A 144,179-nucleotide genomic window follows, 5' to 3' on the forward strand; every position below is an offset into this window, starting at 1 on the left:
GTAGTACTATCTTCCCCCAGACCCTTCTCTTGTCTCTTTAAGTCTCAACCAGTCTTCATCTAATTAAAGAGGGGGTATTACACTTCTATGGGACATTAACAGCTAACACATAATACATTTAGATCACCATGTTACCTGCACGTCACATCAGGTTTGTGAAGTTGTAGTATATAGTTTTTTTGTATATGTATTGAAAATGGATGTGAGGGAGCATGGGTGATGTGGATTTGTGGGCTGAGCTTTGGACAGAATCGTACTTCTAACTGCAAGGAAGTTTCAAATAGAGCCCAAGAGAGATCACTAGATTACTCAAACATGCCTGGATGACAATATAAAACCTCTTCTGGCGTGTTTTTTTGATGAGGGAACAACATTATAACATGGTAGAAAGCTCCAAAGGTCGATTTTTTGGCACAATACCCCGTCTTTAAGCGTGTGCATTGCAGTGTTGCAGACATCAAGTATGGATGAATCTCATTAGCCTGTACAGCACTGAACTTTCCATCACAGAATACAAAGAAGTTAGAAACATGTCCTTGCAAGAAAGATGGACTACTCTTAATGGGGGCAAAACCAAAGCTGTTTAACGGAGTGGTGCAATGGAACCAGTTTCCCCACTGGAAAGAGGCCTGGTAAACAGTAGTTTGGCCATTAACCCGGGATGACGGATACTTCCTTTCTGCCATTTCAATCTGAATGTAAACACTGTTACTTCATCTATGACTGCCTTTAACTCAGCGTTATGTAAAGTGCCAGTTTAAACCCCAAATATGAGCTAAACCATTGGACTGCCCCAAGCAAGCACACACAAACTCATTTAAGTCTCCACAGAGTCCATAAAGCATCATTATAGAATATTATTATAGGTTGCACAGTAAATGAGGTAAGATGAGGTAAATCTATTAAAACTCAACAGGACTTTCATTGATACATTTGTATTTTGCGGTGCTTAGGGTCACAGCATAAAAATGTATATATTGGCGATTATATCAAATTATTATAATGAATGTCCCTGTCACTCTTATAATGTATAGCCCGAGAATTGGAAGAAGAGGCATGAGGCTGGAGTTTTAATGCAGCGGAGGTTTATTTACCACCAGCACGAGACCCAGTGACATTAACCCTTACAGTATTGTCCATTCCAGTCAAGTCTAGTCTAACCATGCTTCCATTGTAGGGAGTATTATACCTCTGATGACATAAGCCAAGATAACAAGGACTGAGCTGGTAGTGCACAGAAATTGAATTTCTCTGAATTTCTGGTTCACAAAAATAAACAACAGCCTTTCTTGGTGGTGTAGGTCACACAACAGTATATCGAAAATAATTTAATAATATCTAACAAACATGCATACACAATGTCAACGGTAAAAGACGGATATCAGTCACCTGCAAAAAACTTTAAAGGCCTTATTTTTACTGTTAAAAAAATGTGCACGTCCTAATTATCTGACATATTTGGACCTCAAGAGCTGATTACACTATATATATATCAATACAAATCTATACAGGGACTATGAAGAACAGCTATCAACAATCTTTACGTAGGCCTATTAGCTTCAGTGGCAAAAGTCATCAGCCATAGCTAAAGAGTCTTGCGTGTTAAATCATTATAAATACAGATGAGGTACAATATTTACGTAGTGAAATCAATGGGTTTGCTCTGCCCTTGTCTCCGGTCAGTTGCAGTGGTCAATGTGTTGGTCGGGGTAAACTCGGTGATGGTGACCTGAGAGGACTCTGGCTGTCTCTACCCTGTCATGTGGCTGGCAGTCACTCATGTTTCCACTCAGATCCGACACGGCCAATCCTAATGACCAAAGCAAACGTCACGCTACAGCCGACAGTCTGCCAATTCAAACTCAGCACAAAATAAACTTAAACCATAGGTATTTTCATGTCATATTAACTTGTCATTTCACACATAAGCATAAGATATGACGTTAGAGCTAGATTGTATAGTTAACGGTAAAGAAAATATGTTATTGGACACACAATATAGAAGTATGGATTGTGTTTTTGTTGCTACAGGTGCTTAGGAGAACGAACTGTACCATTGGAGGAGAAAAATAATTCCACTGAGATTACATTATTGCTTGTGCAAGAACGCCCCAGGTGTTCAATGGTTACTATATTTTGAATGCCAAAAAGAAAATATCAGTATTAGCATTAAATGTAGCTATCTGTTCCATCAATTTTAGGTGTTTTATTGCTAGAAAGAATCCTTAAACATGCTGTGAGCAGGTTAGTCTCTCCATAGACCTGACCTGTAACTTGTTCTGGTGACGTCTCCTGCTTGTCTCCTTGCAAACAGAGATTAATGACATACAGTAGAACAGGCTGGCAAGCAATAGCATCTCCATGGAGATATAAGTGGTGGCAATTGTGCACCTTTAAGTTCCACCTGTCCATTTACTAAAACACAAACACTTATTGCAGTTTCGATCCCAGCTTTATCCCAGATTATCCCAGCTCCATAACAACAGGAAACACAACAGGAGCTGCTGTTTGGGTTAAGATATTATGTTTGGCTGATGAGCTTCACAATGGAACAGGCTCCTGTGCTGGAGGAGCACTGGCACCTAAAGCAGCCAGCTCCGTAAAGGTCAGTTGCAAAATTACACTCCGATCTGGAAAGAGTTCCATGGCTCCTTTTTGTGGAAACACTTAAGTGGGACAAAAGTAGACTGTTGACTTATTGTTGCTCATGTGGTAGTGGGCCAGTTTCATTATAAATACAGTGACTAAGGCTTGGATCTCAGCTTTCATTCATTTTCTGTGTTATTGGTAATGGGTCCCATAGGAGAAGAGCCTCATCTAGAGACTTTCACATTGAGTAAATGCAGCCACACTAAGAAACATTAAAAGATAGCTTTAACTACAATAATGACTTAACTTGTGCAACTGAACTGACAACACGAGCTGGTCATACACTGTGATATTAAAATGGTCCATATCCAACCAGGCCTTTACTGAGTATCTCCCTAAACCGACTGTCATGCACTATGTTTACGTGCTAATCACATGCAAACATTCTAATTGACCAAAAAATAAATTGTTTCTGTATGCAAGCCTTGATCAGACCTCTCCCATGATTGGTGCTTTGATTGAAAGTTGGCACCTGATTGGCTCCCTTGTCCTATCTGTTGATTGATGTGTTGCCCTAGAGCCTGGTCACTCCTGGGCCTTCACCTGCATCTACCACACCTTTAAAAGGACCCGCCCCCTGCCACTCTAGGCTACAGGATTCTGTCAGTGAAACATATGCCACTGTAGGACTTTTTGTGTCTCTGTAACACTTGTAGTTTATGTGACTTAGTTCTGAGACATTTTTGTTTTTGTGTTATTGTAATTTATATACTTTATTTTTGTTGGCTTTATTACTGTGTTAAACATCACATCATTGTTTGTGACTTCCCCAGTCTCTAAAAACACTCCCTTCACATCTCCATCATCATCACTCAAGTTGATCTGATGGGGTCTAAAACTGTAGGCTACCTTAAGGGCAATGTCTTTAGAAAAGATGCTCCCAGATGGTTGACTTTAGCACGTACTTTGCAACTGTAAAAAGGCAAGTTGTTGAGGCACTTGTTGAGGTTGTTACTAGTGCTTGTTATCATTAAATCTTATACCTGCCCACTCACCGCTATACTGTTACACCATTAGACTCCCCATCTGCAGTCTCCATGAAAACGCTCCTGCTTTCAGGTTAGCACTCACATACTGTCCATGTAAACAAACCTGTGGAGTCTGGAAATAGTGGAAAATCCAATATACATGCCACACTGCTTCACTATGTTTGCAGAGGTTGGGATCACATGTTAGAATCAACAGTGCTAAAAACACTGCATTTTGGCATGTGGCTAGACTAGCTATAATCGTGCAAGGATTTGTGGATATGTGGATTAGATTATAAAACTCAATTTCATGCGTATATGTTATGGCTACACTGTATAACTTCACGTAGTCTCCAGTGCCCCATGGTGACCTATAAATTCCACAGGATTTGGACTCTTTTCTGGATGTTGGTTATGAGTTGACATTCGGGGCTTTACAGTGAAGGCCCTCCCAGGTTGACTTTAACAAGCATGTTTTGACATTTGGCCAAACAGCTCCACCCGGCATTAGAAAGTGTGAGGTGCCATACCACACATGATGCTCCCTGATTACAGTCAAACGCTGTAATGTGCCCTAATGGAACCCTGAGTTGTTAGTCCTAATCATTTCTACATCAAAAACAACACATACACCTAACTATGAGAAGTACTTTACATCACTGGCAAAGAAAAACAAACTTAAACTGGGTAACTCTGAAGAAGACATTTGTTTTAATAATTACCCACATGTATATTGTGCTTCACACGGTTCTCAAGCTTCTCAAATTGCAATGGTCATCCACTACCGTCACTTAATGGTTGTAAGTTATAGTTACAGATGCCTTGGCAGTCCTGGTTGCCAGTCTGCGTCAACAGTAATCTCCTACTAGCACCAAACCCCGCACACAGGCGAGGTGTTTGAGGTGTATTGTGGAGGGGATTATAACTTAATTTGAGCAGTGGTAATGAAGTACAAGTAGTAAAGTACTGTACTTAAGTAGAATTTTAGGTATCTGTACTTTACTTGCATTTTACAGTGGATACTTTTTACATTTAATTCATTACATTTGAGAGCTGGTATCTGTACTTTCTACTCCACTACATTTTGAACTGGACTTTTCATATGATTTGAGAAGTTATTTGAGGGGTTATTTTGGCCATGTCCAAGTTTTCAAGTTCAAGCACTGGCTTAGAGCAAAAATAAATACTCAAAAGTCAAGAGAAAATTTGAGAAACTGATTTGTATTGTTACTGTTGACTAAAATATGAATCATTTTTAATCAATATCACTACATTTAACACTTGTGTGAAATGTTTTTACTCTTTACTCCTAAAGTACATTTTTAAACCGGCACTTAAATACTTTTACTTAAGTAGATTTGATCATGTGATACTTTTACTTGAGTAACTTTTTACCTCTATATCTGTACTTTTACTTAAGTAACAAAATTGAGTACTTCATCCACCACTGGAGTGAACCAATGATCCTTCAGTTTTGTTTATGTAATATTTTTTGTCCTCACTTTAGTGCCATTGCAGTTAGTGTTACAGAAATACTTTGACATAATTGAAAGTGCATAATGTGGAGGTTGCAGTCGCCAACGAGGCGTTACCACATAACTTATGCGCCTTGAGGTTGGCTTTTGGCTGCCATCTTTGTTTTCTCCACAAGTGACTGCCTTTGGACAATGGGATAGAGCCGAGGAAAGGCAATAGGTGACACCCCATAAAATCAATATTAGCAGGAAAATACTCAGTTCAATCTAATAATATTTTGTGGTGATGCAGTACCCAGTACCCATTTGTGGTGGTGAAAATACACATTCTGTTCTATTTCAGTTAAGCATATCTGAAGAAAACCAACATGTTCCCATAAGTGTACACTTCTGTTTACATTGTACAGTTGCACAAAAGGCCACAGTACAAGTCACAGCCAGGGATTATAGTACTGGGCAATGTGCAGTGCGTAGGGTAAAACAAGCATTATCAAATTAGGACGAAGCAGTGCCTGGGTCTTCTAAATAAGGCTCCAATAAGACAAAACTATGAATAAATATGGTCCTAAGTAGAAATAGCAGGGCTGAATCAGGACGTCTATATTCAGAAATAAAACAGACCCAACGAGCTGTGTATATATGACGACCACAGAACGGTCAAAATGGTAAATTTAGTGCCCCCATAGACTGAAGATCGAGGCTAAATTCTGTTTTGCTGAACTTGTGTCAGTGGGCACAAGTGCACATGAGTGATCCTGTGATTGACCATGTTCTTTTCACTCTTTGGTTGCATTTTATATTTTGGTTTGCTGTGCTTAGAAAATAGCAATGTGTTCACCTTGCTGCAGCCACGTGACCTCCTACCAATTGCTGCCAAAGTGCAGTAAGCGCACTAGTTCTGGGCAGAAAACTGGACTCAATAAAAGCGCAAGCAATTACTCAAACTAATCAGATGACTTTTTTATTTCATATTTTTAGATTTATCTCAGCCCATCACAAGTATTTAAAACTTTTCAGTAAAACTGTTACTTTTATTTTATTTATTTTTTAATTTTTTTTGCATTTGTTGATCAAACCCACCATTACTTTCAATAAACAAATCATTAAAAAAGAAGAATCTTGTGGATATCTTCTATCAGTTTAGACGGTTACAGGTGGGACATAAATACATACATACATACACACACACACACACACACATACATATATACATACACACATACATACATACATACAAACACACATACATACACACATACATATGTACGTACGCACATACATACAAACACACACATACATACAAACACACATAAATACAAACATACATACATGCATACATACTCACACACATACATACATACGTACACACATACACACGTAAAAAGTACACACATACATACATACATGCATGCATACATACACACATACATACATACACACGTACATACATACACACATACATACACACACCTACATACATGCATACATACACACATACATACATACACACGTACATACATACACACATACATACACATACATACATACATGCATACATACACACATACATACACACGTACATACGTACACACATACATACATACATACATACACACGTACATACGTACACACATACATACACACACATACATACATACGTACACACATACATACGTACATACACACATACACACATGCATACATACATACACAGATACATACACATGTACATACGTACACACATACTTACACATACATACATACATGCATACATACACACGTACACACATACATACACACATACATACAAACACATACATACATACATGTATACATACATACATACATACATACATACATACATACATACTTATATAGTCACATGTCAATTACTGTTATAAAAAGCAGGTGACCTTCACTTCAGCGCATACTGTTCAACACCAATTATTGTGAAAATGCTTAGTAAGGCTGTACACAAAGCCTTCACACTCTTGTGTTTTTGGTTAAAAGTATTTGGTCTCAATTATAAGACACAAGCCCAACTCCTGAGGCCATTAAAATAAAGCAAGCGTAAATTACACCCTGAAAGACTGCCATAACTTCAGTACAAACTTTCTCTCTTTTCATAAAAATATCTCCATTATTACACTGTATACATCCAGCATCTGGTTCCCATCAGTGTGTGTGTATGTTAAATGGTAGTTGTGGCTGTTGTATGTGCCAGGGTTTTTCCGCCTTTGTTTTCTACACTTTTATTTGTTACTCAACATAGCTCTGAAATGTTATATCCATAGTGTACACTATGTGTTACAGATAAAGACTGACAGTTTAACACCATAATCCTAGGCTGGCATCCACTGAATAGAGGGCACAGAAGTTCAGAACGCAAAAGTATTTCAACACAGAATAGTCGTGTTTGTTATTTTATACCACTAACATCTTAATCTGAGCATCTGTCTTGCATGTGCAGAAACACATAACTTGACCACACACACACGCACACAGACACACACAATATATTTCTTCAAAACTTCATTGACTTATGGCTGATTAATTAAAATGTAGTTTGCAAATTTGAAGTGTTGCTCTGACTTAGGGTCAAAGGCTTATGGAGGTTTTTTTTTTTTTTTTTTTTTTTTTTTTCCACGCTGGTTAATCCTCTGTAAAAAGTCTTACCTCCCAGCACCAAACATAGGCTATGGTTGCAGGATTGTTGCATCACAGAGACCTTGCACAGTTTTTAAGTCATCACCAGTCCTTCAAAGCATTTCTGCCATAAAATTTTGTTCATTACAACTGGGCATATTCGTTATCCACTAGTGTCTTTTTCTTTTTTTTCTTTTTTTATTAGCCATTAATTTAAGTTCTAAAACATGAGATGCCAAAGCAGAGGTACTCAAGAGCATGTTAAAAGGCCAATAACAATGCAAATAATTCAATATATGTGTTCTTTAAGTGCTTGTGAAAGTAACTTAAGAAAGCATAAGTGGAGACATCGTTTATCAATACATGTTTTGATCGGCCCAACTGCATGAATGTCACTACTTTTGACTGAAACAAAGGAAAGTTTATAATGTTACATAAAATATCTTGGGGTTTTTTGGCTGCTTTCGGAAATGAAAATCATCTGTGGCCGCATACAAAGCCACATGCAAAGTTTTTTAATGTCAGGCCGAAAAGAACAAATATAAACACAAGGTCTTCATAAATGGACCATCATTAATATCAGTCTGTGCTCTTTTTACCACACTCTGTCCCATGAGGAGCAGTGAAAGACGAGCAGTGTCCTGTCCCCATGATCCCCGCTGGCAGCTTCAGAGCTTTGGTCAGGGGGATTTCAACATGCCTCATATCTGTTACACTTTAACAGAGGGGTTATAGTCCACATATAGGTAGACCTGCACACATGTATAGTATATATGTATTTGTAGTCCTGTGTAGCTTCAAAATGAGGAGATGGTCTCTGGCAGGAAAATCGTGATGTGTATTATAATGTGGGCTTTGAGGTCCAAAACCGTATCTGCTCCAATGCTTAAATGTAATGGAATTCAAATGCTGTTGCATGCAAAGTCCATGGATACAGACCAAGAGTCATTTAAATATTTCCAGCTGGGGTCCTGTTGCTTGTATTAAAAAATGTACTTTTGAATATTAAAATGTACTACATGCACTGTATCAGTTTAACTCCACAGAATCTGACCTCTCCATTTAGGGAGTTTAATAGTTAAAAGTGCACAATATAATTTTTGTTCCAACTTTTCTTTCTTGTTTTATCAGAATGTTTTTGTTTTGAATGATCCATATTATGGCATTCGACTTATTTTTCTCCATGACAAACAGGTCACATATGTGCAGAGGTGATCCCACTCACAGTAAGAATGAATGTTTTAAATGTACTTTGAGCACAAAAACACCTGCAACTGAATAAATGCAAGATAAATAAACACCGGTGTCCTGTGGCTCTGAGAATAGACTTTAAAGCAGCTCTGTTTGTGTATAAGTCTCTCCATGGCCTAGCACCAAAGTACATCTACGACATGTTAGAGCCATATGAACCATCTCATACTCTGAGGACTTCAGGGACCGGCCTCCTGCTGATGTCCAGAGTCAGGACTAAACATGGAGAATCAGTGTTTCAGTTTTATGCAGCTAAAACCTGGAACAGTCTTTCTGGAGGTGTAAGACAGGACTCTACTTTGACAATGTTTATCCAGACAATCCAGGCTCATAACGGTTCTGTTTAGCTGTGGATATGACTGAAAGGTTTTTATTCTGCACTCTTCTGTTTTAATGTTAATTTTTTGATGATTATTTGTGACTATTTATGCTTTGATTTGTGTGATTTTAATATCTTTCTTATTCTGTAAAGCACTTTGAATTACTTTGTGCATGATTTGTGCTATACAAATAAACTTTTCTTGCCAAACTGCCATAAATCGAATGTACTGTGGAACGTCCCTGACATCAAAATAACATCTCCATGGAGACAAGCAGATTGCAGACCCTTTAGATGATAAGATGTATGGTTTACTGGTTACAAATGACATATACAGTGTGCCTTACTGGAGACCCACTTTCATTGATCCTTTAAATAAATATAATATACAACTACTACTAGTAAAGCACGTTAATGGTCAACTGATCATTTGTTACATACATTTGTTTAAAAATAGTACAGAAGTTAACCTACAGACCTACAGATAATACAGAAGTTAACCTATGAAAACAAAGATTACTTTTAAATACCCTTACTAAAATTTCCACAATACTCTTTCTGACACCACACATGAATATCTTTTTGTATTACTGAGTCAGACCTTAAGATGGAGCAAAGATGTGATGTATTATCTGATGATAAATTGTGTGCCAGTGTTATGTTTATCATGGACTTTAGTCTGAGGCACCCAAAATAAACAGTATCTGTCTGAAACTTTCGCTCACACATTTTCATTGTCTATAATTACGATGTCACTCACTGGGACACAACATGTTTACATACTGCGGTTATCAGTTTTGGGAATTGCTTCTAAAATTTAGCAAAACGTTGTCTTTTCTCTTTGCCCTGGTTTGTTTATCCGTGCTGTGTCTGCAAGATGGAGATTTCATGTTTGACTAGTCAGGCTTCCATCAATCATTCATCGAAACTGCAGCGTGTAACTCAAACTAGGAACGCAACATGGTACAGACAGAAACGAGACATGTTGTTTGGTATTATCCCCAGTGTTGTCAAGTAAGGATAATATGATGATATGATATATTTGTACTGTCAGACAGAGGGGAGGCATCATATAATTTGCAAAGGAATGTGGGAAATTCAAGTGGCTGGAGGAGACCATGTGAAGGAGGCTAAGCAAACAACCAGAGCAGCTTACAATGAATTCATATAAACAAGCTGCAGAACAAGAAAGCGCTGCTGTCTGTAGAGGAATCATTCGTGGTTTGAGTATTCTGACTTTCAAGCAAGGAGGCTGCGGGTTAAGTTCTCCAGAATAGTGTTAACAACAGGATGACTACCGATACATGCATGGATACAGTGCATGCATATAGATGTAGGATGAGAACTTGTAACTCCCCCAAACTTCCAAACTTAAGTGAAAATGACAGTGTAATCTCTCGTTTGTACAGGTAGTGAAGGTTTCAAATTATCTGACAAGTCCAGCATGCTAACTCTCTGTATTTTTTTATCAGTCTGGTCATCACGCCCTGTTTCGTGCAATCAGATGAGTTTATTTCAGTGATAAAACTTCAGATTAGCATAGATATTAGTTATTCGCTCATCCACTATATATGAATTTGGGGATATTCACCACTGCTCAGACTCACATCGTTGTAAAGTGTTGGACAAGTGTGTTTTCTGGATCCCAGGCAAGGTTTCAAAGGTACTGATGTGGACAATGTTTTACCATCAGGAATTCAGCCATTGTCAATCAGTGATATTTGTTTTGCCTGGAAGACACTAACAAAGAGTTTTATAGGCCAAATTGGTCAAATAAAGATAAAGTTTTATAAATGTATTACAAACCATGCCTTTAGAACTAATGACTGCAAATGGGAACAACACTTCAATTAATACATTAAGGGATTTCAGTCAAGAGGTGCTGGCCAGGCTGAATTCACAATAGCTCCTCTTGTAGAATAACTCAAGTTGTCTGAGAGGCAGGAGACTCTGGATGGTCTAATTGAGAAGAAGTATATTTACCATCTGTACAAGACTTGGGGGCATAAACACTCAACACGTTGTAATGGTATTGTCCAGTCTGACCTTGTTTAACCCCTAATGATGCAGGTAAAGCTCTTCGCAAAGAAAACTCAATAATTACCCAAACTGGAGGTGTCTTTAGTGTAGCAATGCAATGGAAAATTCCTTAACAACTCCTGACTTTACAATCGGAATCTGGGTTGTTTTGACCAACTCAGATTCCGCTATAAGGGAATAACATATCATTTTCTACCGCTGTTTTTATTGATACTATAAACAGTACTTGCAACTTATTTTCCATTTCTTATAATATGCCAGCCAATGCTTTGAGGGTGTACGAACATTAAATGCTCTTTGACCACATTTGCTTAGCCCTATTCCCAGAGGTGGATAGTACTCAGTTACATTTACTTGAGTAACTTTGTGAATAAATTGTACTTCTCAGAGTAGTTTTCGGACACCATAATTTTACTCCTACTTGAGTAATCTTTAGTTTGAAGTTGCACTTACTTGAGTAAAGGTTTTGGTTACTCTTGATTACCCACTGTGAGCAAGTCTGCAAGTGACGAAAGCTTTATGTTGACAATTTGAACATTTGTACCACTCATTGAGATATCTTTCTACATTTTGAGGTCTGTCCTACAAATAAACATATTTTGAGGATCATTTATTACTGTTGTTCTTTCCAATATTCTGATATTACATCTAGAAAGTTACTCTTACAATTACTTGAATAGTTTCCCTAAGTACTTTTTTTTGTTCTTGCTTGAGTAATTTCTTGGATTACTCATTTGTACATTTACTTGACCAATATTACTTTGGAATAGTAATAAGTATTTGCTGCTCTGCTCACATCTGCCTGTAGTTCTACTGTGCCATACATTATTGAGACATGTCATTGCCAGGCTAAAGACTTCTCTGTCTCCTGCTGATTCCACTGTACTGTACATGTGATGTAGAGGAGGCTCCCCACAGGCAAGTCTGAGGCCACACGGGACCCGGGTTTGACCGCATCTCAGCCCTGCCAAGCCATTGTAATGTTAAAACAACCACTGCATTCCTCCCACTGCAGTGTAAGACCCCAGCCAGCCCTGGAAACGTACTGACTTGGGGCCCCAGATTCCCCAAAAGCCGTAATAATAGCTGCTAGACTGTAAAACCAATAGAACAATAAGCCGTGAATGAATGGGACTTTGTGGAGACAGGATAGTACAGGAGTCTTAAAATAGAGCATGTATTTGACCAAGCGACATAAAGTATATAAAGCATGTTGCCAGGAAGTTGATATATTCAACGAATGCACTTAACGTCCATTTTATGATCTAGTCTCGAGGAACAGAGAGCCAACAAAGACATAGCCCAATGTTATTAGAAGACGTCCTTAAGTGACTGTGTGACTGAGTATACTATAATCTGTTATGATGTATTAATCACAGAGCAGACAGAAAACTGGATTACTTGAAAAATGCTGTATTGAACAGAATTATTGTGTAACAGTGGAAAGTGCTCTCAGTGGGTGAAAATGACTGGAGCCACCAAATCTTGTTACACTTGGAGCAGACTAAAAGTGGTGGTTTTATAATATGATTTTAGACTGAAAAAATATGGGCAGAAGTCTGTCTTGAAAAAAGCTAAAACTGTAAATAAATACCATGCATAAAATATTGATGTTTGAGCTCTTGAACAGAGTCCAAAAATACTTTGTGGCCTGAAGTTTTATGCCATAAACAAATTCAAGTTTTAAATTGCATTAAAAATAAGCTAACTAAAATGTGCGCTGTCATTAGATTCAGCAAAGATTGTCCTCTTGGTTTAAACCTAAGAGGATTCTCTCTGATCTAATCATCAATCAGTGCTAGTGCAGCCTCTGCAGCTCAGTGAGTGAATTCTGGAGGTTCAGAGCTTTCACATGAGGCATGGTCTGTCCATATACTGAGAATAATTAAAAAAAAGGTGTATGTGTCCTCTATATGGAGGTGTGCAACCCAGGTTCAGTTGTGATTGTAGTACCTTTTTTTTAAAGTTGTCAGAGGGTGTGCTACACACTAAACCTGACAAGTTAGGACTACTCAAAATATGTAATGAAACTGACATTTTTTAGTAGAAAAAATGCAATTTTTGAGTTAACAAACTGTCTATCTTTAAGTAGTACATACCCTAAAGGTTTAAGTGGTATAATGTCAATTTTGAAGGTTAACAAACTGTCAGTCTTTATGGTCCATACACTACAGGTGTAAGTAGTTTGTAATACTTTTTTCATTTAGAACAAAAAACTTGAAACAGAAAACTGAAAACATTGCCTTCAATACAAAATACTTAACTGTTAATCAATACACTAAATGCATTTGTATGAATACATATAAACAAACATTTTGAATGACGTTTTTATTGACATACCCATCAGCCAAAGTTAATCACCATGTTGCCCTCCAGGACCACTGCAACTCAAGAGGGACACAAAAACATGAGACTATTTTATTGGATGTCATCATGAGAAGGTCTACAGCCAGATCTTGACCATCAGCTCCATCAGCTCCATCAGCTCCATCAGCTCCATCAGCTCCATCAGCTCCATCAGCTCCATCAGCTTCCACAACCTGAAAGGAAGCAGAACAAAACAGATATAGTCTAAACTGAACAAACTCAATTATAGCCAATGAACAGACAGTAGCAACATGGCATAGAGGGGGGCATGTAGACAGAAAAAATATGGGCAAAAGTCTGTCTTGAAAAAAGCTAAAACTGTTAATAAATACCCATGCATATAATATTGATGTTTGAGCTCTTGAGCAGCATCCAAAAACCTCAAAATACTTTATGGCCTGAAGTTTTATGCCATAAACCAATTCAAGTTTTAAATTGCATTAAAAATAAGCTAACTAAAATGTGCGCTGTCATTAGGTTCAGCGAAGGTTATCCAGTTGGTTTAAACCTAAGAGAACTTTGAATCTTTACTGCCTAAAGCCCAGCTCCTGGAGCCAGTCATCAATCAGAGCTAGTGCAGCCTCTGCAGAAATTCTGGAGGTTCTGAACTTTTACATGAGACACATAGCTGGTCACTCTATCTACAGCTGGAATACAAAAGCATCACTCAATAGCCATTTTTATACAGCACCACTGGCAGACTGTAGGGAGCATATGGATTTACACACCTGAGCTGCATGGGGCAGCGGATGAAGCCATGAGCCGGAGAGAATATGGTCTTGTCACACGCCGCACATGCAGGCTTCTGTGTTAAAAGAAGGTCGTCTTCTGAGTGTGTTTCATGGGCAGGAATGGGCCACGAATCACCTTCGCATCTCTTGTTATCATGCTTCTGTTATATTGCCTCAAATTCTTCTGATTCTGCTTCAAGTGGTTGAAAGTCTGTCCTGGACTCGGTGGCACTAGTTAATGTTGAAAGTTTAGTGTGAAGCAATGACTACAATTTTTAAAAAGACATTCCATAATTTTGGGAGATTTAAGATGGTTTCCTGGTAGGCCAAGTAAGTAAAATGAAACTGAAATGAGCAAAATATGATTTTTTTATTGTCATGGTGGTGCAGCAGAGAAATTAGGTCACAAGCCAAAGGGCATAGGTTACAACTTTCAATAGCATATTATTATTATTATTATTATTATTATTATTATTATTATTATTATTATACATCAATAAATAAATAATGTGAATATCTTGTGCTGTCAAATGCCTGGTGATTGTCCACATTATGTACTGTTCAGTAGATTTCAGTATTGGCTGAAGCTGCAGCTTCACTGTTGTGATCTATCACTCCTCAGGAGTCATCTCGGTTGCCTTTGTGTCTTTGTATGTGTGTCTTGTGTTGACACACTGGTTGAGCTAATTAGCGCACCTGGTGCACACCATGGTTAAACATTCATATATGGGTTGGGCAACGCAGAAGGAGAAGAGCCGTGTGGCACTGTGTATGTAAATGGATATAGTCAAAGTCAGAGTTGCTGGCTGCTACTGCATGTTTGCGTGTGTGTTCTCCATCATATACAAGTTCTTCATTAACCTCTAGTGCGACCCCGTGACCTCCTCCGTCACATTTCCAGTGGTACATGCCAACTCTCTGCTTGGTGCCCACTCGCCTAACAAACTCCTTCATTATAGCTGGAGCTGGCAGGGATGCTGAACCACTTAGGACCTGGAAACCAAAGCTCCACTCCGCTGCACTTTTACGTATATGGCGGTGTTTATAAGCCAGTGGTGCAGCTTTTTACAGTCATTCTGTTTTGAATCACATGTTCTATATGGGGCTGTTTATCATCCAGTTGTAAAGAGGTCGAGCCCGTGTCAGCGTGTGCTTAAAGATGGACACATGTTCTGTACATTTTGTTTTCTTCTTGGCTTGATTAAATGACAAATAAAGAATAAATAAAGAAAGAAAAAATGCTGTACAATGATCTTAAACAACTTAATAATAGATTAATGATCCATCGACTTCCTGTTCAAAACTGCAGAACTGACCTTGCCTCTTCATATTTTACTATTTCATTGTTTAAAAATATGGTTATGTGACTTTTTTCAATCATAGAAAGTCTATGACAGAGTTTAAATTGTTTTGAATAATTATAAGTAGGTACAGATAGGGTCGGGATAGGGGAAAACATTTTCTGACTGTGACATTGATGATGAGAGAGCATTAGAACTTGGCTAAAAGCTCACAAAAGTCCCGTTTGTCCCCTTTCTCAGAATCTTTGTTCAAACGTTGCACCCTACAATACATACATCCAATACATTGTGCTTTTGTTGAACGTGCTGTGCCGCGGTGCAGATTAGCAGACGCACTTCCATCAGTCTGAACCATGCTGTGGCTTCTGAGTGAATAAAGCATAAAATTGGAAAAAAAAAAATGACTATATTTAAGAATAATATTTATGTATGTATGCATTTATTTATATATTTATTTATTACTTTGTCTTATCACATCGTCACAACCCGGTACAGCCCATCGTCTAGTTTGCATTCAGCATGATCCAAATAAAAACACGATATGAATGGACCTTGATGAGCCAGATCCTATCTCTCTAATTGACCTTAATTTTCTGCAGGATTTCCAGATCAGATTACAACTTTACAAACACAGCTCCAGCTCACTCACAGCATGCCTCTGTACTGTGTGAGATCTGAAGCTGTCCCGGGACGGATCAGTGCGAGACTCCTGCAGGCTCGGACTCTGCACTCCTCACCATCAAACACATGAGATAAAGGTATACCTGTATCTGCTTATTTATACAATCCAGAATTACATGTACTACGTCTATTCTCACCTTCTCCTTTGTTTGTCTTCCCTCCCAACCCCATTATACGCAGTCACTTTAGCCGAGGGCCTTTATTTGAGCCTCACACTGAACCATTCACAACAGCCAGTTTGGTCTAGCTCTTGTAATTACTGCTGTGCTATGTGCTGCCAAGTGTTTGTTTAAATTGGAGCAACTTGTGGTGCATTTACTGTAACAGATATGCGGTTTCACGGTGTCTTCTATTCCTGACTTTTGGAATATCTGTGAAGTCTGAGAGTCTAACAACGGTAAATATGTTATTCAGTTAGATCAACCAAACCTCTGAGAATCATCTATTTGTATATTGTCAACTCAGCTGCTCATGGCTGTGGTGTTTTAATGTGTTAAAGGCGCAGCACCGCATTAACTGATTAACCAGAACTAGTTAATTTTAAACAGTTTGCAGTGGTCCAAAGTTTTTCCTCACTTACCTTATGCATTCCAAGCATCTTCATTATTCACTGTGATGAGTTTGTGCAGGTTTTGGGTTAATGGGCCCAAAGGAAAACTCACCCCGACACCCACAACTTTTAGCGCTGAGGTAAAGGTGCTAACTACTCTGCCATGGGGGCTGATTGCTAGTTGTTTGTCCCATATAATCAGAAGGGGCCTTAAAATTCACGATGATAAGGTGTTTAGTAAAAACGAATAATTGTGAGATAGTTTCATTGTTTTTGATCATCAACGTAAAATCCCAGAAAAAGCTGCAAAACTTGACTTTGAGGTTAAAAAGTTAACATCTCATTTGGCAAAGGTTAAAGACATTGTATCCCAGGCTCAGTGTGTAGTCTTGTGGAGTCGGGCTGCAGTGCCTGGTTTCCTGGAGACCTGCGCTCTGGTAAATCAGTGTGATTAAAGAGAGCAGAGGGACACAGGACTCCAGTCTGGGACTCTAAGGCTAGCTTTAGCACTTATCTGCACCATCAATCTGCAGCCATTACCTTTTGATTCAGAAGACAGACTCGTATTCACATCAAATGCATGTCCACTTTAACGAGGTGTAGAGTTCTTATTTGGCACTGGAAAAGTTGGAAAAAAACATAGACTTTGGTATTCTTCCTATTTAATCCACCTTTTTCTCACGATCGCCATCTGTTAAATTCGACATCAGACCAGATGTAACCATGAACAATCCCACTCAACTTATTTTCAATTAATTTTATTTTACTCATTTCTGAAATATGTTAGAATGTTGTGTTATGCTCTGTTTCATTCACACGTTTAATACACAAATCCTGTATATTTAGGCTTCTTATTTAGGTTCTTCTCTCAAACTGAAAACACTCTGTTCCACCTTGTGATGTCATGTGGTAACAGAGGAAGTTTACTGTGTTTTAGACCCCATACACCTTTACTAGAATAATCTGGATAATACCACCTCTAGAATTACCCATCTCTGCTAAACAAAAGGTAAAAGGCAGCTGTTACCTTGAAAACTACAGCTTCATGACATCATTTTTGTGCTTTGGACTGCATTATTAGTCTGCAGGGTTAGCCATACATGTGTGAATGAAACAAAACACAAATCCAGGTATGTTTTCAAGGAGGTAACAACATTTTAACATGGCTAAAACCGCACAGGAGTCAGTTTTGCATAAAATAAAGCATTTCAAGTCAAGATTTAACCATGGATAAACCCACTCAACTTGTCATCACGTTACATAATTTAGTTATTTTCTTTCGCCTGTTTTTGTCCCTTGAACCTGATCTCTAGAGTCTGGGTTTTTGGTTTAAACTCAGCCTCGCCTGAGGAAATGTTGTGGGTGAATCCAGATCAGTTTACTCTCAAGGCCATAGTCCCAGGCTGCAGCCCAAATCCCCAAATCCTCCTTCTGAAGAGACAGAAGCTTGTGTTAGTCTATGTAATCTTCATTTGGTCGACCTCTGCTCCGGTCCACTCTGCAGCTGGTCTGTCGCTTTGATATGTAGTGCTGGCAGGACTTATGTGTGAGGACAGAATCCAAACAGAAGCCTATCTGTTGGCTGTTCACAGACAGTCTGCTCTATCAGTCAGTGTGTGGTCTCAAGCTACAGCAGATCTTTGAATGTTTACCTATTTTAAAATACTATGTTTAAGATATTGGTTTACATAAGTACTTCCATCCGATCACGGAAACCCCAGATTTAACTGTACTTGTTTCTCCAGTAATTTCAGTCATGGTAAAGTAAAGACACAAGCATTCTAGATGATGTTTGTGTAATCCCTGTCATCCAGAAATGATCCATAGCAAAAGAAAAATTCAATTCTGTCAACTGGATAAAAGTTTTAAAGTGAAGACGTGTTGCTGCTCACTCAAGCGGCTTCTTCAGGTCGGGTCAGATTGCTGGTGGACACTGCCTTATATCTCGTTCTAGCTGAATATACACAGGGGATTTTGTAATGCTGATGGATATTGTGAGAAACTGAAAAATTATGGTAATTGGTCACAGTTTTATATAGCGCTTTTCCACCTTTAAGGCACTCGAAGCACTTTACATCAAGGAACCACTCACCTATTCACACACCACTGTACGCAGACACTGGGGCAAGGTGGGTTAAGTGTCTTGCCAAAGGACACAACGGCAGTATTCATCTGTGAGAGCTGGAACCACACTGCCAATCTGTAGGTCAGCGGATCCATCAGCTCAACTAATGATGTCTAACGGTGGGTGATCAGTGGACAAAAGCTGTACCAACTGAACTACTGTCGCCCTACAGCTATGATACCCTGCCGTTATGGTGCATGTTTTTATAGAGATGCATTTAGTTTAACTGGAATTTTCCATAGTATGGCATTAAACATTCATCTTGCATTTGTTTTTGGCCAGGAATACTTTGAAAAATGGCATTCATGCATTGCGATGGGGTTGCCTCTCCTTAGATCTGACTTGTAATTTGGTGATGTCATGAAGATATGTTTAATGTGATACTGCGGAACATCCTGGGAAAAGAAATAACATCCCCATGGAAGCAAGTAGGTGGTGGACTTCTTTCCCGACAGAAAAGTTTGGGGTTTAGTAGCAACAGGCACAGTAAGTACTTAATTCATGTCCTAACTACTAATTCTTACTCCAAAGCCTGAAATTTGTTATAGACTACATCTTTATTATGAATTCAATCTGTGTTCATGCTTTATTAAGTGGTCCCGTGTGCTAGAGGAACATAATTTTGAGAGAGAACACAGCCCAGAGCGTGCAGGTGTGGTTCGCCTCTGAAGGATGTAAACACGCTGTACCCTGCGTCTCCCACTGTCTGTACAGGGCCTGGCTAACAGACGTCCCTCCATCTGGCTTTACGCTATACTTTTTCTCTATGGGAGCGGTGCATGTAGAGGCTGGGATGGTGTTTGTTATAAAACAGCACATCTCCAGGGATCTCCACTTTCTCTGCTCCATCGGAACGTACAGAAACTCAAGACAGGAGGGCTGCATTTCGAAGAGGATGATCATGGTGAGGGTGGGGTGTGCAGCTGTGGGATTGAAAACGAAAATACACGTGAGCATACTTTTAAAGGTGTACTGGTGCGTCCACGGAGATGCAAGTGAATGTTCTACAGTATGGCATTAAGCTTATAAGCAGTTACCGACACCAAGGCCAAGTTACGGTTAGATCTATGGAAAGGGGCAGTGTAAGAATGCATGTTTTTTTTAGCATTGCAAGCAGAAAAGTTATGCAGTGAAACTTTTAACAAAATCATAGTGCTAAACAAAATTGGTCACCATTCAGTTAAACATAATGCGAAAGTATTCCATTTATTTTTATTTCTCTGAGTATAACATATAAAAGCTTGGCCATTTTTGTATTTCTTGGGCCTGACGCCATAATTTGTAGAGCAACATCAAACTTGAAAATCCCCAATTTGATTCCAGGTCCGGGCGCTTTGCCTCGTATATTGTAAGATTGTGTCAATGCCTTGGCAGAGGTATACGCACTCTGCAGATTGCTTTTGGAAATAGTATTACTGTATATAAAATAAAGTACTTGAGTAAATGTTAGCTGTGCGATTCAAGACAGTAGTTTAAAGCAGACGTATTACGCAAAATTTACTTTTTAGAGTTTTTAACCATGTTACAGTTGTTCGGACTCAACTTTTACTCGCTCAAAGTTGTATTTAGAATGATTGCATGTTTGAGTCTTTAGTTGCTGCACAGTTCTTTGCTATGATGACGTTTATTAAGTATTGTGATTAAAAATCTGCGGATCGTACTCTCCTTATAGATTCTTCCCCATTGTCTTGCTTCTATCAATATTGTGATTTAAAATGTCCAAATTACAGCCTCTAACTCAGTGGTTCTTAACCTGGGTTCGATCGAACCCTAGGGGTTCGGTGAGTCAGTCCCAGGGGTTCGGCGGAGGTCAAGACACGCACCAGACTCATATGATTCGCGGACTGCGAGCGTCTCCAGACTCTGGCCGTGCCCTAATTCGACAAATGCACCCTTTCCTGTGCCTATCTAACACTGCTCCCTCTAAACTGCACGCATGCGCAATTGCGCACTGCTGACCTGGTCTCCGCGCACAGAAAATCTGTGCTGCGCACAAAAAAATCGAACCGGAGTTGAAAATAAAATAAGCACACAACAATTCATTCTGCGCTATTTTTCAGTGTGAGTCAGTGAGTGTGACCGGGGACGAGCTGCTCCAGACAATTATGTGATTCACAGACGTATTTGCGCAGCTTATCAACGTCATTGACAGGCTCCTCATGAGCCGCTATCAGAGTTTTAGCCGATGTGGCCGATGTGGAGTGAAAACTCGCTGAAGATTCTAAGTGTTTAACCCCTTAATGTTCCGACAGCCCGCCCTCGGGCAAAGATCCGCGCGTAAAATTACGCGCGCGTAATTGCGTTTTACGCACTGTTTTGCAGCAGTTTTGCGTTTTAAACATGACGAAACGGACAAAACAAAGGAAGTACGCGACCGAGGACACTGTGGATGTTTGTACAAATTAAACTAGAGGCATCTCGGACCTGGAGCGGTTCGTGGAACCGAGTGAAGATCTCATGATGGACTCAGGAGCAGAGGACCTTATGATTTGATGGACTGGATGCTGTTCCTGATCGGTAAGCGTGGTTTATTCTGCTATTGACTTAATTGTGGGTCAAATGTGTATTATGTGTAATCATTAGCATTAGCTAATGCCAATCTGCAGTAACAGAGCAGCTGGGTGTGCAGATACAGATTCCTCTCAGTGTGTATTGGTCATTGAATACTGTCACTTTGAACGGCATAAAAACATACAACGACATAAAAACGAAGAAAAGGAACAGACTTTGCTGTGAAAATGACATGAGAGTGGCCAAGGTGAAGCCATGCATTTCTGACCCGGTCTCTCAAAGGCAACAGAAGTCACACTGATTTGCAGTAAATATTCATTATTGTAGCCTAATGGAAATTAGATGATGAGTGTGTGTTAAACTGTTAAAAATAATAAAAAGCATAAATACAGTAAGTTCATTATTGGAATGCATAATACAATACAAAATTTTAATAATTTCAGTGTGGTAGTGTTAAAAAAGGTCATGTCTTTGTTAAAAGGTATGTATGTAATTTGTTGTGAGTTTATGCATTGTATTGGTTTTATTCTTTGAACACAGTGATGTTAATACACGGTTTATTTTGTGCACCAGTAAAACATACATATGTCTTGAATTTGAAAAAAATTATATTTTATTTTCAATAAAGAAGGGTTCAGTGAATGTGCATATGGAACCAGTGGGGTTCAGTACCTCCAACAAGGTTAAGAACCACTGGTCTAACTATATCGCAGACACAAGCACATTATGTCTTCTTTAAATGTCTTCACATTCACCCAAAAAGTATCATGGAGTTGTTAGTGCACACTTACGTAACACTCTGTTTGTGTTTTCATAACGAGAATAGAGTTGACTGGTTTTATTATCCGCCGTCAATGCCTCAGACCAATTACAGGAGCGATTAGGCAGCACTTGGCAGCCGACTGCGGGCCCTGCTTAAAGTCAGGGGGGGAATCTCGCCAAGATCTGTGAGCCCTTGTTTAGCTCAATCAGTCTAACCCAGGATGAAGCTTATTACAATGCACAATAGTCGGGTATTATGTAAGAGAGCATCCGTGGCCAGTTTAAAAATGTGTTTTGCAGAAGAGGACACTGGGAGCCAACATTTCCTGGTCACTGTTACTATTCTGTGCCGTGTGTGTAGTCGTATTTTTTTTTTCATGTACTTTTATGAGAGTGTCAGAGCAGGCCTGGACAGTTCCAAGAGAAACCATTCATTGAGTAAAGCGATCCCACATCACGATCCCGGACCGCAAGAAGATGGGAAAATCACAAGCAGCACAGCTCAGAGGCTACGCTGGAATTTTGATGTGAGAGCTGGAGGCTTGTGTCTCCAGTGAGTCCATGGAAATGAGTGTTCTTTATCACTTTTTGATGCCTCTGTGTACACATTAAGCAGTACTGTATGTTTATCTATTGTCAACATCTGTACAGTATCACTTTGTGTAGGCAATAGAACAGTTCTGTTAAAAATTACTTTAAAAATCAGCAGATCTTACTCTCCATAAAGATTCTTTGTCAGTGACTTGTTTGTGCATATGGTCCTGTACACATTTTTTCATGTTTTTGAGCAGAATTTGTCTTGAAGTCCAAATAAGCCAGCTGTGTTCTGTTCTGTCTGCATCAAATTTTAAATTGTTTTATTGTCCAAGAATCAAGAAGTGCGTGGTTTGCATGATGTTTGTTGTTGTTACCTTTATGGCCATGGTAAAACTGCACTCTGGTCTCTGACAGTGGTGAAAAGCACTTATAAACTCATCATAGTGAATGTTAAGAAAGCATAAGGCAATTTTGTTTAAGGAAAAGTACAGATACAAAAAAAACAACAAACAAAACCTGAAGTAAAAGTATGACATGATGAAATCTATGTAAGTAAAAGTATTAAATTACCTGCTTAAAATTTTACTTAAAGAGTAAAGAGTAAAAGTATTTCACACAGATTGTCAGATCTAATAAAGCTTTAAACAGAAATAAGTGTATCTATGTTGTGTTTTTTGTATATTTCTAGCTGTTTTATTTTTTTATATTTTTGATTGTTAAAATTATGAACATACAAAAATAAACTCATCAGGCTTTTCTGCAGGTCTCAAACAATAATAAAAATACTTTTACTTTTTTATTCTTCAGTCCTGTTCAAAAATGTAGTGAGTATAAAGTACAGATACCTGCTCTCAAATGCAGTGAAGTAAAAGTAGAAAGTATCCACATTAAAATGTACTTAAGTAAAGTACAAATACTTTTTTTTTTTTTTTTTTACTTTAGTACAGTACTTTGCTATTTTTACTTTGTTATGTTCCACCACTGGGAGTAACTATTTAAAATGAAATAGTTCCTTTAAAGGAGACACTGGTTTTGTCTGAGAATCTGTGTTTGTATTTATGGTTCAATGGGTTCAGTTCTGAGACTGACACTTTTTTCACTGCAGTGTTTTGTAAAAGCAGCTACTTGTAAACAAAAATGATATATTTTAGGTTCTTTAAAAGACATTTTATTTGATGAGAATCATGATTATAATTACAAATGTTAAAAAGTTAAAATACAACCCATACAAGTGCGGTTTTCTGTCCCACAGCACGAGATTCACACATAGTATCCTGTTGTCCTTCCAACTGTCTTATGGCCAAATATTTCATAACCGTACAGAAATCTTAACAGAGACGTTTGGGGTTTGAAATTGCTGTTAGCCCACTACACTTATAGCTTCGCAATTTTCTACAGATTTCGTTGAATTGCTTTGAAATGACGGCAAAGCACTTCCTCCTTTCTGTGGGATCTGTTACAGTACAAATGCCACTCAGCCAGTCTGACTCCAGACCACAACAATCCACTCTTTTTTATTCCAGAGACGAACCTAAAAACAGACCTAAGCTCCAGATGAGGGATTCTTTCTGAGGCACATGAGCGGATTTTAGGAAAAAAGGTCAAGAAAAAACAAGAAGACAGTAAAATTCTGAAAGTGGGAATGGTAAACATTTTGACTTTGTTTGTGAGTTATAATAATATGTATGCACTTTACATGTGTGACAGAGCGGTCAGATGACTAGTCATTTTTGATTTTACCGAGGCAAGGTTTAAGTTATCACATGATAGGAATTTATTAAATAAGTTAGCATGAAATCACTTTGAACAGTTCCATTGTTATGCTTAATTTCACCCGATTATCATCAGCTATGTCCAGACAAGTCTTGAAGTTGTTGCTCATCGAGAATATTGCATGGTAACAAAAAGGCAACAAAAAACACAAGACTGCAAATGGGGACATCTCTGTGGCGCCTCATGCGAAGATGGATTAATTACACTGAATCAAAGGGTGATGTGTACAGTAGGGCGTTATGCAGCTGGGACTGGAACCCACACCCACCTACAGGCTAAACTGTCACATGTAATCTGGTAAAAGCATTGCTTTACATGGCCAGTAGTGGAAGGCAATGAAGTACAAGTAGGAAAGTACTTCACAAGTAACATTTTTTTCTTATTACATTTGAGAGCAGGTATCTGTTCTTTCCACTCCACAACATTTTTGAACAGGCCTGAAAAATAAAAAGTATTTTTCATATTGTTTGAGGAGTTACTTTTTATCATCTTGACTTAAGTTTTTAAATTCAAGCTTTGGCTTTGAGCAAGCAAAAATAAATACAGAATATACATGATGTTTGTTTTGTTTTTTTTTGTTTTTTTTATCAAAATCACTACATTTACACTTTAACAAATGAACAACACTTGTATGAAGTACTATCATTTTTATTTTTAAAGTTTTTTTTTTTGGGGGGGGGGGTTAACAGGTAGTTAAAGACTTTTACTTTTTTTTCGTGTGATACCAATTTTACTTGTTTATAAAGAACACAGTTGTACCAAGAGGTTGTTTGCTGAATGCTGACCACTTCATTTCAGTCATTATCTGGATTATATAAGAAGAACACAGTAAAATTCCACACCCATGTATTATATATTCCCATTTGGGGTAGAAAATGAATCCAGAACGTCTGTTAAACATTTTAAAATTGACATTTAAAATAATATGAACAGAAAGGCACTTGGTTGGAGATACATACAAAAAAACCAAAAAAACCCTCTTTTGATCATGTGCAGAATCAGTACCACACTTCTTCTCATTGGCTGCTTTGATAGTTTTCCAAAGAGTGAGTCACAGTTATCCAGTGGAAGAGAAAAAGACTTGGTGATAGTGTTTTGCGTCATCTTGTGTACTTACGCCTGGACTCAAACAAAGAGAAAACAGCCGATGTGGTCAGCGAACTCCATTCAAGGTTACTGCTCTTCACTCAGCTGCTAACTGTGGAAAAAGCACTAATTTATGTTAGCATTGAGTTCAGCAACATCAGCATGCTAAAACACGTGATATGGAAGTTTCTAAAGCAGTTTTACACCTAAAGAGTTGTTTAAGTTCATTTAAACATCCTACATTACACATAATAGATTCTTATAAGCATTAAGTCATGTCATAAAGCTGTTACCTCATCAAAACATACCTGGAGTTGTGTTTTGTTTCATCACACATGTTTGAGTAATCATTTATTATTAGTCTGTCTACGTCTTCAAAGATCAAAATGCTGTTATGCCTAGTGATGTCATGTAGTGGCCATTTTCAAGTTAACAGCTGCTTTTTACCTTTAGTTCAGTAAAAATGGGCAATTCCAGGACTGAATTTAACCAAATGTTTCTGGTGAAGGTGTGTGGAGCTTTAAAAACCCAATAGAGCACTTCCTGTATTACCACATGACATCACAAGGTGGACAAATTACAGGTAAGATCTGTGGTGCGTGTCATAAAAACACCCATAATTTAAAAAAAAGATGAAGAGGGATACCAATAACATCTCCAAGTGACGTAAACTTCCTTGGTTGAGGTTAGTGGTGCAATTCCAGCTCCTACAGATGAATGCTGTTATTGTGTCCTTGGGCAAGACTCTTAACCCACCTCGCCACATTGTCTGGCGTATGAATGTGTGTGCGAATGGGTGAGTGGTTCCTTGACGTACAACGCTTTGAAGGTGGAAAAGCGTTGCGAACGTGACCAATGACCCTGACAATTTGCAACAAAAAAACACTGATATTGAAAGCTACTTAGTCTAATACCATCGTAGTAAAGGTTTCATTGAAGCAACCAAATGTATCAATATGCAGAAAGTAAATGAAAATACAGCCAACTTAAAACTTGTTACTAAAATACAAGGAGAGCTCCCATTGAGTGAAATATACGCCTAAATGCAACAGTGGCATTGACTTTACATTTTAAGAGTACACATTTGTCGTTCTGCCAGCACAGTGTGGTTGTATAAAGCTTATAGGTCCCAGTGATTTGCTTGAATACACAATGCTTGTTTGTTATAGTATTTAGTAAATGGAAAATACTGAGTCAACTTATTTTAAATCCATCAGGTTGTCGTTAGAAAAAAAGGAGATCACAATACAGCACAGTTACATTCTGCAACACTATACAGACATAATCTATGGGGCACAGCTGCAAACAGATGAGTGCCATTGCCCCGTCTCGCAATGAAACAGACCATTCAACATCTAGCCGTTTCATTCATTCATGTTTGAGCGATCGCTATGCTAAAAATCTACACAACCATTCTCCAGGACATGTATATGGATTTGTGACACTACACTCAACTAGTCTTACGCAATGTTTTAAATTGACAGATAAGATAACTCAGACAGTTCACAAAGCTTTAAATTTAGCTGTCCTTGTCCAATTTTTCTGGATTTTATATTTCAAGATTTGTAGAAGGGTACAACAACAGACATGGTATTTTAAGAGCGATTCATTTCATCCTAATCCAAGTCTTTAAATCTCCGAAACTCTGCTGTGTATTTTCAGATTTTGACCAGATCCAGAACTGATGATTTTTCCAAACATACTGCTTATTTCTATATCCAGCGGAATTTGCCACTTCATAAAACATTTTACTCATACCCTCAGGCTTGTTCATTAAAAAGTGTGTGTACGATACGTCGCAAACAGAACAGCGCCGGCCCTGGAGCTGCTTGTGAATTCTCCTAAAATAGGGTTGGTCCGATGGTAACAAGCAGAGCAGCTCTTATATAATGAAGTGAGTGGGGTCTTTGATTCCTCTGACAGACCCGTGGCCCGCTGTGAGCAAAGAGGGCCCAACCAGAGCGCAGCAGAGCTCGTAAAAAAGTCCTGGAACTAAATAATACCCAGCTGCTGCGCTGTCGCATTTGGGATTTTTCACCTTGTTCCGATGTCAGTGCCGTTACCTGCGCTTCCGAATAGGGAAAACTCCGAGATGGGTTTATAGCTGGTGCATCACGGGGAAATCGCTTCCAGATGACATCAGTGTGCTGTAGTTGCTTGTAGATGGAACATTTCCAGGTTAGGTTGGTGTTGTTTGTTTGACTGTGTTGCTATGGAGATGATGTAACTGGAATGAAGTGATGGAGCTGGATGTGGTTATTGTAAATGTGAAATAATCTTCTTTATCCTTTTGGACTTTGGTCTGGGGTAACCAAAGCTCCTCATTTGTCTCATGTAATAGATAAACACGGCTATAAACTGGGCATGACGCATACCTGGAGTTGTTTTAGGTTGATTCACGCTGGTTTCAGTAATCCTCTGTAAAAAGTCATTTTCCTCGGAACTTCCAAAAATATACAGTTTGAATTTTCCCAGGAATGAAAGTCTAACACTTGGATACTTTGGTGACACAATCATAACTCAATAATCTGGTAACGAGCTTTTATACAAACACCTGCACCTGTTTTAAATGTTTTTTTATGGACTTCTACATGTTTTGTTTGTTTATATTGTATTTTGAGCAGGGCATTCATGAAAAAGCGAGTCTAAGTGCTCTCATGGGGTTCTTCTGTATAAATAAAGATAAAAAAAGAAGAAGAAAGGAAAGAAACATGAAATACCAAAACAAAGGTACTCAAGAGTATGTTTATAGACCAAAAGCAGTACAAATCATGCATAATACTTGTCTTTCGAATCGTTAGCCTCCAAGATAATTGCCTTTGTCACTTTACAATGTTCCTGGGAAAGAGAAAAAGAAAAGTGTAGAAGATGACTTAGGCAGGTTGTGAGTTTTGGCCAATGAAACCTACAGATGCAGAAGTCTCAGAAGAGCAGAATGACACAGAAAACTTTATTTCGCCAAAAACAATTCAGGCAGTTTTGCTTTGAAGCTGGGGAAATGTTCAAATGCTGCATGTAACTCACTCACAATGGAGGACAGTTACCAAACAGTTGGGCTTTGACTGAATTAAACCTATTGGACTCTATACTCTTCATCACCTCGATTACAATTTACATCGTTTCAACTGCAGTGAAACATCTGCCAACCTAACAAGATGTTTACTAAATGTCATTGAGGTTGGCGGGTTCTGCAGTATTGTCATGTTTCTTTGTTAATATGTACACATTAGTGGTGTCAGTCATGTGGTCACTGTTTATGTGTGAAGACATATTATCGACCGAATCGCAACCTCCAGGAAACATGCAGAGATAACAGCTTACCTACATGAAAGCCATTTTTCGTTTCTATCTTTGTGGTGGCACTGCAGAACTTGAGAGATGTTTTACCGTTAAACTCTGATATAAAGTAGTTTGATTTGTGTAAAATGTTCAATGCTTATGCAACCAACAAGTCAACATTGCACTGATTCTCTGAGAGGCTTTAAAATGGCTTTGTAGTCCCTGTAGAACGTATCTGCTGTCAAGTTCAGCAGCCCCATGCTAAGTAATACAACCCCAATGACAATGCCCCACATAAGGGTTTAGAGCCAATGTGCCCAAACTTTTTTCATCAAGACAAACACAGACAAAAACTGAGGGCTGATGGAGGGCCATAGACTGGTGGTCAACACAGTGAAGTGCATTTATAACAGGTTAGAATGAGCAACCAGACCTTTATTCATGCTTAGATCGTTAAAGGGCCGCACTAAATATTTGATATCAGCTTTATCAATGTATATTTTTCAAAACTTGCAGTAAAAAAATAGTGCTTGAAAGTAATATGGGCCAAGAAAAATTGGTCTGAGGGCCGCATTTGGCTCCTGGGCCATAGTAGAGCATATGGCAAAGATCACAAAGATGCTTTCTTGGCCCTAAAGCTTATACTCTATCTATTATAGCAGTTTCAGTATTTTAGTTGATCTCTGTTTAACTTTAATCAGTCACTGTATAAAAGGGTTATTTCAAATTATTCAAGTTATCCAGCTGTCTGCGTACACTGGTGTTTGAATGTGTGAGTGGTTCCTTCATGCTCTGAAGGTGGAAAAGCGTTATACAACAAAAAATGGCTTAAAAACAAACGACAAATGTCATAAAATTAAAATAAAGCACCATAAACTTTTATTTAAACACTAATAGGAGACTCATTCAGCAAACCTGGAAAGGAAAAATGAATTGAAAGTGTTTTAAAGTTTGGTCAGGATAATCCAGCTAAACTCTGCATGTGAACAGACGGCGCGACATTTGACACTAATATGTAGGTAACATGAGACGTCGCCCTCGCACCTGTGACCTCGAGTGTGCTAGACGTGTTGAGATTTACGCCGACAGTGGATCAGAAATCACATAACTGCACAGCATGGCTGCCCTAATACAAAAAGTGCTTAGTTCTAAAGAGCTAACCTGAGATTGTAGGAAAACAGGATATAGCCAGTGTCTCCCTGCTGTTTTTGGTCTACCATGGTGCAGACGAGACACTGCATTTGACCCCTATCACACAAACCAGCTGACCCTAACCCACACACTAATGCACCCAGCACCTTTAGCCTGGCCCGTAGCCTTAGAGAAGTTCACTAAATGCCATGAACAAGACTCTCTGACCTTGATGCAACAGGCTAACTGTAACTGTGTCATTTGAAACCAGCTGGATTGGCAGGAAGATGTTAGGAGCAATTAGCACTCTGAGGCTAGTGCTAACTGCTTCTATGGTAGCTCAATTTTTCTATGGTAGATCATAAACAGACTTATTTATCAAGTTTTGAAGTGGCAGAATGATTGAAAACGTTGGGTAAACTTAAATAAAACCTATTAACTTGTGAAATTTAGGGTTTTACAAAAGAGCAGCATGAATTCTTTCATGTTTTATGCCTCTGCACAGTGGTGACAATGGCTTTATGTAACTTAGGACAGTGGTGAGAGAGGTGCCTCTGCCCTGTTAAGAAAACTTCCAACCGTGCTAGTGCTAAAGCTCAGCTCTTTCCTTCAGTCAGAGGGCTCAAGCAGAGGGGGTTTTGGGGTTTATGTGTTCCTTACTGGTGGAGCTATAGACTGGAATGCAAATCCACTCATCGATGGTGCCGACAAGTGCACAAGTACACCCCAGTATGAGTTTAGAGCAGAGGGGGACAGCGTTAGCCTTGTTGTTTATCTCTAAAACCAAACTAAGTGGCTTCTTCTCATTCTCGTTGATGTGCACCCACACATCTGCTCTGTACACAGGGCTGTATCAGAGGCCTTTGCTTTACAAAGGGTTTTTTTCAGTGTGTACAATGTGTACGCTTTAATTGATCCCTGGCATTATGAGAGACTTGGCTGAGTGAGGGGACGCTGGGCGGTTGGTCTGTCGGTTTTCTCTCTCCCGCTGCAGCTCTTGTCCCACTTTAACACTTTAAAGTGGTTCCTCGTCTGTCAGTGACCGTAGTTTGCAGTGTTTTATCTGTGGTGCATGCACTTCCATAGATAATGGAGGTGTTTGGAGTTTACTGACCCATCAGTATTTTTCATATTTTCTGTATTTTTGGTACTAATGGTGCATGATTTGAGTTGAGGGCTTGAACTTCAGGACTGTCACAAAAAATTTTGGTCATCCTAGCCGGAAAGGCTCTTTGCATTATGCGCTACATTTTCCCACCACTAGAGATTTTCTGTAAGTGTATACTGTTGGTATTTGTATGTATAATGCGAGGGGAGACAAGGAGTATTCCCTAATCATATGCAATGTGGCATGTTTCTTGTCTGTGCCAAAAAGCTGTTTTGTGTCTCACTGTGCAGTCCTGTGATAACAGCCAGGGGTTTGATGGATTCTCCTTGAGGTGCTGGGACATACGCACAAAAGTATGTAAGTTGCTGTCATCCATCAAACACACTGGCAGCCTTATGTAACAGGGCCCTCTCAGCAGCACATGGTAACTTTACATTCATTGAGAAAGAACTGGCACGGGGACACACATGCACATCGTGTACAGGCCACAGGGTCTCTATGTCTGATATAGGGTGGCACTATCATCATGCAGATGCTAGACTGCTGATACATTCGTCTGTACATTGGGTTGATATAATAAACATAACACATAGGTTGAAACTTACCAAATGCAATTCTCACTGCTGCTGTATGGAATCCTTCAGGTTTAGAGGCAATAGCTGCCACAAAAACTCTAGATCGGTACATTGTTTTTATTCATGACTGACTAATATGTGCATATGTTTGACAGTCATACAGAAAATGACTACACAGTATAGTGGCTTGAGTGCAGAATTGCAAGTTCTTGTACTTTCTGGGTGGGTTTGCTCCGAGCACTCTGGTTTCCCCCATCTACCCAAAATATGAACCACAGGTCAAGTCCTACAGCTGAGGTAGTCCTGAGTAAACTATGCTCAAAATCATGGAGTTAGGCCCCCGAGCGCTGTACAGCAGTAACTCAGTGCTCCTGACAGGTCGCCTCAGCAGCACTGGGTGAAGGATGGGGGGGAGTCAAATGTAGGATCAATATAGTATACCTTACCCATGAAGACCAGCTAGTTAAGTTATTTTATTATTTATTGAAAAAAGCCTGCTGCTTCTGAATAAACACAACACTTTTAGAGTAACGATCAGAGAAACAGAGCAGAGCTTGACCACCATAAAAGTTTATTACAACCTTATAATAATACACGTTTAGCATTAACGTAGAAGTTATCGTAGAAGTTTTTTTCACATTTTTTCACAACGGTGGGCTTCTGAAATTCAAGGAAAGGCAAGTTGAAGAATATATTTTATAACTGGTGATGTGTTGCATTTTTTGATTGAAAAGTGTCGGTGACACCCAGTTTTTGAGACACACTTGCGGGTTGAATAATACATGTTCTGACTTAGTGTATCTTTGTATTGGTGCAAACATGTCATCCATTACATCTAAATTAGCATGTCATACAAACACATTAGCACTTAGGGATCAAATGTTTCGCGGCAGAATCGTAGTTACATCAACAGCAGGTTTCCACAAGCTTTGACTTTCAACCGAGGCCCGATAATGAAACTGATTTACGACGCTCTCGGAGTGTGGAGCGTAAAGTCTCCTCTGAGGAGTCGTGTCCTCGCAGCCAAATGCGGACTTAAGAATTCCCATATGCTTCCTGACAGATGTAGTCTTATTTTCAGAGCCTTTATTTTCACTGCATTCCTTGAAAGAATCACACTTGGAATATTATAGGCCTGGAGCAAATAAAACATTTCAGGTTACATCATGCAAAGTTTAGTTCTAACTTTTTTTTTTTACTGTTTTGTTTAAAAATACTGAACCAGTTTCCAAGAGTGAGGTTTTCAGACTGGAATATACTCAACTTACAACTGCACAAACTTTAAAAGATAAGAGTCAGCTGGTAACAATAGCAACAAAAGAATTGACAAAAAATATAAATAAGTCTGAATATGACTGTTGGTCTTTAGAGGGCCGTGCTTCCGGTATTGCCCATAAACTGTATAAAGAAGCGGATTAAGGAAGTGTGACGCAGCCATAGTGTTCCGCTCGAGTATCATAGCAACCAAAGAGCCAATCTGGAGCGAGGCTGTTGGAGGTAACGCCCCTTGACAGCTTAGCAACGCTGTCAATCAAACCTGTTGGTAATGCTACAAGGAGCGACGTCGGTGATAAGAAGGCTCCCGATTTGTCTGACAGCAGCAGTTACGGAGAGAGAGGTGACAGTTTTTCAATAAAAAGTGAATTCAGTGAGTCAGTAGAGTCAGAAGTGCACCCATGTTCACTTCCTATTTGGCACATATCGGCTAGCAGGTTAGCTACGTCCATTTAAATATACAGTCTATGGTATTGAGCCAAGCTTTGTGTCCGCAGTAAGCCAGAAAATTTGCATAATGCAGTGGATCCCTCACAGCAACCACTATTTCAGCAGTGGTTAAACTGGCAACTCAACTCAAGTCCTTCTCCTGCCTTACAATCTACCGTCTTAAAAGGAAAAGGCCAAAGTTGTTTCACGATTAAAAGCACGACATCTCTTCATTATAAGTCATTACGTCTATGGAGAATCTAATAATCTTTGGGGACTCGCATTGCACATATAGTACTGCTTACAAAACATAATGTACTTTTATACATTCATGAACATCACTACTCCGGTTATAAGCTACAAATGTCTCTGATTTATTTTTCCTAATAATCTGTAGCCATGCCGATGAGAATTAAGACTGCAAAGGTGAGGAAGTTCATATGAGAGATTTGAATGTTCCCAAAACATGTGACAAGCCCTGACTTGTGCCTCTGTTATCATGTAATGTATGCGTTTGTGTGTGGGCGGGTATTCATCACACTGTTGGCACTGAAATCTGTACACCTGGTCACATCATAGGTAAAGATATGGGTTAATTTAGGTGAAGATTATAGTCATATTTAGCTTTAAAGGTTCTATATTACGCATATTGTGAGCGTTAAGCAATGTTATAATGCTGTTCGCTTATAAAAAAAATAATAATAATAAAAAAAACATGCTCAGAGTTGTGTTTTGTTTCATTCACATATGTTTCAGTGATCCTTTATTATTAGTCTCTCTATATCTCCAAAGCTCAAAATGCTCTGTTCCACCTTGTGATGTCATCAAGTGGTAGTTCTCAGTTACCAGCTAACTTTTACCTTTAGTTCAGTAGAGATTGACAAATCCAGGGCTAAAATCATCCATATGATTCTAGTGAAGGTGTATGGAGTTTAAAAACATAGTGGAGCACTTCCTGTATCACCACATGACATCACAAGGTGGAGTGTTTTCTGTTTGAGAGAAGAACTCAGCCTAAATATGCAGGATTCATGTGTTAAACATGTGTGAATGAAACAAAACACAACTTCAGCTATGTTCCCAAATTATAGTATCAATATGACAAAGAAAAATTATAACTTTATTTTATTTTTTTATTTTATTTTTATGTCAAGATCCCAGTTTGCCTCATGTTTTTGTGCTGTTTTCCCTCTCCTTTCTGTGTCAGAGCCAGGAGCTGGGAGGAGACTCGGCCTCCTCACATGCACTAATTGCCAATCAAGCTGCACCTGGGGAGGACAAAGGGAGCCAGGACCTGACACTCAGCGCCAGATCGTCTGTGTATCCACAGTGGTACAGCTCTGCTCGGCTCAGTCTCTTGTTTTTGAATTTTGCTACTCATTTCTAAGTTGGATGTTTTTGCTCTTCATCAGATCCTGCCCCCAAGACCCCCTCAGCTCCTCTGTCTCTGACCCAGCTCTCCACGACCGATACGAACCTGACACCCTCCGACCCAGCTCACCTCGTCTCTGACCCCACTGCCCATGATCTCCTCCTGGACTACTGCAAACAACCCCACTCTCAACTATCTGATCAATCTACCTCCATTCTCATATTTAAAAACTGTAAAATAAACATTGTTAAACTATTCCCAGAGTTCTGTCTCTTTGGTCCCCCCTGTCCATCATTACGACATTTTACTAGTAACATTTTACACAAAAAACTCACATTTATTTCTTAAAACTGTAAACTCTGTCCCAAACCAACAGCTTTTACTATCAGAGCATTGGCAGTAGTTCTCTCAGTTAAAAGCACTGACGATTAGAAATGACTGTATCTCGATCTAGATTAAAATTAAGGTTATGGTCGGACTCCAGGAAATACATGCGAGTCAATGCAATGTCCCCAAAAAGCATGGAAACTTAAAGGGTGTGTGTGTGTGGGGTGTGTGTGTGTGTGTGTGTGTGTGTGTGTGTGGGTGGGGGGGTGTGTGTGTGGGTGTGTGTGAATCACAAGGTCAGCAGCTGCCCTGAGACAGCAACAGGTGCTCCAAGGTAAACCAGGACATGTGAACGAGAGTGACTTCTATAAAGATCAGGTATAAAGTGAGCAGCTGATCATTATTTATATAATATTGATCTTGAATGTTTTTTAATCATCATACATTTAAAAGTATTATGGACATGTTTCACTGCTGCTTTTAAAATACTGACCTACTTGACTTATATGTGTATTTCTTGACTTTCTGTGTCATTACCTAGTCATCCAGATTTTCTTTCTTTTTTTTTTTTTCTTCAATATTTCTGGACTGTAAAAATATTTATTGAGTTTTTAATTATCCTGGTCCTAGTTCAGTATATTGTATACAGTATAATAAGAGCGTAAGTAAAATAAACAGCTCAACAAAATCAATAACTGACTGAAACTTTCTATCTAACAAGTTACAGGTTGGATCTGTGGAGAGGCTACCACCTGTACTGTGATGGAACATGACAAAGTAAAAGTAGTAAAGTACTGCACTTAAGTACAAATTTTAGGTATCTGTACTTTACTTGAGTGCATACTTCTTACTTCACTACATTTCAGAGCAGGTATCTGTACCTTCTTCTCCACTACATTTTTGAACAAGACTGAAAGTAAAAGGTTTTGGTTTTTTTTTTTTTTTTATTATTGCTTGAGACCTGCTGAAAAGGTTGAGGGGTTTATGTTTAACATGTTCCTTGTTTGAGCAAACAAAAGTTCACCAATAAAAACAGCTTTAAAAAATATCAACTCAGTTGTTTTTGCTTAACAAAATTCTGCACAAATCGTTTTCAAAGTCACTACATTTGAAGACTTATAAGACCCTAAAATCTGCATGAAATACTTTTACTTTTTAGTCTAAGTTTTTAAGCGGCACTTTAATGCTTTTACTTAAGTAGATTTTTTTATATGATACTTTTTTTTTGCTCCTGTATCTATACTTTTACTTAAGTAACAAAGTCAAGTACTTCTACTACTCCCCCTATATATGAATAAATGCTTAATAGATTTAATGCCATACTGTGAAACATCTCAGGCAAAGAAATGCTATCTCAGAGAAGACTTGGCAGAAACACACTAGAAAGTTACACAATAAGTGTTTTGGCAAGTTCTCACCACACAGCAAAAAAGTCAGAGGTTTGATTCCCGGACCATGTGTAGACTTTACATGTTTTCTTTGATGGTCACATTCGAATGGTTTTACATGAACAGAACAGAGTAATAAAAGTCAAATTGAAATGGGTTGAAAATCTATTGCCATGAGACACCAAATCCAAATTGGCTCAGCAGAGTACTGGCAACAGGGCTGACCAGAGTATTTATAGCAGCATTACGAGTTTCCACGAGAGTTTCCACCACACAAACTCAGACACACTATCTCTATCAGCCCTGTTCCTCTCATCACATGGAGCTGATCCATCACCACTGGCTCAACAAACAACACCCAATTTGAGTTAGACAACAGGGACAAAAATATTATTATTGCTTTTGATTCAAGGATGTATTTGAATAGCTTCAGTGTGGATGCAATAGAAAATTAAGGAAATGGAGTTGGAATGGCTATAATAGTGAACGAGGTGGTCAATGTGTGCTACACTCATGGCGCGCTGGCTCCCTCTAGTGGTACACTGGAGTAATTGAAAAACATAAGACCGGCTGGGTTGGAAAAGTTAGTAAGATTTGTGTGTGTGTGTGTGTGTGTGTGTGTGTGTGTGTGGGGGTGTGGGGGTGTGTGTGTGTGTGTGTGTGGGGGGGGGGGGGGGTGAGGATAGCACCAGTACTATGCATGCAGTGGTTAATTTTGACCACATGGTGGCAGCAAAGAGACAGAGAGAACTGAACACAGAACTAAAAGAAAAAAGAAAGTGTAAAGCAATGCAGAGTTTTGAGGCATTTATTTAGAGGAAATGAAAGGCTAGTTTAAAAAGTAATAGTAGTAGTAAGGGAAAAAAAAGAAAGTGATTCACTTAAAGTAGCCTAATGAAATGACTTAAAACAAATGTGATGATGTGGCCTACATGATATTCTATATATTTTTAAAATATTAAAGAAAAAACATGTTCAGCATAATAATAATTATAAGATTTTTACAGACTTATTTGTAATAAATAAATAAATAATTTCTCTTCAGTTAACTTCTTTTTTTTTTTTTTTGTAACTTAAAGTGAAAATGTGCAGAAAGCTAAAAAAAATACATCATAAAACATTTAAAACAACCACATAAACAAAGAAAGGATACAAGCTGCAAAACACAGACTGATGTGAAGTCCTAAATGTCATTTGTACCATTTGTATGGGAGGTGTACAGTAGCCCAAGGCATCACATTACACTCTAGTGTCAAGATGAAGCCCTCTCAAAGAAGTTGCTAAGAATAGGTGCTATTACTAGGTAATAGTACTAAAAATATGAACCACACTGCCACACAATACATGAACAAGTTGAAACATTACAAGGAGTATTTACTAGTGTCCTTTACATTTTGACCATGCAGCCATTCAGCATTTCATCTAATTTTCTTATTTTAAAGATGTTCAGGTCTGAAAGCTCTAGACAGAACAGCACAGTTGTAGCCTGAAATGGGGAGAGAGAGGGTAGAGACATTCAACAAACAGTTAAGGCCACAAAAAGAACCCACAATGCCTACCTATTGTTGTAGTTTTTGCAGTTCATAATCAACTCTCATGTCAAGCAATGATCTTTTTTCTCTATTTTACGTTTCTTTAATCATTACCACTGTGTGCTGCTGTCACGGTGCAGCCCATATGGACACAGACAGGAGAGGGATATCCTTAACTGCCAATGCCATGAAATTCAACACGGGTTCACAGATACATGCGTACTAACTCTGAATGTAGGCCTGCACAGGACCAACGTGGGGCATACAAAACGCATGGCAAGAGAACTACAGTATACAAGTAGTATTTATTCTTAATATAGCTGGTAAATACTTTCTTTTTTTTTTTACTTTCACTGCACTGGGTGGCTGTCAACACTACGTAACAATCTACGAGCAAAGGTAAGGGCATGAAATGACTTTTACATGACTGAGGTAAAGGCCCATTATTTTCATTGGCTTAGCAGTACAAGTTTGAGCAATACCCTGAATACTTCAGCTAAGCAACCTACATTTGATTTCTTGTTTATTCAAAGTTGTATTGGTCAAACTTTTGAAGATATTTCTAAATGACTGGCGTACATTTAACTTGTTTATTTACTAAAAAAATAACAACTAAACTAAATGTATACAACAATTCTAATGCTATAGGCCTATACACACTTTCAAATGTAGATTCTCCAAACCTAAAAAAACTGATGAACTGACATAAAAAGCACACTGACTGCCTGAAATGCATGCTACTCAAAAATATACTGTATATATTCTTTATATAGTCTATGTACTCAATAGGATGAAAGAATTTGCAATGGTAACTGAAGTAGCCTCTGGCGCATGCATTGACCATTACATCAATGAAAAAGTACAAATCTAAACCACAAATGAGACTATAACCATGTCTAATATTTAAAATAACAGAATTTGCCACATTCCTTTAGCAGAATTTACAGTATTTAGGTTAATTCTTCGTGCTTTGCTTCCTAATTTTAGCAGGGATTCCCTCGGCAGCTGCTCACTCGTTGTCATTGGGGAAAAGAGGGCGGGGTTATACGTCAACACAGATTTTGGTCCAATCAGAGCTCGCCGAGTGGGTAACCCCTAGTAACGGGGGCGGGGACTGTGGAATGGGAGGAAGTAGAGGAATGTCGAAAGCGAGTGACACAAATCTGGTAGTATCAATGTAGGTTTAGCGGTTCTGTTCTTTCAGTGGGAGCGAAATGGAGATACTGAATATAATTTCACACATAACCCGGGCTTGAAGTAGGGTAATGTATAGCATTTTGTGAATTTTTAAGTCCTATTGTAGCTTTGAGCATGTGGTGTAGGCTGAGGAGAAACAACATACAGATGTGCACCATTAACGTGCAAACATGGTCTATGTGTGCAGTCTACACAGCACGGTTTAAAACGCTCTGAAAACATAGTATTCCCGTCGTATTTTCAACCATCCAGGAGATATCTATGCAGTAAGTTAATACAAAACTGTGTAAACTTTAACTGTCAGTGTCTTTTATTTGGATCATGCTGCACTATACGTTCACCACATGGTTAACATTAGCTGAAATTAGGCTATTCATATATATATATATATATATATATATATATATATATATATATATATATATATATATAAATTTTGATGAATAACATTTTGAGCATTTTTCACCATTCAAAATATCTTATTAATATTAGTATATGTCTAAAAATGTACTATATTCTTGTCATTTGGTTTATTTTTTTCATGGGTGTGATTTAAATTAGTAACAAATCAAATTAAACTTGGCTAATTCTGGCATGTTAAACAGTTACTGTTGGTCAACATGCACTGTCCGCGATAAATAAATAAATAAATGTTTAAATAAATAAACTGTATCTTTATGACTTTACATAGGTTTAGCACAACAAAATGTATTTAATATAACATATTAGAAGTATGGGTGCATTTTCCCAGCAAGAACACAAGAACATGAGTTGAACTGAGATTAATTCAATTGTCCTGTCATAATAAGAAATTTTGTGTATGTGTATTGCTGAAGAAAATATAGATGATAAACAATAATATTGAAACAAAAAATATTGTTCCATCTATCATATATTCAATGATAAGGCGAAATAGGAATTGTCATGACAGGCCCATTCAACTGTTGAACTTGCTACCACACAATTTTTTTTTACCAGTTTGCCATTTATATAGGAACTGTCTATTTACCCAATGCCATACCCAATATCTGCGATGAGCATAAATATATTTTGTGCCATAATACTTGGATACTTAGATTAATTCAATTACATTAGATACTACTTTGCTATAGGTGAAATCATAAAGTATATGTTTACATACCTATTCTTTACAGGCACAATGGGAGGAGAGGACAAGCCCCCGACCAAAACCCGACAGAGGAAAAAGGGAAAGAAGTCCCGTTCTAAAGAAAAGAGTCCTGGTAGCAGTCCCAGTGCCCACCTCCAGGATGACGATGACTTCCTGGTTCCTCCAGCTCCACAGCCTCCACCCCAGAAGAAGAAACAGGAGGAGAAGCCCAAAGTGGCAGTGGCCAAATTGGGGGAGGAGTCGTCCATAGCCATCTGTCTGCAGGTGCTGTTCCCCTACCTGTTAGCCGGGATGGGGATGGTGATGGCAGGCATGGTGCTGGACATGGTACAGGTGAGTGGAGATGCCACGACACAACCCCTCTGTATATTTTTTGCAACATTATTTGGCAATGGCATAAGGGTGCTGTAGGACATGGACGTATGCAGTATCGCTCAATCCAACAGGGAACTCCATATATGACTTAGAATACCAATAACATTACAATATGACTTATTTGAACAAGCTAAGCTGTATGACTATTTAAAGAGAGCCATTTTAGACATTTGTCATCACCTGTTCCTCTTTTTGTTGTTCGGCACAGCCCCAGTACTTTGTCACCTAAGCCAAATTTCCATAGAAAACATGTTTTGTTCTGGAATATAACTATTCTTTGGTGTATTGGTACCTATTGCAACTCCAATCCCTCTCTCACTCTCTCTCTCTGCATTATGATTGTTCATCAGATGCATTATTTCTATCAACTCTCTTTCTTAAATTTGTTGGTCTTAAATTTATGTTGGTAATGTTGAGGTATTTTGCAGTTTCCTATGTTCATTCGTTTCTAGGGGTTTACAAAGGATATTGCTTTTTATTTTGTAAAGCATAACATTACAATCAGTCAGTGTCAATTTACTTCACACTAAGGCTTTGTATTTAATGGGGCAAATGAGCAGTGATGGAAGGAGTACTCAATTTTGTTAAAAAGTACAGATATCAGAGCCAAAAATATACTCACGTAAAAGTATCACATGAAAAGTATTACATGAAAATACTACTAAATACTACAAAATTTACTACTAAAATATTTAAGTACCTGTTTGAAAATTTAAAAGTGTTTTGCATAGATTTTGAGATCTAATAAAGCTTCAAATTTAGTGATTGTAATAAAGATTTGTGCTGAAATTGTTCAAAAGATACAATTAAATCTATATATATATATGTGGGGTTTTTTTTGTTTTCTTTATATATTTGTATTTCCTCAAATTATGAAGCAGGTCTCAAACAATAATACAAAAAATTATTTTACTTTTCACTCTTGTTTGAAAAAGTAGTGGAGCAGAAAGTACAGAAAGTACAGATACCTTCTCTGAAAGTACTTTAAAATTCACTTAAGTACAGATACCTAAAATTTGTAGTAAAGTGCAGTACTTTACTACTTATACCTCATTATGTTCCACCACTAGCTATCAGCATAATTTCTGATGCCAACTTGCAGCTTTTTTATAATAATCTTGGCTCTGAAAGCTCATAGTAACCTAAAAATTTAATTATTATGTAGTTATTATTTGATATTTTTAAGTTGCAAGTAAACTTTTATCCATTGCGTTAGAGACTGAGACCCATGGACATTCTAGGCATGACTAAATGAAATTCCACTATGTATATTTTCCTTCTGTTCTTAATTTAAAAGCTGAATTGCATGCACTGTGCTGGATGCATTGGACTCTGAACCTCTTGATATCTCTAATTCCCTTGTCTGCTGCTAATCAATCTTATAGCATAACACTTCTCTCCTCTCTCCATCTGCTGCTTATCAGTATTTCTTTCACTCTTCATTGCCTCTGTCAGCAGCTGAGAGAACAATTAGTCAGGAGGCTGGCTCATGGCCTTGTCCAGCAACACAGGGGACGGTGAAGGGCGTAGAAGGAGGTTGCCTATTTTGTTTCAAACAGTCTTGGATAAAACATGGGAGAATGTTATTGCATAATGTAGATGTAATGGTTGAGTTGTAGTCTGAGATTTTAGACATCATATATCAAGAATAGCTAAGCCCTTGGTGGGATATAGTTGGTAGAACAATTGTCCACTGTAATATAATTTTATGTGCTTGTTATTGAGAGCACGAAACCCTCACGATATTATACAATTTATCAACAGAGGAATTTTAGTGTAAATGTTTGTGATGAGGTTTAACTGCTTTTTGATGAGCTTCAAAGTAAATGTCTTGGAAAAAAAAGATATGACATAGTTTATGTCTTTCCGAGAGCTATGTAATGTGTTTTTTTATGTTTCGTGCTGAGTCATTTCTCTCTGATATCTACCAGGCAAAAAGCTTGTGGTGAATGAGTCAGTTAGCAAGGGACCTTTTTTATGACTGGATTTTGTTTTGGGGCTGACAGTCGGGGTGAAGGGCCATGTATGATGTCAGCTGCTGTCAATCTTTAAAGGTGCATTATGTAACCTTTCCGATGGAAGGTTCATCTTGTCTCCATAGAGATCATGTAATTGGCGCAGTATGGCATTAAACTCGTCTTTCATGCATTAATTACATGTGTTTTTACTGCTCAGAAAGCCCTTGAAAAAAACAAGCAGTCTAACTGTGAGTGGGTTCAACTCCACAGATCTGACCTGTAACTTGTTCTGATGCCCATGGATAAATACGTTTAATGCCATACTGTGGAACATTCCAGACAAAGTAATAGCATCTCATTGGAAACAAGCACTTGGCAAACCTTATATGTACGATTGTTATATTTTATCCAAAAACAAAACAGAACTGATCTTTAGGAAACACTTATTAGCAGGCCTGTGAATAAACTCCAAAACATCAGGCTGAACAGCGGTAGTGATGGAAAGCATGAAAGTGAGTGAGTCACGACCGGGAGGAGGAGAGAGAGAAAATGACCAATCGCAAATACGACATAAGAGGAAGGAGTGAAATCTAGGATGAGAGGAAGCACGCAGCATGAAACAGAAATGATGTTCGTGGAGGGCAGAGCACCGGCCGTTCCGCTCCAGAGTGTGCATGTCTGAAGGAGGAGACAGCCTCTTTCCCTGCTACGTCACTACAGACTGAGCAGGATGCCGTTGAAGCTGTGGGAGCCAATATACTCTCCTCGGACACGCTGCCGGTAAGAAGCAAGAAGAGGAATTTTCTACTGCTTAGTATAAGATAGCTCTGAAAAGGACTTATCAGCAGGCGACACAAAACTGCACAGTCATTTTTTTTAAACTACTTTGAGTATATGTCTTGTACTGAGGAACTAAAGAAAAGTAGTGTGATTTACAACCAAGGAGCAAGTCAAGAAAGTAGTAAAGTGTCAACAATCCTTGTACTAACTTTCATTTTTCTATTCAGACTTCAGTCAACTCAAAATTAAACCTGACTGTATGAATCGACAAGGCTTGTGTGGGATGTCGTGACCTACAAGTGCAAAATGAAGTTAATGACTGCGTTCCCCAGTGGTGCTGATAAATGGAGACATCATCAGTGCTGACTCACCTCAAGAATAACAGGTGCCACGCTACTGCTGACATTGACATCAAACTTTCTCATCCTTTGAAGATTATTTTCACTACTACATATTGGCGCTGTTAGCAGGATTATCAAGCTACGTCAATTTACAAAGTTTGGGTCGTACAACACCTTGGGGATCTTCAGCATGAGACTATCATTTGATCTTGTCTGGACATAGATAAGTGATACAATGGTGGTAACGCGTTTGGAGCTGGAGTTACGGTACCAGGGGGAGAAATTGCGAGGTGTCACATGGAAGTTGACCCGATCGGAGTATGGGTTCCTTCCAGAGAGTCCCTGGTTGATCGCTGTGCAGGTCACAGTGCCTCTGCTGGTGTCCGGGCTCGGGATGGTCTCTGCTGGAATCGTCATGGATCTTATACAAGTATGGAAATGGTTGAAATAACAAGGAATATAATAGTTTTATAACTTTGAAATAATTTGCAATACGTATGATGACGGAGCAAACTTAATGTTCAGGTAATTATTTGTGTGGGGTTGGTCAGTTACAATAAAATTTAGGATTAATTTACGTAGCATGGTAGTAATGGTAGGATTTTTGGTTTCATATCTATCCAGCTTCTCTATAAAATGAAGAATTACATTGTATAAAAATTAGAAAAAAAATGTATCCAATTACAACCATTCACCTTAAGGAACTGTTCAAAAAGAGCCGACTTGTTCACAAACATCACATCACTCATAATTGTTCAGTAAACTCAATCATGGCAGTGTAGTTGAGCATGTTCGTGGTAATGGAGGATGCTACCACACTATCCCTACCATACTTATCCCTGCGATGATATTGTTGTGAGTCAGCCACATCTTTTCTGTTTAATGCAGCTCTTTGCTCGAAGACAAGAGACTTTACCCTCACTCACTCTTCCTACTGGTTAGGCTCTGTGGGATTTTCAGGAACTGACAATAGGCTCTGTGCACACCAGCATGCTAGCTAGCTCACTGTGTCTCAAAGCTAACACTACACAAACATAAAATAAACAACCTATTAACATTCAAATTAATTACAATAAAGACTACCCATTTATTTGTATATGTAGATTACTTCCGTTTGTGGTATCCTCCTTTTGAAGTATTCGTTTTGTCTGTGTAGTGTTTAACATGTTTCAGTGACGTCCCACAGCTCCCTGTCTACTGCATAATCTTCAAATATTTATACATTTTAGTGTGACTTGGCCAAAACCTCCATAGAGATAAAACTGGACAGAAAGAAGTGATGCTCACAATGAGGTTGCCAAGCGCTATTGTGCACAGAGTTTATTACCTCTTACAGTGAATATAAAGTTACTTTGTGTACAACAATTATCTAAACTGTGATCTGACGCTAAGCAAATTGTAATAATAGTGTTTTATTTTGTATCTATGAAGCAAAAGAGCCACCCTCTGTGTTGCCCATCTGGTTGCATAATGAATAAGCACAAGAACAGCTAACCGTTATTAACCATCATTATTTACAACATTAATATTCTGTGCTGTCGAATCAGTTTGGAACGCAACGCAAATGGATGTTGGCTAATATGGTCGCTATTAGCATACGTCAATGATGATGGTGCAGTTATATTGTGCTGAGTGCAATGGATAAAGTATCTTTCCCTGTTCAACAGATGGGGCCCACGTCTTCAATTTCAAAATCACATTAGACATATCAGATTGAGTTTAATGTAATACGGTCTGCTGGATGAAAAATATGGTTTATAGAGGAAAGTGATGTAGTCCGGATCATATGTCATACATTTGCATTCTGAAAGCTTTTGGAGGAATATCATTTAGTCAGCACAGTCCTCCTTATACCAGACCTCTTAAAATCATACTTTCATCCTCATACCTCATACCTTGAGCACACAGTCAGTGGTTCTTGGCTGGTGGCCCATCTCCTTTTGGCAGCAGTCGTACAGAAGTGGGCCATGTCCCAAGATAGCCTCGTATTATGACAGCAATCAGCTAGACCCACAGCCCAGAGCGGAGAGTAAAAATAGACCGAGAAGTGAAGCTCATAACTGACAAAGACAAGTGAAATCTAACAACTTGTGATTTTCAATTACATGACACATCAGTTCAAATGCTGACCTGTAAAACAAACTAAAGTGAAGTCAATTGCTACTGCTAGTGCAATATGTTACTTGGAATAGCCTCCCTGTGAGAGGATAATCAATATGTAATTGATAGATTTCATATGTAATCACACCAGTCTATAGGCCAATAATATTTAATACTGATAGGTGACAGCTAAATTAATTGGCATTAATATAAATGATCAGATTAGGTTCAACATTCGTAGTTTCACATTTAGGATGTTACTACTGTAGTCACAGCTTCCCTGGGGTAGACTGACCGAAGCAATACTACCAATCTATGGCATCAGCCCCTCCAACCATCACCAATATTCATGCACATACCACTTTCATACTAGGCCTTGTGGGTGAAGTGCCTTGCCTAAGGACACCACTTTGCCACTGGGGCCCCACTGTGGCACCTGGAATTCCCAGCGACGTCCCATCTAAGTACTAACCAGGTCCGACCTTGCTTAACTTCTGAGGCTTTGACAAGGATTTTTGGCCATGTTGACAGGGAACAGTGGCATTTGTTCCCGAACTGGCAGCATCACACCATCACGTTCTGCAATCTGAAAGCCACCAAAAGAGGGACATGGCTGCAGTCCAAAAACTCAATACTCTTACTTATTTGATCAAGGCACTTCACCTTGCCTGTATATATGTGTTTGTGTGACTACAGTTGGTGCTTATTGAAGAGTGTGTATAAATGACAGCTACTCTTTTGGGGCAGATGTAGATACAGAAGTGGTTTTCTAGCATAACCAAACATAAGCATTGAAAATTGTAATCTGAGCATGCTGGTATTAACAAAATGTCTTGATATATGGCCTCTTGGTAAGTATCCAGTAACTAAAAGATTCACATTTCCTGTTGCCAAATGTAGCACATTGTCCTCATTGGACTTGTATTCTTAATCCATAATTAACCTGACTTCCTCTTCCCAATACTGTGTTTCTCTGCAAAGGAATGGACTAAAAAGGTTATAGAACTGCAACCTGAGTTTCTTGCCAACAGTATCCCAGCCTTTTCAAAGTCCTCTCTCTGTCTTTTTTTATGCCTAATCACGTTATATTGGTTTCACCTTTCTCATACTAATCATCCCATCCGACTTGATGAATGCTTAAATAAAACCATTTTCTTCCGTTCTTATTCTCATGCCGCCTATTGGGTTTGTCCTGACAGCTCCCTTATTTTAAACGTGTTGGAGTCTGTGGCCAAACCCACTGAACTTGCCCCGATGCGAGGTGGCGTGAGGTAATGCTCAGAGATGTGGAAAGTAGAGTTCTGGGTTAGACTAGAATATGTGATGTGCCTCTTTAAGTGCTATGTCAAAGAGTTCATATGTACTGCCTTGAACTGTGAGTCATGTTTTGTTTTCCTTAGTTTAAATGCATGTCTCTTTGTGTTGCAGCATTGGGAGGTGTTCAAGGTGATCACTGAAATATTTATTCTGGTACCAGCTCTCGTTGGGCTCAAAGGAAACTTGGAGATGACCCTGGCTGCTCGTCTCTCAACTGCTGTGCGTATCACTTCACTACCTAAACACGTATCATTACATAAATCTTTATATAACTTCATGTTACGTGACATCAGCTCTATTGTTGTCATGACTTTGAAATGTCTAGATTTTGGGTGCGTTCACACTTGTACTTGTTTGGTCCTGGTTTAGCCCTAGTTCAGGTTTAATTTCAGGTTTAGTCCCAAATTTTAAAAGAACCAAAGTTACTACAATTGCAGCTGAACCTTGGTTGCCAGTGCCTAAACCTGCAAATGTAGGACACATACAAGTGTTTCTCAGTATATGGACAGGCCATGTCTCATGTGAAAGCCCCAGATTTCACACAGAGGCTGCACTAGCACTGATTAATGATTGACCAGTTTAGGTAGTGAGGATTCAGCTCAGAGAGAGTATTTTAGGTTTAAACCAACTGGACATCAGTGTTGAAGACTCATGTGAGGCTCATTCTGCCTTTTGATTGGATAATCATCTTGAGAACCAAAACACTATATTATAACATATATAAATATAATATAAATGGGCTGTCATGTTTAATGCTTTTTTTGTAATAAAGAATAAATTAGCTATACAATTGTTGTCAATAAAAGGTATATTTCATTTGAACATGTATGGGACACAGAAAGGTCAAGTTTATACATTTTTTTTAATCTAAATCCTAGATACAGTTCATTAAATCGTTCATAAAATTTGCGCTTGATATAATTTACAGAAAGGTTTTTTAAAGGGTAGCAGGTACATACCTTTCTTTCGTTAAAACTATATTTCAAACACAGTGCACTTGACGTGATGTGGTGCTCTGGCTCACGTTGTGGATGAATGAGTGCTTTCATTGTGTTGACAGGCAAACACGGGTCAAATGGATGATCCTGACAAGCAGTGGCTAATGGTGTACAGCAATCTGGCTCTTATACAGGTAACATTGAATTAGTTCTAGTCTAGTTGTTGTTTTCATACCATTTGATGATGGAATACTTGTGTTCCTTCCTCTGCCTCCAGGTCCAGGCAACAGTGGTGGGCTTTCTGGCTGCTGTAGCTGCCATTTGTTTAGGGGCCATCTCCAGAGGGGGAGTGGAGCTGGACCAAGCAGCCGTCCTGTGTGCTAGCAGCATCACCACTGCATTTGTGGCTGCTCTCTCTTTAGGTCTGACATAGTTGTTTTCGAGGCTTAGAATAGATCTCTGTCAGTATTTTTATCAGCATCGTGGAACATCAAACCTTGAGTGCAATGGCCCCATCTAGTGGTTCAACAGTCAATCCGATCTAATTTATTTATATGGGATATTTTATATACTCTATAAACGGGTTATGAAGTGATGCACAGATAAATGAAGACGCCAGTAAATGGTAAATAATATAACAAATAGAAACATTAAACTAGATAAAACTAATAAAACATTTTAAAACAATACATTAAAGAAAAATCAAATGAATAAAAGACACAGAGGGACTACACAACTCATGAGGTGTTAAAAGCCAGACAATAAAAGTGGATTTTAAGATGAGACTTAAAACACTGTGGGGGCTGTTTGAATATGGGAGAGCAGAGCATTCCAAAGCTTGGGGCGGACCACAGAGAAGGCCCTGTCCACCCTGATTTTAAGTCTCGTCTTAGGCACCATGAGTTAGAGCTAGAGTTAAATTGGATTTGCTGTCTTAGGTCTGGTGATGATTGGCGTAATCATTGGTTCCAAGAAGGTGGGCATCAACCCCGACAATGTGGCGACTCCCATTGCTGCCAGTCTGGGTGACCTGATCACTCTGTCCCTGCTGGCCGGGGTCAGCAGCACACTCTATGAATATATTGGTGAGTATTACTAACATGTAATCTGTATAGTCTGTAAGTCATTGCTAGCATAGTGTTTCCCTCTCTTGTAGTTATTAGTTTCTCTATCTAGTTTCTCTCTTTCTATATATAGTATTATTTTTAATTAACTGTATTTATTATTATTGCCATCATCGTTATTTATACCTTTCTTTATTCGTTATTTATATGTTAATTTGTCCTCCACTTTATTCACTTTTAATTACATTTTTTATTCTTATGCAAATATAAAACACAGATGGCAAGAATATTATTAAGAATCCCTCTACAATGGTCAGAAGGAACCACAGACTGTGTATAAAAGGACAAAGCTAACCTCTTAGCCGCCGCGTTTCAAATAGGAAGTGATCATGAGCATCCGGCTTCTCAACTCTGGCTCCAAGTTATGTTGCATTAGAAAACTGTTGGGCCTCTCTCCGTGAATGCTGCTGTCAAGTTCATCATTTTGCTCTTAAAATGTTTGTATTGACCCGCTCAACATGATCCTGGTATTTTTATTTCGCTATTGTGTCCGTAACTCAAGATATGAACATTAATAAGAGACAAATCAGCTGCCTGCTTTCTCCGAGGCCACTGTTAGGTTGGTTGCTTGCTCTGATACTCGCGGTCGAGATTGCAAATATGGAACTCAGTTACAAATTCGTACCTATAACTGCTCTAGCCTCGATGAGCTTCATTTGTCTGGAGCTGAACGCTATGGGTGACGTCACACTCCCTTAGTCCACTTCTTTATACAGTTTATGGTATGAACTAAACTAAGGAACAAAATAATGCTGTTATTTTTGCTTGCTGTCACATAAAGTCATCATTAGATATAGTGACATTTTTTCTACATTTTGCTCTTCAGACGTGTGGTACTTGTCTCCCCTGGTGTGCCTGGTGTTCCTGGCCCTGATCCCTGTGTGGGTGCTGGTGGCCCGACAGAGCCCTCAGATCAGAGAGGTGCTGAAGTCTGGGTGGCAGCCTGTCCTAGTAGCCATGTCTATTAGCAGGTCAGTATTTATTTACGTCTTTTACATCCTTCACAACACTAACATATTAAGCTACTATGTCGATTTTATCCCTTCTTTGTCCAGGAACAAAGATTTCAGAGGTATCATTGTCCAGACCTTTGAAACCTTTTCTGCCAATATGATTTTCTTATACCTAGATATATGCTTGTTACTCAAAAAAATTTACCAGCTTGCAAAATATCTCTACAGTAGCATATAACTGTGATTTAGCTTCACATTTACAATATGCATCTCTACACAGTTTTGGAGGCCTTATACTTGACAAGACAGTCAGTGATCCAAACTTCGAGGGAATGGCTGTCTTCACACCTGTTATAAACGGTAAGAAAAATATGAAACACAAAGTGAGATTGACATTTTGGCCGATGAAATGGTTCAGCTATTATTGAACTGTCCTTCTTCATACAAAACTACAAATCTGAAATGAGAGTGTTGAAATGTAAGAAGTTGTAGGCCAGTCAGCACTGCCCCCACGTGGACATAATGTGTTAGTGCAGAGTTGTTACTGTCATGTGCTTTGGAGAATTTTCATGCAAGTTGAACTATTTTCGTAGCTGTCCTTATTTGAACTAATTTTAATATTTAGTTAATGCATTTTTTGTCTGACTTTAATGTATAATGTGTACTGTACAGTTAAAGCTTAGGAGAGAGTATGGTTGAAACATGTCTGATATTACACTAACTCATTCATTTTTAGAAGACGGCTGTTCACTATATATTTATCAAGGCTCTAATCTGTTCCAGTAGGTGACCAGAAAACTAATTATGGAATACCAAAGCATTACAAAACCATGAATATTTCAGAATGAATTTGTTGTTCCAATCTATGAAAAAACAAGCTGTCAATTCTACTTAAGTTGTTGGATTCTATACCAGCATAAGATGTGTTATTTGATTGAGCTGTGTGTTGCAGTATAAGTTTAAGACTAATGATTAAGGCTTACTGTGGATTCTCAGAGCTTTATTTGTCAAATGTAACAGAAGCTGGAACATCTGCTACAACGTTAAAACCTGAACTGAAGTATGCTATTTGAACCAAATGGACTAAAAACTGTCTCGACTAGGTTTGTAAATGAAGCTTGAAACTTAGTGTTTTCAGAAGCAGTTGGACCTATTTCAGACAGCACTCATGTGGGTAAAACTCCCATTTAATCCCAGTGTGGAAAAAAACTGTACGACTAACATTTAAACTTCAAGGTGCCAGCTGAGTCTTAAAGCTGAGACACCATCTTGAAATTGAATAAACCACTGGACTTAATGCTCATAAAGAACTCATTTTTTATTTAATAATCCTGGATTACTTGAAGTCACAAATACAGTATTGAGAAAATCCATTGACACATGTTAAGAAAAGTGGTGTGGCACTGAGGTGGTGCGTGCAGTCCTAGGAGCACTGGAAAACTGGAGATAAACCACTAATGGTGCAGCCCAGAGCCTTGGCGTCAGACAGGCCAGTAATAGGCCGACTCTCACTCACGGCTGTGCGTTTAGTCTGTGCCCATCTGGATTTGTCCTGCAGCACTGCCCAAATCTCCTATTCTTGCCTCTCAATTCACCAATCTGCTTTAAATTTCCACTTTCCCCTCAAAGTGTTTTTCAACTCACAAAAGAACCGTGTGTGCCGTTTTGGCCGAAATAAAGGGATATGTGTTTGTATTTAAATGAAGCACAGATATTTCTTTCAACAATTCAATAAGTTAGGTCTGTAGTGAAGGAGTTAGGAAAGTTGTGGCTGGAGCTTTAGGCATCATTATGATTTGTTCCAACTTGGTGTTTGGACACTGGATCTGGAAATAAATATTAAAATTCAGGGTGATCTTGTTGCATTGTTGATCATATAGTGCCAGTGCCTACTCACCTCTACACAGACATAATCTATCCCGTATAATCCTTTGTAAATATTATCATTCATTACTCTATTAGTATAGATATTAGTTACTATTATAACTGTTGTTTTGGTGTAGAAACTCTCAACAGATCATTGGCAAATCCTACGACTGACTAATTTGAAACTGTTTCTTGAATAGAGACATCTGGGGTATGGGTGGGGGAAGAGGAGCCTAACCACAGTATCTGACTCGCTTTCCCAATATTTCTGACTGACTCACTTTTAGGTGGTAAATGGTCACATTTTAATATAGCGCCTTTTCACCTTCAAGGCACTCAAAGCACTTTACATCAAGGAACCCCCTCTTGCCCAAATATACAACAACACCATTCATATGTGGGAGGTGGAATCGCACCGCCAACCTGTGGGTCATTGGATTGTAATGCTCAACCAATGATGTTTATGTCGAGAGCGGGATACGAACCACCAACTTTGCGATCAGTGGACTCTAACAGTTGATCTACTGTCGCCCCCTACTGCCTTAATTAATTAATTTTTTGTTTGTTTTGTGTTTTATTTTTACTTATTTATTTAAATTATTATCATCATTATATAGATAGGTAGGAGATCTGTTTCTTGTTAGAGTGCTGTGTCCATGTGTAAAAAAAAAAGAAAAAAAAAAAATTAAACTATTACAAATGAAATTAATCTTCAACATTGTGAATGAACACCAAGGCAGTGTATTTGCTAACCTGCCTCGTCTTGTCAAATGTCAGTCATTAATCCAGGCTCACTTTTCTACTGATTGCGTAAACAAATACATCCATAGTTTTCAGAATGATGCATAATTAGGACCATTGCCACAGTCAGTTTAAGTCAAATAGATCTTTTGAATGGGAAAACTCCTCCGCTTACACCCATGAATACCCTGTCCAAAGTGCTGGAGGGCTCGTGGAAATTAGTTTCACAGTCCACATGTGTTTTGTGTGTGAATGTGAATGTGAATCAGACAATGCTGGTTTATAACAACTTCACCATGCCATTTTCAATTAGTTAAAGTTATTTAACTTTATAAATCTACAATAGTTTGATGTGCAGCAGCTCAGTTGGTGCGTTTGTCCATTGATCCAAAGGTTGGTTGTTTGACTCCCCCTCTCGACATAAACATAACTACTACTGCACTGTGGACAGATTCACTGAGCCACAGGTTGGCGGTGCGATTCCAGCTCCCAAAGATGAATGCTGTGTGTCCTTGGGCAAGACACTTAACCCATGTGGATTGAGTACCATTCATTCATCTGTGGGAGCTGGATTTGCAGCGCCAACCTCTGGGTCAGTGAATCTGATCACTCAACTAGTGATGTTTGTGTCCTGAGCGGGCTTCAAACTGCCAACTTTCGGATCAGAGGACCAACTCTCAACCAAGGCAGCTACGTTCAGTGTCTGCGTACTCTGGTGTGTGAATGTGTGTGTGAATGAGTGAGTGGTTTCTTGATGTAAAATGTTTTGAGTGCCTTGAAGATAGAAAAGCTTTGACTGTTTACCAAAACGGACAATGGAATTCAGATATATTCCTCATCTTAACAAGAGCTAACTGGTTGAATCTGTTCATACACTTAATGGTTTTAGCACAACCTAAATCATGTTCCCAATGAGAACCATATGGCAGAGTAGGACAACCATTATCTATTAAGTGTCTCCACCGGCTGCTTTATCTACTGTTTAGCCTTTGCTCTTTTTCAAATGCTCCTCCCTAAATCCCGAATAGACCCAGGCTTGCGTCAGTACTTAGTTAGACTTTTTTTACGAGGCCAAAAAACAGAGGGCGCGTTCCTGATTGGAAGCAGTAGTTGTTTTGTTTCTGGCATAAATATGTCCGCACTTCCTGTTTATGATCTAGTTTGTGATGTTTTGGAAAAAAAAAAAAAAAACTTTGAAGAAGAAGTTACTTGGATATTAGCATATTCTGATGTTTTATCCATTGTGTGCAGGGGTTGGGGGAAATCTGGTAGCGATCCAGGCCAGTAGGATTTCCACGTACCTACACTTCTGGAGCATCCCCGGTGTGCTGCCGTATCAGATGAGGCAACACTGGCCCAACCCTTTCATCACATTCTTCTCCTCAGGTACAAGCCAAGTTGTAAATGTTATGATTGACATGCCATAAAACTGATTAAAGAGGAAGTTGGTATTGCATAAAGGGGTGGGTGGAGTAAAGTTGAAATACAATTGGGATAATACCTGGTAACGCTCAACTTTCATCTGATTCATTGCCTTTTTCTTTATGAAGTAAGCGTACTTTCCACCACCCACAGCTCTTATCCATGGATTCAGAACAATGACTGGGACTGTTTCCATAGCGATTAACAAGCTAACACAAAATATTGTATCTTTTGAATGGGAAAAAGTGTACGCAGACACTGAGGGCAAAGGTGGGTAAGTGTCTTGCTTAAGGACATAACAACAGCATTCAAATGTGGGAGCTGGAATCGCACCGCCAACCCGTGGGTCAGTGGATTTTTTGAATGGGGAAAAAGTCCTCAAAATGTAAATAAAACAAAGCTAAAAACCCAGAATTGAATTGGTTAACCTTGGTCATGCTTTAAATTAGTGATTTGCAGATTTGATCAATGACAGGGCAGTTAGTTACTTCTTAAAAGCAATATAAAGCTATGATGTCTTTGTTGATAGATTGCAGAGACAGGAAAAAATTCTAAATATTGTTCTATCCAAGTCAGAATCGCTTAATTCGAGCTTAGTTGATGTTCTCCACAACATCTTAGTATTTTAATCCTATCCATCTGTGTCACTTCTTACATCCTCTGATCTGTACTTCGGCTGTCTCGCCATTGCCATTTTGATTATTTTTTAAACATGCATAATATTTTTGTCCCAGGGGTGAACTCTAAGTCTGCGCGGGTGCTGCTGATGCTGGTGGTCCCGGGACACCTGGTCTTCCTTTATGCCATTTCACTGCTGCAGGGCGATGAAGCACCCATCTCCCTCGCCTTTGTCGTCTGCTACCTGTGCGCTGCTCTCCTCCAGGTAACAAAAACACTCCTACATTACGGGAAATTGACTCTTTTGTGCTTTTTGCCATGTTAGAATGCTGTTATCTCATCAAAAACATATCTGGAGTTGTGTTTTGTTTCATTCACACATGTTTGAGTAATCCTTTTATTATTAGTTTATCTACATCTCCAAAGTTCAAAACACTCTGGTCCACTACTTGTGATGTCATTTAGTGGAAGTTTTCAAGTTAACAGCTTTCTTTTCCCGTTTGTTCAGTTAAGATTGGGAATTCCAGGCCTGAAGTTATCCAAATGATTCTAGTGAAGGAGTATGGAGTTTAAAAACACAGTGGACCACTTCCTGTATTACCACATGACATCACAAGGTGGAACAAAGTGTTTGAGAGAGTCTGTTTGAGAGAAGAACTCAGCCTAAATATGCAGGATTTGTGTGTTAAGCATGTGTGAATGAAACAAAACACAACTCCAGATATGTTTTTGATGAGGAAACAACATTATAAGCATTTTAAGGGTCCATTTAAGGCATCAACTAGAATTCTTGATACAGCTACTATTATTTAAAGTCTGCAATGATTCCTTATGTATTTGAGCAAAATTTGTCTGCATCAAAGTTTATGATTATGAGAAAGTGTGCGTTAGCATGCTAGTTGCAGTCAGCTTTGCCACGTCAACAAAAACCTGCTCTAGTCGCTGGAAAGATGTGAAAAGTGTTAATAAACTTGTGTTAGTCGAAATGACATTGCATTGCTTTATGAGACATGTACGGATGTGTTCCTTGGACTTTGAGTTTGTTTATGGTCTGGTTTGGTGTACTGGAATTGAAAACTGGAGTCTGGATCTAGTCTCCACTCGTTCCTTTCATTAAAATGTTTACTTTAGTTTGTTTAGTGCTGTGATATAATTAAAACTATTGCTTGTTATTTCTTAGAGTTAAAACTGCTTGACACAATTTGCTGTATTTTTGTTTGCGTTAAGAAATTTTAGGATATTTAGCTCTCTCTTGACTTGATATTTTGCACATATTTGTATAACACAGGGCTGTCACAATGTTTATTCCAATAAGCCCACACTTCCTTTATCTTACAACGTTATTCTGAGCACTTCTGGAGTAGTTCTGAAATAGTTACGGGTTGAGTTGTTTTAAATAGCAGTGGTTTCAGCCTGGTGAGATAACAGTTAGTTCCAAAAGTGTAGTATTCACGCGCTGAGTATTTTAACACTCAAGTGAGCTGTAGGGATATGAGCAGATCTGCCTCACATTATAAACTATAAACAAAACATTCTTTGATGGATTACTGTCATTTCACAAATTTTGTTTATTCTTTGGAGGGGACCTTGGGATCTGGGTAGTAAAATATTTAGCAACACTTTTCAACACTTTGACCTAAATTTGGGTTGAAATATGGTGGCACAGGCTTTGTTATACATGGCTGGTAAAAAGATGAATGGGGGAGCTTGTAAAAGAATCTGTTACTTTGTTACTGTGCATTTTGGGTCCTACAGCTTCCCCTTCAAACTAAGTTAAAATAAGCAGTTATTGTTAAGCAGACGGTTGGGAGCATTTGCAGTTGCCATTTATTTTCAAATAACCTTTAAAGTAGGTTAAGGCTACACAATATATTGCAATCAAAATCACAATTTGACTTGGCACAGTTGTCAAATTGCAAAAGCTGCAGTTATTTAGGTAACAGAACGTCATTTGCCAAGAATTTTTGATATAGCTCTGCAAACACATTCATATTCAGCATACATGGGAGTCATATATTAGTTTATCACTGAATATGCTCCTGGTCATAGAGTTGTTTACAAAGCACATTGCATAAACTGTATATATAAATGAACGCCGCTAACCTGCTAGCCGCCACATTCCAAGTAGGAAGTGATCATGGTCCTGCTTCTGACTCCATCAACTCTGGCTCCAGTTCAGTTTGAAAAATCATCACTCCTCTCTCTGTAACTGCTGCAGTGAGCCTCGTCATTTTGGTCTTAAGATGTTCATATTAACCCGCTCTACATGATCCTGGGGTTTATATTTCACTATTGTATCCGTAAATCAAGATATGAACATTAATAACAGACAAATCAGGCACCTTCTTTCCGCAAGGTTTTCTCCCGCTAGCGTTAGCAACAGGTTTGACTGACAGGGTGGCTAAGTGTTGCTATAATACTCACAGTCAGAATTCCAGATATGAACCTCGGCTTCAAATTCGCCCCTATAACTGCTCTAGCCTCGAAGAGCTTTATTTGACTGGAGCTGAGCACTATGGGTGACGTCACATTCCCTTAGTCCACTTCTTTATCCAGTGCACTCTAAACAGAATACCTTTTAAACATATATCCTAAAAATCAATCTTTTATATCAATTCTGAACATTTTTCCCATGTTCCCAGGTGAGCATCCTCCTGTACGTGGCAGACCTGATTGTGCGCATGATGTGGAGGCGCAGTCTGGACCCTGATAACTTCTCCATCCCGTACCTGACCGCTCTGGGGGACCTGCTGGGCACTGGCTTCTTGGCCATGTGCTTCCATAGCGTGTCCCTCATCCACAGCCTCACCCTCTGAACGCACACTACAATATTCTCCACACTGCACGGAGATGCTTTGGACTGCACAATAAAGCGTTTCTGTTCCTAATTACCGGGCCAGTACACTCAACCATACAGTGTAGCGTATTAATCTGATTTCAAGATATAGCAAGCACATCAATACATCTCCGGATCTAATTGCTGAGAATGTAAACCTGGAGTCATTCCTTGTCAGCACTCATAATCCAACATCAGGTTTTAGCCAACAATAGCGTTCTACCTAGCATGTGGAATCATTCTGATGCAAGTTGTTAAATTTTATGTTTTAGAATTGTTTTTGTCTTTGAGAATAAAGAGAAATGTGTTGTTTTGTGAATTATGTGTTCAGGCAATAGTTAGACCAGTGTGAGAAAAACAGTGGTGGATGAAGTACTCAATTTTGCTACAGATACAGAGGTTAAAAAGTTGCTCAAGTAAAAGTATCATCTGGAAAAATGTATTAAAGTACCAGTTTAAAAAAGTACTTTAACAAATTAGCCAACTTGCCAATATTTTTACTTGGGGTATTTATTTTTGTTTGCTCAAAGCTGAAGGTTGAACTCTAAAACTGTAGTCAGGCTGTTGACACAAACACGGTAAAAATAACTCCTCAAATCATATAAAAAGTACGCTTTACTTTTCAGTTCAGTTCAAAACTGTAGTGGAGTAAAAAGTACAGATACCTGCGCTCAAATGTAAGTAAAACATATCTGTTGTAAAATATATTAAAGTAAAGTACAGATACCAAAAACATTTACTAGTACAGTACTTTACTTGTGCTTCGTTGCCTTCCACCACTGGAGAGAACAAATTATTGCTTGATGACTGGAATGGATTTAACTTGGTAGCAAATATTTGAAATTGAATATTGACTGGAACCAGAACATCTTTAATATTAGTGCTAATCGCAGTATGAAGCCAACTCAACCTAATAAACAGTGTTAAATGGTTAGCATGTATTTCATCCATTGGAACACCCAGTGAAATGTTTTATCTAGCAGGTGGTAAAACTGTTTTAGCTATTGAATTTGAAATTGCACTAGCACCGTTTGTTTGTGCAATTTAGTTTGTGGACAATGACTGTGGTAGTGTTGTTGAAGCAATAAACTTACTGCACAGTGATGTAACACATAAAGTCCACTACACGGATCACCTCAACCCAGTTCACACCTAAGCACCTAAAATCTGAAGTATATAAGGCTACATTTATTTCTCAGGCATTGGAAATACTGTGATCTGTTTTGTTATTGCTTTGCATTACTTGACTGAACAGGACCCAGCCTTCCAGTTCATTCTGTTACAGTATCTGAACCATAAAGCCTCTTCTACTCATTATCGACTGTTGCATATCTGATTGTATTCGTTTTCAGTCGCTGGAAGCATTTGTTTTTGCACATTGACTTGAATGATCATTTTTCAATCTTCATTTCAGTTAATACTTTTAGCGCTGAGCTTCTCGGGTACAATACTAAGGCATATTGTTGTACAAATGTCATATATGTGAATGTGTTAATGTCATTACTCTGCTCATCTCACCTCAAGCATTGTTTTAAAAGATAAGGTTTAGGTATTTCTATTGTCCTGCACTGCCATATGGTCTGCCACACAGTGTCCTGCGGTTGTTGCAGGTTCCGAGAGCTTCCACAGCAGTGTTATAACTAATGTAAGTGCTAAGTATGTGTGGTCTCTCAATGTTTGGTATACTGTAATTCTGTGTTTGTGGCATCAAATAATATTTTATTAAAAACCAACCTATTTAAAAGCAGTATTTTGTGTCTGTCCCTGGAGTAGGACTTGCTTATGATCGTTAATCACTATCTCCAACGTTTCCTTACTATTAGTAGATAGGGTTGTCATGATACTAAAAGGGGATTTGGATACTAAAGACTACTAATAGACTTGATACTCAATAAAAAAAATAAAAAAAAACCTATTTAGACAACTGCATGTCATACTTGTTTCTTTTATATTATACATGTGGCCTTATATATGTGTAATCCCTCAGTCCGTTCATCGTGGTCTTATACTTGTTCTGATACAGCTGAAGATCAGTCTAAAGTTATTCAGGAAAGGTTCATTTCTGTCCTGTGAATGTGATGTTTTTAGCATTGATATTTGTTCAAATGAGTATTTAGTTCTGATACTAGTTTTAGTACAGATTAGTATCTGATTTTGATCCTGTTCATCTCTATGATATTCACAAACCATCACCACTAGAGGCCACTAAAGCCATAAAATGCACCTTTAAGAACTTATCAGAGTAAGTGAAGAAAGAACGTTTACAACTGTTTTTAATGATAGCTGTGAATACTTTTATTTACAATTTCACAGTACTTGTGCAGAAGTAACATTAAACAACAACCACAATTTTATCATTGTTCAAATGGCGTCAGCAAGCCTTAGGTGGGTGCTCTTAACTTTAAAATATGAAATCTCATACTTTGGTAGAAAAAAATATCTAGGTCTTTATAGTTAACCCTTGGGAAGCCAGTGTCCATCCCAACAACGGAGCCTCTGACCTGGACTAGTGCAGTGCTGAACCGGCCTGACCACAGATATGCTACTGTTTGTTCAGTGTACAGCCAACTGACCACAGCTAAAATGGGATAAGATGGAATGCTTTCATCAGAATCTAGCAGTGTGGGTGCTTATGAGAAATTAAAGACAAAACTAAGTGAAATATATAAAATATTCTATTGAAAATCACATACAGAAACAGCTGACCAGGGCTACACAATATATTGCAAAAATATACATATTGCAATATTGACTGATGCAATAATTAATATCCCAAATTATTTTTACTATTTTTTTTAAAGTAAAATGAACACAGTTATCGCAATACAAAATAGTTTTTCATGCAGCCCTACAGCAAACCCATGTACTTGTGTGGCATTTGTTACAATCTGCAAAAGACAAAACAGGTCATTTCTCAAACAAATATTTCTCCCTCATCTGGTTGACAACAAGCCCATACAAATAAATACTCAGATACTCAGCCACACCATGACATACATAAATAGGAGACAGTAAAGATGGTGAGATGTGGTAGTATTCACAGTCTGGACATTCACCTGTGCGCTCAGAAGAGCCTGCTTCTCTGGCACTTTGTTAAGGCTTTGAGTGTCTCTGGGCAAAAAAAAAAACAAAAACATTTTACGGTAGTGGGCACTGCTTACGAAGGCAAAAATAAACAAAACTGCAATATGAAAAACAAGAGATGACATTTAAAATAAGACCAATGTGTGAACCTGCAGGACAGGGCTGGGCAATGGAAGACATTTGAAGTCACAAACAGCATTGCAGTAACACTGTATTTCACAACTTGCCAGGGACTTTTGTGTCTTTTGATGGTTTGTTTGTTCCATTCGCAGTAATAGTACAATTGAGCCCTCTCCTAACCACAACAGACCAGCACAATGACAGCAGACATCTGTTATTCATGTCTACTGTCCAATCTTCCCTGCAGGCTACTTTCTTTCAAGCCATTGCAGTATTTGTTGTATGTAGTCATATTCCCATTTTTATTTTTTCTTTAATTCTCCAACACAATTTTAGGATTATACACAATTGTTCTGACCAAACAGTGAAATCCTTCCGTCACTTTCATTCACATCGTCACCTTTAATAAGTAAACCTTTCTTAATGATGAAGTTATTGCAACTTAAAGAGACAGATTTTATAAATAAATAAAACTTTTTTGGAGAATATATTGAACTGTAATGATGCTGCAAAAAGCTAAGGTTAACCATGTACCTTCCAGACCAGATTGCAAAGCCTTTCTACAAAAAATGTGCAAGAGAAAATTGCCATTGCGCTACTACAGTTATGGTTATTATTACTGCTTGCGTGATTAATATAAATTCCAAGTATAAACTATGGAAATGAAGGAATATTGTTTTAAAATGCCCAGCCCTGTTCTGAGTGTTGCGAAGGAACACAACTTAAATTAACTATCATTTTGTGAAGTAAAGTTGCAACAACATGAGCTGTACAAGGCACATCTGATCTGCCTATAACTGATCTGTATATAAATTAAGTCTTACACATAAGCAACAAATTGTGCGAATGCTGTGTCCCATGATTAAGATAGAAAAGACCATGATGAGAAAACATATCACAAAGTACATCACGCTTGCAGTTTTAAAACCCTGTTACTGCATTTGACCGGCATCTTTTTTTAAAAATGGCTCCACTCGAAAAATTCAATCTGTAACAGCAGATAAAACAGTCTGACAACAAAAATAGTGCAACATTTGAATCCATCACGTCATTCTCAATGTTTATAGTAACTCCCTCATCTAGTTCTGAGATACCCTGGAGTGGAGTAATTAAAGAGCAGATAGTCCATGCGGTACAGGTTAAACAGTTTCTTTTGGTAGAAGGGGCTGATGTCCTGGAAAAATCCGGCAGCCATGTTTCCGTCAGTTCGCGTGCTCTTGTGAGACGTTGGGAATTGGATTGTCTGATCAACTCCGGCCAGTTTTAGCACGGCCTGGGCATCCGGCTCTAAAGTCTCGTACTTCCCCACCACGTCATAGTGAATCAAACAGGGATGACAGAGAGAGTGAACTCGCTCCCAGTGCTCATTAAAGTCCTCCCTCTGCGTTCTGGGGTCCACGAGATACTGCACAAACTCTAAAAACGACACGTCATTCCCCTTCTCCAGAGCCTCCGGTTGGGGATTCGGTCTGTGGCGGTGGATGATTTTGGTGCCGTAGCGTTTGTGGAAAGCCGTGTTGTAGCTGCGGGTGAACTTGTTGCGGTAAGCGGACACCAGGCGCTCGAAAGGCTCGCGCACAAATAGGAACTTGAGGTAGGAGCGGAGGCGCTGGTTGATCTCGGAGACGGAGAGGTCAGACATGCGGCGCAGGTTTGCCGGGACATGGGCTTCGCTGGCCGGGATGGACAAAGGGTCTGTGTAGAGGCCGTCACTGCTCAGGACCATCAAGACGCGCTTCCAGTTTGTGCATGCTACCTGTGGAGGAGCAAAGCACATGTCATGGGATATTTGTTCTTCTATAAGACAATAAGAAACATGAGATTAGGACCAAAAGAGTGAGACGTTAGTCATCATTTATGAACAGAACCGCACACCTTATTTAGCACCATTTTTTTTTTTTTTTATTCATTTTATCACTGTACCATGGCTTTTTGAAACTAGTTCCTAAACAGATGTAACTTGTCAGGGCTTACCCCCTTTTGTCCAATCCAAAAGTAAACACATGGGGAATAAATCTCACAAGATAATTTTCCTCATGTGTGCAAAATCTTGTGGCAATTTTACCTCATAAGATCTTGTGGAGCGATATCGCTTTTTGATACTAAAATTTGTATTGGTTTTCAAATAGCCATATATATTTTACATAAGGGAAAGGTAAATTTATGATAACTATAACTGCTCCAATTTGTGTTAAATATAGGGGTCATTTGTCATATCAAGACAGTATTAGACCTCCCTGAGAAGCTGGTTTGTTCTATTGTCCCTCATTGAAAAAAAATGGGTATGTGGAAAAAAAAGACACTTGAAAGATTGTCATTAGGATCACATAAAGAGGTAATAATGAAATGCATCTTGCCCAACAATGACAAGAGTAACATGCACCTCAGTGATGTTTGGTGTAGATATGATTTGGGTCATGTGGTGTACTCTGACCAATGGCTGGCAGACGATGTGTTGTAAGTTGCACATTCCTAGTTTGTGAATTTTGTTTGCTGACAATGGCAACACAGCCTTTTCTTATTCTGATTAGAATATATTGGGTCCAGATGTTTGTTTCATTTTCTACTCAAATCTTCCTCAGATAAATGACTTAATACATAAGAGAACTGCCCATCACTGCTTTACATTTGTGAGCCTCGACGTACAGTTCAGTTACAGCTTTCTATGAACCCTTGAACCGCTCCTTGACGACAGCTATTTCCACACACATATTTAAGGAGCCTTATAGAAAAGCTATTAACCTGACATATTTGTTCTATAGCCATGGAGACCACGTTAGCATTGGCTGGTTTTGGAAGAACCCACACTTTCACCTGGCCTGAACTCACCTTGGGTACATAGCAGTATATAAGGCTGTGTTTGTCATCCACAATGAGGTGTTTGAGATCGCTCGGGGAGAGTACGCGCCGCTTCTTGGTATGGCTCAGACAGGCCTGCTCCAGCAGCTCCCGACGCCCTTGGAGGGACCTCTGAGCAGTCAGCATCTCCGACTACGCAGGGACAGAACAGGCAGGCAAACAATAGCATGAGATCACATATATTGCTTTGGATACTTTGGTGCCACAATCACAATTGAATAATCTGGAAACGAACTTTTAAACACACACATGCACCTGTTTTTGCTGTTTTGTAAGGACTTGTATATTTATTTGTAGGCCTGTCATGATAAATATTATATTGACTTATACATGACAGATTGAATGAATTACAGACTTCTATGACTCATAATAGATACTAACTACTTCAGTGTTGTATTCTGTTATTTATTGAAATTTGTGTTTTTTTTAACAATATTGTACATTTACAACATTTTTTGGGGGGATAATACTGCTTTACGTTTTGGTTTCAATATTATCGTTTATCACCTATATTTACTTCAGCAATATACTGCACTTCAAAATTTGTTATCATGACAGGCATACTTAATTGTTTTGTTTGAAATACATTCTGAACAATGCGTCCATGAAAAGTCCAAGCGCTCTCATAGGGCCCCCTTGTATAAACTAAGATAAATGACTAAATAAAATAAATCTAGGGTTGCAGCGAGAAAGAGACTTTCTTAAAGGGCCTGTACCCTATTTCAAACCATGAATCAGGAACACGTTTTAGTTTGAACTTTTGACCCCGCTCGCTTAGTCCTTTCTCCCACTGTGATATACACGATGAGGCAGAAACAACTTTTCTGAGATAGTGTCTTGCAGTTTCTTTAAAGTTCTCCAATCTCTGCCTAGCATGTTACTTTTTTATCACTCTTTAAAATGCACCATTATAGAAAACCAAGTGTTTGGGAAAGTGTCAGGGAATTAGTTTCCCATGATTCTTTGTAACAATGTGCCGGATTGTAGTTTCTGTAGTTTATGAATTAAAATGCTATGAAAAAAGAATAGTCATCTATTGAAATAAATGTTAGTTAGAGTCATCATGAAATATATTTTGTAACAGGTAACACTTTTGTAATAACTTCTATAACTATCTGCCCCATTTTACTGTTTTGATGGCTTATGGTAATCTGATACAAAGGACAATTTCTTGTGACTTTGCAGTACTTCTGTGTAAAATACCAGGAATACTCATGATAAAGATATCTTATGTTCACACCTGATCTCCATTGTACAGAGTCTGGAGTGGAGTCCTTCGACTTTTCCCCGCTGGCCTTTTGCTAGTGTTCACAACTGTATCTGCGAGAGGACAGAAAGGAGGAGTTCAGATAGGACGAGATAAGCTATAAGATGTGACATGAAAGGTTCAGCAGTCCTGTGAGTACGTATGCACACTCATGATTTAGGAATCCGTTTTCTCCTCAGGAAGTCCACAGAGTGGTCAGAATGAGAAACACATTTTACTATGTGTCATGTGTTTTGTGTGCAGCTTAAATTACACTGTAAAGATGACCGTACAGAGTTATAGGCGAGTGAAGTGAGCGCCAACTTTCCGAGTCTGCCCTGCCTCTCAGTCTGACGGCCCTCCTCCTCTCATTATAGGCTCCATAGGAACACTGTGTTCCTGCTCTGCTCTATCTGGGACTGCTCACAAACTTCAGAGCCTTCAGTGACTGTGACATCCAAACGTATGCTTCTCCATATGTTACATTGGCTTCAGTGAGCACTACGAGCTGGCAGCAGGACCACTGTTAATGCCACTGTTAATGCCACAAATGAAGTGCCACTAGTGTATCCTAAGATTAGCACTGAACTCCTGGGTCTGCCCTGTAATGGCATTCACTGGAGTCTACTGCTATGAGCTCAAACTTTTCTGGAAAAACATGACTTCAGGGAGTACTAAACTTGTAGGTCATAAATTTAATTAATTTTCCCATTTCAATCATACATCAACCTGAATTACTGTCATTATCAACACAGTATCTTCACTATAGTGACAAAATACTGCATTCATAGCTAATCGAAAATTGAGTGACAAATTGTTTTGTTTTGTCCAAATTCCTGTATGCATGCAATTGGATAAAAATACCACTGTTTGACTCCTTCCTATGTCCCTAAACACATCTGTTATCATTTGATTCATTATCACTCCATTCCTCCTATCAGCCTTCAGAAAGGACCTGGTACCAGGAAATGCACCTCCAGCAGACTTTATCTTCCACACTGAGGGAAAAAGGGGGAGTGAACTGATGGGAATATCCATGATACACCATGCCTCCAAATGACGCTTATAGAATGTGGGAGCACACGTTTGGCTCATATGGAAAGCATATTAGTGAGGTAGCAGTAAAAGGCCAGGGCAAAGGGTACAGCCTGGAGAATGTGGCCCAGACATGACTGTGTCTGTAGATTTACATGAAACAAACAAGCAGGAAACATATCATATGGATACTATGCAGCCTTTCTGTATAAAACCCTTTCATTCTCTTATGTCTTTACATATTTTCAGTGGTGGCCAGTGATTTTCCATGTTTTCAAACTGGATGGCCTACTTATTGTAATTAACCATACTGTACCAACTGGTCTCAGTGATTCTGCCGTCATCAACTAAAGACATGTCCTGCTGATTTATTACTTGTTTAAAAAGATGTGATAAAAGCTCCAATTATCATTATCTCATTATCTCTATGATCTGTTCATGTAACTACACTCAAACTACTACAACTACATGTGAGTTCATGCGAAAAACAACTATATATGCAGAAGAGTACTACAAAGAAGAAGTGTATTTATATGGAAAACACAGATTAAATGCAGGATTCACTCCCAAATCATGAAATAATCAACCTCCTCTTTCTGGTGTGCATATAATTCCTTATAGTCAACTAAACAACTCCAGCCCCAGCCAATTGACAATGTGGGAGTGTTGCAAAGGGACACAACAAGCTTTGACCCAGCAACCCAAATAGTTGTGAAAATACCAACTTTCTCGTAACTGAAGAGAATGTAGAACTTTCTAAAATTGTAAAATCAAGCCCTTTTTATCTCGTAAAAGGATATTCCACTTCCATAGCTATTTTAGGTATCTTCTGATGTTTGCGTTACTCACTCCAATATGAAGTGCAAGGTTTGTGATAATTATAACATTGGAGAGCCCAACCCACTGAGACAGCAATAGAACATTAGTTTATCAAAATGTCAGTAATCAAACTCTAAACCACATCTACCTCCTCTAATTAGGAGTAATCCAGCACAAAATGGAGGAACTAAGCACACACAATACTGGTGACTAAGCAAAACGAGCAGTGGCTCTGTCTGCACAGTCCAAACATGACTAGACAAAGTCCCCAACTTCCTCAAAATGATCCATGCCACATCGTCTTCCGAAGTTTCAATGACTTAAATTTGGAATTCACTGCGAGCTACAATGTGTGTCAAAAAAATCAATACCCAGATCAATATTAAAACTAGTACAGATACTCATTTGATCATGTGCAGGACAAAATTGGACCTTGGGAAGTTTGAGAATACTCTGCTCTTAATAAAATATGTTATAGATCAAGTGTTTTGTTTTGAAAAAATGACATTGTGTTATGGAAAAGAAATGGGTATTGAGTTTTTCCAATTTAGGGTTTGAAACACTACTTACAAAGTTCCATAAAAAAGTAGAGATATATGGTTTGGCCGACATATCAGGCTGGTATTTGGACTTTTTAGTGTATCAGCTATTGGTCTTAAATCTCCAGCGCAGGCCAATATTTTGTTTTAGTCGATTTGCTACCAAGAACATACACACAAAGCTTTATTTTAACAGTTTAATACGAAGAGACAACTGCACTAAATATCACGTTCTTAAAAATTAGTGGTAAAAAAGTGCTGTGGATCAGTTTGTAGTAAATTTAAGTTACATAGTTTGCAGAAAATAATCCAAATTGGCCCTATATATCAACACAAAAATGTCTGCAGAGCTTATTGGCCATGGGTTGCTCTGTATTCTAAATAATCTGTATCGCATCAACAGTGATTGAACATTAACATACTGTATTTTACTATATACATATTGATAATCCTCTTTACAGTTGGGTCATGAACTACAAGTACCACATTAACGCAAAAAAGTGCATTTGTTTCTTAATTTTTTTCTTTCAGTGATGTGATAAAGGAAAAACAGTAGTGCCGGAGACATCAAACTACAGTAGACCCAAACTATATAGACACATAGCTAGTTTAAAAGGCGTTCTTGGTTGAATGGAAAATAATTAATGGGGAATCTAAGACCATGATAAACACAACTGTATTTGCCAGCTGAAAACCCAATGCAAACTTTATAAGCCTCTGTAAGTCTCTACAGGAAGCATGAGGTCAAGTAAAAAAGCCAACTCAGTTCATTTTAATGTAAATTGGAGAGAAATTGCAAAACCACTTTTTGAAGCTACCTGTGGTGTGACTCTGAATACTGCTAACTTGGATAAAAGATAAAAGTGCAGGAGGATGTGGGTGGTCTGTAGTTGTTTAAAGTTGCGTGCACACTTGGCTTATAAACCCAAACAGAGCATCAAACAGGGATTTACCCCTCAGACTCAAAGAGGCTTCCACCACTAGCGGATGTTGCACTGGCAGAGGTTCTGTGGCTTCACTTGGTCAATGTTTAGCAGAGGTGTGGAATCACTACGGCATTTTTTTTGTAGTAGTAGTAGCAGCATTATCTTATGTTTGTCTTTTTTTCTTTTTTTCTTTTTTTATTATTACAGCAAACTTATCCTGACTCACTCCAGACTGATTTGTGTAACACTCTGAATTGAGTTCTACACATTTATCAATCTGAATCTGCTCTTGAGGAAAGCTGGGAAAAAGCAGAACATCATGATTTCATATGTACTTATCTGACTGGTCAAAAGTGGAATAACAGCGGAAAAGCTGAAAAATCTAACTTTTAAGTCAAGCTGTTCCACCTTGGTCCAAACCCTGGCCCCTTTTCCCCCTCACTCTCCCCTTTAGTCCTCCAGACCCCGCCCTTCCTTCGTCCTCACTCTCCTCTTTAGTCCTCCAGACCCTGCCCCTTCTCCCCCTTATTCTCCCCTTTAGTCCTCCAGACCCCACCCTTCCTCTCCCTTCAGTCTCCCTTTTAGCCCTCCTGAGCTCACCCCTCCTGCCCCTCACTGTCATATTTAGTCCACCAGACCCGCCCCTCCTCCCTCCTTAGTCCAGACCCCGCCCCTCCTCCCACTCACTCACCCCTTTAGTCTTTCAGACGCCGCCCCCCCTCCCCATCACTCTCCCCTTTAGTCCTTCAGACCCCGCTCCTCCTCCCCATCTCTCTACCCTTCAGTCTTCCAGTCCCCTCCCCTTCTTCTCCCTCACTCTCCCTTTTAGTCCTCCAAATACCTTTAATCCTTCAGGCACTGCCCAGTTTAACAGTTGCCCAATTGGACTGTGGTTGTGGGCAGAGTTAATGTGTTTAATACCACTTGTATTAAAGTATTAAAGTGGTATTAAACACTACTTAATACTATTTTGTATACAGTATACTGCATATATAGTATACTGTGTGCAAAAGCTCTGAGGATGAAAAGCACAATGTTTTCCCATGTCAGTGAGTGGTTGTATCTGACTATGACAGAGAAACTTGAAAGCGTTGGTATCTCAGATGTGTGTTTCATCACAGAAACCAGAAAACCACATATTCGGTTACTCACAGGAAGTGACACAATGCACTCAGTGTTTCACACCAAAACAAGACTAAGACAGAAGTGTGCTATAATATTGCACACAAATGTTAAACTGAATTATTTTTCTCTATGTGGATGAGAATTCCACGGTCAGAATCACCAGGGTCAGCAATGTATGAACCAGTTAGACTGGATCAATGATAGAAAGATAAGCACCTGGTCTGCAAATATATCTCTCACTAAGAACATGCTTTTTTCAGAAACAAAAGTCAACACTACTGTGGTAAAGACAAAAAGCTATTCATTATATTATATTACATTAGTACTGGCACTGGCAGTTTGCACCAGCAGTATTGTCTCATTTACATATCACATTTGCCACTGAAATAAAATGTACCACTAGTCTGTACTCAGTTTAGCGGGCTCGAGTTCCTCAATTTCCTGAAAAAAGATTTTTGAGATCATTGTTTAAATCTGTCTCTATGCAAACTCGGGTAAAATCAGTATGACACATTGTGCGACTTTTTTCACTTTGATGGGAGTCCATTGAAGTTGATTTCTTAAAGCAACTGAAAGTGAATCCAAAAGAAAAGGAAAGAAAAGGATGCTGTGTATGTAAACAGTTAAAGACAGGAAGAGATAAACAGACTAGCTCGTAGTAACAGGATGTAGCTCTGTGAGATGAGGAGACGTTACATTAGTCACATGCTCTGAGGTACGTGTCTGCTGCGTGTACTGCTAATTACAAGAACAAGATGTGGCAACTTCACAACCGCTGATGACAGTCAGACGTATGCACCCTTTCAATCAGAATCACACACAGGGCTTTACTGGATTAACACCTTGCAGATGAAGAGAGTTAAATAAAGATTAAGGCAGATTTGTTACCGTACTACAGTAATACTCATTAGTATTCAGTTTGTATATTCTTCATATACTCAATATTAGCTTTAATCAGGGGAACGTAGGACTGGGTACTGCTTAAAGGTACCAGTAAAGAACCAAATAAAAAGGTTTGGGAACTACTACTACAGAAAAAAATGAACAGTCCCAAAAACATTATTTTTCTTTTAATATCAAGTTTTTATGCCTGGGAGGGACAATATAAAACTATTTAAAAGAATTTATTAAAAAAAAAAGTACCAAGTACATACACCAAAAATCATGTATTGCTCAAAAATTTCAAAAACTGGAAGGTACCCAGCTCCAGGTGAACGTCATCTTCACCTCTTGGAATGGTGTTAACCAAATGCAACAGTGCCCTGGGCTGTGCTGGGCAAAGTGGTAACCCTAACCCATGGTTAGTATTTCTTTTCCAAAGAACATTACAAAACAGTTTTTGTTTTTTTACAAGCAATGTCCACTTCTTTAGAGAAGCTCAGACGCTCATGGCCAGAGGTGCAGTGTGGTCCCATCAGTGCAGTCAAACAGAAGCAGCTGAGTCAGAGCTGGCAGACATGTGTCACTGTGTAGCCCTGTGTTCAGACATGACTGCAGACAGCACTGAGAGAGAGGCCCTGATGACAGACAGTGGTTTAAATAAGGACTTTAACTGCAATGCAGTAATTAGACAAAATGAGCTGGCGGGTGCCTCGTCTCAAACAGTGTACACATGGTACACTTGCCTGGTACAGTGGAAAGTACGGGACTAAACAGGACTACAATATGTACACTATAATATACCAGATTTGACACAATTTATATAACATTTGATCATCCATTGTTACAACTATATGTTAGATATTTTTGGAAAAGTGCAGAAAAACTGAGATTATCAAAATGACAAACATACCCCTTGTTTAATGTAACAATAACGTTACTTATTACATCATATTAAAGACATGTCTGAACGGTAAACAATTCAAAGGTAATGACATAGGAACACACTATTTACTAAAACTTTTTAGTAAATACTTATAGACTTTTACCTCAGAGGGTTCCTCTATGGTCTGTGCTTTATTCATTGTAAAGCCCAGAAATGAACAGTTAAATGACATAAAATTACAACAGCAAAACAAAAGTCTGCTTTGTCCCAGCCACTGGCATAATGCCAAAAATGTTCTCTGAATATCAGCAGCATCTTTTCACGTGGGTCTGGTTGTTTGCTTCCATTCAAAATAGTGATATGAAAGGTTTTCTTTAATATGCACATTTTATTAGAACACAGGACAAATGCTTGAAAAATACTTATAATACTGTTTATTTTGATGGGTTTTACAAGAGCCGTTTCAAATCTGTCACCTTTCATTCTCATGCTGACCTGTTCACACCCACCCCTCACAAGTTCTAAAGTAAATACTAAGCCGTGAAACCTTTTGTTGCTACAGTAAGCCACATTCAACTACTTTGTGTTAAAGTAACAAATGTTAAGGCAGAGTTCCACTTTATGTCCAAAAATGTTCATTACACTGGCTGGAGGGGATTTCTAGGCAGAAGAGAAAGATAAATAATGAGTGGAGCCTATAGTAAAGATAAGTCTGAACATGTAGCAAATGTACTCTGTAGATTCTTGCACTACACGTGCACTGGGGTCTCATGTTGCTGCTTCTTATCAGAGCAGACCCTAATGTTTTGTATATTAAACAAATATATAATTGTTATGGAAATAATAATACAAACATATTAAAAACATATTTTATGTATTGTATTTCTCATGCAACTTTTCCTAATACAGAGTCGAACTCTTACACCTACAAAATGAACCCAGTAAATCATTTATCTTCATATCTGCAGAATTGAATCTACAGAAGTGAAGCAGCTCCCAGGATGAGATTGAACTACAAAACAGTTAAAGGCAAAAAGACAGAACAATAGATTGTTCTTCAGAAAGGGCAAGAGCAGAAGAAGGCATTTACAGTAGTGTATTGAGTTGGAAGAGTAAGGCCGGATAATAGGCCCGATTCGCTTCTTTACGAGTTCAGGGAAGCGTGACCCAAATAGCATTTCTCAAAATCGATTATTTGTCGAGGTCTCACAGCTCTGGGGTCAGTACAATTCTGTTATTGCGATTTGTCGTGTCGCAGCTCCAAATGCTAAAATCATAGGGTTCCAATGTGTTTGAATGTACAACTTTCACTTATCAGTTTTTCAACAACAGCCAGACAGCACTAGTGACAGCTGCTTAAACTGTAGAAATAGCAAAGGATGCAGAGGAATTCTTGGTATAGTCGACTTATGTATGACTGGACTGGAACGGGACTATCTCCAACTTGACCTTTAAGCCTCGTTTCCATAGGTTCGCTTTGGAGCGCTTCAGTACAGGCCACAAGTGTCTCCACTGTCTAAAGTGAACCGTACTGCCCAGTCGGAAGTGGAACTTGGAGGGTACTAGCTCCTAGCGGGGTCTGGGGTCGGTACAGTGTGGCTCCAGGCATGGGTAACGGCCAAACGAGATTGGACAAAAGAGAATGAGAAACAAGGCAAAAACAAGACCGCACAAAGCAATAAACATAAAATAATAATAATTTCTTACCAAACACTGATTTGATTTTGTGACAAATTGCTGCATTTCCAGTTTTGAGCCTTAATGCTCCACAAAACAAAGCTAGCACAAATACAAGAGCTGTTTTCTGTTTATCGATGCATTCCAGTTACACTAAAAGATAGAAAATGTTATATTTCCAGTGCATAATATGTCCAACATGAGCCAAACCCACTGCATTACATAAAGAGAGGTTAAAACTTGGTACAGAGACTAGAAGTAGTTTAGCATTTACAGCTAGCTTTAGCTACGTCTCACAGCAGCAGCAGAGCTCCACCCCTGGAACCAGAGCTTTGCTAAGGCCATGGAAATGCAACTTGGCTGGAGGGACCCGCACCAAAAAGACACACTCCCAGGCGGCCTCAAGTGAACTGTGCTGGTGGAAAATGGCTGTCACATTTAGATTTGATATAGACTTTTAATGGGCCTGCCTATATATCTGGCTGTTGTAATGTTTTTCAAATGAGGGGCTGTGGGTGTTTCCTATGGGTGGTGGCACAGACAGTCAAAGAATGGGAGAGCAACAATAATCCGCTCCAAGCTTCCTGTGTAATGGGAGTAACAGTGTACTTAATTAGGACAAATGGCTTTGACTGGGAGGAAGGTAGATAGTGGAGCTAAAATGTGCAAGGATTTGAGGCCAAAGTAAACGTGTGTGTGGCATTACAGACAGCCATCAAAGCAGAAAGGAATTTTATCACAAGAAAAACACAACAGATTTAATGAAATGTCAAATACAGGCTTTACATTATAAATCCAATAGCAAAGTAACTTGAAAATGGAAAATGGACCACTGTATTGAATTGGATTTCCAAGTATACTTTCAGTGTGATGCTGCATCTACACTCTTGTCCTAGCAGAGTCTTACAGCTGAGTGATACATTTGAGTGGCCCTAGACAAATGCCTTTTAAATATACAGCTAACTTAAGGCAAGCCTAATAATTTTGCGGCACATACATTTTTTGATAATTATTATAGCATAGTAATAGATTAAAGTGGTGTGAATTTTACAAAAATCTGCTTCTGAGCATTTGTGACACCAATGAGAGCGTTGGTCCTGCCCTCCACCACATGCCTGGATGTGAATATGGCCCTCAGCGGGGGGGAAAAAATGCCTACCCCTGAATTAAGATATACTTTATTAATCCTCCGTGAAGGAAATTCATTATCCAAATATGATCCACCCTTTAATGCCACTGGAGAAACCTGTCAAGAGCAATGAGCTGCTGTAGTACAATGCTCAGGCACCCATCTCCAGATCTTGAGCTAGGCTTGGTCAGCTGTGGCATTTTACCTATTGTGCAGGTTTTGGGCTGATAGGGGAAGTCCGAGTGCCCGGAGGAAACCTATCTAGACACGGAGAGACAAAACTCTCCACAGAAAGGCCCAAAAAGCCTGGGAGTCGAACGCAAAACCTTCTTACTACTTGCTATACAGCCACTGTGCCTCCACTGTGGCTGCAGGAGACTTGTATATTAAAAATCTCCAGAATTCGACCAGCCCAGTGCTATGTCTCTCTTCTCACATGGCATTCTTCACAGTGCTATGTATGCTCTTCTCAAATGGCATTCTTCACAGTGGAAGACAGGGTCTAATATTGAGAGGATTTGCCACAGATGTGCAGATATGAAAGCCATCGTTCTGTAAGTTCCATGTGACACACAGAGCCCTGCCTGTACATCTGGGCCTCTCTCAGCCTGAGCATTAGATCAGTCCAACTGAGCCGATAAATTAGACATCTTTGGAAAAGTAAATAAGGCTTTACTGACAAACACTGTTCTTACTGTCATGCTCTGCTCTGAAAGTTGTACAAGGAACTCTTTACTCACGAATATATTTGACAACATGTACACAAAAGAATGGAGAAGATATTTATGATTAAACAAACATTCACCTAACTACTTCTGGTCATCTTTGGTAAACGTTCATTCTGCCTTCAGACAGGAGAGTTGTTTACATGTTTCAGCTACAGCACTTCCTGTAGCCTTTCTCAGAAGCATCATATGATGGTGTAGTGATGTGTCTTGTTGACTGCTTTACTTGGTTTGTGTGATAAATCTTGACTGAGAGCGTACACCTTATCACACACGGGATGCACTGCTGGAGAAAGTGTCAGACAGTAGGAGGAATAATCTTCCCCTACTGTCTGACAAAACAAAGTAAAGCTGCCTATAATACAGGTCACTACACCAACATGCAAAGGAAGACTGCAGGAAGTAGCCGAAACATGTAAAGTAGTGAAACAAATACTATGTCATCTCGTTGATAAGAAACTAAACTCTGAGAAGATTGCAGTTACTGACCTTGATTGATGACTATGCTGTCTAATTTAGTTTTGCTTGACACAGAATACAAATACCCACTGTGGTTTTCTTGTTGACCAGCAGTAATGACAACTTGCTGGTTTACAAAGGTGATAATAATATAATCAAATATATAAGTGTATGATTTTAAGAAGCCCTTTGACCAGTTACTTGGCAATTACACAAGCCTGGTGCTTTGTTGGCATCCTGTGAATTAGTCTTCTTTAATGTGGCACTGCTGCTCTTTTCATGTGGCCTGCTGGCTGCTGGTAAAGCTGTAACATAGGCCAACAGGCAAGACAAGACAAGCAGCAGGAGGCTAAGGCTATTAAACTGCAGGGTGGAGTGAGGGTCAGGGGGACGAACGGAGTGTGCTCAGAGCATGTGGTGAGTCAGGGAGAGGGTCGGAACTATGAGATTTACTGTTACCATTTCTCCACTGGGTGTGTAAAGCAGGTGTCGCAAAAGTGTTATGAATTTTAATGGTTAGAATCAAAAGTACATGTGGTTTTGGTTGTTATGCAAGTATTGGTTTTCATGATGCAATGTCGATAGAGCTTTGTTACTGGAACATCAGCCCATCATATTGAATGTCTGCATCAAAAATACAAACGGTTTCAGTTGAATCCTTTGAAGGCATGGGGCGATATTGCAATTTCATGTCACGGTTATCATGGACAAAATAATTGCGATTAAAGATAATGTCAGTTGCTGACAGTTTTAAAAAGTTATTATAATTATTATAATTTTATGTCATGAATAAGTTCCACGATTATCTTTGTTGGCAATTATAAAATATAGTGATACAATAATGAGGGTGGAAACATGAATGATGAACATAGATTGCTTAAAAGAGCCCATACGCTATATTCTGATCTATGTTATAATGTTGTTTCCTCATCAAAAACACACATTTCAAATAGAAAACACAACACCTCCACCTTACATACAGGACATGCTCCACTATGTTTTTAAACTCCATACACCTTCGCTATAAACACTTGGACAATATCAGCCCTGGAGTTGCCAATTCTACTGAACAAAAGGTAAAAGGTAGCCGTTAACTTGAAAACTACCACTTCATGACATCACTGGGTGGAACAGAGCATTTTGAGCTTTGGAGAAGTAGACAGACTAATAATAAAGTTTCCTTCACACATGTTTCCTTCAAACATGTGTGAAGGAAACAAAACACAAATCCAGGTATGTTTTGAGAAGGTACCAACATTCTCACATGGCTTACAGCTCACAGGAGTCAATTGTGTGCAATACAGGACTTTTAAAAGTTCTACTCTAAATGAGCAATAAATGAAGACGTGTGCTACAGTTCTAGAAACGTCAATAAGTCTACCAAGATAATGCAGTTGAAGCCAAACCACATGCTACAGATTCTATCAGTGTACTTAGCATGGAATCTTTTATTACTAGTTCATCTGGCACAAATTGGCAATGTAGTCCTTTTTAGATGTACAGCTTTACGCCTTTTAAGCGTCTGCCTCAAATAATAACCCTGCTTATCAGAATTCCCTGCATTGAAGTATTAGAAAAGGCTTCCACAGACAACAAGGTCCTTAATCTGTTAAAGTTATGCATGCTAAGTATTGTTGGTACAGTACTAAAAAGTTGGTTTCGATACTAATAAATAGAATAGACTCGATATGTAACACTGTTTCTGATACCACAATGATAAAAACAGTCTTTATTTAGAGAATAGAATGTGATTTTCAATATTAAATCATTGTACTTTCTTTTATACTCTCATGTGTCCTTATATCTGTGTAATCCTTCAGTCTTCCAGGTAGGTTCCATAGTGGTCCAAGGGGCGTATACAAGTCTACGTGGTCTTATACTTGTTCTGATACAGCTCAAGATCAATATAAAGCTATTCAAGAAAGACACAATCAATGTGGCTTTTCAGTATCGATACTATCTCAAATGAGTAGGCGTATCACAATAAAAACTATATCATTTCCTCGCACTAGTGGGGAAATTTTGGTTATTTTTCTGTTGTATGATGAGATTATAGCTGCAGATGGTTGAATTATGAACTTCTATGATCCAAACTAACTACGTAAGAGTTGCAATCTGTTATTTATTTACTTCGGCAATTTATCGCACTTCAAAATGTGTTATAGTGACAGGCCTACAAATGAGTATCTAGCTTTGATACTAGTTTTAGTATCAATTAGTATCTGATTTGTGATACTCTTGACACTCCTTTTCAGCACAAAAAACATTATAGAGAGAGAAGAACAGCAAGGAGTACTGTCACACAGAGGAAAATTATTGCAGACCTTATATTGGTCCTACAGTTAGACTACAGGGGACATTTTAAAAACCCACTCTGCTACTGTAATCCTCATGAACATTATAGTTTCCTTTGCTTATGTTATGTTTCTTTAACATTCCCGGCGGGTGCAAATCAATCACCCCTCTCTACTCCCTCCTGAATCGGGTTGTCTCTTGGGACCAATCTATCTTTCAGCTTCCAAACCCCGGCTCCCAAACAAAGGGACAGGAGAAAGTGGGGGGGGGGGGAGGTGAGGAGTGGGAACCCAGAGGAATGCAGGGGGTCTATATAGGAGAGAAGGGGGGAGGAGGAAGAGGAGGGGGTGAAGGAAGAGGAGGGGGCTTCTGAAAACATTCCAGGCCACAGTGAGCGCATTCATACTACATTTCATTCACTTTTCATTATGTTTCTGCCGTTTCATAAAGGGCATAGGGCCATACAGGTGTCCAGGTCGCTAAAGCTAACACACAGTCTGGCACTATGATAGTTTTAAAGCCTCATGCTGCACAGTCGTTAAACTAAGCTAATTGTTTGTGTTTGCCAAAGTGGAAAATTTGTCTTAAGAGTGTTTTTAAACGCCCAGCATGTGTCGGAGCATTATTGCATGTAGCTTTAGACATGACAGCAACTTCAACATAATGTTAATTTGTAACAGCTGAAAGGGTGACCACAGTCAGACCCATTTGTCTGGCAAGAGGATGAGGTAAAGGTAAATGGGCAAACACTTATGCAGACTACCAAGGTTATAATAATCAACAGTATAATTTGATGCAAGTTTTGTGTTATTACGTTACTTATGCTAGACCTACTTTAGAAATGGCCCACTGGAGACTGCAGGGAGCACACCGCAAGAGCTGCTTTTTGGAGATGCTAAATGTCACCTACATACACAGATCATAATCACTGAAATCTATATGGTTATTGCTATAAGAGTGAAATGTCAAACTTGAACAGCATAAAGACGAACTTGAAATCCATCAACTGGACAAATTGTTGTAGGAGTGAAGACGTTTCGCTGCTCATCCAAGCCGCTTCTTCAGTTCTGGTCAGACTGATGGTGAACACTGCCTTATATCTGACCAGAACTGAAGAAGGGGCTTGGATGAGCAGCGAAATGTCTTCACTCCTACAACAATTTGTCCAGTTGATGGATTTAAACTTCATCTTTTGATATGGATCAGACCTGGAAGACTGAGGAATTGCACAGTCAGAACAGAAACTTTACGCCCCAGTCCATTTTGTGAAACATGTAAATTTCACTTAATAGTCAATGTATACACACGTTTAACTTGTTTAACAATTATATCATGACATAGTTGACTTTCTACTTCAAAAATGATCTGAGCTGAAATAAAGAGAATCAATTTAAAGTAATTGGGCACTTTCTGTGTAACTTTAACCTTAGTGCTGCTGGTGAATACACAATCAAGAGACTTCAACTCCTCAGCCAAAACTGCATCCACAACTTCAGCCAACTTAACATCCTTCTAGACTCTTAAAAAACACACAAACTGCGCCATCACAGCGGTCAGACGGAATGTACCTGGTTTGGTGACGCTCTGAAAGTAGAGGACGAGCAGACAGAGCGAGCCCAGGAGCGTGGCCAGGAACAGGAGTCCTCCCCTGGGCATCCTCATAGTGAAGCCCGGCTCTGCCCCCGACCCCTCTCCGTTACTTCGCATCGGTTCATACGAGACAACTTCATGCGAAAAATGTGAGAAGATAAAGATCAAACTTATAACAACTACAGAGTCATGACGATTACGCACTGGCAACGACGCATTCAACCAATAGGAGCCGGATAAAATAAAGAAAAGGCGGATGAACAACCCGCTTGATGAATAACGAAAATAGCGGTGAATTTATCCAGATTTTAAAAAGTGATAAAACTGATAAAGGTATTCAAGAACGAAATCAAATATAAGCACTAATTAAAAAGTGAAAAGTGTCGTTGTAGCCTTTTCGGGAGCGGTGCGTAAAAAGAGTTGGTCGACGCAACACAAACTTCTCTCCGCTGAACACGGAGGACTGTGGCACCATGCCATGACGTCACGCCTCCCTCATGGGCTCGTGCAGCGCGGAGTTCACGGACCGTCGTAAATGTCGCAGTCAAAGTCAAATAATCTGTATTCTACCTACACAGCTGTCCACGTCCACTCAGCACTTTCAGGAGGCGTTCACGGGATTTCATGCTGCTGGGGGAAAATCAATTCGAATATATAGCTAGAGTTGCCGATTATTTAGGGCAATTATTATGTAGTGAGGTAGGCTCAACAAACGGATGTAGGGCTTTTTGACAAAGTAGTATGTATCTGTGTAATCCCTCAGTCGTCCAGGTCTGATCCAAGGCAAAAGACAAAGTTTAAATCTGTCAACTGGACGAATTGTTTTAGGAGTGAAGATGTTTAGCTGCTCATCCAAGCCGCTTCTTCAGTTCTGGTCAGTTTGCTGGTGGACACTGCCTTATATCTATATCTATCTAAAGTAGTAAGTCTTTAAGTACAGTAAAAGAACAATAAGAGGGCCATTAAAGGTAGGATAGTCCCATTAAAAGTTGAAAATGGGAAAAAAATAGCTGTTTAAAGTTTCAGTGTAGTTAGCTCCTCCCTTCAGATAAATATAAGGCAGTGTTCACCAGTAATCTGACCAGAACTGAAGAATGAGCAGCAAAACACCTTCACTCCTACAACGATTTATCCAATTGACAGATTTAAACTTCGTCTTTTGCTACAGTATGTAATTTTCTCAAGGTGGCACTTCCATGTAAAACCATACTGTGGAATATTTTTGACAAAGGAACATTTCCATGGAGAAAAGCAGGATGGGGCCCTCTTCCATGCCAAGAGCCAGGTTTATGGAGATGCAAGCCTGCTCACGGTACACAGTTTTTCAGTGCAAAAAAAACGCAATCAAAATGAAAACAAACAAAAAGCATCACTATTTTACTTAAAAGTTACATACTGAGGCTTTATATATATATATATATATATATATATATATATATATATATATATATATATATATATATATATATATATATATATACACACCATGCAATTTCAAGAGAAAAAAGTAAGAAAGAGGAAGTGATGATACAAAAATAAATTCTCAAATTAACACCACTTGTCAAGTCCTATTTAGCATAATCCAATAGTCAGAAGACTTTCCAGAAATGTAACTAAAATATTCAACAATCAAACAAACCCTGCATTTATTTTTAGCAAGGAAAACTCCCATGTGAAAAATGAAAACCAAAAGAACCAGCAACTGAATTATATTAATCTCGTTTCTGACACTGTAGGAATGCCAAGTCAGCATCCAGGCATTGGTTATTCCACAGTGAGGACATAATTATACTCCAGGCCCTCATCACAGCGCCCCCTGGAGTCCTGCTGCAAACTGAATGAGAGAGTGCGTCTGTGGGTTGACTGTGCAAATGGTGTGGTTGTTACAGCTCCTTGTGCACATGTTAGTTAGGCCACCCACTGATTATGATGCATCAGTCTGGTCAGATGTTAACTTGTTATAAGATGTACGTGCAGGCATTTTGATTTAACTATAGGCTGCCAGTTTAAAGACTTGGTGGGACTAAACCAGGTCTGACAGAATTAACCCAAATGAGATCAGATGAGAATATTTTGTGATTTTTCTCTCAATTTACCTTGTATATTTTAAACCTATTCAGGAGTAATGCTTTGGAGAAAGACTGAAACAGGAACTTCTGAACTTAGACAAAAATCTGTAGAGTACGTTCTATTGCCTAAATATTTGCAGTCTTTGCCAGGAAAATGATAACAGGTGATTGACAAATTTAGATATGACTGTGTAATTGATATACTGAACAAATAAATAGCCTCCTGTGTACCAAAAGTGGCAGCTGCACCGCTATTTGAGAATCTGTGATCTGAATGAGCGTCAAGTACAGTAACCAAAATTTGCAATAAAAGTCCTGTGTGTCTAAATTAGACATCTAAGTGTATGTTGCAGCCACTAAAGCTTAAGACACTGGGTACAATGAACCATATGAACCAGTTGAATCCTGTCTCCCACAGAACTCATGAATGCTCCCAGTGTCCCTGCAGCGGGCTCTGTTAAACCTGCACTTAGTGGTTCTGCTTATTACCATGACTTTGAACTGGGTTGGTTCTGTTTATGGCTCTGGGAAGGGCACATCGCTGGACTCTGGTGGTGGAGACAGTCCTAATCAGCCAGGAATACGTATTTACTACCGATAGAGAGTTTGCATTTATGTGCTGTGCCAGCCCCGCACTGCCAGCTCAGTCCTTGCTATCAGTAAAAAGCAATAACAAGGCTTTTTGCTGTCTACGCTTCAGTTCTTCTTATCTTGGCCTACGTCATCATGTGTGTAATACTCCTTACACTAGAAGCAGAGCAAGACTAGACTGAGCTTGACATGAATGAACAATATTATCACTATATTTTAAACCAGAAATAAGTAACTTTTCAGCCTTATTGCAAGGCTCGTTTTCCACATGGAGACAGCAGAGAGACACGACAGATGCTTCAAACACCCCGAAGATTCATATTTAACCATCACAGAGACTTATAACAACATATAATGAGGTAAAAATGTTACTTAGTTCCACTTTAAGGGTTTTTGTCTCTGGGTCTTGAGTCCAGCCTCATGTCAAGTTATTCCACAACAACTGCATCAAAATATTCAAATATATTAGATATCTTCATAGCGACATGTTTTGGACAAATCTCAAATTACCTTATAATAAAAAGCATGGTTTTAGTTTTTCAATGGTAAATACTCCATATGGAAAGAACAACAGAAAGAACAAACATTGATTCTATAGATCTTGAATTCTTGTTTGACTTCAAACATTTGGCCAGAACAAGCAAACCCCTAAGTGCACATGGGTTTCATATGTGTTACACATGAAGGCGTGTATGTACAGATGTGCTATGTACAGTATGGCAACTGCAGGATGAATAAAATGCATACATGCCTCGCTATTCAATTCTTTAGTTTCAACTATGACAGTGGTTATGATTCATTATTTCTCCTATTTGGTGTCACGAGTTTCACTTCCTTTTCCTTTAAATTATCTGTTGTTAAAAACTTTTGACCTTTTTGACCTGCATTATTAAATCAAAACTTAAATAGTCAGTAGTATTACCAACTTAGTATGTGAAATATGTTGAATAGTCAGCACTTATTCAGTTAAGAATGTTGTAAATTCATGCATAATAAAAGTATTGCACCAGGTTGGTATGGGCTGGCTTCAAACAGGAAAAAGATAAATTCCTAAAAGTTAACGGTTAAGGTTAAACTTTATTGTCCCCAAAGGAAAATTTGTGCCAGCCTTCAATAATGCTGGGGCAACCTGTCAGGAGCAGTGGGCACCACTGTGCTGCTCCCCGGAGGCCTGTCTCCAGATGTTGAGCTAGACTTGGTCTGAAGTATCTTTGTTGAGTTGGCAGATAAAACTGAATAGTGACAAGCAGTTGTGACAAATGGTGTTTTGCTTGATACCCCGAAGGTTAAGCTGCCATGTCTTTGTCAGTTTGTCTTAGAGCAGAAGAGGCTACAAATGATGTTCTGTTATGTAAAATGTTATGTAAAATTGACTATGAAGTGGATGGAACGTTTATTATGTAAAACTCTTGCTTTTTTTGAGGTCTATGGTTCTATTTCTGACCTACTTTCTCTCACAATTTCAACAAACCTAACTTGAAATGACCCCCACCCTCTGGAAACCCTCAACCCAAAGTGAGAACATGCGTATCCTCCTCGTACATGCCTGTTGTCCATATATAGTAATTACATGGTCTGTGTTGGCCATTAATCTCCACAACATCAATGGGCCTGTATAAACATGTAACATACAGTGCACATGTGACCCAGGTTCAAACCCCACCCGCAACTTGGAGAGCCACCACCCTCTGCTTGGTCCCCACACACTTTCATCTGTTAGGGAAGAGCTAAGTACAAGCTCTACCATTCCATTGCATCTATAATTTAAACAAAGTGTTTACAGCAGAGAGGAAAAAATGGGTTGGTAAAAGACTAGATACAGATTTTCAATGGTGTTTTTGGTCAAATCCGCGCATAGTTTGGTGAGATGAACTGATATACAGGCTTTTTTGATAAACTATTGCTGTCAGTGAGAGGGAAAGCACATGCACTTTCAAAACCAGATAGCTCATTAAGATGTTTAAGATTAAGATGTGTGTTTACAAAGAAAATAGATATATTTTTAGTTGTGGCTCTGGAAGACCTCTTTGGAGATATCTAGCTTTGCCTGTAATGTTTCACAGTATGGCATTAATCATATCTTTGAAGCATTCATTCCATTACAAGTATGTGTACTGTTAAAACACCTTGTCAACTCTCCACGGATCTGACCTGTCACTTTGCCTATCACCTTGTCTAAATGGGTATATAATGCAGATAAGATTAATGCAATACTGTGGAATATTCTTGGCAAAGCTACCTCCTCTTCCTGTAGACAAACAGGTGTTGTGTTCTCCACCAGAAACACAGTACATTTTTTACAATAGACAAATCAATATGCATACTGCCACGTTTGCAAAATTGCTGGTTTTACAATATTCTATGGAGCCAAAAGGAATTAGTCTGGATGGAAAAAGTTACGTAGGCTCCACGGTGTCTAAATGCTACAGTTTTGGACCAGATACTTTATCTTATCAAATCTCTATTTCAATGTCTGGAATGCTTGTTTTGCAAGTCAGGATCCACACTAAAATGTCCCCTATACAAAGATGATAAAGATAAATGTATTTTTATCATCATGCTTTCTTCCTGTCAGAGTGTCCTGGCCACAGGGTTAACACAACACTGCATTTCATTCTTTCTCAGCACAGCCAGACATTTTGTGGTATAGGCACAGAGAATGTGCAAGAATGTGCAGTATATTTTAGAGAACAGATCAACCCAGTTTAGAAAAGATTGAGACACTTGAACGCAAGAATTTAATTAAAAAAAATTAAACTTATTTCAACAAGACTGACAAGCAGATAAAAGATGTAGATAAAAGGCAATATTACAGGTACAGGCACCTGTAATATTGCCTTTTTCTGCCTTTTACAATGGTAACAGGCAGCAAAATGCAATTGTCTCACTTACCAGACATGTGCATGTGCATTCAGATTCTGGTGGAGTCGCTCTAGAGGGACTTCTCCAGATGTGTTCATGGGATCTTTGAGATTTGATTCGCAACACCTCAGTCATAGTTCCCGGGTTTACATGCATTTTGAAAATTTTGTTTGAATTGGACTAGGCCAGTTATCCAGTTTTCCTGGTGTGCATGTAAATGTACTGACAGACAGTTCAGCTGACAGGCGTATAGAGCCAATCACAAAACATGCAAGATATTCTGGATGTTGCTGATTAGTTAGCACTTTCACTTCATATCATGAAGATTCCTCATTTGATTGCCAAGTTAGGCCTGATGGCCTTATCTGTGTAGTTTGCATGTTCTACCCATGTCTGAGTGGGTACTTCTGGGTTCTCCAGGGTTGACTCATCATCATGCTTCAACCCTAGCTCACGATAGGCCCTCTGCTCCTGACAGGTTACCCAAGCTGCATTGAAGAATAAAGGTGTGTTCACCAAAAGCAAAACTTGGTCCTAAATAGGACTTGGCTTGGTACTGTTCTGGTCCTTATTTAGTCCTGGGCCAGTTCAGGCTTACTTTTGGGTTTAGTTCTGGTTTAGTCCCAGTTTTGATGTAGTGAATATGCAAGTGGGAACGCCCGTTAAACCTGAACTAGACTAAACAGGAACTAGAACAAGACCAAACCAAGACCAACACCTCCCCACCCTTGTTACTGAGTCTGACCACGTCTCGCACATGTCCTCTCACTTTCCTTGGCTAAAAGCTCACAGCAATGACAAAAATGTACTAATAACGCAAAACCTTTCTACAACAGCAGGCGCCGCTACTGGCTGAACTGTGCAGTGAGGACTTTTGGATAAATAAAGTTTAAGGAACTGTATGTAGCCTGCTCTCTTACCAGGTACGACAGGTATGACAATTACAACTGAACCTGGGCTCCCAGTGCCTAAACCTGCAGAGAGAGGACACATACAAGTTTTTCTCATTTTCAGTATATGGACAATAGACTGTAGAAAGAAGTGGACTAAGGGAGTGTAACATCAACCAGTCAAATGAAGCTCGTCAGGGCTAGCAGTTATAGGAGTGAATTTGGAGCCGAGTTCCATATTAGGATTCCCGACCGTGAGTATCATAGCAACCAAAGAGGCAAACTGGAGCAAAGCAGTTAAAGATAACGCCCATTCCTCCCTGCTCCACTGGTTTTGTAAGGGGCAGGTACTTAGCAATCTGTCAATCAAACCTGCTGCTAACGACCTCAGGGAAAGAAGGCTTCTGATTAATGTTCATATCTTTAGTTACAGACCCAATAGAGAAATAGAAATACCAGGATCATATAGAGCGGGTTACTACAAACATTTTAAGATCAAAATAATGAGCCTGACAGCAGCAGTTACAGAGAGAGGGGTGACAGTTTTCTAATGTAAAGTAGATTGGAGGCAGAGTCACGCCAGAATCGTGCCTGTAATCACTTCCTATTTGGAATGCGGCGGCTTGCGGGTTAATTATGTCCATTTATATATACAGTTTATGATATGGACTTTTTTAACACTGGACCAGCTCTATACTCTCCATCGGGTCCTCGAGGGCTCATGGGAGTTTGCCCAACCAGTCCACATGTGTTTTGTGGATCTGGAGAAGGCATTCGACCGTGTCCCTCGTGGTGTCCTTTGGGGGGTGCTCTGGGAGTATGGGGTCCGGGGCTCTTTGCTAAGGGCTGTCCGGTCCCTGTATGACCGGAGCAGGAGCTGTGTTTGCATTGCCGGCAGTAAGTCAGACCTGTTCCCAGTGCATGTTGGACTCCGCCAGGGCTGCCCTTTGTCACCGGTTCTGTTCATTATATTTATGGACAGAATTTCTAGGCGCAGCCAGGGGCCGGAGGGGGCCTGGTTTGGGAACCACAGGATTTCATCTCTGCTGTTTGCAGATGATGTTGTCCTGATGGCTTCTTCGAGCCAGGACCTGCAGCAGGCACTGGGGCGGTTTGCAGCCGAGTGTGAAGCGGCTGGGATGAGAATCAGCTCCTCCAAATCCGAGGCCATGGTTCTCGACCGGAAAAAGGTGGTTTGCTCTCTCCGGGTGGGTGGTGAGTCTCTGCCCCAAGTGGAGGAGTTCAAGTATCTCGGGGTCTTGTTCACGAGTGAGGGAAGGATGGAGCAGGAGATTGACAGGCGGATCGGTGCAGCGTCTGCAGTGATGCGGTCGCTGTATCGTCCGTTGTGGTAAAGAAAGAGCTGAGCCGGAAGGCGAAGCTCTCGATTTACCGGTCAATCTACGTTCCTACCCTCACCTATGGTCATGAGCTCTGGGTAATGACCGAAAGGACAAGATCGTGGATACAAGCGGCTGAAATGGGCTTCCTCCGCAGAGTGGCCGGGCGCACCCTTAGGGATAGGGTGAGGAGCTCGGTCACACGGGAGGAGCTCGGAGTAGAGCCGCTGCTCCTACACGTTGAGAGGAACCAGCTGAGGTGGCTCGGGCATCTGCTCAGGATGCCTCCTGGACGCCTCCCTAGGGAGGTGTTCTGGGCATGTCCCACCGGGAGGAGGCCCCGGGGAAGACCCAGGACACGCTGGAGGGACTATGTCTCTCGGCTGGCCTGGGAACGCCTTGGGGTCCCACCGGAGGAGCTGGAGGACGCGTCCGGGGTGAGGGAAGTCTGGGAGTCCCTGCTTAGACTGCTGCCCCCACGACCCGGCCCCGGATAAGCGGAAGAAAATGGATGGATGGATGGATGGATATGGACTTCTATGCCTCATGCACTAGAGCACTGATTAATGGTTGGCTGCAGGTCCTGGGGAGAGGATTCAGATCAGAGACATTATCATATTGAGTCACACTGAATGTCCAGTGTTTTTGTAATTAACAATAAATCAGCATTACAATTGTTACCAGTAAGAGCTATATTTACTTTGAACATGTTTACCTTGTATCTGGAGAAACAGGTCAGGTTTATGGAATTTAAAATAAAAAAATATAGCATATGTAATAATAGTTCCTTTAAAAAGCAGGTGTTTACCGATATAATTATGAATAAACTAAACATAAATGGACAGAATGGATTTGAATATTACAGCTTTTGACCAAAGAAGGAGGTACTTATGTTTGGACTTCATAAGGCTAAAATGACGGTAAGGTAGCAGCGTATTGTTGTCAAGCTAAATGATACACACTGAGAGCTGTTTATTTAAAGTTAAGGAGTGCAGGAGATATCATCAGACATGAGGCCTAGGAATACCAGAAACATGTACAGATTTATACTCATTATGAGGATTATATGACAAATAGAAACTTTACTGTTTTTATATGGTCTAAAATCATATTCAAACTGTCAATCAAAATCAAACCAGTTGGCATGGTAACGCGCTCTCCAGTACTTTCAGTTCTGGCCTGGTGCTTCCTCGAGTTGGTCTGGAACAAAACCGGAATTCTGATCTTAGCCAAAGAGCTTATGGAAGTCTGGTCCAAAAACTAACCCACATGTAAACACAGCAGCATAAAACCACTCAAATAAAAGCACCAGCTGGAACCTATGACATAATTCATTTCACTGCAATCCAAGGATATGCTCTGTCAATCCTACTGCAAACCACTGGCTTTATTAACATGTCTTAACTTTGGCATTTAGACCAAAAAGCAGAAAAATCTATAATTCACAAATATGAACATGTTCAATGCATGTATGGAATATTTCAAGTGAGAACATGTGAAATATTCCAGTTTCATCGACTCTGGCTTCAGTTCACTTTACATTGAAAAATTATCACTCCTCTCTTTGTGTTTGCTGTAGTGAGCCTCGTCATTTTGGTCTTAAAATGTTCATATTAACCCGCTATACATGATTCTGGTGTTTTTATTTAGCAATTTTGTCCGTGATTCCAGATATGAACATTAATAACAGACACATCAGGGTCATGTTAGTTTTTATTATTTTGAAAACGTTTTATTAGCCAAAAACAATGAAAATGTTTGATTGGTTTCAGTTTAGTTTTTGATGCTCTGAGTCCTCCCTCCCTTTTCTCACTCCCCCTTCAGTGTGCTATGCTGCACATTAGACCAGGTTTGTGAAGTTGTAGTCTATTGCTTTGCATCCTGCTTTTGTTGTCTGTGATTTCAGGTATAAAGTCGGTGTGAATGTGAATGTAGATGTATATTTAATTGTAGGAACTAGGCATGGGACAATATTGAAATTTGGTATCATGATTATCAGGGCCAAAATAATTGTGATTAACGATTATATAATGAAAATTATTAAATAGTAAAAATGATTAAAGTTGCTCAGTTTTAAAATGTTTTGGATATGATTAATTACAGTTTTAATATTATGAATAGGTTCCATATTTAACTATTATAGTGTTGTACTTTGTTATAAGTGAAACCAACACTGGTCTAGAGTAAAACATCATGGATATGTATTTTTTTTCTGTACATTCTGGTGATATAATGACAATTATCATGATTATATAAAATGTCCCAGGAATGATTACTGTCTACCATTTTTACAACAATAGAGAATATAATTGTTATTGTCCCATCCATAGTGGGAACTTTCCCTGTTGTGAGCCTGATTAGACCAGATTAGATGTTCATGAACGAGTCGGCTCCTTTTAACGGTTCCTTAACGTGAATGGTTGGATCCAGATCTCATTTTAAAAAATCTTTTTCTTTCAAATTTGTATGCATTCTTAGACTGATTAACACTGAATCCACACAAGAATCAGCACAGAAGCACAGCAGGCGACATAAGTGAGAGATTTGACCACAAATTTGGCATCGCATTAACAGTTGTAAAATTATTATTATCGTAGTGCAACATTTAATCAGATTATGCATACGTTAGGAGGCTAAACTCTCACACTTTCAGTTTGAACCATTTAAAACACATTTAAGACTTGGTTGTTTCTCTCTTGTTAAAATGAGTTTTCACACTGGCATATAAAGAAATAAATAAATAGTAAAAGAGTCAGTCTTCTGAACAGCTTTTTGAAATGAAGTGATCCAAAAGATTCAAATTCTATAAAGTCCCATGATTAGCCGCTGCTGCCTTGTCCCAGGGGAATGACTGTAAATGAATGAACTGATTATCCATTTTGACACACAGTAATGATGATTTGTTGTTTGGAGTTGGATACAACAACATATGGAATTGTTTTAACTGTAAATGTCATTAAAAAAAAAACATAAAAATGGTGAATTTTCATTTGTCTTAACACATATCATCTAAAAACCTAAAGTAAGATAAACAATTCGACTTCTAAACTTCTAATGCTCCACTCAGTTAAATAACCAAATCCTGCTTTTAAAGAAAGTCTGTGGGAAAATTTTAAAACATGAAGCAATGAAATGATGCAATGAAACTAAAGTATTATTTTTTAATTTAATCTAGATACATGACATTTTTCAGTGTAGGAACATTGCCGTGCAGAAGTATCGGTGATGTGGGCTTGAGGGTTGGACAGGAAACATGATGTGATTAGTCAAACCAGCACAGATGACATATAATACCTCTTTAGGCATTATTCAGGTTTGAGGGTTTGATGGTTTCTAAAGATGTTTAGCAATAGTGATGTGATGTTTGTGAACAAGTCAGCTCTTTTGAACAGTTCCTTAATGTGTCTGAACCTGATCTCATATTATTATAGTAGTGCAACATTATATTTGGATTTTCTTAATTCGAAAGGGTAAACATAATCCCACTTTCTGTGATTAGTTTGTTGATAGAATGAAATCTCACATTGGCATCTGTCATATTGTCGTAACGGTGGGTGTAGCGGACCAAAGAGTGCAGACTCGGGGCAGATTTATGGTGTTTATTTACAGATTGTGAAATATTACAGAAACGAGGGTTGATCTGGTGGTGAGCAGGAAGCCAGGTGCGGGCCAGGATCCAGGAGCGGAACGTAGAGTGCAGCGGAGACAACGATGCGGGCAGCACCAGGGCAGGGAGCAGAGTGCAAGCCAGGGTCCAGTAACGTGGAGTGCAGAGATAAGCCAAGACAGTACCAGGGCTGGGAAGCAGGGTCAGAGCAGGGACGGTCCAGCAAGCAGAGTGAAGACACACGTAGGATCCGGCACCAAAACAGGATGTAGAAACACAGGAACGACAACGATCTCGCCCCGAGTGTCTAGTCCTGGCTCCTCTTATGCTCCGCAGCAGGTGGGAGTAATTGCGCTGATGTGCTCCAGGTGCGCGCGGGAGGAGCCAGGAGCTCCGCCCAGCTCCAGGCTCAAACAGGTGAGGGAGGGGAAAGCACACAGGGAGACAGAAAATGCATCATGACACATATAAATAAAAGTAAAAGAGTCTTTTGAACGGCTCTTTGAAGAGAACAGATCCAAAAGATTCAGATCCCACCACTAGTCCCATCACTGTTTAGCAGTAATGGGAGTGATATTATAGAGCAAATGTAGCAATGTTTTTCAGCAAACTTAAAATGAAGGTGTGTTTATTAACTTACAAATGCCAGAGAAGATTTACTGTCTTTAAGTCAACCACAAAGTGAAAACTCTTGAGAAAGTGTTATAAATACAGACTGATAATGAGTGACAGATGAACGCATCTAAGTCCTGGCAGTGTTTTGGGTAAGGACAGATCGATGATTTGTTGGGAAATTACTTAAGAGTTGAGACAGAGGAGGAAGTGGTTTTGAGGTGTTAAGACAAAAACTGCAGTATTACGAGCAATGACATGACCATCTGTTTATATTAGTACATTTCTAGTTCAGGTTTCACACATATGTTTTAAATTTTTGTTATGATCCTAGTTCAAACGAATAGGGAAAAGACACGGACACAGTAGCTCACACGTAACAATATACAAACAAAGACTTAAAAAGTGGTGATTGAATGAAAAAATGTACATTAAAAATTAAAAAAGTATTTGTCAAATAAGGTACAAATATACAGATATCTAAATGTATGTGTAGAATAAACTAAATTGAAATCCCACCAGGAGGAGGCCCTAGGGAACACCCCAGACACGCTGGAGGGACTATGTCTCTCAGCTGGCCTGGGAACACCTCGGGGTCCCATTGGAGGAGCTGGAGGACGTGTCTGGGGTAAGGGAAGTCTGGGAGTCCCTGTGTAGACTGCTGTGGAAGAAAATGGATGGATGAAATAAAATATATCTAAAACTGTTAAGACCATGTGCAATGGGTGGGATTAAGAGATACAAAAATAACATTGTTAGATATTAGTGGCAGAAGTATTTCTCGTGATAGTAACTCAATTAGTAGAGTGACCCACAGGTTGGTAGTTCAGCTTCCACAGATAAATACTGTCATTGTGTCCTTGGGCAAGACACTGGGCCTACAGTGTCTGTGGACACTGCGTACAGTGTTTTGAGTGCGTTGAAGGTGGAAAAGCGCTATATAAAAATGTGACCATTTACCTTTTTTTTTTTTTTTTTCATCTGTAATGGAGCATAAAAATGAATATAATTTAATAAAATATCAGTCAGCCGTGTTCTGGCACAAAAAATATGCAATAACTTTATATTTTGTTGCATTATTACTCCCCTCCACATCTTAACTCTAGTTCTATGGAAATTTTGATGCTGTGTGATTTGTTTCATTATGGTTAATAAGATTAGTCATTATAGAGGGTTTTATTACTCACCAAGGATAGCTCTATTCCACAGTGTCTGCAATACCTCCCTTCTGCAAACATGAGCACACAAACCTGCAAACACTCATTTAAGAGTTTTTATAAACCGGCAGCAGACTCATGTCACAGCCAAAGATGACCTCATGCGTTTACAGGGCACTGTCTGGAGCAGACTTTCACTGCTGTTTGTCTTGGTTCACGATGCTTGGTACAGAATATAAACACATCCCCACTGACAATATTTTTTTTTTTTTATCACATTGGGTGTATTTATTTAAAGGTGCATTGTGTAACTTTTCTAGTGGAGGGTGATGGAAAAATTGCATTTCTGTGCTGTGCCAGGTCCCACACTGCCAGCTCAGTCCCTGTTATCTTGGCCTACGTCATCCGAGGTATAATACTCCCTACAATGGAAGCATAGCCAGACCGGACAACACTATCACAGTGTCTTGAGGGTTCATGTCTCCGGGTGCGTCCTGAATTTCAGCCATTCTTATCTCGTCACCCTACATTAAACTTATCAATTTCCATGTGACTTTCCACGCATTCTGAAATGCATGTGATTCTTGTTTGACATTTCATATTTCAGTCTTCACTCAATGTTCATGCTCTTGGACATGTTTAAAATGTGACCTTTAAGCACAACCCTATTATTAAACTTTTTTCCCCGCCCAAAACAGTCAGCCATACATCATTGTCACATTCAAAGTGAGACAAAGAGTGTTTTGTCTGTTGGTATGCATTTGTTGCCAGTAGACTGTGGGTGCTAATTGCTTTGTAGCTATATATAATTCAGCTTGCAGGTAGTGTGTAGTTTTCCTAGCTATATTCTGCACTATACGGCCTAAGTTAGGAGCAACAACTACAGACAGATGTTTACAATCTAAATGTCAAGAATGTCAAGACACTCCTGCCTCACACCAGGAAGGATTTGATTCTTGGATGTAGCAGGGCCTTTATGAGCAGAGTTTGCATGTTCTCCCTGTCTCTCTGTATGTGTTTTATCTCCAGTATCTACCAGTTTCAATGCATAAATCTAAGTTTAAAGCTAAAAGGACTCTCTCTGATCTGAATCCTCACTATCTAAACCCCAGCACCTGCAGCCTGTCATTAATCTAATGCAGCCTCTGCAGCTCAGAGAGTGAATTTTGGAGATTTCACGTGAGGCATGGCCTACCCATATACTGAGAATGAGAAGGAAAAAAAAAAAGTATGTGTCTTCTACATGCAATTTAAGGCGCTGACAACTGTTGAGAAACCCTTTCCTCTCATGTTCGTTAGTTTCTGCTAAGATAAAGAATAACCTTGACCCAGAGACAAAATTCAAAGAAGATTTACTTAATCAAATCAATTAGCAAATAACAATACTTGTCCAAGGAGTCTGTGCAACTGACATTCCCAGGCAAAGACTGAATGTTTACACCTATACAATGAGTGTTATACACATACTATAATGGGAGGCCACCATGGTTTAGGCTTTGAGCCTCTTCGTTGTTGCACAGACCTGTCAGGCCTCTTGGCAGGTTGCACAGTCTTATCAGACTGTGGCCATTCTTTGGAGGGGTTGTTTCTTGCTTCGATTGCTGAAGCATATTTTGCTGGCTTGACCAGGGGGATGAGTCATGAGTCAAAACATGCCTATAAGTAAGTCATTGCCCTACTTAGTTATTTGATTAGATATATAGATAGATATAAAATATCTTGCACATGTCCTGAACATATATCTGTGTCACACTGTAATCTAGCTGTAATCTAGTCCTCCTCTTCACATGAGCACATGTACAATAATGAACTAGAGCAATACAATAATAAACTAGAGCAGTGGTTATACAGAATAACTAAGCATAGTTATTTATCCTAACACAAACCAGGTTCACTTGTGGTTGTAGAACCTTTTCTTTAAAACTGTAAGAGCACTACATGCAATTTCTCTAATTTCTTTTCCAGCTAGTTACTTCTGATGATGAACCTGGATAATAAAGAGTACTTAATCTAGTCTATTCCAGACCTAAGATTAAAAAAATGTATGTTGCCATGGTGCTATAAATGTTGATGTAAATGTGGAAAATCATCACAAGAAGATGAAGTGTTGATTTGAAGCCAATTAAAACTGCACAAAAACTTGGCAGGAATAAGTCTGACAACGTATACTTCATGGACCTTATATCATCTTAAACAAGACCTTATCCGACATGGGGGAACGCTATGTATTTTCCCAGTCCTATGTCGGGTTGTGCGTTGATTTATGAGCCACCAAACACACAGATGCCAAAGAGCGTTGCCCTGGTTACAGCTGCAGTCCGGTGAGGTGGTCCGTATGGGAGTTGGCTATACCACACGTTTCCATCTACGCTTTTCACCCCAGTTCTGGTTAAATTCAATGAGACCACATCAATAGCTACAATGTAAGCTAGTCATTAAATCGTTCTTGATCTAATCTGGAAACAATACATTGACCTTTTTAAAGTTGGGTGATTCCTCTTTGAAGTTGGATGCATGTCAGAACATATATGACATATTTGTACAAGACTTGCCCAGTTTTGCATACCTTTCTGAACATATCAAAGCCTATCAGTGCGTTGGAATGACTGATTTCACCCCCAAATCTGCAGCCCGTTCCACTTGTGAGCAGTTGGAAGTTATGATTCTATCCAATGACTGGTGTAACCGCAGCAGAACCACTGGGACGAAGACCAAAATATGCCAGCAACAAAAAGCCTGCACGTTGAGGTTGGACAAAAGTGGTTATGGTCATAATATATGTGCAAGTGGACAGATACCATGGCAACTCTAAAAACAATTTAATGTGTTATGTAAAAATAGAAACGGGTAAGGTTAAGTTTAGGGTAAGGTTATTGATGGTGTACTATTGATAACCAGGTACTGTGAGCTGCTTATCCACATGCCAATCAAAGGTTTGGCTCTATTTGGTAGATATCCACAGTTTATTGCTGATTTTAGATCAGATGGGGTTCAGTCTGAAAGGTTGAGTGTCCAATCTGAGCCCTGTCAATTGCATTGTGTCATCGTGTCCATGAGCAAGACACTGTACAGACCCGCGCCTATGAAGGTTACGGGTTTTGGTGTTGAGTGGAAACTGAATTAACGTGTTGTTAGGCCCGTTACAGTAATTACTATAATTGACTTGTCAATCAGTAGATGACACATGGAACAATAATTTTTTGGGCATTAGTATTTCTCGTGGGTACTTTTTCTTTGTAGTAGTTGGAAATTTTGTGTTATTTTTTCCACAATATGATAACATGTGAGGTTTAGAAGGTTGAATTATGAACAAAAATGACACAAACTAATTACTTAAGTGTTGTATTCTGCTGGTTATTTATACAGCTCAACCATACTTAGCAATATTTACATTTAGAATACTTTTTTGTGAATAATTCTGCTTTATAATTTGGTTTGGTTTCAATATTATCGTTTATCGTCAATATTTACTTCAGCAATATATCACCCTTCAAAATTTGCTATCGTGACAGGCCTATGTATTGCAATTTTAGTGTTCAGATACAATAATGATAATGCATTAGCCATAGTGTTTTCTCACACGCTCTGTCCTGCTCAGTTTCATATCATTTGTTGGTAGTAACCTGCTATTATAGCCACAGCTGCCTTGAGGTAGACTGACGGATGTACGCCATTAGCCTCTCCGACCACTATTAACACTCACGCACACACCACATTCACACACGGCAAGATGGATGAAGTGTCTTGCCTAAGGAAAACTGTTATTGCCTAAGGACAATAACAGTTTTCACTATACCACAGCTGCCCCACTGTGACACCTGTTTTTTCCAGCGGTCTCCCATCGAAGGACTAACAGGCCCTAACTCTGCTTAGCTTCAAACATGTAACGAAAGCGTTGACAAGGTGAGATCAACACTAAATTTAGACCAATGCTTTATTGTTATATTACATTCACCTAGGGTTTTTTTGCACATCAAGAGAAAAACAAGAACAAAAACAAGACAAAAAACCCAATATCACAGCGTAACACTTATATATGCCACTAGTTGGCGCTCGCCACTCACGAAGTGATGGCGAGGGGCATTGTTCTTCCTCGGTTTCTTTTTCTTATTATTATTCTTTTTTTTTTCGTCCCAACGATTGCATTTTTCACCCCCTGAACATGCACGAAAAGTCCCATATATAGGTATAGAATCGACCAGCTCGGCGAAAAATTTGATAAAATATTGATCATGACAATTCCAAATTTTCGGATGAATCGAGAGCCGACATGCATATTTTGCCCTAGCTCGACGAAATTCACACCAGTGATAGAGCTCATAGAGACAAGCAAAAAAGCCAATCATAGTGCTGCTCTATGACGGACAGGAAGTTGGCCATATTGGATCGAAAATTCGCCATTTTTTTGCTGAGTGTTTTCATAACGTATCTAGTCCCAGGTTTTTGGTCCAAATGAGCTCAGATTTCGCATGTCACATCTAGACACATGGGGTTTCATAAAACATCCGCGTTTTCCACGAATTCCACACGGTTCACCCGTACGCCGCCGCCGAAAAACACCTTCATTTCCTGTTTTTTCGATGTCTTGTCACGATTAGTGGCATTGGTCTACAGAGCTCATATTCACATCACATAATTCAATTCAATTCATCTTTATTTCGGACTCGTGGTCCATTTAAAAAAAACACAAAAAAAAAAACAAAACAGACAGACAGTAACGATACAAAACAATAACCATCTATGTTTTTAAAAAGACAACCATACCAATGTGTCCCACATTCTGGATTGGTAGCGAATTGCACTGTATCTTTATGCTTGTGAGTGACAGTATAAATTAATTTTCTGACTTATTCCAGTCTGCAGATAAACCTGTACATTAAAGTTCTCAGTACAGCTTGCAACGTATTCACTTGTGCAGTGACAAACATTTCAGTCGCACTGGTCCATCGTGCCCTCCTCAAGAGCACCCGCAACGCGTCATTATAAGCCACCTGCAGCCTCTGTAGACTGGCTTTTTTGTACTGAGTCCAGAGGTGGGCAGTGTATAGTGGTGTGCAATATGATTTAAATAACATTAACTTTACACCATCAGAGCATGAACCGAACTTGAACAGAAGACAGTAGCTTGTGCATACAACATCCTGCATTGTCTATAAATATCATCATCATCTGCCATGTCCGCAGTGATGATATGCCCAAGATATTTAATTGTAGCTGTAACATTCAACAACATTAGACAGGCAAAAATCAGAATACCACATGTGTTTATCCTCTTTAGTCCTACAAATCATGATCATGCTCTTAGTTGCATTATACTTGATATCATACTCCACACCATAAGCTGAACAGACGTTGAGTAGCTGCTGTAACCCAGCGGTGCTCGGACTAAACACAACCAAGTTGTCTGCATACATTAAATGATTAAGGACAAGATTCCCAGCCACACATCCAGTTTTACATCTTTTGAGCTTTATAGACAGTTCATCTATATACAAGTTGAACAGAACTGGGGACAAGATTCCTCCTTGTCTAACCCCATTGATCACTGTCAATGCCTTGGATGCATCTAAAAAACACATAAAAACTGATGAGTTCTGCCTCCTGTATCTGTCAATAATCTCTTTTAGAGCATATATACACCTGTCTGTGCCCAGCAGAGCCTTAAACCCAAATTGATTGTCGGTGGATTTAATACAGTGGGAGATCCTGTCCAGCAAGATTAATTCAATAATTTTTGAGACTATACTGGCCAGAGCTATAGGTCTGTAATTGTTAGAGCTGCCAACCTTTCCACTCTTATCTTTAATGACAGAGACTAGCAGTACAGTTAACAAACAGTCAGGTTCAAATCCATGAATAAGGAAACCCGTGAGACAGATGGAAAGCAGTGGTGCTAACCTCACACTTGCAAATTTTAAATGCTCTGCTGAAACACCGTCCTGCCCACTGGCCTTATTATTAGATAGTTTGGTGACAGCTTTAAGGACTTCGTGTGACAGGATTACATCTGCATGGCCAACATCAGGCATAACACAAGGCTCACTCTGAACACAGTTAAATAATCTACTGTAGTGCTCATGCCAAAGCTCCAAGATGTTCTCAGTGCCGGAGGTGCCATCCACTGCACATGGCAAAGACGTTTTAGTGGCAGTCATGTTTTTTACTTCATACATATGCGTGATTGGGCCATGAATGGAATGCAATCTTAATTTTAATCAAAATGAACACTATAGCGTCCCCTACCATGGGGGTGAAACGCCAACATTATCGGATTCCGACGAAATTTGGGTAATAAAATGGGTGCATGACGTGGACCCACCAGGGGCGCAAAGACTCCCAAAAAAAAAAAAAAAAACATAAAAAAATTTCTTACACGCACATACATTGGTCTAGACAGCTGAAATTCACATCACACATGTGATATGAGGGTATTAATATAATGTACTATTAATTGTTATCAAAATTAACACTACAGGGCCCCCCTACCCTCAGAGGTGAAACGCCAACATTATCCAATTCCTACAAAATTTGGGGAATCAATTGGTGGCATGAGAAGAACCAAAAAATTACATTATGGTCATGGGTCATTTTCTACGGTTGGCCACCAGGGGTGCAAAGACTCCAAAAAAAACATAAAAAAATGTCTTACACACACATACATTGGTCTAGACAGCTGAAATTCTCATCACACATGTGATATGAGGGTATTATTAGAATGCACTATTAATTGTTATCAAAATGAATACTATAGCGCCCCCTACCCCAAAGGTGAAATGCCAACATTATCCAATTCCTATGAAATTTGGGGAATCAATTGGCGGTATGAGAAGAACCAAAAAATTACATTATGGTCATGGGTTATTTTCCATGGTTGGCCACCAGGGGCGCAATGAATTGAAAAGAAATTCCCATGACACTTTAACTTGCATGTCTATGAAACGTATCTAGTCCTAGGATTTTCATCCGAATGAGCTCAAACTCCACATGCCACATCTACTGGAAGTAGCCATCAGAGGATGGGTACATGGTGGTCATGAAGGGATGGACATGGTCAGAAACAATGTTCAGGTAGCCTGTGGCATTTAAACGATGCCCGATTGGCACTAAGGGACCTAAAGTGTGCCAAGAAAACATCCCCCACACCATTACACCACCACCACCAGCCTGCACAGTGGTAACAAGGCATGATGATCCATGTTCGCATTCTGTTTACGCCAAATTCTGACTCTACCATTTGAATGTCTCAACAGAAAGCGAGACTCATCAGACCAGGCAACATTTTTTCAGTCTTCAACTGTCCAATTTTGGTGAGCTCGTGCAAATTGTAGCCTCTTTTTCCTATTTGTAGTGGAGATGAGTGGTACCCGGTGGGGTCTTCTGCTGTTGTAGCCCATCCGTCTCAAGGTTGTGCGTGTTGTGGCTTCACAAATGCTTTGCTGCATTCCTCGGTTGTAACGAGTGGTTATTTCAGTCAACGTTGCTCTTCTATTGGCTTCAATCACTCGGCCCATTCTCCTCTGACCTCCAGCATCAACAAGGCATTTTCGCCCACAGGACTGCCGCATACTGGATGTTTTTCCCTTTTCATACCATTCTTTGTAAACCCTAGAAATGGTGTGCGTGAAAATCCAGTAACTGAGCAGATTGTGAAATACTCAGGACCGGCCTGTCTGGCACCAACAACCATGCCACGCTCAAAATTGCTTAAATCACCTTTCTTTCCAATTCTGACATTCAGTTTGGAGTTCAGGAGATTGTCTTGACCAGGACCACACCCCTAAATGCATTGAAGCAACTGCCATGTGATCGGTTGATTAGATAATTGCATGAAGGAGAAATTGAACAGGTGTTCCCAATAATCCTTTAGGTGAGTGTATTTTAATTATTGAAATTGTCGTCAGAGATGTGCATCAGAGATGGCACAGCTGTAAAAACACTGCCAACAAGATAATTGATAATTGGCCATATTAGAACAAGATAATTGGCCATATTAGATAATTGTTATTATTAAGATAATTTAGATGTTTTTGTTTTTTTAAGGTGGAGACATAATTTCTATAATTTCTATAAAGTCATTTAGATGTTTTTGTTTTTTTAAGGTGGAGACATAATTTCTTCAAGGAAAGCCAGAGAGAAACTGAAATGAAACCTGATGAGGCTTAATAACACCTTTGGCTCTTGCTAAAGGACGTGCACGAAACGTCCCACATATAGGTATAGGATCGACCGGCTTGGCAAAAAATTTCATAAAATTGGCAATGTCCGATGCACACCGGCTCGACTGCGCCACCTAGAAATTTTGAGATTTTCAAATTAATAGGAAGGCCAGACTCAGATTTTGACGAAATTCGCACCAATGATAGAACTCATGGAGACAAGCAAAAAACATAATTATAGCACTGCCCTATGACGGACAGGAAGTCGGCCGTCATAGGTCACCCGTACGCCGCCGAAATATGCCTTTGTTTCCTGTTTTTTCGATGTCCTCCCACGACCACGGGCAAAATCAAAATACTTTATGGCAATTGAGAGACCTTCTTCATCGTACACAAATGGAATTTAGTAGAACCATAGCACATGACAAGTCAAGTAAATAAGTTATATTATGACCCCACCCTAAACTCTACTGGAAGTCGGCCATTTAGGCGGAACCCAATTTAAATAACACTTGTGGACCACACCTGTGCTGCTGTCTTCTGTCCCACTTCCTACCGATAAAGGCCAGCTTACGTACAGTTTATAATTGTAAAAAATAGAGTCATGCCCGTGTTAAATCCATCTCCAAGGGCCATGGGTAGACTGCCTACCCTGAACTCAAGGAGTGTCTGGGATCTGCCTACATAACACGAGTTCTTCTTCAAACACAGTAACTTGTAATTGTACTTTTCTTATTAACCCTGTTCATAAACTTTGATATTTATAAAGCCAAATCAAAATGAAACTTATTTTAACAGAATGGTTTCCCCTTTCTTTCCCGATCATTGCTGCCACTATATTTTATATATTGAAATTGTCATGTTTTCCCTTTGTTGAGTAAAGAAATGTCAGGAAATGGCAAAAACACCTTTAGATCATTTAAGAGTCCGCCAATTGTGTATATTACAATTCAAATATTCCCTTCCCTCACCTAATAACTTTTACTTGTATAAAGTTGTTTTTTTTGGGGGGGGTTTTTACGTGGTATTGCTTCTCTGGGAACACATATTACATTAATAAAAAATTTGGAAAAAAAATTTATAAATAAGGAACCACAACAACAACCTTCAAAAACAGAAGAAACTGGTACATACAGGGAGGAAAATAAATGAAAAGAAAAAAAAATAAAAGATCTGTATAACCTTTATTTTAAAAAAACAAAAAACAACTAAACTTGTCCATAAGTCTATGCTCTGGTGAGATTCAAGATAAACTTGCCATGTGTCATTGGCGTTTATCAAAACACATGTTTTACAGGTTATGTTCCTTCAGCTGCATTCTTTTAGTTTTTTAGTTTTTTTTTTTAGTTTATTCATTTATTTGAAGGGACAGTGTACAAAAAAACATTAATAGATGCTTTGCACCAGATTATAGCTGAAGCTAGTTTCCGTCTGTAGTCCCTGAACATGTGAAAAATACAATACAATATAAAATATAAGCAATATAATACAATACAATATAAAATGTGAGCAATATAACACAGGAACAATATACAAACATACAGTAAAGTAAATATAAGTTAAAAGTGCAATGTGTGATGTAATGTAATGTAATAAAATGTAGTGTAATGCTATGTAATGTAATGTAGTAACACTATTTCTTAGTGCGTCAGAGATGGCACAGCTGTAAAAACACTGCCAACAATAGATTGCTATAACATAATTTAGATGTTTTTGTTTTTTTAAGGTGGAGACATAATTTCTATAAGATAATTTAGATGTTTTTTGTGTTTTGTTTTTTAAGGTGGAGACATAATTTCTATAAGATAATTTAGATGTTTTTGTGTTTTGTTTTTTTAAGGTGGAGACATAATTTCTATAAGATAATTTAGATGTTTTTGTGTTTTGTTTTTTTAAGGTGGAGACATAATTTCTTCCAGGAGAGCCAGAGAAAAAACTGAAATGAAACCTGATGAGCTTAATAACACCTTTGGCTCTTTGCTAAAGGACGTGCATGAAACGTCCCACATTGACTGTGTCTCAATTCGCCAAATGCACCCCTTCAAGGGTCCTTACGAAGTACTCTTCAAAAGTGTAGTTTCAAGGTTCCGGTGGAGAATCTGCCCTCCACAGTGTAGTCTCCATCTTGCTGAAGTGGGACAGGTCTACACCACGGACCGCACTTCCACCGCTGTCTTTGAGCGTACGATACGTACATTACGTACATTATTTTTAATGATTTATTATTTAATAGAAAAAAAGTCAAGATGTCGTCGTCACAGCCGTTTCTTTCTGTTTAGATTGAATATCAATAGGCAAATATAACGTTCGAGGTGATTTTTTTACTCAATTGTAGCTACTTCATAAGTTAAACAAAATATACCTTGTGAAAACGTAATAACAGAGACAGAGGTAACAATATCATTTCTACATTCATAGTCTATAAACCAGAGAACACTGATTAGTTGTACATAAAGTGGGATATTGCAGTTTAATAGTTCGGTATTTTGGCCAGTGGCTACACCACTTTAATAACAGTAGAGGGCACTGTTTCCCTTCTATGCTGTGCCAGTTCTTTTCATCTGATTATTATAAGGTATTTTCTAGCAGTGCAGCGCTACATCAAGCTAGTATCTTGATTTACTAACACGAAGGTAAATGACACGTGCCCACGAGGGGGTGCAGACCTATGGAATGTACCGGAACACATGAAGATTTTGTGCACGTCTCAGGACTCTCTTCTGTCCTTTCCTGAGAGTCCGTTGCTTCGTTGTTCACATTACCTGTGTGGATCATTAAACTCTTCTGACTTTACGTTTCAGTCTCTTGGTCTTTGACGCTTACAATAGAAACGAACATTCTTACATTATTCTTATTGCAGTAATAATTTTTAATGATAAAAAATGTCTTCTTATTGTCTAGCAATAACTGCACATTCCTTTATTCCATGTAACTCCTCCTTTTTAATCATCAAACACACTGTACAGATCTTTATTCAGATTTAACAGTTTCATGTTGCTCTGTTGTAGATGAGGTAAACCAGTACGAACATTTGAACGTATATTGCGCAACGGACTCCATTTTCTTCTCTTTTTTGCGTAGGCGCGGTGCATGACGGGATATAGAAGTGCGTGAAGTGTGCACGGATGCAGGCTTCGCTTACGTCTGATCTCCATGGAAACGGTGCAAAGGGAAGGGCAGGTTTGTCGGCCGCATTCAGTAGGGTGGGTTGAAATGGGACAGCCCTTGTCGCGCCGGAAATTACGTCACTGCCCTTCGAACCGCCCTTCCAATGGTGATTCTAAGGCCAGGTGGGCGAATTGAGACACAGCCATTGTCATGATCCGCACCGTCCGCTCCTAATTTTCCTCCTGTCCTGCTCTTTCCCTCCCTCACCTGCCGGATCTGGGCTGGGCTCCTGGCTCCTCCTGCTCGCACCTGCAGCCCTTCAGTGGAATGACCACCACCTGCTGTGTATAAGAGGAGCCAGGACTAGACACTCGATGCGTGATCGTCGTCGTTCCTTGTTCTGTCATTCCTGTCGTTGTCTGCGGGATCCTACGTGTGTCTTCGCCTCCTGTCCTGTCTTGGTCTCCGGCTTGTTTCCCGTCACCTGGCCTGCCTCCCACTCCCTGTCCCCATGTGTGATAAATGAACTGTCTGAACTGTCTTCTGCACTATTGTAAATAAACACCGTAAATCTGCCCCGAGTCTGCACTCTTTGGTCCGCTACACCCACCATTACGACACACATATAGGTATAGGATCGACTGGCTCGGTGAAAAATTAATTAGGAAGGCCAGACTCTGATTTTGACGAAATTCGCACCAATGATAGAACTTATGGAGACAAGCAAAAAACATAATTATAGCACTGCCCTATGATGGACAGGAAGTCGACCATATTGGATCAAAAATTCGCCACTTCATTCACAGCGTGTTTTCACAACGTATGTAGTCCCAGGTTTTGGTCCAAATGAGCTCAGATTTCACATGCCACATCTAGACACATGGGTTTTCATAAAACACATTCACATCACATATGCGTGATTATGGCATGAATGGAATGCAATATTAATTTTAATCAAAATGAACACTATAGCGCCCCCTACCATTGAGGTGAATTGCCAACATTATCGGATTCCGACGAAATTCAGGGAATAAATTGGGTGCATGACGTGGACCAAAAAATAAAATTACCAGCATAGGTCATTTTTCACGCTTGGCCACCAGGGGCGCAAAGACTCAAAAAAAAAAAAAAAAAAAAAAAAATTTAAAATTTCTTACACGCACAGGCATTGGTCTACACAGCTGAAATTCAAATCACACATGTGACATCACGGCATTAATAGCACTAATAATTCAAATAATAATGAACAGTATACAGTACACTACCTTAAAGGTGAAACTCCAACATTATCTAATTCCTACAAAATTTGGGGAATCAATTTGTGGCATGAGAAGAACCAAAAAATTATATTATGGGTCATATTGCATGGTTGGCCACCAGGGGCACAATGAACTGACAAGAAATTCCCATGGCACTTTGACTTGCATGTCTATGAAACGGATCTAGTCCGAGGTTTTTCATCTGAATGAGTTCAAACTCCACATGCCACATCTATAGAGGTTGTTCATCAATAATCATCCACGCTTTGGAAATATACATTACGGTTTTGGTGTAGCTCACCATCAAGAGATTCATTATTGGCTTGAAATTCCTACACCACTTTCACATACGTGAAACCTATCTAGTCCTAGGTTTTTCATCCAAATGAACTCAAACTCCAAGTACAGCATGTACATATGTTGATTGTCAAAAATCATCCACGTTTTGTGGATATTTTTTATGGTTTATGTGTGACACGCCGTCAAAATATGACTTGGGTCATATTCACACTAGCACTGGTTAGTACGCTTTAATTGAACTCCAGTTCTTTTGGCCACAAAGTCCGGTTCATTTGGTCAGGTGTGAATGCACAATCGAACTCTGATACGGTCCAAAAAAGCGAACTCTGGTCCGCCAAAAACCTAGGTCTCGGTCCGGTTGAAGTGAACTCTGGTACGGTTCGAATGCATATGTGAACGCCAAGCGGACCACAGGCCGCTCCAAAGACAGGAAGCGGATTACATGCAGAGCATTTTGGGTAAATAAAACCAAAACAAACACGGGTGCAAAGCTAGCGGAGCGGAGAAATGGAGGAGGTAAAAGCCCTCATAGAAATATGGTCTGACGAAAATATATGTCAGTTACTCGTGACCACGCACAAAAAACAACGAGGTTTATAAATTAATAAGTGAAAAAATGAAAGCAGTAGGATTCCCCCGCACTGTAGCGCAGTGTCGGACAAAAGTAAAAAATACTTTGTCAACAATACATAAAAATACGTGACATGCTTAGGAAAAGCGGCAGCTCAGGAGATGAGAAGGACAAGTTTCCCTGCGGAAAAGAAGTTGCGTTGTATTGACCAATAGACGAGCGGCGTTTCTTCTTCATGGTTTTTTGTCTCGTTTACTTCCATGGTTTTTGGTACAGCGCCACCACATATGAAGGATTAGACAAGCTTCTCAAAAGGTTTGGTTCGTTTGACAAAAAGCAGTGTGAAAGCAAGCCGCTCCAGTTGAAAATGTTAACAATGTTTCAATTTTGGTCCCGAATCGAACCGAGTCTACTGGACTATTATGTGTGAAAACGACCTAAATTTATTTGAGTCCCGCTCACGGACACATGGATCAGCCTAAAGAGCTCAAATTCTCATCACTGATGCAGAATAAAAGTGTGAATAGAGAACCATAATGAGCATGTGGCCAGTGACCTCTATAGCGCCCCCTACAGTACAGGTAAAAGACACAACTTTGACCAATTGACATGAAACTTGGGGAGATATTTGTGGACCTCAAAAGGGACAAAAAAGTAAATTACACCATGCCTGTATTATGCATGTGGTTGCCGGTGCAAAGCCACAGACCCCTCTCATATGGAGCCAAGGCCACACAGCCCAGGACCACGCTGCATATTAATTGTTCTTCATTTTTTCCACCAAAACAAATGCATTTTTCATCCTCTGAACATGCACGAAAAGTCTCACATGGGGGTATAGGATCGACCAGCTCAGTGAAAAATTTAATAAAATTGGCATGGGGAAAATGTCCCATGCCCCCTGACTCGTCAGCGCCACCTAGAATTTGAACCCTATGGGAGAGGAGGCTAGTTAACTTTGGAATACACACAACTCAGAGCAGTGATAGAGCACAGTGAGACAAGCAGAAAAATGAACTGAAGCACTGCACTATGACGGACAGGAAGTCGGCCATATGGATTGAAATTCCCACGCCCTCTTTGGCATACATGCAAATGAAACTTATCTAGTCCTTGGTTTTTCATCCAAATTACCTCAATCTCCATGTCCAGCAACTACACATGTTGATTATAAATAATCATCCACGTTTCAGGGATATTCTTCACAGTTTATGCATAGCACGCCTTCAAATTATGACTTAATTTCCTGTTTCTTTGATTCCCCCTCACGGACAAATAGATCAGCATAAAAAGCTCAAATTCTAACCACTGATTCAGAATAAAACTGTGAATAGAGAACCATAATGAGCACATGGCCAGTGACCTCTAAAGCGCCCTCTACAGTACAGGTAAAAGACATAACTTTGTCCGATTGGTATGAAACTTGGGGAGATAATGATGACGTCAAAAGGGGCAAAAAAAGTCAAAAGTTCAAATGAATTGGGAGCTGACTCGCATATTTCGCCATATCCTAGTCCTAGGTTTTTCACCCGAATGAGCTCAAACTCCACATGCCACATCTATAGAGATTGTTCATCAATAATCATCCACGTTTTGTGGATATTTTTTACGGTTTACATGTAGCAGGCCCTTAAAATATGACTTCATCATTGGATTGAAATTCCCACACCACTTTCACATAAGTGCAAATGAAACCTATGTAGTCCTAGGTTTTTCATTGAAATTATCTCAAACTTCACATAAAGCATATACACATGTTGATTGTCAATAATCATCCATGTTTTGGGGATATTCTTTATGGTTTATGAATAGCACGACATCAAAATATGACTTCAACATTGGATTTAAATTCCCACACCACTTTCACATACGTTCATGTGAAACCTATCTAGTCCTAGGTTTTCTATCCAAATTACCTCAAACTCCACATACAGCATGTACATATGTTTATTGTCAATAATCATCCATGTTTTGGGGATATTCTCTGTGGTTTATGTGCAGCACGCCATCAAAATAAGACTTCATTTCCTGTTTTTGATTCCTGCTTACAGACACATGGATCAGCCTAAAGAGCTCAAATTCTAACCACTTATGCAGAATAAAACTGTGAATAGAGAACCATAATAAGCATGTGGCCAGTGGCCTCTATAGCGCCCCCTAGAGTATAGGTAAAATACACAACTTTGTCCGATTGGCATGAAACTTGGGTAAATAATGGTGGACCTGTAAAGGGGCAAAAAAGTCAATTACACCATACCAAACACATATGGAAAGACTTGAAGTGCCAGCGTAGTGACATCCATCAGAACTATGCTAAGTGAATCTGCAGACCAAGCTGTCATGGGGGCATCAGGTGTACCCGCCACTCAAAGCCCCCCCTCACCCTTCCCCCCTGATCTGCAGCAGTCCGGGCTAAATGCATTAGCATATGATAGCACCACTGTGAAACCTGTCATCCCGCTTACATTCCTCCTGGGGTAGTTTTCTTCTCTTCCACACATGTCTGGGCCACATGACAGTTGTGTGTGGAGCCAGTGATATAGGAGTGATGTAGGTGTGCTCAATGAGAGAACACACGTGAACCCCATATGTCCAGACCTCTGCTTGGATCAACACTCTCGACTCTTGACACTCTTATGCAACTAAACAAATCTAAACAAAGATAAGTCGTCACTGTCAAAGTACTCCTCACGGTTTCCACATGTGCTGCAGAGCCTGGTACGTGGAAATGCTAACAGGTGGGAGGCATAAACTGTTCTATGGTAGTATCACAAGTATAAAGGTGCACTGTGTAACTTTTCTGATGGAGGGATGAAGTGTTTGCTTTGTCTTTTTCTAGCTTGCATTTATTTGTTAATAGGTCTTTTTATTGCTTAATATACATTGAAAAACATACTTTCTTTATCTGAGTGGGCTCACCTCTCCACAGATCTTACCTGTAACTTGGCCTAATAGTGTCATCGGCTTGTTAGACACCATGGTGATTCCAGGCAAAGTGATAACATCTCTATGCCAGCATTGTGGTGTATCCTCCACAAGAAAAGTGACATTGTGAACCTTTAAAGGGCCCATATTACTGTATTTTCTGATCTATGTTATAATGTTACTCATCACAACAGGGCCGGCCTATAAGCAGACCAAGCAGCTGTCACCACCAGAGGGCCTCCAAGAGCTCGTACATTTATATTGAAAATAATGATTGGATAGTTGTTGTTTTTTTTTTTTTTTAAACTAAATGGCACTTGGGTGTTTATACTAGTCTAAATATCCCTCTTAAATGATTAGATGTTTTATTTCCGTAACTAGATATGTCTTGCCCACTTTTTTTGAGTCAGGCAGTGGTGTGGACAGCTACATGTTTACACCGGTGTGAAGGACCCCTCCCCTCCTGCTCTGGATGTGCTGGGGCAGCAGAGGGACATTTGAATGGGTGTTTCGCAAACTAAAAGACTAAAAGTTAGTGAAGTTCAGTGTATCTAAACTGCGGAACAATGTATGAAGAGCCCAGAGGAAGATCGTTTTGGGGAAAGAGGCACTTTTCAGAGAAGACTCGAAATATGTCACCACTTTACATAAGTGGATCTGCAGATAAAACAATGAAACTGGACATGTATAATTCTGCAGACAGGACACACGTCAGAGCGGCAGAGGACAGAGAGGACACACCTCAGAGCGGCAGAGGACAGAGAGGACACACCTCAGAGCGGCAGAGGACAGAGAGGACACACCTCAGAGCGGCAGAGGACAGAGAGGACACACCTCAGAGCGGCAGAGGACAGCAGGTGAGTCTGATAATTACTTATGCTGTTTTTGGTTGGGTCTGATCCGTTTGTCTCTAAACCATCAGATGATGTGAGTGTAGCTCAGGGGTGTCAAAACTCATTTTGGTCTCGGGGCCACATACGACTTAATTTGATCTCAAGGGGGCCGGACCAGAAAACTCACAGCATAAATACTACAAATACGTAGAAACATTTGTGCAGGAAAAACATGTAAAATATTTTTATTGAAGAGAACTGTTCCTTTATAAAATATTAAGAACAACCTGAAACTGTCTCATTTTTGTGCAGTACAAGTCAATACAGTAATTTTGAAAAAAAAAACAAAACAAAAAAAAACAAACATTTAGATTTTATTAGTGTGCAGATTAATACAGAAATGATTTGAACTCAACATTCTGCACATGAAAGCAAAACAAAAGATCCAGACCTAAAATCATCAGCATTTTACCTTTTTATTTTACAGGATTCAGTCATGCTTTGTTTTTGATCCAGAAACTTGGCACAAGTGCATCAATATCAGGCATCATATCCTGAGTAGCTGCCAGAAATGTCATTTAAGTGCTTATGTGTTAGCTTTGAGTGCACCTTTGTTTTTATTAAGGTTCATTATTACGGTTTCCGAAGATGATGCTATTTTGCTAGCAATCAGAAAAAAAAAAAAAAAAAAATTCAATTTTTGCTGAGTGTATTTTTATTACAAATCAGCTGAGGGCCGAATCAAGTCTGTAGGCGGGCTGGATCCGGCCCCCGGGCCGCATGATTGACACCCCTGGTGTAGCTAAAGCGTCACTGCTCCTGTGTCAGATTAACAATGTAAATCAAATTAATTTAATGGGATTTTTATTGTATAGCCTACTTTTCATCGTATAATTCTTATGTTATCTACTGAAATCACTGTAGTTATCATCTGACTTTAATATTTACCACTTTCTCTTTGCAGACTGCTAACGCGCTACCTGCTAACTAGCCACTGTTAGCAAAACAGTGACTGTTGTGTTACTTTTACCAGGGCCACTCTTTCACACATATGGACATGCTGTACGTCTTTTAAAAGCTCTGAACTCGCTCTGTTCAGTCGCCAATTGTCAATTATAATAAGTTAAAATGCAGCACAAGCAAATAATCACCAGCACCACTTAGCAATGTTAGCATGCTATTATTGCAAACACAAGCACTGCGCTAATATCCTTTGTGAACTATAAAAACCTTGAGTCTTAATTAATTGTATATTTCCTGTGACAGTCACATATGATTACAGCTGAGCTTAATGTGCAGAACAGTGAATGTGCAGCTTTATGTCCAGAGCCACTGCTCTGTGGAGAGATGAGCTGTGAGTCAAACAAGAGGCGGCACAGCATCCTACTCATTAATATGCACACTTACATGAAATAACAGCATCCAAAGTCTGACAAGAAACATAAAAATAATGTCATCCTAAAATCCTTAAAAAAAAAAAAAGTAATGTTCAGTCCAGATGATTAGATGATTATAAATCTGATGTTATGTCCAGGTTGTTTCTCTTATGCAACTCTTAACGTGTATCACTACTTTGTACTTGAGTGTTATGATTTTGAAGTAAATGTACCCTTACTTAAGTACATTGTTTGGCTTCTTTCTGCATTTTATGACATAAAGAATTGATAAATGTAAGCCCACTTTAGTCAACTGGAACACATAAAAATGTCCAGAATTTTAAAGTGTCTTTGGCAGACTCCCCTTCCTTACATGTTTTTATACTGTTATACTTGTGGTTATTGCTGTTGTTAGCCTTTAGAATTTGCAGTCTTTTTATAAGTGGTAGTGATAATGTATTGATGTTGTTAAATATGAATATGAGGCAGTGAAGTGGCGAGGGCCCCCGAGGGCAAATTCAGCTTAGGGCCCCCTAAAGGCTAGGGCCGGCCCTGATCACAAATATACTTGGAGTTCAAACATGTTTAACACACAAATCCTGCATATTTAAGATGAGTTCTTCTCTCAGACAGAAAACACTCCATTCCACCTTGTGATGTCATGTGGGAATACAGGAAGTGCTGCATTGTGTTTTTTTAAACTCCATACACCTTCACTAGAAACATTTGGATAATATCCTGGAATTGCTAATCTCTACTGAAGTGGTTAACTTGAAAAGTACCACTTCATGACATCACAAGGTGGAACAGAGAATTTTGAGCTTTGGAGATGTAGACAGACTAATAATAAAGTATTATTCAAACATGTGTGAATGAAACAAAACATAACTGCAGATATATTTTTGATGAGGTGACTTGTGGCTTAAAGCTCACAAGAATCAATTTTGTGTAATATAAAACCTTTAAAGCAACCATTAGCAATGAGACTGGCAAATGTTTAACGAAATAGCTCTAGTGGTATTTGTTTTGGATTCAGTATATGTTTTAAATGGAATACAATTGGGTTTAAAATATCATGCCTGTCATTGTCTGAGTTGGAGCTGAGGATTAGCTCTGATATTCCTGGTCCAAGACTCAGCCTGGCACAGGGAACAGTCTGCTCACCAGCTGTGAGGGCTTTACGCAGTATAATCAAATACAGATTCTGAAGTGTTTTATGAAGTTTTCAAAACAAATATTGGATTTTCACACGCATTTTATTACGCAATTAACTTTATAAACACATTCTATTATCAAGGCAAGATGAGGCGAGTTTATTTGTAGCACAATAGTAATTCAAAGTGGTTCATAGTGTAACAGTATAACAAATAAAACATAAATAATCATGTTCAAATAAATGTTGTAATAGGTAATGGTCACATTATTACATAGCCCTTCTCCACCTTCAAGCCACTCAAAGCATTTTAAATCAAACAACAACTCACCCATTCATTCACCAATTTACACAGATAACAGGGGTGAAGTGGGTTAAGTGTCTTGCCCAAGGCCACAACAACAGCATTCATCTGATTCATCAGGCCGCTTTACCAATGATGTTTATGTCCAAAGCAGAATTCAGACCACCAACCTACAAATCGGTGGACAAATGCTCTACCAACTGACTACTGCTGAGAAGAGATATTATCCTTTTGCTATCAAATATAAAAAATACAGGTAATACAAAACAATCACAGGTCATCCATGAGTGAAAAACATCTCTTCCCTCATCCTGATGCTGAACCAGGACAAAGAAATAATTACCAGGGAGGCAGTTGATTTCTACATTCCTTTAAAAAAAAAATAATAATAATTAATGAACATATGGTTGATTACTATGTATACAAAAGTACCATCCATCCATCCATCCATCCATCCATCCATTTTCTTCCGCTTATCCGGGGCCGGGTCGCGGGGGCAGCAGTCTAAGCAGGGACTCCCAGACTTCCCTCACCCCGGACACATCCTCCAGTTCCTCCGGTGGGACCCCAAGGCATTCCCAGGCCAGCCGAGAGACATAGTCCCTCCAGCGTGTCCTGGGTCTTCCCCGGGGCCTCAAAAGTACCATTGTCAGCATTTTGCAAGGCCACTTATACTGCCAACTCTTGAAGAAACTTGCTTTGTCCTCATGAATTTATTGATCTACATTAACAAAAAAAAACAGATCTTATTTATATGTTACAACCCCCTCTCCAACAATGTATTTAAACGTGAGGAAACAGTGACATCTACTGGTCAACCAAAAACACGTTTGTAGCTGCAAGCAGTCTACTCATGCAAAGGTCTGTTTTCATCAGCAGAGGGCAGCAGTGGATCTAAGAAGATGCTGAATTCTGTTGTTCCATTGTGCACTATACTTGGATCATTGCGTGGAGACATTTGGCATTATATAAAACAGATATAAAATTAATATTAGGAAATGATAGAAGGTTTGGTTTGAATACTCGCTCTCTCCATTGTCTGCATTTTTACTTCATATTTCATTCTAGTTCAAATGGAAGTTGTATTTTCAGCGGGGGTTTAGTTGATAAAGGCTTATTGTACTTATTGTGATTATTGCATTTACCTTACTGATATTAACATTTTCTAAACTTCATTTTTGATGTACAGGGTGTCCATAAAGTCTGTTGATAATTTAAAAAAGAATATTACAAAGACAATTGATACAATATATTAATCAGATGTGTTCTATTGTACTTTGGTTTCCAAAGGTTTATTTTTTATTTTTTTACCTTCTTTAATACACCGTTCTAACATGATCAATGTTTTCCTCAGATGTTCTTGGGGCCAACTTCTCTTTCTATCGAACACTGTCCCTGTAAATTTCTTATCCAATGATAGACATTCTTCTCTTGAGGAGTAGCCATTTCTTAGAGACTCATTCAAAATGATGCCTCTTTCATCACTATAACAACTGAGTACAATAGAATAAATCTAATTCATATATTTTATCAATTGCCTTTTAAAATCGTAAAGAAAATTTATGGACACCCCGTATTTATTGCAAAGGTTCTGACCACTCACTAGCAGTGAGCAGGTATGAAAGCAAACTAAACCTTGGTCTGAAAAGAGAAATTATTAAAACAAATTATTGAAAGTCCAGATGAACCTCATTGGACCTTCATTTTTGATAAGTGTATTCTGCTGGTCGGCTGCATGTCTGTAATGAACAGAATTTACCCTTGGGATTAGATAAAAAAGTAATTCTATTGCTATTTTTCTTTCTTTATTCCTTTTTTCTTTTTGCATTTGTGTGGGAATACCAACATATCAAAACATCCACCTCTTCAACAATTTTACAGTAGCTGTGCAGAGAGTGTCTGCATTATAATAATAATGTATTTGATTTATATACATCTTTTTTTGTGGACACTCAAAGGCACTTTACATTGCATTATTATTCCACTCCACACTTGGTGGTAGCCACAACTGCCCTGGGGTAGACTAACAGAAGCGAGGCCACCAAACAGAGACCTAGATTCATATTAAGCGAGCGAAGTGCCTGATGACACAACAACAGAATGCATTGGAGCTTCTGTGGCACCTGGTATAACAGTCTCCCATCCAAATACTCATCATGCTTCTGAGATCGGACGATATCTGGCAGTGATAAGGTGGAATGTCTTAACCAGGATGTGTCAGGTTTTTTTTAAATTTATATAATTTAATCCTTGTTTTGTAGTTTGTGGATGTCTTCAAATTTGTTCTACCCAAGTACACGAGCACTATGAAAAAATCAATGCTTAGCTTGAATGAGGGACAGGAGGACATTGAAGCAGAAAAAGAATAAAAATAATCCTAGTAACATTTTATCCATTTATTTGTAAGATTTTTGGGTCAGTATTGTAGAATAAATATAAAGTGGCCCGAGAGGAAGAAAAGACATGAGCCTGGAGATTTAACACAGGAGACGTTTATTGACCAGGACCCAAGTTCTGTAGACGTGAACCCTTAAGAGACTGTGGTTGTGCTGTCCATTCCAGTCTATTTCACTCCAGTCAGACTATGTTTCTGTTGTAGGGAGTATTATACCTCTCATTATGTAGGACAAGATAATACAGACTAAGCTGGCAGTGTGGGGCTGGCACAGCACAGAAATGCAATTTACCAGACAGTAGGCACTTTGTTCTTTCTTTTTTTTTTAGGTAGTTATTTTTATTGTAGTGGCCCGCAAACCCAAATGCATGTTTTAGAGAATGAATTTTTATTTATTTATTTTTTGTCATTGTACTACCTGTACCTGACTGTATAAAGAAGTGGTCTTCACCCATAGCATTCTGCTCCAGTCAAATTAAGCTCATCAAGGCTAGCAGTTATAGCGGTGAATTTGGAGCTGCGGTCTGCATTTGGAATTCCAACTGTGACTATCATAGCAACTAAAGAGCCAAACCGGAGCAAAGCTGCTGAAGGTAAAGCAGAGAGTGCTTAGCAACGCTGTCAATCAAACCTGTTGGGGAAAAGAAGGCGCCTGATTTGTCTGTTATTAATGTTCATATCTTGAATCATGGACAAAATACCTAAATTATAACACCAAGATCGTGTAGAGCATGTTCATACGTTCATTTTTTTATGATAGTAATTAAGTAATTAATTAAGGTTTTTGGTTTAGAAGTTAATCCTAATTCTTTCTGAGACGGGGAAGAGGCTTTTAGCTGTTTTGCTTCAGAAAAATGGAATACACTCCAAGTAAAAGCAAAACTGGATACGTTGTTAACACAATGGCAATTTAACAATCTGGTATTGAACTTTTATACACACACCTGGAACTGTCTTTAATGTTTTATATGGATTTCTATACTTGTTTGTTTTTCTGTTTGTATTGTATTTTAAATAGGGCGCCAATGGGTTCCTCTGTATAAATAAAGATAGATAGATAAATAAATGCATAAATAAATATTATTAATTAGTTACTAAGCGTGAATCATTCTTCATTAACTATTTGTTCATTATGAGTTAAGTCTTTATCCACGTGTTAAGGCTTATTCGGTATGGTTATTAAAAAGTATTACCAGAAATATTACTGGAGGTTGCTTTAAAACAGCTCCATGGCGCACACATGAATAGGACGGAGGTTATTGTTCCAACCTGTGCTGAAGGGAACCAAAAACATTGCTTTCATTTCTTTGTGCGTGGTTTGATTCTGCTCTTCTCCCCTGTGCCCTATCTGCTACTCGACAAGACGCTCTGCTCGGTATTTAATGGAAGTGTGTCTTTTCGAATTACTTTTCTGCTACCTGCCCGACACAAACAACAAAACGCCGGAAATGAAATTTTAATATTTCCACGCGCAGCATAATGGAATGTCACCACTCTGTGTTTATGAGAGGCTTTTGGAGATTGCTTGTACCGAGTCTTGCTATTTTGCATTTTGCATACAACACATTACATCATTTGTAAAGATAGCAGCATCTCTGTGGACGCACATGTTCTCTTGTTTGCCTCAAGTAAGTAGAGAACATTTAAGCGATATCCATATATTGAGGTAACCATTGTACACAGGAGATATGAATATTAATAAACGAGTTTGCGTAACACTTTATAATAACTACACCTTTAAAAGCTTTAAAGGTCCTATATTACACAAAATTGACTCTTGTGAGATTTAAGTCATGTTTATAATGCATTTCCCTCTTCAAAAGCATACCTGTAGTTGTGTTTTGTTTCATTTATCCATGTTTTATTATTAGTCTGTCTACATCTCCAAAGCCCTGTTCCACCCTGTGATGTCATGAAGTGATAGTTTTGAACTTAACAAATACATTCTACTTTAGTTCAGTAGAGATTGGCAATTCCAGGGCTGAAATGATCCAGATGATTCTAGAGAAGGTGTATGGAGTTTAAAAACACAGTGGGGCACTTCCTGTTTACCACATGACATCACAAGATGGAGCAGAGTGTTTTCTGTTTGAGAGAAGAGCACAACCTAAATATGCAGGGTTTGTGTGTTAAATGTGTGAATGAAACAAAACACAACTCCAGGTGTGTTTGTGATGAGGAAACAACATTATAACACAGATCAGAAAACAGTGTAGTGTGGGCCCTTTAATGCATCATGAACAACTCAATTAATTGTGAACACATAGTTTATTAAGAATGATTTAGGCTTAATAACTACTTAAATATCTGTATTTACGTAGTTATTAAGCATGAACCATTCTTTTGTATTCTATGTTGACTATTAGTTCACTATTATTTCATAGTTCATATTAGTTCAAGTCTGTTCATACTTTATTTAGGCTTGTTAAGTGGGGGTTATTATTAAGTATTTGTCAAAACCATTAAAAGCGCATGGGTGGTGATGCTGTGATTGACTGAGTGTGTGTGTGTGTGTGTGTGTGTGTGAGTAAACCTTTAAGGACTACATTTCTACCAGGACATTATGGAAAATGTTCTTCTTTTATACTGAACTATACACACACACGCACACACACACCCACACACACCCCCCTCCACCCACACCCACACACACACACACACACACACACACACCCCCCCCCACACACACACACACACACACAGAGCATAATGAAATCAGGAAATGGGTTTTTGCTAAAACTTTGCTATGAAATATAATATAGAATATATGAATAACTCAATTTTAACAAAAACGTCAGATAGAATCTAGTGAAGGGGACGATATTTTCTCCAGGGTCTACAGACAGATAAGGTGTGTGAAGTGTTTTGCCTAAGAGCAGAATGCACTGATGGGTTGACACATGAGTTTTGAGGGTCATAGGTTTCACTCTGAGACAGCCTGTGTGTGGACCCCTCCTGTCCACTCCACCTGACACATGATCCAGAGACCGTGTACTGACACAAACCTGCTTTTGATTGGCTGCATGTCTTTAGCATTTACATCTGCTCTACCCTCTGGAAAGTCCACCTCTTTGTTGAAGAAATTACCTCTTTGTTGAAGACATCTAAAATGTGTATTCCTCTTACAGACCTAAAAGCTGCTCATGCTGTCTTTGTACTTTCCTTTTCTCCCTTTAATGAGCACACACAGAGCTGCATGCATACTCAATACTGTTACCTTTGATTTATGTGGGTTTTCACTCTTACACTGAATTCAAACCACATGATGCAACCTTGAGTAGAATCTAGTTAGTGTCCTCACAACAAAATACAAGTCAAAGTGTTGCTTAGCAACAGATCTATCACTCTGGACCGACTCCAGCGACAGATGCTGTTGGAGGATGTTGTTCAACTGGTCACATAAACATTAGGATGAGTGGATCCACAGACACAGGCAGGAGGCAGGCAAACTCCACGCTCCAGGGCCCTGTACTGCACTCAGCTGTTTATTATCTACTGAAAACCTGCTGATTGATGTACTGTTTCTTCATAAAATACTTCTCAATCCTCTTCTGGGTTGTTAGAGAAGGTAGATAGCGCTGTATAAATCAACCAGTGAGTCTAAATTGGATCTAACACATAACAAATGAATGTGATTGTGAGAATAAGTGGCCCATGTGCCCACTGTATCAAGAGTATAGCCCACATAAGATACAAGTAGCAGCTATACAAAAACTAAACTGGAAACAAGAAGCCCTATCAATATAGACTGTGATTGATTAAGCCTTACATTTTACATATAGAGCTTATTAATGCAAGTAATTCTGTTGATGACATCGCAACGTCCGACAGACTTGGATCTGCTAAGTAACTGTAATAGATACCCATACTGGGATAATGACCCTTATCACTATTGTATTTCTAAAGGAATTCAATTGATACATACACAGAAACAGCTTTTCATTTATGGTATGTAAGTTGGTATGTATAAAGTATGAAGTATTACTGTCTTAGAAAGTGAAAAACAGAACTAGTTCATTTTAAATGTCTTGCAGTGGTCCAAAGGTATTCCTCTCTTAAAGTATGCATTCCTAACATCCTAATTCTCACAACTCTCAGAGACCAGTGTGGAATTTTGCCATGACTGTAAAGCTAACAACGCTTGCTAAAATGCAAACGTGCACTTCCTGATAGACAACAAAATTAGTTTCTAATTAGATGTAGACTAACCAAAACATGAACGCCCTTCGAGACAACTGTTTTTGTGATTTTGGGCGTTACAAAAATAAAATGAATTGAATTGAATAGACAGCAAACTCATTTTGACCTCAAGAGCTGCTTATACAATATATATGTACTGGGGCAAGACATATTTTGCTCAAGTACATGGGGAAATCAGATACAGGGCCTTTAATTGCATTGCAGTATCTGAAAACACCGTTAGATACAAATACAAATCTAATCCTCACAGTCCTACCATATTTTCTGCTTCCAAGAATCCTGTAACTAAATGTCCACACGATGGAGCCATTGCTTCATACGTACACCCAGCTTCAAACAGGTGCCCCTCCCTTTCTCAGGAGCACAAACCTTTTCTTCTTATGTACACACAGACGTGGTGATTGTACATAGGGGCTGGAGTGTGCCCGTCGCCTCCATGTGGCAGTAGCAGCAGTAGCATTAGTTGGTGCTTGATCCTTTGAAGTAGTTGAAATGAGCCCAAATGGAGCAGGTATCATTACGGTGTGCTTCAAAGACACTGCTCCTCTTTGTACTGGGGAGAACAGACATACAGCTGTACCTCAGACAGGAAGAAAGTATATACTGTACAGGAATAGAAAAAGAAATATTTGTCAGTGTTTTCAGTAGTGAGTACAGTGTAGAGATAGGGACAATACTGTAGACTGAAGGTAATGGTATGGTGGTATTTTGTTTACAAGTACTATTATTTTCATATAGTATATTCTTGTTTCCATGGAGATGTTGTTTCTTTACCTGGAATGTTTCACAGTATGACATTAAACATATGTAACTCCATGGAGATAAGCAGGTAGAGCCACCAGGCCAAGTCTATGGAGAGAAGACCCTACTCACAGCAACAATGCATGCTTATTTTAGAATTTTTTCAAATGCTACATAAGAAGCAAGATAAATTAAAGTTAAATGCCATACAAACAAACATCTGTTTAGAGACAGGTGGCAGATCCCACACTAGAAAAGTTACATAGTGCATCTTTGTGTGTATTGTAAATGCAACTATTAAAAAAAAAAAAGGAATCTGTCTAATATTGTCCATATATTTTAAAAAGCATTTAAGTGAATGAGAACCATGAAGAAACAACTACACTGTTAGATGAGGACCATATGGAAGCAAGTGCCCTTGACTAGACAGCTGCTGCTCTGTCATAGTGCAACATTAGAGTGAAAGACACGTCTCGCTCACTATTCACAGTTGGACACAGGGACTTTAATATTGGGACAAAAATATGGAATTGTCAAATCGAATTGTGACCATAGACTGTATGAAGAAGTGGACTAAGTGAGTCTGACGTCACTCATGGTGTTTGGCTCCAGTCAAATGAAGCTTATTGAGGCTAGCTGTTATAGGATACCAGGATCATGTTAATACAAACATTTTAAGACCAAAATGACAAGGCTCAGTGCAGCTGTTACAGAGAGGGGGAAAGGAGTCAGAAGTGTGCCCATGATCATTTCCTATTTGGAACATGGTGGCTAGTAGGCTAGCTACGTCCATTTATATACAGTCTGTTTGTGACAGTAAAGCAGGGCTCTGCAGTTACATATTTTTGGAGGGCTTCAGTCCGAAGGCCGGATGAGGAAACCACAATTTTATGTTTTATCGCTGTAATATCCACAAACACCTCTCAAGTGGAACAATTCTACAGCAAAAATCTTCTTTAAAAAATTCATAACAATATTGCTCTGTCAGGCCAAGAGAAACCACAGTGACAACCTGAAACCAGACATTAACAGTAGTGCAGGTTTAAACCAAGACCAGGACTAAAGCAGGTCTACAATAGTATTAAAGCTGAACTAGGACTGGGCAAAGCAAGGCAAGTTTATTTGTATAGCTCAATTCATATGCAAAGTAATGCAAAGTGCTTTACAGAATAAGAAAGACATTAAAATCACAATACAAACAAAACAAAACATAAAAAATCATCATAAAATGAACATTAAAAGAGAAGAGGGTAGTAGAAATACCTTTCAGTCATATGCACAGCTAAACAAAATTATTTTGAGCCTGGACTTAAACATGTCAAAGTAGAGGCCTGTCTCACATCTTCAGGAAGATTGTTTCAAGTTTTATCTGCATAAAACTGAAACACTGATTCCCGATGGTTAGTCCTGACTCTGGACATCAGCAGGAGGCCGGTCCCTGAAGTCCTCAGAGTGTGAGATGGTTCATATGGCACTAACATGTCGGAGATGTACTTTGGCCACGGAGAGACTTGGACACAAGCTGCTTTAAAGTCTGTTCTCTGAGCCACAGGATCCATTGCAGAGACATGAACACAGGACTTATGTGCTTGTGCTTTCTGGTTCTAGTCAGGACCCAAGCAACAGCGTTCTGTATGTACTGCAGCTGTCCTAATGCTCATTTGGAGAGAGCAAGCCGTTACAGTAGTCTAATCCACTGGAGACAAATGCATGGATAAGTTTCTCCAAGTCTGGTTTTGACAGGAAACTAGGACTATAAAGGTCTAAACAACATTAACCCTTGTCTAGAGGTGAAATGGGGGAGAGACATTCAGTTATGTATGATGATGAGTTGTTTATCCATACAAACTTTGTCATGAATGTCTTTTGTTTTCAACCAAGCACCAGTACCATTCTACAGCGTAATTATACATTTCCCTCTATAGAGTGATAATAATAGGAGTGGCAAGTGTGAATAAGAAAATATAATTAACTTGCATGGTAAACAGTGATCAGGGGACTTTATTGAGCTGCTGTTTATACTGAAGACGGATTATTACATTGAGAGAGTCCAGTCATTCAGATTCATTTGAGAACATAACTGGGCACTAAATCTTAATTAACTCATACAACAATAGGATTCTGCCTTAAGGCTATTTCCTTAAACATTTGAAGAAATATAATGGGCTAATTAAAGAAAGCCAATTTGCAAGCCTCTCTGAATAATTGGAAAATAATAAGGCAACGTGTCCGAAGACAATTAAAACCCATGCATTCTGACATTTAGACAAAGCAGCCAATGTAACCATGTAACCTATGCAAGACTTAGGTTTGTGTTTTATGTTTCGTTGTATTCGGGGGCTACATCCTGTTTACTGGTTATTCAAACGAGCATTTAAAGAAGGGATATATTTGAGTATTTTAGCAGTCTCTCATGTTAATATGTTGTTTTCTGCAAATACAGCATTTTCAAAACAATACAAGGTAACATAGTGATTAAAATACGTCATGTGTTGGCAGTTAATACGCCACAGAAGTAAAATATCCCCTCTTTAAATATAGGCTGAGTGACTGCTGCGTAATAATGACTTGGGTAGTTATACTCAAAATCTTCAGGGACAACTTGTTACGTGTTATGTTCCAATTCATTCATGGGATTTCATATAAACACAAGGACAGAGACCAGAGATATTGTAAACTTTGGGCTTGTTTAAAACTCCACTCAATCCATTTGACACCGTGTGTTTACCGAGTCTTACATTAGTCCTTTATCATTGCACTACTCCTCACACGGCTCAGATTCGGCCAAAGCCGGGAACATTGAGTTTATATCAATCAATGTGATGTCCCCGGCACGCACTAACTCCAGGTGCCCAGAGGAAGATTATCAAACGCTTGGCTAGATCAACAGCGACCCATCACTCCTGCAGAGGTAAGAGGTAAAAGTCCACATGAAGAAGATAACAACAAACAACCAGAGTTTTCAGAGCTTGATTCAAAGGCTACTCGAGAAAGTGAAGTAAGAAAATGTAGCTGAAAATAATGTGTAACATGAAAGTATCTGCAGTCAAATACTTGTATACGTACTTGTGTTGTATATTTTAATAATAATAATAATAATAATGCATTTTATTTATAAGGGCCTTTCAAAACACCCAAGGATACAAGCACCCATTGAACAAGATAAAAATGAGATAAAAACATACAAATACAATAAAACATGACAAAAATCTGATTGATAAAAGATGTGTGATTGATTACAAGAGATAGGACAGTCTGAACAGGTGAGTTTTGAGTCTGGATTTGAAGAGTGGAAGAGAGTCTAAGGTGCAGAGATCAGGAAGGAGAGAGTTCCAAAGCTGGGGGGCAGAGTGGCTGAAAGCCCTGTTCCCCATGGTCACAAGTCCGGCAGAGGGTACAGTGAGCTGGAGAGAGGAGGAGGAGCGGAGAGTGTGGGCAGGGGGCAGTAATGTGGAGGAGGTCAGATTTGTATGAAGGGGCTAGGTTGTGTATTGCTTTGAAGGTGGTAATTAGTATTTTTAAGTTAATTCTCTTAATGTACATTTGTCAAATTTTGTGGCGCAGCTCTAGCACTTGAGTGAACTTTAATAAACTAAAGTAAACACCTGCATCTGGTGTTTCTTGCCCAGTGATAATGATAATCATACATATATGATATACTATACATTCTTGTACAGAACAGGAAAATTGCCCACTAAACCAGTATCTAAGAAGGATACAGGAGGGTCTCAAATCAGACTGCCCAGTGCAAGACAATTTTGGGATGTTTATCGTATTTGTTGCACGTGTCTCTCAAATGCAGCAAACACCTCATATCATACAGGATGCAGAAATAGTCACTGTTTCTCACTCCTTTAGTAGTACAAATTATGTTTTCTTTCATTGTTTCCATGTGTTTCTCTGAATGGTTATTCCATCTGTCAAACAGCATCCAAATCTAAAGTAAAAAGGTCAAGCTGTGAGGGTTTGAATTAGTAATATTTCACTTGAGTCGCTTGATCACTTACATTTTATAAATATGGATAAAAAGGCTTATCTCAAGTTGTGCAATTAAAGAGTCTGTACCTGATTTTTCCCCCATATATTAGAGCAAAATTGCAAAACAGTATAAGCAGCTCTTGAGGTCAAAATATTTCCGCTGCGTGCATCTAATGAAACAGTTTTATTGTCTCATAATCAGGACGTGCTCATTAGCATGCTAGATGTCGCGAGGTTTACTGCAAAAATTAGCTCTGGTCTCTGACAGTTGTGAAAAGTGCTCATAAACTCATCGTGGTGAATAATTACGATGTTCATAATGCATAAAGTACGTGCACATAAGTATTTTAGATGTTGTGAGGTTTACAATCACAGCAAGAGTTTAGTGCTTTGCCTATTGATTCTGCAGAAATCCATGCTGTTTCTCACTTCTTTTTTTTTCATTTTTACGCGTAGTTTGTCATTTTTGTTCTGACACAAACAAACCATGTGTTTCCGTGACTGGTTAATCCACCTGTCAAACACACGGGTCAGAATTTGTGGAGATGCTGTTAGAGACGATACATCTAAAGTAAAAGAGTGCAGGCTTACACACTGCGAACAAAAGAAAGATTACATGATGCAAGTTCATAGAAATCTTTCCAGCCTCTCTTTGGAGTTGTGCATAGTTTTAATGTCACTCCTTACAGTGACACGGTGTAGTCAAAGTGTTCATTTAAATGTCATTTGCAGACTGTGGCCTAACAAGCGTAGGGATGGGGGACCTTTTTCTTGGGCAGGTATTCAGACTTTGGGGAGATGGGAGCAGCTCGGATTAGATGGGATAGTCTGTTACCTCAGCAACCGCTACACTCCACTGTGTTTCCAAGAGCCGCTTTATCAGTGAGGATTACACAGAGCCATGCAAGAAAAAAAAATGTGTTTGCCTCGAGTCAAACAGTTCAGCTCCAGGGCCAAAAGCTGTGTCAGTGTCGGGCTAAATCCTGTTATTCTTACGACAAACTACAAACAAAAGAGGAAAATATGTCAACAACGCCACTGAACAAAGTCTAATGAAGCAAAGAACAGGTGACGAGGAAAAGACGAAGATAAGAAGCGTAGAATGGGACTGATGTATGCTAAGTCCACTCACTGTGTACCGCTAAGCTCTGAGGAGGAGAGACTGGATTAGATGTTGGAGAGAATCTATGCATTTACTCTGGCATGGAAGAATGTTAATGTTGTATGGATTTTTGGATAGAAAGCATGATGAAAACACAGTGAGTAGAGTGTTTTATGATGAGTGATGATGAGTTTAGGAGCAAAAATCAAGTCAAACCGAGACGAAAACCAAGTTGTCCAGCGATGATCATTCGTGATATATTTGCTACACTTGAGACTTCTCTGTGGCCATGCTGTGCCGTTGTTTCTTTATATGAAACACTTCACTGCCATTACTCACTCCAATCTGCAGTATGGCCGGCTGCAACAGGTACGCTTAAACTATCAAAACGCAATTACTGACCATTACTGGAGTGAGCCCCGATGAAAATGAAAGTGGAAATAAAAATATATTATTGAAACAAGCCAGCCAATTTGAGAATGTCTGATCTATTCTGATTTTAGAAGCTAGTACTTACTTCACCTGCCTTGTATCCAGTGTTGAAGTACACAGGTGAGGGAATGAGATTGTGACAGAGAATATGTGCACGGTCTCTTCACCAGTTCAAACTACAAACAAAGAGAAAAAAAGTCAACAACATAAAACAAAGCAATTACCCAGAGAGGCTGTGAAGAGAAAATAAGATGATAAGAGCTATAAAATGAGCCTGATGTATGCTAACTCCACTACCGCTGTAGCACTAAGCTGTTGGGTGCAAAACGAGCGGATTAGATGTTTTTCAACTGACAAGACCAAACAGTGAAGACACATGGGACGGGCCACATTTGCCAACTCTCCGCACGGAGGTGACACTAGTTCAGATGATTTATTTACTCAGTACATTCTAATGGCGGAGAGCTGCATTTCCATAAGCAGATTATGGTGTTGTGATGACAGAGGGATAGACAGAAGGAGCACAACAACAGTGTGCTTTCATGTGAGGTTTGCAGGTGCCTTTGACAGGAGTTAGTGTGAGGAACTGCACCCACAGAAAGCACCAGGGCCACATGCTGCTAATGGTATTAAAGAATCGGAGAACGGTGTTATGGAAACGAGCGCCAGCTCATTACCAAGGTTACACTTTATATGAGCGAAGTGCATGGTAAATATAGTACTCTTTGGACACGTATGATCTTATTGTTTTCTTTAGAGCTGTATAGTAAGCGGCATAACAGTTGCAATGGCCAATACCTTATCATATAGGTACTAGCTAAGGTGCAACAACTGGGAAATGTATCCAAATCCAGTTTCATACCTATAAGGCAGATTTAGGTCTGTTTATTTTAAAACTTTATTTCTGATTCTGAGGTAATTTATAAAGAAGATAACAACCAAATAACAACTGTACATTCAAGAAATAGTCCAAAGAATATATTTTACATAATGTTTTTTTATGTAAAATATAGTTTGATATTCTTCCATCTAAAGTGTCTTGCCCATGGACACATTGGCAGGATAAGTAGCTGCATGTTCTGCCCTAAAATGACATGTTGAGGAGGCAGGTGTAAGAAGATGACTCAGGGAATTATCTCCTTCTTTCCATTATACAAAGGTGTATCAGCTAAATCTAAAGCAAAAAAGGTCAAGTTGTCAGCCGTTGAATGAGTCACATTCCACTTGAGTGGTTTGATAACTTACAATTTATAAATATGAATAAAAAGGCTTTTCTGAAATTGTGCAATTAAAGGCTCTGTACCTGATTTTTCCCCATGTATTTGAGCAAAATCACCCCAATGCACATACATTATAAGCATTATAAGCAGCTCTTGAGGTCAAAATATTTCCGCTGTGTGCCATTTCCATCTAATTATAAACTTTTATTGTCTCGTAAGTGACATTTGCATGCTAGATGTTGTGAGGTTTACAGTCACAGCAAATGGTCTCTGAGAGTTGTAAAAAGCACTTATAAATTCATCATGGTGAATAATTAGGATGTTCAGAATGCATAAAGTAAATGAGGGATAACTCTGGACCACTGCTAACAGTTATAACAGAATTATTATGCAAAATCTACTTTTCAGAGCCATGTTATATTTTCCTCTTCTCATTTACTCCCTTGAAGTTGTATTTGAAGTGATTTGTACATGTTTCATCTTTAATTGCTTATTTTTAAGACGCCATATTGTCAATCATTCCCCATTTTCACTGCCACCGACATACACCAACTCTTCTGTACTGGCTTTTTTCTCTAATTTTATTTTCTTAATCGATGATACGCCTAGGATTTAGCAGCGTTGCATAGTCATTTTGGTTAAAAATAAGAATCTGCTACTCGCTAACATGATCTGCAGCTACCCATAGGAAGAGCCGACAGCTACACGCCTCTTTGTTTTGATGACGTTCATGGCAACGTCAGCTCCTGCAGTTTTGTAACGCGGAAGTCAGCGGACTCTTTAATGAAGTCGTTTTAGAGGAACATTGCAATTTAAAATGTGCAAATTATAAAATAATGATCCACGGGTGTCATAGACTATAACTTTATAGCAGTCACAAGCACAATAGGTCTTCTTTAAAAGTAACTACATCTGTTTCTCACGTTTTTAAGACCATGTCCTAATTTTAAAGCCCTTTGTCAGCAAATTTCACACTTTAAACTGTTTCATTTAAAACCTTTCAGCAGTGGATGACATAAAGACTGAACTACATCTGCTCCACCTTCTGCGCTTCGAAAACATTACATGGCTCATCAAGCTTCAATTACAAGTCTTGGCTTCCTAATCTCATGACGGAGAAAGCCACATTTTACAGTTCCACAAGCTGCCACATGTGAATAGCAACAGCCCAGTTAAACGGATTAGCTTCCTCAGTGGCCAGCTCACCAAAGAGACACTTGTGCCTCTGTATGTGTGTGTGCATGGGTGAGTGGGGGAAATCGCAACTCCACTCCTGTCATGGCCTCCCAGTGGAAAGCGAGGAGTTAAGGCTAGCGTGTGGGATGTGTACACAATTTCACAATGAGGAAACTAACACGTTACATTGGCGGACATGCTTGGTAGGTGCACGCTGAGACGCAATTATCGACAAATCAAATTAATGAAAGCAGTTCTAATGGGAGTGGAGCGGGGGAAATTGGTTAGTGATTTTAGGCCGGTCTCTACCCTGCAGTTAGTGTTTTATTTTGACGTGGAGAGACACATTAAAAGTTCTCAAATCACTTAAAAGGTTGCATTACTTTTTATTTCATAGGTTCTAGTTTCTGGTTGAAAATGCGTGGAGTTGGTAATAAGATATGAGAACCTTTATTGATCCCACAAGGGAGATATTTCAGTGTTGTAGCGTAAAGTACAAGAACAGAAGTAGAACAAAACAGTGTGGTTTGTATTTGATGCGAACAGGAGTGTAGCACCAAATTCTGAGCCCTGGGTATAAACCATCATTAATGAAAAATTCACATTACAGACCTTGTAGGGGGGCCCCTCCGTGCACTGGGCCCTGGGTAAACTGTACCCCCTCCAGTCCGACGCACCTGGATGCTAAAAACATTAGCTTCCACCAAAAAAAAAAAAAAAAAATAGATAAACTGCTCACTAGGATTACAAGTGCGATTATATTAGTGCGTAAGACTGTTCAGAGTGTATATTTTAAATGGAAATCTTCAAATTTGAGTTAGACTTGTGATATGAACTGATAATGCAATTGTCATGTGGATTTTGTAAAGGTCTTAACTACAGGTTTAGCATGTTTTATACATAAGATGGCATAATTAATGACAGAGGAATAATATCAGTCAAGTAATTATGTGTTCATGATTTGCAATATGCGACCATTTAGATGAGCCCTACTGCAACATGAGCCTATGAGGGACAAACAAAACACAACTCGCTCTACTTATACTACACAAATATACTATTGTTTTACATAGCCTTTGGAATATTCAAAATGTTTACTGCTTTTGTGTTTGCTTGTCGATGCTGTAACTCTTTATGTAGTGATTTGCCCAGTAGAATAAACTGGAGAAGAACAGTCTACAGAGGTTCAATTTCAATTTTTTTATTTAATATTTTATTTCATTCATTAAAACAAAACAATCCGCATAACTGCATACAGTATTACGGCTTTTGTACAATTTTGTTAAGTTTGCATGTTCAAAATAGCATTCACATAAGAGTAATATATATATTTTACACTTTCAAACATTCTGGATAACATTTTTATTGAAAATATGTTGAAACTGTTCACTCAGAAACCTTCTATAAGTGCTCTTAAGAAGGCTTCACAACAAAGTACTCCACTTATTTGTTGAACCGCTGGTGTCACCACTGATCAAACAAACACAGGTCGGAGGAGGAAGTGTTAGCTGCCCTCTGGAGAGCCCAGTAATTGTGCCCGAGGTAAAACACTCACAGTTTAAGCTAACCCCAGTGACACATGAGCACATCAGCTCGGACTGAGTCAACAACAAGTTAACTCCAGGGCCGCAGCACTCAGCAGATAGGCTTTTAGCACAGATACAGACAGTCTATCTCAACAACATAAGGTCACAGAGGAGTCTGTCCAAAAAGTGCCAAAAATAATTTGTTGTACCCATTTACAAGGACGCAGCTTTCGATGGGTTGTATACAGAGTTGTTTAGTGCTTTGGTCACAGTGTTGCATTTCTTATTTTGGGTTTGTGTGAGATTAGCATTTTATCTGGGAAAGTCCAACCTGCAGACAAATGCTCTTGTTGTTTTACAAGTTTGTTAAATTTATGACCAAATAAATTTGTACTTGTATATTTGTATTTCAGAGGTAGTCATCTCCACAATGTTTTTCAACTCAAGACGTTTCAACTGCCACCCAGAGACATTTTCAGCTGAACCACTCCTGGATGAATGAGGCATCACACTGGCTTTAGAATTGTGTATTTTTTAAACACTTCATATGCCTTAGACCAGTGGTTCTTAACCTTGTTGGAGGTACTGAACCCCACCGGTTCCATATGCACATTCACCGAACCCTTCTTTATTGAAAAATAAAATATAATTTTTTTCAAATTCAAGACATATGTATGTTTTACTGGTGCACAAAATAAACCGTGTATTAACATCACTGTGTTCAAAGAATAAAACCAATACAATGCATAAACTCACAACAAATTACATACATACCTTTTAACAAAGACATGACCTTTTTTAATACTACCACACTGAAATTATATTGTATTATGCATTCCAATAATGAACTTACTGTATTTATGCTTTTTATTATTTTTAACATTTTAACACACACTCATCATCTAATTTCCATTAGGCTACAATAATGAATATTTACTGAAAATCAGTGTGACTTCTGTTGCCTTTGAGAGACCGGGTCAGAAATGCATGGCTTCACCTTGGCCACTCTCATGTCATTTTCACAGCAAAGTCTGTTCCTTTTCTTCGTTTTTATGTCGTTGTATGTTTTTATGCCGTTCAAAGTGACAGTATTCAATGACCAATACACACTGAGAGGAATCTGTATCTGCACACCCAGCTGCTCTGTTACTGCAGATTGGCATTTGCTAATGCTAATGATTACACATAATACACATTTGACCCACAATTAAGTCAATAGCAGAATAAACCACGCTTACCGATCAGGAACAGCATCCAGTCCATCAAATCATAAGGTCCTCTGCTCCTGAGTCCATCATGAGATCTTCACTCTGTTCCACGAACCGCTCCAGGTCCGAGATGCCTCTAGTTTAACTTGTACAAACATCCACAGTGTCCTCGGTCGCGTACTTCCTTTGTTTTGTCCGTTTCGTCATGTTTAAACGCGAAACTGCCGCAAAACAGTGCGTAAAACGCAATAACGCGCGCGTAATTTTACGCGCAGATCTTTGCCCGAGGGCGGGCCGTCACGTAATGTACACGTAATGTGTATCGTACGCTCAAAGACAGCGGTGGAAGTGCGGTCCGTGGTGTAGACCTGTACCACTTCAGCAAGATGGCGGCTACACTGAGGAGGGCAGATTCTCGACCGGAACCTTGAAACTACACTTTTGAAGAGTACTTCGTAAGGACCCTTGAAGGGTGCATTTGAGACACAGCCTCTGATAGCGGCTCATGAGGAGCCTGTCAATGACGTGGATAAGCTGCGCAAATACGTATGTGAATCACATAATTGTCTGGAGCAGCTCGTCCCCGGTCACACTCACTGACTCACACTGAAAAATAGCGCAGAATGAATTGTTGTGTGCTTATTTTATTTTCAACTCCGGTTCGATTTTTTTGTGCGCAGCACAGATTTTCTGTGCGCGGAGACCAGGTCAGCAGTGCGCAATTGAGCACGCGCGCAGTTTAGAGGGAGCAGTGTTAGATAGGCACAGGAAAGGGTGCATTTGTCGAATTAGGACACGGCCAGAGTCTGGAGACGCTCGCAGTCCGCGAATCATATGAGTCTGGTGCGTGTCTTGACCTCCGCCGAACCCCTGGGACTGACTCACCGAACCCCTAGGGTTCGATCGAACCCAGGTTAAGAACCACTGCCTTAGACCAAAGACTTCACTGTGATTTCATTCCTACAAGTGATGTTTTGTTGTCAACGCTTTTAGTGACAGTTCCATTAACTACTAGTTTTAGTAACTTTAATTTCAAATACTTGAATAGAACATTGGTAAGCAACTGTCAAATTTAACTTCTGTTTACTTCTCACTAAAATTAAAGAATTTTAGATAAAGGAAACCACCAGGAGGCTAAATACATGGCAATGAAACCCCTTGGCTGAGGCTACTTGGCTATTCTAGCTTTTGCACTCAATGGACCAAAAACAAATCCTGGAATTTGCCAAATCTGATCTGTGTTGGAGGGAGGACCATTGGGGCACTTGAGCATTCTCCCACATAACTGAAATCTACAAAATTGCTGGCATTTATGAACCTTCACTAGTGGATTTTTTAAGAGAATATTTTAAGTTAGTTTGGGCTGTCCAGGTTAAAAAGCACTAGGTCTAATAAGACTTGAGTCATACATGTTGGCAGAGTAGTTCGATTTCTCATGAGGTGCAACTTTTTTTTATAAACTTAAAGTTGCTGCCAGCATTAAAAGAATCTATCTAGAACTGATTTCATTACAGGCGTCTTTATCGCTCAAAAACACCTTGAAATCATACATTCTTTCTGACAAGCATGACCAAAAAAGCTACGGAGTCCATCTTTAATCCAAAAACACACATTGTATATATGTTGTTGGTCTGGCACTGCTTCCATCCACATTAGCTCTGATATGACAACCTTCTGTTTGGATGTCTACGTTTCTGTGTCCCGCTGATGTGTCACAAACTCTCTGCTCCTCTTTGAACAGCAGAGATACGCAGGGATACACAGTGGTACACAGAGAGAGCTGGCCCTGCGTCACCAGGAGCTGTCACCTCCACAGCTGCACGGCTCCTCCTGCACAGCTGCTCCGCTCTCAGGCATCACAACACTCGCTCTCCACAGGGATCAAGGACACTATCTTTGTCATATCCACTTTTTCTATACAATCTGTTGAGTTTGGTTCAACGTAAGCATTAATATTGGACGAAAATCTTAAAAATTCCAGCAAGGTGTTTTTCAAGACTATTTTGAAGTGATAAGTTAGTGGCTTGTGTGAAGAAAAGATTGTGTTTTCATTCTACTTTTAAAGTGAAACACTAAATCAACTGTTTCGCTACTTAACTGTGCATATGGTGTTTTGATAGCATTGTCTGCTGTTCCTTTTCATTTTTTTTGGCAACATTAGTGCAAACTAGGCAACTTTGCACCTTTCTTGTCAAAAACGCCTAAATCTAAGTTCGTGCTGCCTTCAGTGTTCGCTGCAAGTTTAAGTACTATGTCACAGCACAAAGAACTGCTCTGATTACAGCCAGGTGTTTTACAAATACCTGGCTGCAGGGACGACGTTTGAAGTGCGGACACCTGTTAGACCAATCACTTTAATGATTTCTTAATTCTATGTCGCACAAATTATGTCAGTGATAGAAACATATATATCATTATAGATAGGGTTGTTTTATTGATGCCACTGAGCATAAAGAACCGAATAATACATCCACTGCACCAAGATCATCCACCAAGACCAGTGAAAATGGTACGGTATGATCCATAGTAAAAGAACAAATTTGAATCTGTCAACTGGACAAAAAGTTGTAGGAGTGAAGACGTTTTGCTGCTCATCAAAGCTTCTTCTTCAGTTTTGGTCAGATTGCTAAACAAAGAAAACAATAGGGCTAGCCTGTATGCTAATAGACGTGAGCACACCCATTAAGGGCCTGAATGATTATGATAAATATGACTCAGGCATGACTTTCACACTTAGCGTAGCTTAAGACATAGCCTACAAATAGAAACTATAAACAATAGGTGTGTTAATTTCGGTGTAGTGAGCTCCTTCATTCAGACAGATATAAGGCAGTGTCCAACAGTAATCTTTTTTTACTTAAACAAGGTTAAAATGCGTCATCTTATAAGTACATACATTTTTTGAGGATTTAATTCAATGTAACCCACATGAGCAGTGTAGTCTTTTGGCTTCAGATATAGTCGTTTGGACATCAAGACGTTTCAGCTTCCACCCAAAAGTAATTTCCAATCTGATTGAAATTGACGTTTAGTTCCATGGGCTGCTCCTGGACGAATGAGAGATTACATTGACGTACAGTGTTTTACAATGATTCTAGCCGAAGTGTAACTTATCATTGGCTTTGTGGAAAATGATGACTGTGTTCGTGTCGCGAAGAGAAATATCTGTCCAGTCGAGGTTTGACAGATGCCACATAGTCTCAAGCGGAATCTTGCTATTTTGTATAGAATTGATTTTGAAGTAGAGAGAAGGTGAAGGAGAGGAAAAAGTGCGAAAAGAAAATATTGAACACTTTGAAGTTAAATTGGATCAAACTATTACTTTTTACTACACCAAAAACACATTTAACTTTCAGTACACCAGTTCACTTGTGTGGTACGGCATGTTTTGGAAAGCAGCTGATGATTTTGATCCATTTGTGGGGAAACTGATGCATGTCTCACTTATCGCAGATGTTCACTTCATGGATACATTGGTATAACTGTCAGTCACCTCCTGCACCTCCGACTGAGGAAACAAGATTCAGAGCTACTCCTCGTATCAGAGCGTTGATGCATCGACTTAGATAAACCAACTGCTTCTCATTACTCAACAGCCAACTGACGAATGCATCTATTGTGGGTTAAACTTGGAATGCTGCAGATGAGACAGTATTGAAAATGAACTTCTACTGAGTTTGATGTATGCAATAATGTTAAAGGCTCCAAGGTAGACTGTGATGAATGGATGGGTGACCGTGACTAATAGCTTTTTTCCAGTATTCAGAGGATATATTAACAATGCATCAGGAAAGTGCTAAAATGTGCCTATAAATGGTTGGGATTAAAGTCTAGCACAAAAGGTAAAAGTGCAGAAATATCACTTTATATCCTTGTTTTGGAGATCACACTTGACATTTCAGTCTCTTTTTGTTACCATGTTTATCGTTTTACCTATAAATATTCTAATTTTGTATATCTCCAAAAAACAACTGGAATAACAATAATTTTCCTATATTTCCCACTGTAAATGCAATTAAATCATCCAGCAAAGGAAGAATCCAGTGTCTTTGTTATACACTTTAATTAATATGAATAATTATTTTATTTTTTTATAATTTTGAAGTATAAAATTGCAATAGGCTTCTTGTGTTGATCAGATGTTGCTATGAATGAACGCTAGCAAACCACAAAACCTGTTATAACAGTTTTGAACTCACAATTAGTACTCATACAAAACCACTTCTGTGCTATTTAAATATTTCCATGGAAACCCCCAAATGAAAAGCTGAGATATTTTATTTCTCTACGTGATTACATTTTTATATAGCACTTTTCCACCTTCTAGGCACTCGAAGCACTTCATCAAGGAACCACTCACCCATTCGCAGACACTGAGGGCGAGTTTGGTTAAGTGTCTTGCCCAAGGAGACAACGACAGGATTCATCTGTGGAAACTGGAATCGCACCAATCGACCAGAAATGTTTATGTCGAGAGCGGGATTCGAACAGGCAACCGTTGAATCAGCAGACAAACAAAACTGAGCTACTGCCGACATGTACAGATCACATCGTTATTTGCATTTGACATGACATTGACGGCACAGTGATTTATGAGATATGTTCCGACTTCACTCACCATCAATACAATTTTGTCTTTGTCTTCTTTTATCATTCCCGTAATAAATCACTTGACCTAGACGCTGATTCGAACAAAATAATTAAAACATTGCCTTTCTCGGATGTTCCAATTTGTGATCCAATATCAGAGCGGGTAAACAACAGCGCTACGTTTCAGACACATTAATTGCTTAATTGCTAAGAGTTATTTTATCCGTCATAACAACATAAGCAATTCCTTGGAAGGATAGTGCTAGCATGGCAGAAAATTGGCCTGGGGGGGCTCTGGGGAATTAGAAACGCAGACTGCGTGACGTGGTGCAGGGAGAAGTCTAAGCTAGCGGAACTGACATTTGAAGCTTTTTTCACCCTAATTATGAATCTTGGGTGCACTTTTTAGTTCCTACCAAACAGTTTGAAAGCTCATTTCATTCACTCAGAAGAGATTCGTCATGTGGAAAATAAGCTCTAGTGTTTACATTCAGATTTCTTATTTATTTTGGTGTACTAATGAGAAGATGCGCAATGGTCCCCCTTAAACAACATAATTATCTCACAACAGTTTGTATTTCAATTTCTCTCTCTTAATTAATCAAGGACCCTGTGCAGACTTGGCAATGAGGACAAGATGTCAAGTCGTCAGTGTTAATGGTAAAGTCACTCCATATGTTTTAATGGTTTGACTCTCAGAAGACTTCATAAACGTCCATAAATTAAGAGTAGGTTTGTTTTTCATGCCTGACAGTTGCAGTGTTCTTCTGAGTAGTTCTGTGATGTTGCTGTGATGTTTCTAGTCGGCTGCCAGGTGTGTGACAGTAAAAAGGCGCCCTCATCCCAGTTCATAGTCCAGTAGGCATGTTTCTGGATTTCATTTGCGTTATCTTTTTATATTGTGTTAGCTAATGCATTTTTATGGACATTTTGTACGCTTGCATCAAACACGGTGGATTTTGCGACTTGCATAAATTTTTTTGTATGTTCAACGTCAGCACTTTTTTATTATTCCTGACTAGAAACAGGAAGTACGAGTCCTGTGCTCAGGTCTCTGCACTGGCTTCTTATGGCTCAGAGACTTTAAAGCAGCTCTGCTAGTGAACAAGTCTCTCCATGGACCAGCACCAAAGTACATCTCCAACATGTTGGTGCCATATGAACAATCTCACACTCTGAGGACTTCAGGGACCGGCCTCCTGCTGGTGCCCAGAGTCAGGACTAAACATGGGGAATCAGCGTTTCAGTTTTATGCAGCTAAAACCTGGAACAGTCTCAACTCTACTTTGACAATGTTTATATCCAGGCTCCAAAAGGTTCTGTTTAGCTGTGCATACGACTGAAAGGTTTTTATTCTGCACTTCTCTTTTAATGTTAGTTTTATGATGATTATTTATGTTTTGATTTTTTTTTATTGTGATTTTAATGTCTTTCTTATTCTGTAAAGCGCTTTGAATTACTTTGTGTACCAATTGGACTATACATATATTCTTGCCTTGCAGATTACTTCCACCAGAGAGTTTGAGTAAGTTTGTATTCTAAAAAGGTAGTTGGATTAGGTTTTGAGTTGCGTTTCACCTTTTATGATGTATTTAGAGTTTCAAAACAGCTGCCAAGGTGATTAACAATTTAAAACAAAATATCTTTTTACCCATGAATATGTTCTGAGGGGAGAACGTACCATGAAGTGGGTGATTAGTTTTTGCTACCTCAACTTTGGCAGGCAAAAAAGTCAAGTTGACTATTTTTGAAACAATTGTTGCTGTAAAACTTTCCTGGAAGCCTGACGTATTAATGAGAGGACATTCATTCCAATACAGTCCATCAAAGTCAGACTGTACTGTGACCTATGGTATGGCTTCCATAAGGGAATATATGTCAATGCGTACAGAGTAAGAAAAGTTTCAAAAAGTAGTTTTTGGGAAGTTTCTGAGTTGAAGACTCCCAAGACACAGTATCAATTCTGAATGGTTAAAAATTTGGATGATGTAGTGGTAAGGAGCTGAGTAAGACATGAAACTAAAACATATGCTGTTCAGATTATCATCAAAAACTTTCTTGGAGTTGTATTTTGTTTCATTCACACATGTTTAACACACAAACCCTGCAGCAGAACACAACCCACCTTGTCATGATAGTACAGGAAGTGCTCCACTGTGTTTTTAAACTCCATACACCTTCACTAGTATCAGTTGGATAATTTCAGGCTTGAAGTGACATACCTCTACTGAACTAAAGTTAAAAAGGTACCTGTTAACTTGAAAATGACCACTACATGACATTACAAGATGGAACAAAGCATTTTGAGCTTTGGAGATGTAAACAAACAAATAATAAAGGATTACTTAAACTTGCATGAATGAAACAAAGGACAACTCAAGGTACATTTTCGAGGAGGTAACAACATAACAAGTTGACTTCAAACTCATATGTTTAGGGAGAAAATTCAAGCTGTCCTGTGTGTGTATATATAGTCTGGCTCTTTTCAATGTCTCAATTACTTTTAAAAAGCTATTTCGAGGAACAAACATTACTGTACTCTACAATAAAGTTGAATTATTGTTTTACTTTTCCCATTTGTTCATTCTAACACTTGTCTAATAACTTCTGTATTAGACTTCAGTGTGTTTCATTCATTGCTCGTGTTGCCTCACTATTTATTCCCCTCAGCTGTACATCTTTCCATTTCCTTCCACACATTACCCGCCCAACCAGTGTGACTCTAAAATAAAAACTCCCAAACGAGATCAGACAGCATGTAATCTCCGCAAACAAATGACAAAACTCCCTGCTGCGTCACTCCAACACTGAATCAACAACTCCTGCTGTCTGCGAGGCAATTTATATGCACCGGTTAATATGGCACATTTACTGTTTGCTGACTCTGGCTACGCTTATAATGGGAATAGCAATGCAATTCCAGAAAAAGAAACTGAAACTCCACCCTTCTCATCACACCTGGGAAAATAGGCATTACCACTCCACCAAACCAAGCGCACCTCGGTCCATTTGGTCTCATTATAGTGATAAAAGTAGGTTTAAAAGCCGTGATATCTGTTCTCCTGGCTCCTGTCGGCACCTTAAGAAGCTGCCTACGTTTTCCTCTTTCTATAATAAGGGACCGGTGCTGTTTTATCCTCATGCCAGTCAAAGGCCACAATAAGAACAGATGTATTACAAGAGAGTTGGATCGCAGGCTCAAATCCAGAACATCACTTCAGAGCGAGGCTTCTCTGTCCTCTTCTCTCTGTTCATACGTCTCTTAGGCACCAAGCCAGACATCTATTCCGGTCTTTTTTCCAACTTTGCCCATTAATTCACTGAAGCAACAACTGTAACCACTGAACTCTGGCCAAGACTTTGATTAAAAGCTTTCACATTCAGGAGTTTGACAGAAGATTTTGCACTATAGTAAAATGTATTTATTTACCAGTGGAAAATTTGCCGACGTAGGTCTTTGTTCATAGACTGTATATGTAAATGGACATGGGCGTGCTTCCAGCTTCATGGACTCTGGCTCCAATCCACGTAACATTAGAAAACTGTCACCCCTCTCTGTGTAAATGCTGCTGTCAGGCTCATAATTTTGGTCTTAAAATGTTTGTATTGACATGTTTTATTTATATGAGTCTGGTATTTTTGTTTTGCTAGTGTAGCCATAACTCATGATATGAACATGACAAATCAGCTGCTTTCTTTCCCCAACGTTGCTCCCACTAGCATTAGGAACAGATTTGATTGATAGTGTTGCTAAGCGCCCTCTCCCAAACCAGTGGCGTGGGCGGGAATGGGCGTTACCTTCAACAGCTACGGAATTCCAAATATGGAACTTGGCTCCAAATTTGCCTGTATAAGTGCTCTAGCCTCGATGAGCTTCATTTGGTTGGAGCTTGGGTGACGTCACACCCTTTGTCCACTTCTGATATAGTCCATGGCAGATGTGTCAAACACATTTTCACCGAGGACCACATCAGCAAAATGGCTGCTCTTAAAGGGCCAGATGTAAAATAAATCTAGCTACTTTTTAAACTTGCTAATTAACTATTTCTGTAGTTATTACTTATTCTAGTTACAAATATTGTATATGTATTTTCCTAGATGTAAAAATATGGCTGTGTAACTGTGCATCTCCTAATAAAATGACATTTTAAGACCATTATGCCTTTTAATTTACCCTGTCAAGAACCACAATCAGTAATACAGTTTTCCTTTTTATGTTTATTTGTTTTGTTGCCATTTCACTAGTATTAGGATACAATGTAGGATTTTTTTTTTTTTCTCACATGACTGATTGATGACTCTAAGGGGGCAGTTCCTGTAATTGTGAAGAAAGTGATTCCAGACCAGGCAGAGAGTTGGAAGAAGTTTTGATCTGATATCAGAAGAGTGAAGGTACAGACAGTACGCACATGCAATTACCTTTTTTACAAAGGAGCTTTCCCTGTCTATATACACCAGGAAAGGTACTATCTATAGGACACTGGACATGCATGGACTTAAACTAATTTTACATACTGTCCGTACAAGGTCGTAAATGGACATATCTTTAGCTGTTCAGAAGATTGCTTGTCACAGGTATATGGATAGTTGCAGCTTGTAACTGAAGGAGCTGGCTGCAGTGAAGACATCTTAAAATAAATATGTGTACCATTTTTACTCAAGAAACAAGTTCATCTCAATGTCTGCAATACACAGCATTTAACTCAAGTTTTACTAGCCAAGAGATTAGATTATATCAGAAATCGTGCTTTCAGTTCGTTAACTTATATTTGGAGGGTGGAATGGAGTGTCCTCACACCCGAGAAACATCAGAAGTACTGGAACGTCATGCCAATAAATGTAATTGAAGAGTGAGATCGCGTGTGGGAGTTTTCTTACAAAGTTCTCATCTAAGTGCCTCTCCTCCTACGAACCTGTTGTCCAGTCAGGTGTGCGAAGTCCACCTAGAAAGGAGTAAAATTTGAGACATGAATATTCATTTTTTTAGTTAACAGAGCTGTTTTCTCAACTACTCCATACATTTGATCATTAAGGAACATACCCTTTGAGATACTGATGCATCACTAATAGTATCGATGTAAAACACACAACAGACACTGCAGTTAACACATTTACAATAACCTCGAACACGTGTTTCAGGTGTAGTCAAGTTTTAAAGAAAGTAGTTCAAAGAAGTTATTAGTGTTCCACATGATGCTGCTTGTATTTTTCTGTAGTGCTTTTCCACTTTCAAGGCACTCAAAGCGCTTTATATCAAAGAAGTACTCACCCATTCACATACCAATGTACACAGACACTGGGGGTGAGGTGGGATACAACAACATTCATCTGTCGGAGCTGGATTTGCACCGCTAACTTGTGAATTAGCGGACAAACTCTCTAGCAACTGAGCTACTGTCACTGCATATGCTCAATTAATACGGAAGCTACCAATGAAACTACAGGTAAGAGCCGGACAAGGCCTTTAAAAAGCAGCAGTGTGAAGGTGAAATTTCAGAGGAGGTCTGTAAACTCCAGTTTCATCACAGTTACAGAGAAAGTGTTGTGGCCTGAGTTTGTAAGTCTGGAGCTGTTCTTCCGCCTGATAAATCCGCCCGTCATTAAAGCTATAGGCGGTGGGGGGGCTGTTAATTGCTGTGTTAACACATGACTGCTCTAATTTAAGTGCAAGTTATTTACTTCTTCCTCATCAGGCCATCTTAACCTGTACAGAATATTAAGCACCTTTGCTCAGTGGCCTTACGTGACTCAGGAAAAAAGTTGTTTCAATTCACCTGTACGTAAATGTATCAATCTGTCATGGGAGTTGTTTAGGCCTCAGTTTTGCAGATGATGGTTGTAGAAAGTTGACCAATACTCTAGGCGTGGTTATTTTGTTAGTAACCACGCCTGGAGTTTTATAGTATTTTATAATATAGTTTTATATTCCCCGTTTAAGGATAGCCAACATAAATACAAAACTTAAAAAGAGTTTTGTAACACTTTATAGTAACTACAGCTTAATTAGTCTTAATAAAGCATGAAAAAGGACATACTTCATAACAAACAAATACTTTAGTAAGAATGATTCAGGCCTAGTAACTACTTAATAATGCCCTAACTGTAACTCCTAACTAAGCAGTTACCAAGCCTGAACCATTCTTAATTAACTATGTGTTGCTTATGAATTAAGTCTTTGTTCATGCTTTATTAAGACTGAAAATTGTGTATTTATTATAAAGTGTTACCAGATGTTTTGTGCTTAAATTAAAACCTATCGTAAGTTGGCCAATTGGCTTACTATATATAATTTTACAGTTTAGGTTTGTTCTTTGGCTCAGAAGGTCTTTAAGGACAGACGTAGAAATTACAGCAAAAAAAGTACACAAATTATGGGCTCAGTTTTGAACACAGCAGCTGAAAATACTCAGTGTGAATGTGAACTGACAGTTTGTCTAAAGGGAGACGTCAAATAACATGTTATTAGTTTCAGCAATTATATCCATCTCTGACATGGAAAGGAAAAGAAGTCTTTTGAACAACATAATACACAAAAAACACATACAAAACTTATAACTAGGGATTGTGTACACTGAACAGTTTTTACATGCTAACAGATTTTCGGATTTAACGCTTTACGTCATGGGTCCAATTTGCCTTTGTACAGATCAGGCTGAAGGTAAAGTAATGTGAACAAAGTCATACTGTTTTTTCCAATTGTAAGTGATCTTCTATTGCAAATAAATGATCAAAAGTATGTAGCCTGTATGTATGTAGTTAAGTTAATCAACAATCACTTTAGGCCCATGAACTCATCTGTATCATTCTGTCTCAATTTTTACACAAGTTAAGTAATGTTTTCAAAAATAGTAGCTGCCACCTTTGAGTCTGGTTCAATGGCCAAATGCCAACTATACTAGACTACTTGTATTTGAGCTAAATTTGTCTCTTGAGCTCATACGTTAGCTGTCTATTGTTAGCATCTAATCAGAGTGAATAATTAGTTTGCTCACAATGCACAAAGGTAAGAGAGGAATCACTTTGGATGACTGCAAACTGTTTAAAATGAACTAGTTGTGTTTCTTCACGTTTTTAAGGCAGTAAAAATCAGGTGCAGCGCCTTTAACTGTCTTCATAGATTGTATCTTGTATGGGGGATATAGTGTGGAGACTAGGAGATATATTATGGGACTGTTGCAATTCCAGCCTCCTCTATTTTCTCCTTGGTTCCATCTCAAAGGCGGCGAAAAGAGGAAATGGTAATAATTTGAAATGAGCTCGACCTCAAACACCTCCATTATCGCAGAATTTGTTTTGCCGTTTTAATAGTTACACAGTGGCAAATTCAAAATTAATTATGCATGAATTTGATGCATAAATTACAGGTTGATCGTGGCGAGGAGAGAGGCTCGGTGAAAATAGAACAGCTGAAGCTATCAAAGGTAAAGCCATCCAAAATCCACTGCTGCTTGTGGCAGATAGAATAATACCTGTTTATTTTTGGGTCAGTGGGGGTGTTAATGAGAAAGGCGGGACCCCCAAGCATGAATGGTGTTGTTTAGCTTTTTTGGTACCACAATAAATTACAGCTCATCAACTTTTACACAATCAGCGTAGAGTGATGTCCTTCAACCTGCAAAGCGCTGGAAGCTATACTAGACCTACATCACATGCACAGTGCAGTTTGCACTCATATTACAAAGGCATTCACTTAATATATCTAATAGTATTCAAGCTATTACACGCACCAGAATGGGAAACCATTTAGCTTAGCTATGCACAATATTAAAATTATGTTAAATGCTTAAATGAGATTAAATTGCCATGTTGTGCTTGTAAGGTTCTCACAGCCAATCAGAACACAGAAGCTTTAATAGCAGCATCTAATAGAGGTGTAATTATTTAACATTGCCATGGGCTATATGCAAAATTCTGCTATTACTACTACTAAGAATTGCCTTATTTAATTGTTTGTAGAAGTACTTGTAGTATAGGTCTAAATAAATGAAGATAGGATTGGTATACTATGTGTACTATTTATACAAATGGTATTTCCCCTGGATAATAATTAATGCATGTGTTTAAAAAACACACAAAAACAAAACAATTGTGCATTAACTGTATTTTACTTATTTATTTATTTTTTCTTATTGTGAATTGATATCCTCTAACAAAAAATCTGTATGGAAGAATATATCTGGTTTTATCCAAATCAATCCAATAAAATACAAGAAACAAGCAGGAAATGGATGGAATCATTGGAATTTGGTCTCCATCTCTCAGTTTTTGAAAGATGGTTCAGAAGAGGAATTTGCTAGAATAGATGGCAGCTGCACAGCCAGGTTTTAGAGAATTTTGCAGATTTCAGGGGATCATTCAAACCAGTTTTAGAGATGTTGGAGATGATGTTTTCCAACCATAACTCTTCCAGTTCATCCAACAAAATCTCCCACCCTCTGCCTCTTCTTAAAGCGCACATAATCTTAATATTGTCTCACTTCAGGACTACAACTTACTCTTGAACTGTTTGGGGTTTTTTTTTTGCTCAGACTCCTTTGTTTCTCTGCAGTGGGGGTTATAGGGCAGAGACACTTGCATTTCAGGAGAAGAGGCAGTCTTCTCATGGTTGGTTAGGCCAGTATTCCTCTGAAGAATGATTTATTAGAATGCAGTGCCTCGGTGGACCTCCTGACCCTGTGGAGCTGCATAGGGCTCAGTGTATACAGTCTGGTGCGCACTGCTGAGTAACATGGCGATCGTAGTGTGGAGCCCGCCGTTTCTCCATCTGCTCCATACGTGCCGCTGCGCTGTGTGAGCATCACAGCGGCTGATTATGGGCATTATCTTCGGGTGCCACCCAGAGCGACCGCAGATGTGAGGCTGAGCAGGCTCACACAGTCCATGGGTAAAGAGTAGGCCTTTAAATATATGGAATTTATACAAAAGGACTCAATGAAAGCAGTTAGCCAATAAAAATTATATACGGCACTCACGTTTCTTCCTTTTTTTCTTTTTATCTCTTGATCTGAATGAATGCAATTTATGCAAGTTTTTAGTGGGATGATTTAGTACGGTTACATTGGTTCAACTATTTTCTATAAGCTCAGGACATTATAATGCAATGCAAATGTCTCAACACTAGCAGCATTTTAGAAAGCTTTAAAGCAGTCAAGCAGTGTTTGAGGGTCAAATATGTCACCATGTAGAACAAAATTATATTTTTATATCGAGGGGTTGTTGGTT

The 144,179-nt window shown here is 39.0% G+C and overlaps 2 protein-coding genes across 4 annotated transcripts; one reads left to right on the top strand and one right to left on the bottom strand.

Moving 5' to 3' along the window:
- Positions 1-39,306: 39,306 nt before the first annotated feature.
- LOC117373917 (solute carrier family 41 member 3) lies at positions 39,307-59,627 on the top strand. Of its 3 annotated transcripts, none has more exons than XM_055222807.1 (11): positions 39,307-39,651; positions 40,540-40,847; positions 47,497-47,604; positions 48,446-48,517; positions 48,601-48,745; positions 49,262-49,408; positions 50,274-50,418; positions 50,681-50,760; positions 54,259-54,393; positions 55,164-55,312; positions 57,690-59,627. In XM_055222807.1, exons 2-11 carry the CDS (start codon positions 40,545-40,547, stop codon positions 57,861-57,863), a joined length of 1,458 nt encoding a protein of 485 aa, XP_055078782.1. In that variant the 5' UTR covers positions 39,307-39,651; positions 40,540-40,544; the 3' UTR covers positions 57,864-59,627. The 3 variants fall into 3 exon arrangements, with proteins under 3 accessions (XP_055078782.1, XP_033825927.1, XP_033825929.1); XM_033970036.2 differs by having other exon boundaries at positions 39,307-39,450; XM_033970038.2 differs by lacking the exons at positions 39,307-39,651; positions 40,540-40,847 and adding an exon at positions 44,126-44,398.
- Positions 59,628-62,157: 2,530 nt separating this feature from the next.
- LOC117374105 (carbohydrate sulfotransferase 11-like) lies at positions 62,158-79,746 on the bottom strand. Its single transcript, XM_033970266.2, has 4 exons — positions 79,255-79,746; positions 65,187-65,266; positions 63,917-64,078; positions 62,158-62,843 (listed from the first exon to the last, which is right to left on the bottom strand). The coding sequence occupies exons 1-4, from the start codon at positions 79,391-79,393 to the stop codon at positions 62,163-62,165; spliced, it is 1,062 nt and encodes a 353-aa protein (XP_033826157.1). The 5' UTR covers positions 79,394-79,746; the 3' UTR covers positions 62,158-62,162.
- Positions 79,747-144,179: the final 64,433 nt, after the last annotated feature.

The sequence above is a fragment of the Periophthalmus magnuspinnatus genome, chromosome 7 (assembly GCF_009829125.3).
Source record: "Periophthalmus magnuspinnatus isolate fPerMag1 chromosome 7, fPerMag1.2.pri, whole genome shotgun sequence".
Classification (NCBI taxonomy): domain Eukaryota; kingdom Metazoa; phylum Chordata; class Actinopteri; order Gobiiformes; family Gobiidae; genus Periophthalmus; species Periophthalmus magnuspinnatus.

Coding starts and splice junctions, on each gene's coding strand:
- LOC117373917 (XM_055222807.1), top strand. CDS start 40,545: ATGGGAGGAGAGGACAAGCCCCCGACCAAAACCCGACAGAGGAAAAAG. Junction 40,848..47,496: donor TGGTGCTGGACATGGTACAG/GTGAGTGGAGAT, acceptor TTTGTGTTGCAG/CATTGGGAGGTGTTCAAGGT. Junction 55,313..57,689: donor TGTGCGCTGCTCTCCTCCAG/GTAACAAAAACA, acceptor CCATGTTCCCAG/GTGAGCATCCTCCTGTACGT.
- LOC117374105 (XM_033970266.2), bottom strand. CDS start 79,393: ATGCGAAGTAACGGAGAGGGGTCGGGGGCAGAGCCGGGCTTCACTATG. Junction 64,079..65,186: donor CTCTGTACAATGGAGATCAG/GTGTGAACATAA, acceptor GTCCCTGCGTAG/TCGGAGATGCTGACTGCTCA. Junction 62,844..63,916: donor TATACTGCTATGTACCCAAG/GTGAGTTCAGGC, acceptor GCTCCTCCACAG/GTAGCATGCACAAACTGGAA.